We start from the raw sequence: 141,750 nt of genomic DNA, 5'->3' as shown, positions 1-141,750 counted from the left end.
AAGTTCTATAAATTTTCAGCCGGTGAAATTAGCCAGCAGCCGGCCCTAAGTGACATCTCTGTATACTTTAGTATAAATGATAATAGAGTGGAAGGCATGGAGGCCTAATGGTTAAACCATGCTGGATCCCAGATCAAGAAGGAAAGAACAATGAAAAAAAGAGGGGTTAGCAGTAAATGGGTTTTAAATTTAAGACAGTAAGAGGGGGGAGGTGGGGGGGGGAGAGTAAACAAAAAGAGGTGCAGAGAAAGGGTCTTGAATAAAAGACCTACTTTGAACCTGTACAAATCAAGGTATCTTCACAGGGCTGCAAATAACAGTCGGTCATCGGACATTGGCCGACCAAAATTTGCTCATGTCCGATGAAATCCCAAGTGTGGTCAGACATGATGTCCGGTCATTTTTTTGATCGTAAATCATTTTACGGCAACAATGATTAAAAATCTGTCCGACCAAGATGGTGTCTTAGTAGGACATATGTCCTTTCAAGAGAAAAAAAAAATTTGCAGCCCTGATTCAGGTACTTTTGATCAAGAGGGGAGACCAAGCGAGAAGACCATAAAAAGAGCGACAATCGAGAGAAGGGGTCACCATCAACCTACCAATTGAGGTACTGCAGTTCTGGGTCCCTGTTGTTGAGACTGTACGATCATTCCTTGCTGCTGAGTAAGAGCAGGTGCCAACACCTCCTGCTGCTGTTGTGCCATGGGTTGAGCGGTAGTTTGACCATACAATCCTGGGTCTGCAGCAGGCACGAAGCCACCTCCCATCATTGGTTCACCCATAAGGGTGGGTATGGTGTCATTCATGGGCTGCTGAGAGAGGTCAATACCAACTGGACCAGTCTGATAAAAAATAAAAATAAAAAAAGTAAGTAAGAGCTTTCTCTCCCACAAGTGAAAACCTCCAACATCACTGACAAAGTCCAATCTCTGGGTATATACATGTAAGAATCAAGGTCTGGTAGCTAAAATACGTCTTACTAAAAAATAAAACATGGCAGCTAGCCACGAAGGGTTCCTAGCAATACATGTAATTATACCCCAGCCTACAACAAAGGCTTATTTTTACCATTTTTACAGTGTTAGTGCTTTTTGCAACTGCAACAGAACTACATGCAATCTTACAATTAAAGCATCTGGGTCCTGGCCATACCTGCACTTGCTCAGGATAGAAAGCTGTCCCATCAAGCTGCTCTCCAAAGTCCATTAAAGGTCGTGGCTGCATGGCTCCTCCCCTTGGTGCCATGGGCCTCACACCTGGTGGGCCTCCTACACCCATACCAGCAAAGCCCCTGGGTCCTAATCAGAACAAACATAATTATCAGTTTTAAATTGTATATTTTGTAATTAAAACAATTGCCCAGTACTGGAAAATCAGTTTCACTTAGAAACTGATAAGGTACATGTAAGCTAAACAATCATCACAAGGGACTTACCTGCATGTCTCATCATGGCTCTTGCTCCTGGGGGCCTGCCCAGAAGGGGCCTGGGTCCATGACCAAACATAGCACCTCTTGCACCCCCTGGAGAGGGTCCTCGGGGCCTAGCCCCCATGAACCTTGCACCCTAGAAGTATGCAAAAAAGGAGCAGATTATTAAACAGCCAAGAATTCCATGAGTGACAAATTCATTGCAATAAAGTAGCCCTTGCAAATTTCTTTTACCTTTACAGGTGTACACGAATGTATAAATTTTGGAGGCGGCATAAAAGCAAGTGAGGTGCTTGTCAGACTGAGCTCTTATGTAGCGGTAGCAATCAACAGACCCCTTGGTGACAGAAAGCAAGTTAAACAAATAATTAAACTTCAAATTTATATCATTGCACTCACTGGGTGACCAGGTCTCATTAGAGGTCTTGGTGGTCTTCCAGGATGGCCTCGCGACATTGACATTTGCTGCCAAGGTTCAGATCCCATAAGTGGACGTGGTCCCATAAGAGGGCGTGGCCCTCGGGCACCCATCACATCTGCACCTTGAGGAGTAGGACCCCTGGGACGAGCTCCAAATTGTGATTGACCTCCCTAAATAAAAAAGAACACATGCAAAATTAGGATGTTTTAGCTTTTCAATCTTATTAGAAGACTTAAATTTTTGTAATGATAACTAAGCCTGACGGTACAATAATTATTATCCCCAGCAATAACATGCTGTGACCTGCAGTTCAAGTCATTCTCAACCTTATTTTTTATTAACAGTTTACTGCAAACTGAAACTACATGTAAGGGTGCATCAAATAGGCACAAGCTAATAAAATTATTTTTTTAATTTTTGGTACAGTGTAAATGTTGATAAAAAATGCCCCAAATTGCTCAAGACATACCACATTTGTGTTATGATGGCCACCAAGTATGCTTGCACCAGTCCTTCCTGGAGTCCCATAAGCCACACGGACATTGGTCCCTTCCAACAATGCCCCGTTATGTGCCTTTTGACCTCTTTCTGCCTCTTCTGCCGTTACATAATCAACAAAGGCAAATCCCCGTGAGATACCAGCTTGGTTCACAGCCACCTTAAATACAACAATAAATTAATTAGTAAAGGTCGGCACAGAAGACACAACTTGTCCCTTTGACTAACAGTGGATTCAGGTATGAGCGTTGAACAGTCTTAGTTGTTGCGTTCATTGTCAGGGTTGATTGATTGCATTGCAAGTCAAAATGACAGACATTGCTAGGAGGAAATGACAACATTCTGTCTGGGAAAAACCACATTGTCACTCATCCAGCGACTATTACTAGAAGAGGTATTCGTGTTTTGGATCTTCCCCCAATTATGGCCAGGTCACTGATCAAAGAGAACAAATTGAATACATTGTAAGATGTCCAGATGCTAAGACCAATTCTCTTAGAGCTTAGCCTTGCTACCCTCAACAACCTGTTTCTTCAACTTTGGTAGGCCTTAGTACATGTACATGTAAAACCTCTTCTCACCTTCTGACCTTTATCTTATAAAATCATTCATGATACTTTACTACTAACAGTACATACTGTACCTGTGCAAATGTAACTGTCCCACTCTGACTGAATAAATCTCTCAACACGTCCCCATTGGTGAAATCCCGAGGCAGTCTGTCCACAAACAGTGTCTTTGAATGCAAATCTTCATAAGTCAACAGATTAGCCTCAGCAAAGTTCACTCTTAATATTCTTCCTCCAACATATTTTGAGCCTGTGCTCATCAATTGCTGTTTGGCTAGAGAAGCAGACTCACGATTTATATAATCCACAAAACCATAGCCTTTACTTTCCCCAGTGAACAAACTTCGCACTAGAAATATTCTCTCTATTGGTCCAAAAGGGCTCATTAAGCTCCTAAACTGCTCCTCAGTGAATTCAAATGGCAAATTGCCAACAAACAAGAAGCTGTCAGGTGGAGCAAGGGACACTCCAACAACATAACCATGAAAATTCTGACCATTAAGAGAGTTGATAGCATTTATAGCCTGCTCTGGGGTTCCAAGCAGAATGTGCACTGAAAATGAACAGATAAAACAAGTGAGCTTTAACACTCTAAAAGATCAATCTCAATCAAAATAGAGCCATGATTGCAACTTATTCATAATCATTATTACATTTTATTATTTTAGCATGTAATAATTTTCAGCATGTACCTGTATTCTTTTCTACTCTGACATCCACGACATCAAAGCCATGAAGGAAATTGTCTTTCAAATCCTGTTAAAAGAATCTTCAAGTTAACATCCTGCGTACTACAATATTCATGAACAAAATCGAACACCTATTTTGCTGTCAGCTCAATTTTCGAAGCAATCAAACACAATTGAAATCCGTCTCTTGATAAGTATATCATGCAGGATGAATCAGGGGGACGGTGCACTGTACAAAATGTCTGCAATATAAACAAACAGGGGTTCGGTAATCCAACGTTTGATTGAGTATGATTGTCGACTGTTTGGTAATCGAACGTTCGATTTTGTTTGATTGACCAATTTTATTGTAAGTTTGATTATATTCGATTACCGAACCCAATTGAACGATTGATGTTCAACTGGGTTCGATTACGGAACATCCGATTGGATAGGCCAGGTGTTGATTTAGGTACATTTTTGACCCCAGAGGCTGCTAGCACCAAAAATTACAACCTTTGGCCAGTTTTGATTGTCAGTTTTGATTATCAATCAGATTTTTCGCCCCTTACCCGAAGAATTACACTGATCCTCATCTTAATCCGGGGGGGGGGGGGGGGGGGTGGGGGGGAATGTGCAAATATTAAATGTAATAGCCCAATAATACATGTATATGACTCTTACATGATAACTAATTTTTTAATATAAGAATCGGCCAGAGTCAATCTTCAGCCATTAATATTCCCGGTCAATCCAAATTTGAACATCGACAATCAGTCGAAAAAATTCAACAAGAGCAAACGGCGAACTTCACATGTTTTGATGGCTGCTTAAAAGCTCAAGTTCGGCCCGGGCCTTAGTATCTCTGGGATGGATGTCTATTTTATAGCTCCCAACTTAATAATCGATCTAAGTTGCTCGAATATTATTGCAGTAGCTTACCTCTAAATCTACACCATCTGGTATATTTGTAATCAAAATCCATCGACGTTTCTCAAATTCTACCTTTCCCGGCGGATCACTTCCTATCTCGGAGTTGCTTTCTAACTTAACTGCCCCGTTCATCCCTCATTGATTTCCTCAGCCCTGATCTTTAGGGTTTTACAGTCACTTAAAGGAAACAGCTCATAAACGAACTATAAGAAATTCCAGCATGAATCTTTCTATTGTAGCAAATTCATTTTTCATTGATAAACACACGCTAGATTGGAAATACTGGTATCCCACAATCCCTCTGACTGTTCTCCGATGGTTGCCCGATGTTTTGGTCGTAAACTTTCGCCAGCAATCGGTTTAGATCGAAAGGTCCGTTCACGCAAGGGAATACTTCATGTAAGGATACCAGATAGTCTCCCAGGATATCATAAATAGTGCGGGGGAAAACCCGGCCCCCCCCCTCCCACATTTGTCTCCATTCACAAATCCAAACTAATAAGTACTGTATTCTGACTTTCGGAAATAATTCTCCGATATTGATTAACCTCCTTTTGGGTATCTTTGGAAAAGTTCGGTAAATTGTAAAAAAAGTATAGCAGATTTAAAAATCTTGTGTAAGAAAAAATCTTGTGAATGGTGTACAGCCGCCTTATCTCGGCTGTACACAGACTATAGATCTAGCTAGGTTAAGTAATCAAGAGAAAAATCAAGAAAAGAACAGTTAAAAACAAGTTTACTTACTGTAAAATATTACAACAATTGAACAAAAGTACATAAGGTCTTTTGACTTATGCTAGTGAAAGGGAAGGGAAGGCACTGGGCATGGGGCCGACAAGGGATTTTTTTCTCTCCCCACCCCTCCTCCTCTTCTTTTTTCGCCCAGTTTTGCATGATAATGCAGTGGTCGCAAATATGGTGGTAGGAGCTGCAGTTGTGATCGGAGTTTTCGTCGGTGCTGTTGCTCTTTGCGTCGCCGCCTTTGGCGCTCAAGTCTACATCATTGTAAAAGGAAAAATACCGCAGGATAAAATATACATGTACCCGCATCACCATACCTTTGTGCCTTTCATCCTCTGAGACAAGAACAGAAAGTTCTGCTTTGTATTGAGCTAAGCTGTAGTGTTTGTTTTAATACTAAGAGGTGTTAAAAAAGATGCACGTCACTGACGTCATGAAGACCATTTGCAAAAAAGTCTTCCACAGACATTTGTAGTCTACATTCATGTAGCCTGCTCTTCTTATAATCTTGGACGAAATTGGTCAGAAACTTGATGTCACATTTGTTTTGCTATAGACTATCTCTTAGAACGGAACTATGAATTTGCGTCTGGATCATGCAGCTGTTACTTGAAGAAACATTGAAAACTCTTCCGGAACTCTCATCCATCCGTTAGATTTACAATAGGAAAAGCGATCAATATACGAACTTGCACTATGTACAACATGTGACTTTCTAGAATGATATTGTAGCTCTAATATTTTTTCATGCACTGGAATGTAATGTTATGATTAAAGAAGACTGCATATATTTGAAGTCTACGGTCCTTGTAAGATAATCGATCGCAATTCAATAACACTAGTTAACCCGATAACTGATTTTATATAATAACAGTCCATATTAAAGCTAGAAGTTTCTTTACAACATCTTTTAGCATCGGCGTTAAATCTCAACTTCGATGAATTTTCATGTCAATGTCGTTTATTTCTTTGAAGAAGTAAATTTCCTCCTCATCCGAGTCGCTTTCACGAAACTTTCTTGATCTTTGCGGCGGTTGAGGCTCTGGTTCAAAAGTATCATCGCTTTCAAACTTGATTTTTATAAAGTAGTTTAACAGTTTGTAGTAGAAGTAAGCAAGAACTCCAGATCCGAGCACAGTTAAAACAATAACTATCCATCCCAGCATTTGCATTTAAGCACGCTTCTTGATCAGTTGTAGTGTATAAGCGCATCACACCGGAACCCCAAGAAACTTGCCTTGAATTTGATCCATTTTCTTGCAACTGAGTCGACAAACGGTTTCAGTTTTAGCATGTGGTTAGAGCGTCAGTATACAGCAACGGTAAGTTTCATTGAAATTTCAAAAAGAAAATTCTAGAGCATTTCACAGCAGTCAAGAAAAACGTCTTGATTGAGTGTTCATTTAGTTTCTGAATTAATGAATAATAATAAAAGCGTTTGTGCGAAAACCATTGTCTTTTCATTCAAAAGGGTCTGGAGTGTATACAATTTTGCGTCTTTTATTAAGCTTTACTCGACATTCTCGTGTCCATGTTTCTACGAAGCACAAGCAAAGCTCTGTAAACTATGTTTTACGTAACAAATATCTAACATATTCGCACATGGCCTGGGGGCTTTTTTGATATTAAACGCAGGTTATCTTGAATCGTGAATTACTTCATGCCCGACTGACTTACTGCTTTTTACCACCAGAAGTAATAAATCAATTTGACAGTTTGATTAATCCATTTTCTATAGAGTGTTTTTATTTAACCCAACAAAAAAAAAAAAAAAGTTGGGGGAAAAAGAAAAAAAAAAAAAAAAAAAAAAAAAAAAAAAAAAAAAAAAAAAAAAAAAAAAAAAAAAAAAAAAAAAAAGGATAAAAAAAAAAAAAAAAATATTTTATTATAAAATTGCGCCGGGGGGGGGGGGGGAAAAAAAAAAAAAAAAAAAATAATTAAAAAAAAAACCCCACGGGAAATTTTTTTTTTTTTTTCCCCCGCCCCGGAGCCAAGTTAGAATTTTAATATATCGGAAATGGCCTATTTTGATTTATGACAAACTATCCTGAGGGGAGTGGTGAAAGGGAGCTAGTTACATGCACTCAACGAGGGTGGGTGGGTAGCTAAGCAGACTGTGTGACCCAGTACGTCTCGTCTCGGGTCGTACCCAACTTAGAAGATTCGTACCAAAAAAAAAAAAAAAAACCAAAAAGGGTGAAAAGAGTAAATCCTTATGATTCGTATTGTAAAAAGCGTTTGCACATTTGTTTCCAGTAAGTGCCATATTTTGAAAATCACCAGAGAAAAGTGAATAGCCAATCAACTCTTGTGAACAGTTTGACTTAAATTTTGATTTATGACAAACTATCCTGAGGGGAGTGGTCTCAGAAAGTGGTATTTTTTTTCGTCAGGGCTAGTCGACATGTATTCAACGTCAGGGTGAAAAAGGGGAAAAAAAAAAAAAAAAAAAAAAAGGGGGGGGGAAAAAAAAGGAAGAGCAAAAACACCCGAAAAAAATACCCGGGGTAAAAAACGTCCGGCTACCGGTGGGTGGCTAGAAGCAACTGTGTGACAGTGTCGGGTCTCGTACAGTTGTCCAGTTCGGCAAGCCCCGCTGTATAAATTCCATCAAGGATATGCCAGTGGTAGAAATCTGCCTCATTGTCACTGCAGTGGTGATATTTTCCGTTGCAAATGTTATTGTGATACAGCATTATATTCGTGGCAGAAAATTCCGCAAGAAATCAGAGCCAGTAGTTTACCAGCCCGTCGAACAAGATAATATGGGACACTTGTATTACTGAGGTGCGGTTCAAGTTCATGAGACTTCAGATCTGGGGATAAGCGGATTTTGGGTGTTCAGCATTGCTCTATTAGAGGGATATGTGGTTTGTTATTTCTTTTAATTAGCGATAATCGACAACTGACTGAGGAATATTAAAATGTCATGACCAAGACTTGAAATTAATCAAAGGAGACTTCAACAGTCTGTATAGCAAGACGGGGATCTGACATCTAAATAGGACCTGACGGCATCTTCGTATTCAACTACTCGCATCGAAAAATCATCTCTTTCAAGAAAAATAATTGCTTTATTTCTGCAACAACCCGCTGGATAAGGACAAGATGTTGTGTTTGCTCTACTTTTTGCATCATTCCTCACCGTTCATATTGTTGGCCAGGAGACGATTCGGAGCAAGAATGATTGCTTTCAATATTGACAGTTCTGTATGGTTCTCATCTGAGTTCACATCTTGTCAAGAAGTCATGGTATTTTTTTCACACTGACACATAGATGAAAGTGTTATGATTGCAATAAGTTCCATGCCATGGTATATGCACGGTTATTAAAGCTATCTTTGTTCCATAATGGGTTTTCCAAGTCGTATATGTTTTGAATATAGTGTATCAGATATTACACCTAAGATATACATATTTTTTATTTTTTTTAAGCTTGGAGCAAATTACACTGGATGAAATTCCTGGATTAGAGATTGCAAAAATAAATAGAAAGATGAGGAAAAAGCGTTCGGTTCATTCAGAATATTGAAGGGCTTCAAGCTTGGTAAATAAAAAGAACCTTATTATTCTAAATCAACCATTCAGTCTTACAGTAAATGCAAATCAGTTCAGGACGTATTTATTCAGTGTTATAACTTTTAACTTATTTGCTTCGTCAAACAACTGAGAGATAATTTTGACAATTAATGTGGCGGATTTATGAAACAACACCGAAGTTTCGTATATAAAATCGATCCTTTTCAGTCTCATCTCAGTGACCGCATTTCCGTTGGTTATCAACAAGAACTGTGACGTCTCGGGCCAGTTCCAGTTCCCGCTCAAATCTGATTAGCTGACATTCAGCGTATGTTCAAAAATCGGAATAGGCCAGAGTCCGCTTCTTGGTGTTCGCCAAAAACAAAGCGCACTTTGGAAACGAGATCCTAAATTTTTGTAAGAAAAAAAAAATGCTGGATATGACCGCAATTTGGTTGTCGCCGGTGTACGCCGACTCTGAAAGTAAGTCGATTGCAGGCGTTTTGCTGGCCTTGGAGTCTTCCCATCTTTAGTTTATTTGAATAGTCCGATGACTTACTGTAAAAAGACTAAATAGTTTCTTGTCGGAGCCATTTATAAATATTCTGTCCAAAGTTAAGAATCTACTGCAAAGGAAAAACCAAAGAAATGATTAAAGGCGTGATTCCAAAGTTTAAAATGCATACTTTGCGCGTGCACGTAGTCTAAATTTCGCTTACGAAATCTGTGCATAGTCAAGAAATATCCAGTTTTTAATTGGAACATGTTATCAGCACTATTAATAGCAAAATACGAGTTTTTCTCGTTCTTGTCAAACATTCGTTAGAGCAGCTGTTTCGCCTATAACGGGTATTACGTGTTTTTTAGCTGAATATAAAATAGTAGTTACAGAACAAAAAAAAGTGGAGTTCAGTTCTAAAATGCAAGAGATCTGACTTCTAGAAATGGGATGAAACTTCCCTTAAGTACATAAACCCCCATAAAATTAAAGCCCTGATAAGAGTGAGTAATATATTTGTCCGCCAGGCTTCGTAGTGTATCTACAGCTTGATAGCTTATTAACGCATCAAGTCTCATACAAATAGAAAAACAAGCGTTTGTTTACAAAGACTGATGTAAACAAGAGAGCGAGCTTGAGCCACAGGCGACTGTTTACATAAACAAAGTTAATATACAATATATTAACATTGTTTTTCAGTTGTTCAATGATTTCGCGATTATTTACATCCATTCTTTTTTGCACTTGGAGTCAATCAGAACTTGAATTGGTTGTAAAGACAGCGTTCAATTTAAGAAGAAACGTTAAAAGTTCGAAGACATGCACTTTTCTTCAAAAATCGTAGACTGTTCATAGCACAACACACTGTTACCGCGGTTTCACCGAGAAAAATACTAAAAAATAGAGGGCTGTAAACAGTCTACAAAACATGCAGAATTTTGTTATTTTTTGTTATTTTGCATTGCTGTTTTCCAGAGGACGATGAAGAAATGTATCAAAATGTATAACGCACGTGCAAACGCCCACGCCGTCGTAAAACGTTTTGCACGAGCGAAAATAAGGGCCGCGCTTTTAGTCAATTACCCATTTAGTATTATAGTCCCGTCGTCACATATTAGCCGTAAAAAGCTCTTGTGGAGTTCTTTTTATTATTTATGAATTTCTCCCGTGATTTTGTGCTCACAAAGAGTTCAAAACAACTCTGGTAAACATGGCATCTTTAGCTATTCCGATGGGCTTACACCTTCTAGACTAGTCGTGATCATGAAAATTAAGTTAAGTGAGCATATTGCAGAGCCCGTAACAGGCTGTTAAAATATTCCCTCATCTTAATGGAGTGTTATCCAGGTAGAAAGCAAAACTTAAAAAACAAGTTAAACAGTGTAAACATAAAGATAACAGAAAACGTGACTGTATCTGAAACGCCGCACATTTTTATTTTGAAGTTTACGCGAAGCGGTGGTTAAAAGTCATCAAGTTTTTATAACGCGGTTTTTTCAAATCCTTGCGTCATACAAAATAACTTGCTTTGCAAAACAGCCCAGCAGAAAGTAAACAGCGTCGCTGTGATAAAGCACGTTCATGATTTAGAAGGGAAAACACATTTGGCTAAAGGCTGCGTTAAAGACGCACGTAAGAAGATAAAGGTGCTGTTGGATTTTGAAGTAACTCGTCAGTAAGTTACACTACCACAAGAAATATGCTTTTTGCAGTGGATATTGGAGTTTTCGTTGGATCAGTCTTCGTTTTGTCCTTCGTTTACGTGTCTTTTCTCAAGAAAATGGTGAAAACGTCATCTGAAGTTAGCAAGGAAAAAGAGAAGACCGGCAAATCTCAGAAAGAAGCGACGGACTAACTGACACTTCACTCCAAGGACGCGGAATCAAAAAAAGACACAAGTCAAGTTAAATCACTAAACTCATTCACTCACAAGCATATCCATTTCTGCCATCGGTATTTCAACGATTCTCATTGCAACCATCCAAGTTTGTTCTCAGTCCAGCTTTGGTGACTTATTCATTGAAGACCTGGAGCGTTTCCACTCAAAGAAGAAAGAAGCTTACGAGCCTAATTACATTTTATCAGTCATGTACAGTAAACAAGTCAGCAAAAGTTCACTTACACTACCAGAGTGTTCCAGTTCAGGGTGGTTTAGTGGTCCCTCATTGTTACATCAAAATATGCTTAGTTCAGCTCTAATGACTGCACACATAATGCAACTTATTCAGATTTCCTTGGATATCTCAACACCATTTACATTAATAGGTATTGGCGTGAAGTAAAGCTAAAGAAATATGTACAAATTTATTGCAAAATATGTTGAAGTGTAAGTTCAAATTCGATACTAATGTTAATGTTGCAAAACCGTAATTTAACCATGTAAAAAATTTTGAACAGTAGAACGTTTCGAAGAACGAACGTAGATGGTTCCTTACGAACACACCCGCTTTTTAGAGACACTAAGTTCAAAACATAGAGACATTGTATAAAAATCGCCTTGTATATAACACGAGATTCACTTAAGATACATGCAATTGTAACATGCACGTACTTAAAAGTTTTATTCACTTCTTCCATTGCTCACGATTCATTGTCGACATGTAGAGTTCAACTTATAATCTCGTTTTTAATCAACTGCTTTTCCCAAAATTCTTGTTTTATTAAGTAATGACTAAAGTAAGAAGTTCTTAGATTATTTCAGTGCAACAGTAGGTGTGAACTTCTTAATAAATTGTTTTGATAAGCTTATGCAAATACCTCAAGAGTACCTGCTCATATAAATTCCTTCACTGCCGCAAACCTTAAAAAAATTTCTTCACACGCCTTGTATCTAAATCTTTTTTTCCATTTGGAAAATCCTACAACATATGTAAAGAAAAGCGTGTCCTTAGATAAAGGCGTGGTGGGCGTGTCACGCGCTTGCAGCTTTCTAGATTGCAAAAAAAAAGCCTTTTTTTCTCGGGATATCGATGCGCAACAAGGACCACACCCAATACCGGCCCCCCCCCCCCCCCCCCCCAAAAAAAACACAGTAGATATATATTTTGAAATTCATTCTAGATCCTTTTCGAAACGCCGGGGCGTTTCGCATAAAGAACTTATGACCATATACAGAATAGTTTGGTAGTCTAAGCTGGGTTCGATTAACGCTAGCTGGGTAGATTATCAGCAAAAAGTTAATTAAGGTAAGTAAACCGCCGTGACAAAATTGGAAAAGCTGACGTTTCGAGCGTTTACCCTCTTCGGCGCATTTTGCTGTGACGAAGGACGAACGCTCGAAACGTCAGCTTTTCCAAATTTGACACCGCCGTCAAATTACTTTTATCAACACTAAGTTGATAATTTTCAACTAAGAAGTGTTTTAAAAATTATCTTTCTTTATGCAATATTCAGTGTACCGAAATTTTCTCGAATTAACGCCGGGCTTTCAAGGTGGAGTTTTAAATAGCCCCCTCAAACATATATTTGAGGCATAAAAAGCTGCAGTTGTAATGGCAAGATATATCGCAAAAATAATGTATAAAACCCCTTGCTTAATAACTACCGGGCTCGAATAAACACAGGGTCCAGCAAGTCAAGATTAAAATAAAAACCTGGGGCGTTTAATTGAGAAAATACCGTATGTTACAAATTTGCAGTTGTACTAATTTTGAGCTGCTCGTTACATCGCTTTAAATAGAGTTCCACTGAATATGAGTTACTACTCACGCATTCATTATGACGTCTTAAGAGATAAAAAGTCGTATGGATTAACAGGGAGGGGGGGGGGGGGTGGTGGGGTTGTCGACAAAAAGCAGACCAAATAGTTTTAGTAAATACTGTAACACTTACTACTAAAAAGAATAGACACTCACGTCCAGGAAAACGTCCTTGACAATTTTATTGTTAGTTCTTTTTTTCAATAAGCACTCAAAAAATAATTCAATTCATTACGTTATTTAACGGAAGTATTTCTCTTGCTTTATTGGGTGTTAGCTTAGCCCTAAGATAACATTGTAAGTTTAGTTTCCCTGCGACGTTCAGCGTTCTTGGAGGCGAAAGAAGGGCGATAAACACATTGGCCGGGAAACCTCGCTCCAAATGGTACCACATTTAATTTTGCACTGTACATTTGTGAAAGAAAAAAATGAAGAAAAAAACACTATCTACCTAAGATTAGTATATAAATAAAAAAAATAGCATTTAAAACGACACAAGTCTCCTATTAAAATGGAATATGGAATGGGAAATGAGGATGGGCACCATCTCTTGGAACTTTCTTGCCATCAACCTAAAAAATAAACATATCAAAGTATGAATTCTCCTAACAAACTGCCATATGTTTCCTTAAATATCAGTTCTGAGAATTTGTAAATACACCAAGACAACGTAAACATTGTAGATCTACAACACAGACATATTCAGCCACTGTTATTTACCTCTGCCATTGGAATACAAGCTCTCCAAGGTCTGTTAAAGGATTCAATGACCTTCATGTCATCAACAGAGAGTTCAAAATCAAATACCTGCAATAAAATACATAAAATTGTCAGAAATTCAGGCTGGTTGCCTACATGTGTATAAGTGCCTGGTACATCATAATTTGGGTTGTCACTCTCTTCTCTTAATGGTAATAGATGTTGTGCGATAAGTCAAATCATAGGTCCTCTTTGGGCTCATCACACAAATATTGGGTGACAAGGAAACAAAGCGTCTACAAAGGAGCTTAGAAGACTACATGATGAGCCAGGTTATATTATTTTGTTTTAAACATTTACTTCAAGTTCAGCCAAATCTCTTGGACTACAGTAAATGGCCAACACTTAAACCCCTCTTCTCCCCTAAAATGCTGTAGAAAAGGTTTCTTTTTTTGTCACTGGAGAAAAAGGAAATGAGAAAGTGTCCCAGCAGTACAATACACTGTATTGCACAGTAAAATAAAATTTATTGTGATGGAGATCACAGCTTGCATTTAGCAGAAAGATTATTTCCCTTCTTGGTGTAACACTATCCACAGTTCAAATATGAATTCTTTCATACGACTTTACTACACTCTCCAAGACCTTTTAACAATTATAATGGTTCGCGTTCGCGTTTGTGTCCTCGCGCGCCCCCCCGCCCCGCCGCGCCGGCGCTCCTACTGTCCGTGGCCTAATCCCCAACCCAAGGGCAAGGAACTAAGCTTTTAAAACCAACATACACTGTACAAACAGGTCAATTATATTTAATTGACAATTACATGTAACTTACTTCAAAGTTGCTCTGAATGCGAGCAGGTGTTACGCTCTTGGGTATAACAGACACACCCCTCTGTGCTTGAAAGCGGATGCACACCTGGGCTGGGGATTTGTTGTATTTCTTGGCAATCTCCAACATCTTGGGATCATCCATTAGCAAAGGTTCTCCTGGTTTCGCCCAAGGACGATCAGGTGATCCCAGGGGACTGTATGCTGTAACTGTATAAAACAAACAAACAAACAAATTCTTTTTACCAGTAATGTAACAGCAATGGGCTGTGTGCATGCACTAAGGGGCCACATGGCCTTTGATCCCCTAAACACAGAAGTTTTAAGTTTTAGCCCCGTCGAAGCATTGCTCTTCACCTGTTAACTAAAACTAACTAAAACCTATCAAACAAAATAATAATAAATTAAAATACCATATTTATTTGATAAAGCGACCAATCTCAATTTAGTGCCCACCTCGAATAAGCGCCCACCCTGAAGGTAGGAAAAGTTAATAGCACCCAGCCTCGAAAATAAGTGCCCACCCTCCCCCTGTAAGTGCACAAGAGGAGTATTGATTAGTGCACAATGAGATTGAAATCGACTAAGTACTACTAAGAGACCAGGGTTCAAAATAGCAGCCGGGTGTTGGCGGTAGCCGGCATTCTGACGACACTTGCCGGCTACTTTTCACCGAAGAATTAGAAAATATCATGCCTTGATCGGCCAACTGAAATAAAAGTTGCGGTAATGTTGAAGTAAACATTCCATATCAGAAAATAAAGCAGCTACAGGGCTAGAAAGAGCGACTCAATAGTTGCTAATGCGACCAAAATTTCATCTTTGTCGACGAAAACTTCTGGTTCAGTTACGGTTTAGTCGCCAATGTGGTGACTTCATTTCTGTGTTAAGATGAATAACGGGCTGCCCCACCTTCTCAGGTATTGTGTCCCTCCAGAAAATTATATTGAAGATCTTATTTGCTTCTCAAACATTCAAAATAAGAAAAGAAGTCACATTGCTCCAATCCATTCTTTTGCTTTGCCGTAAAATATTGTATCACTTCGGAAAACTTACAAATGGCCGACTGTGTTTGAAATCGCCTCAGAATGCATCTGGGTACGTCATGTATGCAGATGGATTGTGTCCCTTGAAATGCATAGCTCTCTAACAGCCGGGAAAAAATGAGCCTTGACAAAAAAAGCCGACAAATTCAGGCTAAAAACGAAATTTTATTTTGAACCCTGGAGACTTCCCAGAAGACCGAGATTTCTTAGAATTTACAGAAACTTTCAAAGAAGAGTTAACATTCTGCTTTGGTGAATCTTCACGTTTTGTTATTACCGGTATTTATTGTTTTGTTGCAAAATAAACTTACTACTTGCTGGAAATGGTGAACTTTTAATAACCCCCAGCCTTGAATAAGCACCCACTCTCAAGGTTTAAAATAAATATGGTAATTACTAAGGAAATTACTAAATTACATGTTCCTATTATCTATGAATTTGAATACAAGAAATGCACTAACCTACAACACCTCGCTCTTTGCAGTGTTTAATTAGGTCAGCTTGATTCAGGTAAGGATGACACTCTACTTGTAAAACAGCTGGCTTTATTTTGCCGCTGGCTATGATGTCATCAACTTGTTTGCTGTTAAAATTTGACAAACCTAAAAAAAGTAAACAATCAGAAACTTGGGATGACTTGGCTATAGGATATTAAATAAATACAGGAGGCTTGTGCTTTTTATGAGCGAAAAACTACAACCCATGGTCAAGTTGACTAATTAACAATTAGATGGCAATCTTGAAGTTTCTATCAGCTGATAGCTAGTAAAAGTTGATAGAAACAGAGAGAAAGTCGTCTAATTGTTTTAGCACAACCCAGTGACCTATCTACTCAACAAAATGTTCAGTGAAAGTGGTTTCTTAATAGTATTGGTCTGTGATTTTATCAATTTCACTTGCACTGTAAGCACCCAGGGTTGTCTATTTAACAATAAGACGGCTCGCTCGCTCGCTCGCTAAAGTCTGCATTGGAGCCTAGTGGCCCATCAGACTGAAGCTTATCCCAGTTTTCATAGCATTAGTATTTCTACTACTTCTTTGATGGGATGCTAGTCTATTGCAGGGTTCTCCCCAGCATTAAATTCAACAGTACCCATTAATACACCTGGGGGAAGATTGAGAGGCATTTTGAGAGTAAAAGTGTCATGCCCAAGGACACAGTGTTTTGGAGTGACCCTGGCCAGGACTCAGGAGTCCAGCATGCTAACCACTAGACCATTTAACCTGCCGATTACACAGATTTAATGACCTACGATTACACAAAGTTAACAGGAAAAAGAAATCATTACCAATTGCTCTGACAAGCCCATCATCCACAAGTGCTTCCATAGCTTTCCAAGTATCACACAGATCATGATAGGCATAGATCAGATTCCCTTTATCATCCTTAGGAAACGGCACATCACCATCTTGCAAGGCTGTGGGCCAGTGAATGAGGTAAAGGTCAAGATAATCTAGCCCAAGGTCACCAAGAGTGCCCATCAAAGCAGAGCGCACATCATTGGGATTGTGTTTTGTGTTCCACAGTTTAGATGTGATGAACAGATCTTCCCTTTTTACCTGTAAACGGATTAACATGCAAAAGCTTAGCCTGTTTTGACACACTTGAAATATAAATTCATGTTACGTCATAAAATTCTGAAATCAAAATTCACAAGGCCTACTAAATTTTCGTTGTCAATAGACGTAAGATAAACTAAAAATATATCTTTTTGCAAATTTCCAGATCGATAGTGTCATTCGTTTTTTAAACAGAGCATTTTGAATATTTGAGTTCTCCATTGTATGTGACATCAAGCTGAGTGCCCTGACAAAGCTGTTTTGTTTGAAAAAAGGCCTTTCCTTTCCATTTTCAGCAGATTGAACATTTCAGATATAATAAGTTGTGTTTATGTAAAACTGTACTAGCTCATGAGCCAAAGATAGCCGCTGTTGCAAACAGAATTGAGTTCCAGATGGTTTCTCTGACATCACGGCGGCCATTACTGTGTCCCTCGGCAGGACACAGTTATGGCGGCTCCATACTAAGCTTTGTAAATTTGCGTGGAAAGGTTTGGCAAATAACTTGCGAACGGTACACCACACAGACAGGGCTTGAGACTAACTTTTTGGCTAACTAGCCAAGTGGCTAGTGACAGCTTTTGATTTCACTAGCCAAAACGTATTTTCTACTAGCCACAATTTTAAGCATAGTTCTTTTTTTTTAGGGTGGTGGGGGTGAAAACAATGTCCGATAATGTTTAAACCTTGAGCCGTAAAATGTTCCTTAAATCTTCACGTTTTTTTCCCTTAAAAATTGGGCTTTGTTCTTCACTATAAAAAATTGTACATGTACATGTGTTTTTGTCAACTAGAATTTTGTTTAAAGCTTTACATTCTATAATGTCAACAGTTTACTTGTTAGTTATAATTATTCTCTGAGATACGATTTTAATAAATGCAGTTTCTTGCCACTAATGCCTGATTTTTTCACTAGCTATTTTGGCTAGTGAAAGGCCAAAAGCTGCTAGCCAAAACTGCATTTTTACTAGCCTTTGGCTAGTTGGCTACCGTTAGTCTCGAGCCCTGACAGACCTGAAACTTGGAGAAATTGTTTATCTATTTATCATCTATAATATTTGAAATTCATAGCTTCTGTAGTTGAATGGTTTTAAATTTATTTTTTGATTGCGTGACAGTGAAAACCAACAATAGTAATTACAGTAGAATCCCAATTTTTTGAACCTCCAGGGAAAACGAAACTTGGTTTGAGAAATCGAGAGGTTTGAGCAATCACGGGTAAAGTTACAGAAAAGTACTATCCTTGGGAAATGAAAATTGGGCCAGGTTGCATTCTACGTAGGTTACGCTGAAGAACTTTGGGGTGGATTTCAAAATTGCGTGGGGTACTAGTGTATGATCGCAACCGGCACCTTTTAACTGGCATACAGATGACTTATTTTAGGTATGAATAATAAAGGACCTTGAGGTAGACCGAAAAAAAAAATTGGCATATCTTCAGCGTGGCGTGTACACGGAATGCACCCTGAAAATTGGGTCGAGAAAACAGGAGTTTTGAGAAACCAGGGGCTCAAGACATTAGAATTCTCCCATCAGGGTGCAAAGAAATTTTTGAGAGGCTTGACTGCACACTATGGCCGCACACCAACTACTCTCATCTGTACTACATGGACTGTGATTCAGCACCTATAACTAAGCAATTAGTATACTATAAAAAGTCATCAATAAAATTTCACTTTGAGGCTATACATTGGCAACACTGCCACTTTGACTAGCCCTTAAAACACTATTGCATTGGGTACCCTCTCCCCCCTCAAACTTTTTCCCTACCCCCGGTTTTCGGGTCCTTCTTCCTTTTCTCCACACAGACGTACGCTTTTATTTCCTACCGTGGATCCAATGCAAGACTTAAGAGCTTCTCCTACTTCCTTTTCATTGCCATACACTGCTGCGCAATCAATATGCCTGTATCCAGCCTGTATCGCAAATTTCACAGCATTGGCGACCTCGCCCGGTTTACTTTTCCAAGTTCCTAGGCCCACCGTTGGAATCGATCTACCATTGTTTAACGCGATAGTTTCCATTGCGATTTTAACACAAAATGACAGATTTCTTCTTTGTAAACGTCTTAGACGAGCACCGGTTCGATAAATACACATAAACGATTAGAAACAAAATATAAATTCAGCGACGAACGCCGAGTCACATCACCATCGAGAAGTCGCGTGATGCTGAAATACTGGGGGGAGGGTTACTCGGATGATTGAGGAAGCGTAGGACTGGGACCCAGTATTTCCGATCTCCAAAGATGGAAGAAAACCGCCGGGCGCGCTCTCTCGGGGGGGGGTGAAAGTCTCCCCCCCCCCCCCCCCCCCCGCCCCCCCCGCGCGCCCCCCCGGGGGGGGGGCCCCGCCCCGGCGGCGGGGCCCCCGGACCCCTCGGCGCGCGGAGAGAGAAACACGGTGCCCCCGAATAGAGAGCCCGCCCGCAGGCTACAAGGGGGAGCCATCGTGGGGATCAAGAATGGTTGTAAAGGCCTATAAACAGCCGAAGGAAGGCCAAGGGCAAGGAGAAATGAGTAAAAAGGAAAAAAAGGAAAAATGGTGGTCCAAAAAACGATGATGAACCATTCATATGAGGGTGGTAAAGGGTATTTTGGTGATTCGCGATGGCTTTTTCCATTATTTATGGTTTGAAGGACGGTTTGGGGCGGGGCCGGCAATTTTTATGACTTTTAATTTTCCAACCCCCTCGGACAAAGAAACCTAAGTAAAGACCCACGAGAGATACCTTAAAACTTCTATGCCCTCCCCCCCCAAATATATAAAAAACATGAGCCCCATACGGGGGGTCCATGTTCCCTTGTTCCCCCCAAAATTCCCCCCCCCCCCCCCCCCCCCCCCCCCCCCCCCCCCCCACGATCTAAATTCAAAATGTGTTCCCATTGTTCCCTAAAAATATTTTAACAACTTTTGTGATCCCTGTTCCCTTAAAATATCCAGAAACACAGCTTTTGTTCCCGTAAAAAGTTCTCAGCGGTTTATATTACCGGCATTTTTTCCTTTTTTTTTTTTTTTTTTTTATTTTTTTTGTTGTTGGTGTTCGCAAACCCAGAGGAGCTTTGGATTGAAAAAAGCTGTGTGCCGTCTAAGGTGGCCTTGTTACTCCCAATAATTTTATGGCGGGTAAGAACATTTCCTCCTAGATTCTGCCTTCTCGATTCGAACAACAAAATGGCCCTTCCAGAATAGATTATGATCACCCTTATTATCGCTTAATGATAAAAAATATTTGAACTGCTGGAACTAAATTAAACTCTAGCAACATATTTGGTTTGGGACGGTCATATACACTATTGATTAAATGCTTGGCCCATTCCAGTAATGGTAGGAATTAACTGCTTTATTTATTTATTTATGAACCTACTTGTTTATTTATTCACTTGTCCCTTTAATCACACTAAAATATGTTAAAAACTGTCCTTGAAACTCAAAGTAATGGCCCCCCATAACTGGACGCACCAAAAGTAGTGCCCCTCCCCTCAATGATATTAGTGGCCCCCCCCCCCCACCTAAACAATCCGGTTTAATAATTAACACCCCCTAAAAAAAAAAATGGTTTATTCTTTCCCCCGTATTGTGATTTTCTTGCTTGCCGTAAAACCTGACTTTTCAAAAAAAAAAAGGGGGAAAAAAAAATTAAATGCTAATTCGCTGTGAACTGTGATTTTTATTAACGGTAAAAATTCCGAAAATAAACCCTGGGCTCATAATTGCCTGGGCTATTTTTTGGGGAGGACTTAATACGAATTGGGGGGGGGGGGGGGGCCAGAGATTTTCTGTAAAAGAAGCGGCCAGATGATGAAAATGTTATGCAAGGCAGTACTTTGGAAGTAATGTTTCAAAATCTCACAAGTTACAACATGATTGTATGAAATTTCCAGATCCCCCTTTATAATTAACACCCTCTCATAGAACAAATAAGGAACGAAATATTTTCTGTGAAAGGTGATCCAGATCCCCCCCTTTAACACCCCTTTCATATGACAAAAAAAAGAAAAAAAGAAAAATGTTTGAATAATTATATAAAAAGAAGCCAAAATGATTTCAAAGAAATCGTTTCAACTAGTTTTTTTCAGGGCCCGTACTATATTGAAAGGAAAAAAAAACGTCTAGATTTGAATTCAAAATTAACAACCGTTATGGTAAAAAGGGGCGGGGAAGGGAAAAACCTCGCGCTAAACGTCTTCTTCGTGTGAAGAGATTTTCCTGCGCAATGACGTGCTCAACTGACACAGTGAAAATCGAGAGACTTCGCGTCAGTACAGGGAAGTCATTTTTTTGCCTTACAGAACCGTTTCCTTCATCAGGGGATCTACCTATTCGAAAGCTCAACAGAAAAGTCTCTAAGCAAGGACAGATTTTCAGCCTACTCCGTTCATATATGTCTCACGAAAAATAAGTCATGCTGTGATTGGTTTAAAATCATTTACGTCACAGACACCGATAAAACTGTTTCGCATTTTTCGTCGGCTCGACGCGAAAAGCAAAAAAATTGTTACGTTTGGTAAATTTTGCGAGAAAATTTGGTATCTTTGCTCGTGGACGGTAAAAAGGTACAAGATTACCAGTGAGAAAAGGTTTAAACGAAAGGAGGTAATAATCTTAATGGTTTTTGGATCATGAGGTTGTGAAAACTATTTTTCAAAAATAGTTTTCAGGGATGTGTCGAAAATTTTGGCAGACAGTATTGTCCTGGTTGATTTTTTGCAGGGTGCATAATTAAGGGTATTTTTTTTTATTTCGTCCTAAACGAACGCCTCCGTTACATTAACAGCAATCTAAATAGGAATTTTTTTTCGGTACCGATAGTACTTAATTTGGAATTTTGGCCAGGGGAAAAACATTTAAATTAAATTTCATTTAAGTGTGAATAGAACGCACACTGATAAATTGTATAATTTCCAACCGGCGAGGTAAAGGGAATTTCAGAGCAGGCTCGGATTCAACTCCACCTGGTTTGTTAATAGATTTGGCTGTTTATTTGTAGCTGTTTATTTTGTTTTGTTTTCTTGGTTGTTTGCCTACTTTTTTTAAACCAATGTATGTTTATTTGCAAGGTACAGAAAGCGGCGAGTCACGTATTTCTGAACCAATACTGAACCAATACTGAACTCATAAACAGATTGTTTAGCTATTGGGATCGAGAATTCGTGGATGTTCAAAATCGTAGACAGGTTACGAATCCTTTAAAATTTCGAAGCATTTTATTTTTCAGTTAAAAAGGGATATTTATTTTGCAAAAACGAATTGGTTTATGTAGCCTGTTACGTAAGTCATTCCCAGCCTCTTGTAAGTAAGTTTCCTGCCAACCTTTACTTCCGGTACATTACTTCCGTGGGCTCTTAGGTGAAGAAGGCGTGGTTACATCGCAACGTCGCTCATGGCTCTTATGAAGTGAAGGAATTATTCCATGAGCACGCGTTGAATATGAGATGCATGGTAGATAGCCAACGAGGCGCGTAACGCCGAGTTGGCTATAACTTATCTACCACTCTTTATCTTTCAACCGGCGTTTGGCAAAGTTTGGTAGCCGTGGAATTGCGCGAAATGACGTCATCAATATGATCACAAGAGAGGATATGGAAAAATACGCCGCTACGGTCCCGGATGTTATTTCGTATGAATTTTATCAGTTGTCTATTTTCCAGTAAAGCACTCGCGTCTATATCATAAATTTGTATAATTCGCTGCAGTTTATGTAATAATACGATCTTTAGGCTTTATTTATTTAGCAATGTAAAAATGAGTCCATTTCTTTTCTTTCAGATTTGTCCACTATTGGGTATCAGTTTTCGGTACAAGGGTAAGAAGAACATTCATATTACAAGTTAAAAGGAAAATAAGAAAGGAGAAGAAAGGCAATAATTATAATAACCCAGAAATGTAGGAACATATCACTTCACGTCAAAGAACTTGAGAAATAACAATGATATTTGTAACGTGGATCTACATTTGCCTGATTGCGCCTGGATTCATACTCAACACTATCACAATTTTGACTTTCAACAAGAACCGACATCTTCTCACAGTATCAGATCTCCCAATCCTAAGCATCGCCATAGCAGACGGCTTGTTGGCTGTATTTGTGATGCCTTTTAGTGCAGTTGCAAACTTCCGCGGTACGTGGCCATTTGGTATAAGTGGATGCAGTTTGTACGCATGCGTAAATGCCATCGTTGGCTTCGGTACCATGTTACATCACACGGTCCTTGCAGTTGAGAAATGCTGGAAAACCCATCACCCAATGACAGCAGATCTCACTCGCAAACAGATGCTTAAAATCATCGCTTTCCTCTGGGGATTTGCCGCACTGTTGGGCATCCTTCCACTGTTTGGCTGGTCATCTTACGGCGAAGAAGGCGCCATATGCTCAATAAAATGGCGGTCAGTCGAAATCGTTGATTTTTCGTACATCATTTGCATTTTTGTCATTTTCTTTTTAGCTCCTATTGTTTCCATAGTTGTTTCGTACGCCATTATCTTCTACGATTTACACCAAATGGTAAAAAGGGGAAAACGTGAATGGGGTAACGAGGCGCAGCAAACATTAGAGGTTGTGCTTGGTCAAAAGAAAGTGGCTCTGACTGCTTTCATTATGATAGCTAGTTTTATCGTGGTTTGGACGCCCTATGGCGTCGTGTCGTTTTACTTTGTTTTTGGTAAACCTGAGCACATATCTCCACTGGCTTCTACTATACCTGCCATATTTGCCAAAATCTCTGTGTTTCTCAACCCGATTGTCTACGTCATTCGGTACAAGAGATTCAGAGAAGGGGTTAAGAAGCTTTTCAAGGAGTTAAAGTTTTCAAATAACTCAATTTACCCAAATGAAGGCGAGGTGGCCTAATGGTTGTTAATATTCTGCTCAAGGTCACATTATTTCGTTTGGAGATTTTTAATGCTGGAATGGGAACATGATTCCTTTCCAATCCGGGGGCGAGGGGGTGCCCACGTTGACTTTGACGCTTATAACTTATAACAACTAACTTATAACATCTAGACGCTGCCAAACTTTGCGTGTTTCTCTAAGATGTATCTGGAAATAACTAGGTAGGATAGTTTTTTGTGTCGGTAACTTGACGTTACCACGACAACGGCATTTTGAGAGACATTTTTCCCCAAATTTGTGATTTTTGTGTTCCTTTTAATGAAAATTGACTTTAGTGCAATTATTTTCACCATTTCATTTTTTTCACCGTACAGTTTATTGATTTAAATTATTTTTCAGTAATTTTGAGCTGTTTTCTGACGTTTTGGAAAAATTTTGACATCCAAGATGGCGGATCAAAGATGGCGGCTGTTTTAACATCATGATGTAATTGCCACGTAATATAACGTCACCATCTCACGTGACGTAGATCAAAAGATAGATTTTCGGACTTGCTATATATCTTCAAATTTCATTGTGATTGCTTAAATTAATATTCTGGAAGTAACGGAGGGAGGCCCCTCCTGGTCTGAAAAGATCCAAAAAGCCCGGTCTGAATAGGGTTTAAATGACTTCATAGAAAACGAAAGGCATGATCTGGTAACACCAAATAGCCGTCATTGCCTGGACAAACATTCTCCGAAGCGAAATAATGCAGATTTTACCGTGAACAAAGTCGGAGGAAAACGTTTACGCCTTTGCATAGGAAACAGGTTACGAATTTTGAATGGTAGGTTAACGGGTTATCTCTTCATATCAGGAACGGGAACTAGCACTTTTGACTACGGAATAGCGAGCGAAGAACTCCTAAATTCACTACTCGGATTTGAAGTGCAATCGATAACCCAATATTCAGATCATTGTCCTATCAGTCTTAAACCAGCTTCTTCCATATCTAGGGCAATAAATGACAAACCTAATGAGGAGTCCGCAGGGCAGACGAAACAATCTCCAAACAGTCCGAAAGCCGTTTACATGTAAAACATTTTTGTGGAAGTCAGTTTCCAAAGACAAAATCGTTAATACAATATCAAGTTCAGCTTTATTTTCAAATAAATACTACTTATTAACCGAGAGTGAGTACAAGGGGAACGGGGCCCCCGCCCTGATGTATTGACCGAGCGACAGCGAGGTCAAAACATCAAGGTCGAGGTCTGAGATTCCCCTGTAATGTCCGAACGGACGAGGTTAATAAGTTATTTATTATATGGCCTTTAAGCACTATTCAAAAAAAAGAGTATAATCAAGGGAAAAAACACTGGAGGTAAAACTCGCTCTCGCTTTCTATGGCTCTCTTCGTCGCTCATACTAAAGAAGTATCGGTATGGTTATGTTTTTCTTTCAGTTATTGAAAAGATAGTTACATTTTGTCGGCATTTTTTGTTGTTTTTGCCCCCTCGCTAGTAGCTTTTACTCACAACTCAAAAAAACCGTCGAGGCGAGAAAAATTTTCACAATGCCCGGTCATTACAAGAAAATAATGCCCGCTCAGCAGCCAATCAGAGCGCGCGTACTATTGTAGCCATATAATAAATGCATTATAAACGCATGATATACATAGTGTATCTTAAGACATCCCTAGTAGTCGACAGTATTTTATGAGTAACCTTAAATTATTGTAAATTACTGTGTCGTTGAGTTTTTAGTATATGGAAGAATTTCCTGTGATGTAAATAAATTTTTGTTGTTGTTGTTGTTGTTGTTGTTGTTGTTAAATTTACTGTTTACGTTTACGAGGAGGAAACCACCTCAGCCGTAGCTGGTTTTGTTGTTATAGTCGCTGTCTTTGTTGTTGTTGCTTTCCACACTATTCTCACCGGGGCCCGGGCGAACAAACACCCTTATTTCCCATTCCACGGGCCCAGTCACTTTGGCAACGGCAAGTCATCCCACTGACCATGTACATACATATACTATATATAGCTTCCCATGCAGTTGACGTGTATTCTGTCTTTAAGTGAATTTCTTGAGAACTGAAGCATTGGCGACCAGCCTACCTTCACGCAGCGATGACCTCCGTACCTGTCGTATTGGAGTTTGCATTGGAGGACTTATATCAGTGGGGGAGGAGTAGTGGGCTTTGTAGGCAGACGGATGGAATTAGAAGTTTCCAATGGCGAGCTATATGCCTCCTCTGAAATTCAAACCTTTGTAACTTTTCCTCTCTCACTAAGCGCGAAGTGTGAGAAGCAAACTGTAAGGGGAACCCACGTCAGCCTTTAAATGAATTAAAAACGCCGTTTTTCCAGCATGCCAAGTTAAACATGTCAACCTGCAATAGGTTACTTTCAATATTTTAAAATTCAGTTGGGAGCGAGGCCTAGAAGACATAATCAATCATGTTCATTCCTTTCTTTTTTCTTGGCCTCGTTGTCAAGATAAATTTTAATATATTGAAAGTAGCCTATTGTAGCTCTATGATTAGTTCAGTAGCTAGTAAAAGAGGTTGTGATTGGTGTACGTCTTAAAGGGATAAAAAATTCAGTTCGGGCGCGCGCTTTAGATGGGGGGGGGGGGGGGACAAAAAATATGGGGGGGGGGGCCCCCCCCCCCCACCCACACCCCAACAAAAAAAAAAAAAAAAAAAAAAAAAACCCCCAACCCAAAAAAAAAAAAAAAAAAAAAAAACAAACAAAAAAAAAAAAAAAAAAAAAAAAAAAAAAAAAAAAAAAAAAAAAAAAAAAAAAAAAAAAAAAAAAAAAAAAAAAAAAAAAAAAAAAAAAAAAAAAAAAAAAAAAAAAAAAAAAAAAAAAAAAAAATAACACCCCCCCCAAAAAAAAAAAAAACCTAACAACCCCCCCCCCTTACAAATCCACCGCAAAACACCCCCCCGGCGGGGGCCCCCACAAAAAGCAGAAAAAAGAGAGAACCCCCCCCCCCCGGTTTAGATGTACTTAAGTGCGTAACTGCAGGATCTAAGTGCGTAATCCCCGGGCGTAATTGCATGAGCATTTGCACAATTAATCTGTTTAAAGCGGCCAATCAGTGGTTGTGCACGTGCTACAACTGATTTAAACCAATCAGTATCCATGGGGGGGGGGGGGGGGGGGGGGGGGGGGGGGGGGGGGGGGGGGGGGGGGGGGGGGGGGGGGGGGGGGGGGGGGGGGGGGGGGGAAAAAAAAAAAAAAAAAAAAAAAAAACCCCCTCCCCCCCCCCCCCCCCCCCCCCCCCCCCCCCCCCCCCCCCCCCTCCCCCCCCTCGTATCCTACACTAGGAAAGAACATAATAGTGCATAGTGTAAGTGTTGTTAAGTCAATGGTCATCGTTATAGTCAGTCAAGTTTTTTGGCTGTATTAACAAAAGGAGAGAAATTCAAATTTACTTGTTATTTACTTTTGAACGAGAATTACTTTTTAAAAGCTCAGAGGGTAAGCAATTATAATAACTTATTTCCATTTTCAAACAAGACTTACCGTATTTACTCGAATAAGCGCCGCCCCCGAATTACCGCCGCCCTCGAATAAGCGCCACATTTGGGACAAAAACTTAATAAGCGCCGCCCTGAATAAGCGCCGCAGTCCCGATGCGGTGCTTATTTGAAGAATTTCGTTTAACTTAAAACGACACTTCAAAGCAACTCTAAAACAAGCTTGAACATTTCTTTGCATCAAAAGCGATGTTTTGCAGTTATGAGTGATTGTTTTATCGCTCTCCCATTAGTTTTTCTATTCAACACTCTTACAATACGTAGTTCTGTAAATGTTATGAAGACCGCAAACTTTGCCACGACAGCTAGCGCCACTTCTGTCTCAGCAAGAGACAAATACTGACAATCAAAAGACGCTTATTTTCAACAGCAGTAAAAGATAAGATTTTTTGTGGCGTCCAAATTTTAAATAAGCACCGCACTTGAGGCGCAAAAAATTTAATAAGCGCCGCGGCGCTTATTCGAGTAAATACGGTATGTTAAGCTAGAGTCCTCACTCTACCTGAGACAACGACGTCGAAGATGGCTAACTTCTTTTTCATTCCATCTCAGCTGTTTTTGCAAAGACCTCTGCACTCATCAACCCAATAATCTCCTTCTCCAGAAATGCAACCAAAACAATATTTGGAATCTCACAGAATCAAAGTTAGCCCGCAAATAAACAGCCATCCTCCAAAAGGCAAAGGTCGTTTACCGTAACGAAAAAACTGCTGTGATTGGTAAAAAACTGAATTGTTGACGTCACGAAAATTGATCAATCGGTTCCGCGAAGGGTATTAATCTTGAAACAACAGGCGGAACACGACTGCTTAAATATCAGAAACAGTTCCATTCTCAATTGGAATATCCCAGAACATTTGATGTCTAAGTTCGTGGACAGTTAAATATACAAGATGACTTCAAAATTACAAACCAGTGGGCAAAAGTTCTACCAAAGAGAGGTACTTATCTCAATAATATTATTATTGCACAACAGTACGAACGCCTCTGTTACGTAATCAGCAATTTAAATTGTACCATAACTTAGTAGATAAGTTCTACCTTAGCTTTTTTTTTGCCTTACAGAAGCCGTCGTCAGAAAACTCTCCAAGAATGGACAGATTTTCAGCCTTTTTGGATCTCCGAACGCCTCTGTTACGTAATCTGCAATCTGAATAGTACCATAACTTAGTGGATGCGTCCTACCTTAGCTCATTACCTTAGCTCATTTTTTGCTTTACAGAAGCCGTCTTCATCAGAAAGACAATTTATTCGAAAGACGATGTCAGAAAGTTTCCAAGCATGGACAGATTTCCAGCCTAGCAGTGCGGTGCATAATTAAGGGTATGCTTTAGGTACGAACGCTTATGTTACGTTATCAGTGATCTAAGTAGTACCATAACGCAGTATATAAGTCCCACCTTAGCTCATTACTTTTGCTTATTTTTGCGGAAAGACAATTTATTCGAAAGCCCATATCAGGGGGGGGGGGGGGGGGGGGGGGGGGGGGGGGGCCCCCCCCCCCCAAAGGGGGGGGGGGGGTTTTCCCGCCCCCCGGGGCAAATTGGGTTTATTTTTTTTTTTTTTTTTTTTCTCTCCCCCGGGGTTTTTTTTCGGGTTTTCTCCTTTTTTTTCCCCCCCAAAAAAAAAAAAAAAAAAAAATCAAAATAAAATTTAAAAATCCCACCCCTTAAAAATGAGCCCCTGGCCCGGACACGGAGGGAAACCTCGTCCCACGTATGGACTTTAAAATTGTATTTACATTTTACATTTACATTTTAAAGTCTCCAAACATGAACAGATTTTCAGCTTTTTTGGTTCATGTCTCCATAAAAAAATAAGTTTTATTGTGATCGGTTTAAAACCATTGACGTCGCAGACACGAATCAATCGGCTCCGCAGATGATATTTTGCACCGGCCCGAAACGAGAAGCAAAAAATTGCAACATTTGGTAAATTAACAAGAAAATTTAGGTAGATTTGCTATCTTAGTTTGTGGACAGGAAATTAAATGTACAAGATTACTAGTGAGCAAAGGTTTTAACGGAAAGAGGTAACATCGTAAATCTGTGAGAATTATCTTTGATGTGTCAAAATTTTGACTGAAATTTTTGCTCGGTGCATAATTAACGGTATGCTTTGGTACACTTATTTATCAGAACTTAATAGTATTTGATCTTTTTTTGGCCTGGCCGGCCTTTGAAGGACAAAGCATTATTTCAACAAGTAAGAATAGAACGCGCAGTTGATATATAGAGGATAATACATGGTTGCGTGGAGATATGCATTTTATCTTCGAGTGTTCAACTCGATATATAAATTTCATATCTTAAAGCAACCATGTATTACTTTGTTTATTTTATACACCACTTATAACGGGGTTTTTGACGATTCTTCGAAGATTTCCGACCTATTTTCGAAGATCGCCGAAGGTTTTCAAAATGCTGTTCGAAGTTCATACGAATGTTTCCGAACTTTTTACGAAAATTTCCGAAAATTAATTAAGATTTGCGAAGATTGCCGAGGAAGATACGAAGATGTGTCGATTTAATATCGATAAACTTTGGCTCATTCACCATTAAAACATGGCAAACTCGTCAGCAAACGTGACCAAATCGATATCTTCACAAGTGAAAGATATCATATCTTTTACAGCGTAAAAATATGATTTTTTCTCAAAAAAAAAAATCCTGGTAATTCTTCTAGATTATATAATAAATTACTGAAGGTAAATCAGATCTTGCCTAAAATAACTTTGCAACTATTGTTTTAAACGTATATTACAAGGGTTGCTATGTAAATGTACATTCTTCGGCTTTATATAATCGGTGAAAGAAAAATAACGGCTCAAAAAATATAAATTCAAAATATATGATGGTAGTTAATGGCTAACTAGTGAAGATTTCTTGTTGATATAATCAGTTCAAACGTAAATTTGCAAGGACCACTGAGGCGAAATAGATGTACTGGATCCCCTAACTCTACAGAATAGTTCGTTTTCTCTTGGTTCATGATGCTTTCGCACGAGGAGACGCGACACGCGAGGAGGAGAAAAACCTTCGCGCGTCGCGTATCTTCAGGTGAAGTGATTTTCTTGCCCATCTCCTGCTCGACTGGCCTTGATTACAGGAGCCCATTAGACAACCATAACTGCGTGGATAAGTCCTAAGTATCTTGGCTCATTTTTTGTCTTACAGAAGCCGTCTTCATCGGAAATATTCGAAAGCCCATCAGAAAATTCTTCAAGCATGGACAGATTTTCAGCCTTTTCCGTTCATGTCTACAGGAAAATAAGCCGTGCTGTGATTGGTTTAAAATCATTGACGTCACAGAAGCTGAACAAACGGTTCGAGACGAATTGCACAGGCGGTGTTTTTCACCGGCCCGAAACGAGAAGCAAAAACATTGGAAGCTTCTTGAACCTTGGTATCTAAGTACGTGGAACGTTAAAGGTACGAGCAAACCTGGGAGCAAAGGTCTTTAACGAAAAGAGGTAGTTATCTAAATAATATTACGGCCGTGAAGCTGTGAAATTATTTTTGATATGTCAAAAATTTTGAGCAACTTTTGAGCACAAATTTTGTGCTGGTTGATTATCGTAGGGTGCTTAATTAAGGATATGCTGTAGGCTTGACCTAAAAGAACGCCTCTGTTACATAACCAGCAATCTGAATAGCAATAGCACTTTGTTTTGGTACTTAATAGTACTAAATACTTTCAAAGGCCTGTCTTTGACGGATAAATCATTGAATTTCTCTAAACGAGATTTAAACGCGTATTGACATCAGTTCGTTCAATTTTTAAGCGGCTTGTATAAAGACAATTTAAGGCATTTAAATATTATTACGCTAGGGTGAGTAATATTGTTTTTTGTGTACTTCCTTTTTTTCGACGTAATCTTTTTTGCCAACAAAACGATAAAGGAGAAATAAAAGGAATAGAAAACACATTCCTTAACTCTAATTCTAAAATTTTAGCAGTGCGTTAATCTAATTATCATGCAAAGGGGGCGAGCGGTGTTTGTTTGTTTTTGAGACACGTGTTTAGCAACGAGTCACGTTTTTCTGAACCAATTTTCGGATCGAGAAATCATGGATGTTCAAAAACCAAAGACAGGTTATGAATCCTATTGTTTTAAAGCATTTTATTTTTCATTAAAAAATCGGGAAGACCAAATGTGCTTGCTAGACCTAATGTTTAATGCGTTGAACGCCAGATTGACAGATCACGTTTTTAGCCCTGGCCGGAGTCACTCTGTTGTTTTTTCGACAGTGCACTTTCTAACGCTCGCAGTGACTCGCTCTACCCAGTAGTATAAATGGGTACCGGTCGGACTGGGCGTCTTTTCGACGTCCTGAATTGACTGAGTGCCGAGACGATTCTGAGTGTTTCTCGCCCTGCTAGCTCCGACCAACACACGTCTAGATCGTCGTCTGTGACAGAATGGACATAAGTAAGACAGGTTGCATAAATGATGAAAAGAAAAGAAAAATATCTTAATATCAATAAAAGTGATATCACTAAGCTTACCAAGGCTGTCTACCCAGAATACCACTGGGTCATATTTGACAACAACAACAACAACAAGCCTTATTTCGGCATGACTATAAATACATACAGTATTGCAAAAGTGTAAAAGTTAACTAAAGCGAAACTTATAACGATCATAATCAAGTAATAGGAAAAAAAGAAAAATAATTAACGTATGTGTTACATCATTTTCATTCGATAGAAGATTATCTCGTAAAGATAAGCATCTCAAAATGAACTTCATCAGTTGTTTTAAAAGGCATCCACTTTTGCAGTCTTTCATAATGAAATGAAGACAAACTTTAACTTTATTTTTCCTTCAGTACTCTTCTTCAGGGTGAAAAAGACAGGAAAAAGGAAAACCACAGCAACAACTACCCTGAAAGGCAAGAAGAGATATAACATGTACGTAGCTTGGATCTTCAGTGGTCAGATTGCGCTGGGAATCATACTCAACACTATCACAATTTTGACTTTCAACAAGAACCGACATCTGCTAACTGTGTCAGATCTGCCAATCCTAAGCATCGCCATAGCAGACGGCGTGTTGGCTTTATTTGTGATGCCTTTTGGAGCAGTTGCAAACTTCCGCGGCTCGTGGCCATTTGGCGCAAATGGATGCAGTTGGTACGCATGCGCTAATGCCACCGTTGGCTTCGGTACCATGTTACATCACACAGTCCTTGCAGTTGAAAAGTGCTGGAAAACCCATCGCCCAATGACAGCAGAACTCACTCGCAAACAGATGCTAAAAATCATTGCTTTCCTCTGGGTATTTGCAGCACTGTTGGGCATCCTTCCACTGTTTGGCTGGTCGTCTTATGGCGAAGAAGGCACTGGAGCCACATGCTCAGTAAAATGGCGGTCAGATGGGTATGTTCATTCTTCGTTCATCATTTGCGTTTTTGTGATTTTCTTTACAGGTCCTGCTGTTTCCATGGTTCTATCGTATGCGATTATCTACTACGATTTACAACAAATGGCAAAAAGGGGAAAACGCAAATGGGGTAACGAAGCACACCAAACATTAGAGGTTGTACTTGGTCAAAAGAAAGTGGCCTTGACTGCTTTCATAATAGTAGCTGGTTTCTTCGTGGTTTGGACGCCCTATGGTGTCGTGTCGTTTTACTTAGCATTCGGTAAACCTGAGCACATATCTCCACTGGCTTCTACTATTCCTGCCATATTTGCCAAAACATCTGTGTTTCTCAACCCGATTATCTACGTTATTCGGTACAAGAGATTTAGAAAAGGGGTAAAGAAGCTTTTTAAGGAGATAACGTTTTCAAATAACTCAATTTAACTCAATTTCCTCAAATGTAGGCGAGGTGGCCTTATGGTTTAGTGTAGGGGTGAAGAACCTTTTCAAGGAGATAAAGTTTTCAGATGACACAATTTCCTCAAATGAAGGCGCGGTGGCCTAATGGTTAGTGCGCTGTACTCCGGATCGAGTGGTTCGGGTTCTAGCCCTTGCAAGGTCATTGTGTTCATGGGCAAAAAGCTATGCTCTTAGAATGCCTCTCCCTACCCAGATGTATAAATAGTGGACAACGCTTTACTGTACATGTATACAATTTCATGTTCTGAATGATAAGTGCTTCATTTTTACATGCTAAACACTTGTGTGGTATGCAATTTTTTTTACAAATAATAAGCCGAATAGCACTAAAAATTCTATTAGCAACAATGTAAATTTTTTCTCAGAAAATAAGAACCTATTAAGGACCTAAATAGCCTAAATTTGTGTTAACTACCATTTATGTAAGAACCTGTTTAGGCTAACCTGGAAAAACTAGGTTCTTACTCGCGGGTTTTTACTGTATTAATATTAAATATTATTATGACTGTATATCAAATATTATTATAAATTACTTAAAATAACTTGCAACTATTGTTTTAAACATGTATTACAAGGGTTGCTTTGTAAAAGTATTTTCGATGTAAATAAGCTCGGTCTTCCAAAGTTTGCAAATTCCAAAAGCACGTCAATCTTTGTACTGCATTTTGACTTTTTCTGCTATTTTCAAAAAATTTCGCGATTTTTTTTGAAAATCGCGAAATTAAAGACCCGCGAAAAAGGTTCTCGCGAAAAATAACGACGTGAACTTTAATACCCATTCTATAAAATTCGTTTAAATTAATCAACTTTACGGTCAGTTTTCTACATAAATATCTTGGTACAGTCGTCAAACTAACTCTTCTTTGTTACAAAGGAACATGTTAAACTGTTTTAAATTTCGTTTTGTTATATAGTTTAACTATATATTGCTGTGGAAAATTAAAATCAGTTGTGCCAATTTTGAGACTTACTGTTTGTTAATGCAGACCGTTTTTTGACAATTTTCGCGAAATTTAGTTTCTTTAAATGTATCGTTTTGGCCAAATCGCGAAATTTAAGTCCCGCAAAATATGCCCGTTTCATTTTCGCGAAATTAAGTGCCCACGAGAATAAGTAACAATAAGGTATATGGTGTATCTTAAGACATTAGTCGACAGTGTTCTACATGTATATATGAGTAGCCTTAAATTATTGTAAATTACTGTGTCCTTGAGTATTTAGTATATGAAAGAATTTCCTGTGATATAAATAAAGTTTTGTTGTTGTCGTTGTTGATGTTGTTGTTGAATTTACTGTTTACGAGGAGGAAACCACATCAGCCGTAGCTGGAGTTGTTGTTATCGTCGTCGTTGTTGTTTTCCACACGAAAAGTGTGTAAAGTACAACTCTCGGTTATAAGCCCTTAGCTCATAAATACAAGTTATGTAGCGCTTTCGAGTAGTGTACTATGGAATATCCCACGAGTCCCTTGTATTTTTTCGCTTACTAAATTTCGTCGAGAATAAGATTGCAGCGCACGATGGGAAGGTTGGGTTGAACACCGTCGAATATACAACGGCTTTCCTGTATTCTGATTGGCTGTATTTTCTATGGCATGGTATAAAACTCCGTAAGGATGGGACAACAAGAGAGCTATACCGGGGGGGGGGGGGAGGGGAGGGGGGAAACGACTTTAAGAGTCATAAACTGTAAGAAAGCTACCCTTGTTACTGCTCCTTTCAGGAACACGATTTCTCTTAAGTTCAAAACCTAACAAGCGATTGCGTTCTTCGCTGCCGTCAATGGGCCCTTTGCAGCTTACGGTCACATTTTGCCGGAGTTTTGCGGTTAAAGTGCATACTGCATTCCCATTGAACACTGCGTCCCGTTCTTTACACCATTATACAAATACAAATACAAATACAAATTTTATTGTCCTCTCCCCATGGAGGCTTTTCAGGGACAATGAAAAAAAAAAGAGAATAAATGTAATAAATTGGCTATAAAAATTATTTACATTAAAACTATTTACAATGATATAATAAAAATACTTTAAAATGCTAAAAATTATCTAAAAAAAAAATAATTGCTAAAACTATAAAAATCACGTGTAGAGTTTATGACATTAAAAACTGATTTAAAAGATCAGATTTCATTTTACGTTTAAAAATAATAAGGGATTCACTTAATTTAAAATGAGGTTGCAGCACATTCCATAAAGCAACAGTTCTGTAATAAAAAGATCGTTGTCCCGACTTGGTCTTAAAATTCGGTATGTTAAGCTGCGAAGAAGATCTGGTCTCCCGACCACTGATGTTCCCTCTGGAGATAAGATTAGATCGAAGATAGTTTGGTACTTGACCTGTCATAGATTTAAAGGCTAAGATAGCGTCTCTTAGAAACACGTGGGACTCAACTGGAATCCATCTCAGGTTTTTCAGGGCTGGAGTTGCATGATCATACTTCCTTGTCCCGGAAACTATGCGAGCAGCGAAGTTCTGAACCCCTTGTAGTTTGCGTATATTGCTAACAGAAGTATTCGACCAAACGGACGAGCAATAATACAACTTACTAAACACTAGAGAATTAATTATTGTAACAAGTATGTCTTTCTTAAATACATGTTTAACTCGACTTATTTGCCCTAAAGCAGACATACAAGATGATACTGTTTTAATTTTTATTATATATAAAATAAAGGTAAGGGGTTTTTTTTTTTTTTTTAATAAGGTGAAGGTGAGTGAGGATTTGCCCGCCTTTCTAACCTGGGTACCACTAGTTATTATTATTAATTGTGTGGTCATCAAATGAAAGTTTACTATCAAACACTACACCCAGGTCCTTAACAGAGTCCACGGGTAGGAGTTCCTTACCCAGAAGGGTAAGACGAAAATCCTGAAGTTTCGATATCATTTGCCGGCTTCCATATACAATCAGTTTAGTCTTGTCCGGATTCAGGAGTAGCCTATTATCAAAACACCAGTTTCGTAGCTTAATAAGATCGTCGTTCATCGCAGCCATAGTCGATTCACAGTCCTGGACCCGGAATGACATGAGAAGTTTAAGCCTGGTTTCCTATCTGACGTCGCAGTGGTCGCGACGATCGCATCACACTCCGTGTATCGCAGATCGAGGCGCTGTTCCATTCGCTCGCGCGATCGTGAGTGTGTGAGGGATCGATCATTGGGCGTCGCATTCGCGTCGATCGCATGTGTTCCTTTTCGCCGATCGCAGCGATCGCGGGTGCTGGTCTCGCGTCGTCTGCTCGCCGGTCCCGTCGCGGTGTTCCTTCGCGTCGCGCCCTCTCGTCGTCTGCGATCCCGTCGTCTGCGATCAGCCGGCTAAGTGTCATCAACATAACAGTCCGTAGAACAGTGTTGCGAGATTGATGGTAAGTCATTGGTGTAAACTGTAAAAAGCAGCGGCCCAAGTATGCTTCCTTGGGGAACACCGAACCTCATCGACAGGGGCTCGGAAAGAGCAGTATTTATACGCACAGCTTGGTACCTGTTGGACAAGTAACTCCTGAACCACTGGATGGTAGAGGATGACAAGCCAATATCTTGTAGTTCGTTTACCAGTATATCATGGTTGACACTATCGAATGCCTTACTCATATCAAGAAGAACTACGGCTGATGTTTTCTTTTGGTCGATTGCGGTTAAGATACGATCAGAAGTGTAGATAGAGGGGGGAGGGGCGGAGAGTATCTCCCTCCTCCCTCTTTTGCGCTTTCTCCCTCCTCCCTCTTTTTGTGCCTTTCTCCCTCCTCCCTTTTTTTGCCTTCTCCCTCCTCCCTGTTGGCCTTCTCCTCCTCCTCCCTCTAGATAAGTGACGTCTCGGTGGAATGCCATTTTTTATTACCACTTTGATGGACAGAGAGTCGGTACTCCTCCAGATAAGGCATGAGTTGATTTAGAGTGATACGCTTACATACTTTTGAAAGAACAGGCAATAGCGAAATCGGGCGGTAGTTATTTGGCTTTTCATGATCGCCTTCTTTCAACACAGGGACCACTTCAGCTGTTTTCCATTGCGTTGGAAAGGTGTTACTTACGAGGGACTCATTTATTATGGACGTTACAGATGGCAAAATAGCAGGAAGACTTTGCTTGATCACGGGGGGGGGGGGGGGGGGAAAAAAAAAAATAAGAGGGGGGGGCCCCCCCCCCCCCCCCCCCCCCTTCTTTTTTTTTTTTTTTTTTTTTATTTTTTTTCTTTTTTTTTTTTTTTTTTTTAAAAAAAATACCCCTCTCACATATAAAAAAAAAAAAAAAAAAAAAAAACTCTTCTTTTTTTTTTTTATCTTTTAAAAAAAAAAAAAAAAAAAAAAAAAAAAACACCCACGAAAAAAAAAATAAAAAAAACTTTTAAAAAAAAAAAAAAAAAAAATACTTCACCTTTTATACAAATAAAAAAATAAAAAACCCCCCCTTTTTTTTTACCTTAAACCCTAAAAAAAAACCCCCCCCCGGCGGGCCCCCCCCCACCAAAAAAGGAGAACCCCCCCCCCGGGTTGATCACACGTATGCTGATTTTATCAATCCCAGGGGCCTTATCACTTGGCATTGATGTAATTACCTTTTCAACTTCGCCGCAGTTGACAGGTCTAAATGAAAACTGTTGTAAAGAGTGATAGCACCTTGGCACAAATGATGACTGTGTGAGGTCATAACTGCATTCATTTGCCAACGAGGAAATTTTTCCAACTGTGTTTTGACCGACAGAAGTGAAGAATTCATTAAACTCTTTGACCACTGCATCATCATTGTCGCTAAAAGACTTTCTGTTCACAGATGTTTTGGGAATACATGATCGTATACCCCCCCCCCTCGTGGGGGGGCTGCGGGGCTTCCGCTCGGCGTTCGCGCTCGGGGGTGCGTGCGCGCCACGCCCTCAGTCTTCATCTGTGGGGGGCTTCCGGGGGCTTCGGAGTTGTTCGGTGTGGGCCTTGTGGGGGGGCTTGCGGGGGGCTCCGGAATCGGTAGTTTTCCAGACACATCTCGTATTATTGGGGTTGTTTCTTATCTGGTTTTCAACATGTTCCCGTTCAGCTAATCTTAAATCACGCTTAACTTCCCGCTTAAAATTCCTGTAGGCAGCCCAGACCAAGGAATCTTTAGTTTTCCTTGCGATCTTTCTCCAGTAATCTCTAGTACTCATTAAGGAACAAATCTCATCAGTGACACATGGGTTTGGTCGGCTTCGCAACTTAACTTTCTTGATAGGCGCATGGTAGTTTAGAAGAGGGTTGAATAGTAAATTGAAAGCATTTAGTTTATCATCTACGTCCTCAAAACAATCGATAACCGACCATGGAGCGCAACTCAAATCATTTAGAAAGGAGTCAGGGTCGAAGTCTTTATAACTTCTAGAAGTCACGTAAACTGGCTTGGAACGCTTTTTCTTTAGCCCCAGTGAGATGAACATGACAGGTGAATTCTAAATTGTGAATCATAACTCCTGGTAACTGAAACATTGTGAAATAGCATGTTTGTTTAACATGAAGCATTTGTCGCCTCTCCTGGGGGTCGATCCGCGCTTTTGTAAACCTGTAGGAGCGGACTGAGGTTCCGTGTGCAGCGCAGTGATTCGTATTTGTGTTTTTCTAAATAGGCGATCTCATCGCCCTCGAATGCAACTCTTTATTATGCCTAAAATGAACTTATTAAATTTCTCACTCTTTAGAAAATTGTTCTCTTTGTTTGACAGCTCCTCTACCTTATCAAGTTTAGCGCCAATCGCATTTACTATTGTTCAAGCAGCTAGTTCCCGAACCCAGATTACTTGCGACGAAATGCAGACTCGTAAATCTGTTGGCAATCCTTTTAAAAAACTTCAATTCCGTGGAGTGTTGGTTTGGCAGAAGATATTTTTGCCAGGGTTCCATAACTGGTAACTGAATATGGGTGCAAAGACATCGGCGGGGGGGGGGGGGGGGGGGGGGATCGTCGATTAAAGTCTCGGATGATTCGGTAATCCTTGTAGGCTGTTTAGAGCGGTTTTCAAATGAGTGTCGTAAAACCAAAACCAAAGCAATCATTCTGGCCAATCAAAACAGACACAAACAATCCAGTAAACCAATCAAAACGCAAAGTAAATACTTGTAGCCGACGCGAAGCGCGGGAAAACGTATGTGAGCGAGTCACGATTGGTTTTGGTTTTACTTCTGATTGGTTCAGAAAGTGGCGCGAGATTTTTAAACCAATCAGTAAGCGAAGTAATGCAAAACCAAAGCAATTACGAATTACTTTCGACACTCAAGTGAAAACCGCTCTAATTACTTGAGTCGTAGAGTGTTTTGGTTATCGCTGCCCGAAAAGCCAAAGTGGTTCAATAGAATACCAGGTAAAATATTTCTTTCATGGCAGTTCAAATTTCAAACTAAACAGATTGCGTCGATCCATTTTTTTTAAGGAATTAGAAGTTTCCAATGGCGAGCTTTATGCTTCCTCTGAAATTTAAATGTTTGTAACTCTCGCTAAGCGCGTAGTGTGAAAAGCAAACTGGAAGAGGAACCCACGTAATCCCTTAAAACGTCGTTTTTCCAGCCTGCCACGTTTAATATGTCAACTCGGCAATAGGCCACTTTCGATGTATTAAAATTCAACTTGGTAGCGATCGAGGACACAATCAAACATGTTTATTCATTTCTTTTGTTTGGCCTCGTTGTCAAGATAAATTTTAATATATCGAAAGTAACCAATGGTAGCTTAGTTCTATGATTGGCTCAGTAGCTAGTAAAAGCGATTGTGATTGGTGTACGTCTAAAAGTGGATATAAACTTCTGTTCGGACGCGCGCTTTAGATGTACTAAGTACGTACGTAATTACAAGACCTAAGTGCGTAATCGGAGGTCCTAATGCGCATGTTTTCTCCAAGGCCTCGCTGTCAAGATAAATTTTCATATATCGAAAGTAGCCTATTGTAGCTTTATGATTGGTTCAGTAGCTCGTAAAAGCGATTGTGATTGGTGTTCGTCTAAAAGTGGATATAAATTTCACTTCGGAAGCGCGCTATAGATATACTTAAGTGCGTAACTGCACGATCTAAGTACGTGATCGCATGAGCATTTGCGCAATTTTAATTGCGCAAATGCTACAATTGATTTAAACCAATCAGTGTCCATTACACTAGGGAAAAACATTTTATTCAAATAGTAAAGTCTGGCAAAAAGCGTGCATATATATATATATATATATAATAAAAAAAATACTACGTGGTGCTAAAAGTCATCGTTATAGTCAAGTTTTTTGGCTGTATTAACAAAAGGTAAGAAATTCTAATTTACTTATTATTTATTTTTGAACGGGACTTATGTTAAGCTAGAGTCCTTACTCTATCGGGGACAACGACGTCGACGATCGCTCAGTTCTTTTTCACGATTCTCTCCGGGAAATACCGAATTTTGTAGTCAGTTTGTTTTTACTAAATGTTTGTTTGACGGTTAAAAAAAACACTTTACGTATTAGTGCTTAGAAACTGGTGTACTTGTTTTTTGAAATATCAAGATTGAGAACGATCAATTAAGCGTTCGCTACGAAAAATGGCAGTGGAAATTACTACTAATCGAATGATAATAAAATAATAAAATGTTACAGTATTAACAAAATTACGCACACCACAAATAAATAAATAACTGCTTGAACAACATAAAGACATTTCCACAAATATTTGTAGTCTTATTACAAAATTGAACCGGCCAATGCAATAATATGATATCATAATTTGTTTCAGTGACAAACATGGATTGTAGATAAATTATTGTAATTAGTTTAGTTTGCCTGCCTGCTTGTTTGTCTTCGTTTACATTGTGAATAGTTTTTCCCCGTTAAATCCCCCAGCCAGGAGAATATTTTATTTACTTTATTTACCACACAAAAAATACAAAAACAGGATAAAATAAAATAATTTCAAAAAGTTACAAAGAAAAAGTGGCGGGGAGACCGAAAAGAAACTAGAAAGCTTATGCGTGTTCGGCCTCCCCATTTAACTAAGTTGACTATAGATAATTAAGTTAGTTGGGTACATGGCGTTTATTCCCTAAATAAATAAAAATAGTAAACTAGAAAATAAAATATTATTCATAGTTTGTAATAGTTTTATGTTTGGCATACATCTTGAATGTATGCGGAATTTGCGAACAAAAAATGTCCTTTCAAGTAGATAAAAATGCTACATTGTAAATCTAAATCTAAATCTAATCTAAAACCTGTCCTGTTCAGCCTCAAGATGGAGGCATGATGGTCGAACTATTGAAATATTCAACCATAAAATCGTCGGTAAAACACGTTCTTTCTATTGCACATGGCAATGTTCGTAATATAGCGCCATGGTCAGTGTGTAAAACGAGGTTACTCTCTGAAAACACCGTTTTAGTCACGTGTTTCACGCTAGCCCTGTGATTGGACAGTTCGCAAGCGCATTTGTGATTGGTTGTTGTCCTTTTAAGGCGGCCCGATAGATAAAAAAACAAAAAAACAAAAAACATAGAAACCAAAAACATAGAGCAGAGTTGTACAGAGTATCTGATTGTCGACTTCTGCTGTGACGACGTTCTTTTGTGTACATATAAACCAAGAACTTGTGTTATTTTCCTCGTTGCAAATATGAGCCTAATACTTTTACAATCTATTTTTGTTTTTGTCAAATCGTAAAAGCGATTGTGATTGGTGTTCGTCTAAAAGTGGATTTAAATTTCACTTCGGACGCGCGCTTTAGATTTACTGAAGTGCGTAACTGCACGTGCTAAGTGCGTAATCGCACGAGCATTTGCGCAATTAACCAGTTTAAAGCAGCCAATCAGTGGTTGTGCACGTGCTATAACTGATTTAAACTAATCAGTGTCCATTTTTTTTTTTTTTTGTTTTTTTTTGTTTTTTTTTTATTATTTTTTTATTTAAATATTTTTTTTTTTTGGGGGTTTTTTTTATATTTTTTTGTGGGGGCGGGGGTTGGGGGGTTTTTTTTTTTTTTTTTTTTTTTTTACCGCCGGGTTTTTTTTAAAAGTTTTATAGGGGGGGGGGGAAAAAAAAGGAAAAAAAAAAGAAAAAAAAAGAGGGGGGGGGGGGGGAAAAAAAAAATATATATTTGTGTGAGGAACCGGGGCGGGGGGGGGTTTTTTTTTTAAAAAAAAAAAATTAAAGAAAAAAGAGAAAAGGGGGAAAGAAAAAAAGAAGAAAAAAAAGAAAAATCAAAAAGGGAAAAAAAAAAAAAAAAACGATTTAATTAAGAAAAAAAAAAAAAAATGGTTTTCGATCCAGTTCCTTGGGGCTTATTTTTATTGTTTATTAAAAAAGTTTGATACCGTTTGGACACTCGGTATAACGTCATCATGTTTGTTCACCAAAAAATGTTTGATCATGTTTGATCGCCAAACATTTCCCGTTTGGACAGGCCTTACACTAGGGAAAAACATTTTATTCAAGTAGCAAAGTACATAGTGGAAGTGGTGCCAAGTCAGAGGTCATTTATAGTCCGTATCTTTACGTATTAATTTTCGAACGAGACTTCTGTTAAGTTAGAGTCCTCACTCTATCTGAGACCACGACGTCGACGATCGCTCAGTTCTTATTCACGATTCTCTCCGAAAAAATACCGAATTTTGTAGTCAGTTTGATTTTACTAAATGTTTGTTTGACGGTTAGAAAACCGCTTAACTTATTAGTTATTAAAAACGGGTGTGCTTGTTTTGTTGAAATATTAAGATTGAAAACGATCAACAATTAAGCGTTCGCTACGAAAAATGGCAGTGGAAATTACCACTTATCGATCATAATGTAATAATAAAATGTTACAATATTAACAAAATTACGCACAGCCCCAATAAAAAATAAATAAATAACTGCTTGAACAACATTAACGACATTTTCACAAAAGTTTTAGACCTATTACAAAATTTAACCGGGCAATGCAGGGGGAATTTGTTTCAGTGACAAACATGTTTCTCTAAAACAGATTTTAATCGCGTCGGATTGTAGTTAAATTATATTGTAATTAGTTTAGTTTGCCTGCCTTCTTGTTTGTCTTCGTTTATATTGTAAATAGTCCCCCAGCCTCAAGATGGAGGCATGATGGTCGAACTATAAAAAAATAAAACCATTAAATCGTCGGTAAAATACGTTCTTTCCATTGCACATGGCAGGGTTCGTGATATATCGCCAAGGTCACTGTGTCAAAGTAAAACGAGATTACTCTTTGAAAACACCGTTTTAGTCATGTGTTTCACGCTAGCCCTGTGATTGGACAGTTCGCAAGCGCGTTTGTGATTGGTTGTTGTCCTTTTAAGGCGGTCCGACCAAAAAACAAACAAAGAAACCAAAAACATAGAACAGAGTAGGACAGAGTATCTGACTGTCGACTTCTGCTGTGATGACGCTTTGTGCAATTTAAAGCCAAGAACTTGTGGTATTTTCCGCCTTGTTGCAAATATGAGCCTTATACTTTTGCAATGTATTTTTGTTTTTGCCAAATTTACATCGTGCAGAGTGGCCTTTAACTAAGCTTATATATTTTTACAATTATCTGGTTTGGGAAAGTTTCATTTCGAAAGATTATCTATTACCTGTCTAGTTAGTATCAAGTAAAAGGGAACAACAAAGTTCGACGATTTATTTTCATTTAAGACCGTGTATATTAATGTTAATGCTGATTTTTCTCTGTTTCTATTTTCGCTAATGTGTTCCATAATAATCGAATCATAAGGTCTTACGCCATTTTCTGCGAAGAGCATTTTCTCTTTCATTAACAATAATGTTGATCTGTCCCCAGGCTTTTGTTGGTTTCTTCGTCGTCTTCATGTGATGGTGACGTGTGACGCAAATTTGCAGACAGATATGAAATAAAGTGCGACAAGACAAGTTTGATAGAAAAAAGAAAAGAAATGACGAGAACTGAAATTGAACTGAAATTTGACTGAATACAGCCATGGATGGTAAAATCCACGAAGTCTTCGACCACCATATCTACAACACAATTGCTGCTTTCTACATTATCATAATGCTGGCAACGATCGTCCTTAATGGCATAGCAATCCTGACATTCTATAAGGTGCGCTCTCTTCTCACTCCAGGCAGCTTGCCAACCCTTAGTTTGGCCCTGGCTGGCCTCCTGCTTGCTATAGCAGCGATGCCACTCGGAGTTGCAGCTAACACCTCCCAAAGATGGTTCCTAGGTGAAGTAGGCTGTAACTGGTACGCCTTCGCCCACACTGTGGTGGGCCTTTCCTCCGTCCTACACCACACTGTTATTGCTGTAGAGGCGCATAGAAGGATTGTACAAGTAATGAATACCCCCACTGGCAAAAAAGAAATGATCGTGGTCATTCTTGTTGTCTGGGGAATCGTTGCCATATGGGGATGTATGCCGTTCGTCGGCTGGTCGTCTTATGTAGGAGAAGGCAGTGGAGCGGTTTGCTCAATCAACTGGAAATCCACCGATCCAGCGGGCATCTCCTACGTAATTTGCACCTTTATGCTGTTCCTAATTGTTCCAGTAATCGTAACTGTGGCTTGTTATGTAGCAATTTCCAAAGATCTGAAAGTGATGGCCAAAAAGATCGCGAAAAAATGGGGACAAAATGCACAAAGGACGATCGAACGTGTGGCTGCAATGAAGAAGTCAATACGGACAGGCGTGATCATGTTTTTGGCTGCGTTCTTCGTGTGGTTGCCCTATGCGGTAGTGTCAGTTATGTCAGCCTTTGGAAGCACTCCCCCTCCTTTGGCTTTTGCCATCTCAGCTGTTTTCGCGAAGACCTCTGCACTGATAAACCCAATAGTGTGCTTCTTCTGGTACAGGAAATTCCGAATTGCAACCAAAAAGATATTTGGAATTTCACATAATCAAGTTCGCCCACAACCAGCAATCCTACAAAAGGCAAATGTCGTTTACTGTAACGGAGATGTAAAGATCCACTTTAACAAAGAAGTGTAAAATCCGTATTTGAGACCAAAAAACAAAACCAGTTCTCTCTTGCGAATTTAATAAGCATGTAGGGAAGTGGTCATAACAAGTGTACTCGACGTGGACCCACCTTGTGTAGGGGTAGGGGGCTATGCAAGATACCACCTGTCTGGTAAGCCAAATGGACCCAATTTTATTGGTCTGAGTTGAGACTTTCATATTTGGTGTGCATGAAGTTTGCCTTGCTGGAGAAATGGCACAAGGAGGTTTGAATCTCTTTCTTAGTTTCTACTCCTGATAGAGTGGGGGCTATACAAACAAGACACCATCCTTTAAGGTGGGGAAAGGGGGGTACATGAAGAAACTACCTGCCTTTTTGCAGAGTGGTGGGTCCTGTCTGAGTATAATAGTTTTGACCATTTCCCTTATTGTTTTATGGTAAAAAACGGAAAAAAAAAACATGAAAAATAGGAGTTCGTAACACAGCTTTATAATTTTTATAATGCTCTCGTGCTCCATTGGCTAAAAAGTTATGTTTAATAGGTTATAAAATACAGCTCTTTTTTTCTAAATTTGTCTTGTGTTTTACGACAGACAAAAGAAGATCAACTACTTTACACTATCTTGTCGACGTTGGCATATCTTGCATACGAATACTCATAATACATGAAATACAATATAGCAACATTTATACATTGTTCAAAAGAATAACCTTAATGTATAAAATGTTATGCAAGAACGAAACAAAAAAAATGTGAACTACTGCACAATTGCCAAGATCATTTTTATTTGCGTGTCTTATATATCGCTGGGAGTTACGCTGAACTTTCCCCCTTAATAAACCAGTACAGTTTCACAAATGAAAGCAAGCCGACTTTTTGACAGTAGCATGGCCAAGTGATAAGGGCGTTGGCCTTGAAATCCGTAGGTCCCGGATTCAATCCCTCCAGCTTGCCAATGGGCTGGACTCGTTCTCAGGTTGTCATGAGTTCTTTGGCTTCCCGACTGAGATTTTAAAACAGCAATTTTGTTTGTCTCCTGATTCATAACAAGTTATATTTTGGTACTGCTGAATGAGTGGCTCACCTGGAAAGTAGCAGATCATCTACAGTTTTTCCAGATCACTTCACATTAATTTTTCCTTTACAGTCTCTTCACGGCCGTTCATTCCGACGATAAATCAAAATCAAATTTCTCCTTACTATATAAATACATATTTTAAGTACATGACTGATGAGAATATAGAACAATGCCAATGAAGAGAAAGTCAAAATCAGTAAGAAGAATTCACAATCGATCTCAGATGGAACCAAGAGTTTTTAATGATATCCATTGATGATATGATTCTCCCTGTGCTGTGCCAGCTTTGCATACTTTCCATAAACAGCACGGATCTGTTGGACACCAAATTGACCGTACACGAAGACCTTTTCACTAGTGTACCCCAGCACTCTGAGCCCCTGGAGCACTCCCAGGACCAGACGGGGGCCCCCGCACACAAGCACTCGATGGCTAGACTCTTCGGGGGGTGGCAGCGTATTGGATAAAAGATTGGCATCGATATAACCCTCTCCTCCCTCCCAATCATCACAGTCGACCTCGCACACAGTGAAGGAAGTTTTCAAACGCTTGTCGTGCATGGCATACTTCTGTAATTCCTGGCGGTAAGGAATATCAGCAGGCTTGGCAGCACACAGGAGGAGAGATACTGAGGTGCGGTCCTTGGGATTGGTCATTATTTCACGTATAATCTGGACTGCGGGCTGACACGACATACCACCGGCTAACAGAGTCAGGTATCTGATAGAGTTGGATTGATATTCGTATCCCCCACAAGGTCCGGAGAAATCTACAGTATCACCTGCAATAAATAAATGAAAATCCAATATTTCAGTTCAGATATAATGTCCATTTACCTCTTTAAGACACATTTGCAGGGAGTCCAAGATTTGGCGACGTTTTATACAACTACCATGATTTCCTGCAGTCATGTCTCATATAGAGAACTGGGCCCGAAAATTGAATGTGTTCGTAGTGTTCTTGCATGTTGCTAAACATCATATGACGACATCGGCAACTTGGGAAGTAGTCTAAAGCGCTCGTGCTGTTTTTGTTCAAAAGATAAGAACGGGAAAACTTTAGGGTGCTTCTTTGAGCTGGGGATTAATTTAGGGTTTACTAAAACGGTACTTGGTCCACTCTTGTTGAGAAGGAAAAAATATTATAGGCGCTGTTTTGCCTACGACAAAACAAAATCAAATCAAATCAAGGAAAAGTCTTCTTGCACCCTCCTTACCAACTTGAAGAGAGCGGATTGAGTTCGAGAACACTCCATGAGTCTCATACTTCAGCAACAGCGATACTCTGCCAAACTCTTTTACGCGTGACACAGGTGAGAGAAACCTCTGATTCTTTCCAATCCTCACACGGACGTACTGGCCAGGGAAGCACCCTGTACAGTCAGTAGGCTGGGGCAAGGAAAAGGTATACTCGGCAGTCATTTCCCCAAGTGGTTTAACAGACTGTAGTTTCAAAGCTGTAAACCTGTCGGGTTTGAGGCAAGGATTATGTGCAACCCCGTCAGGAGTGTCCAGCGGTTTCAGTATCGCAGGAGGCTTTGTGTTGAACGGGTTTTCAAACTCTGAGTCCTGGTAGGAGTCTTGAAGTGGGTTGTGGTTAAAAACGTTGTCGTCATTGTCAGCTTCAACGAGAAGTTTATGTGCCAGGTCTCTCTTTGCCTCCCCGCTAAGTTTCCTAATTTCGGAATTAAGAACGCGTCTGTCTGGTATTTTCAACCTAAAAGAAAGTAAGGAAATAAAAAATAAAATGTATAAATCCTTTGTATACAGGCTATTTCGACGTAAACGTTGTCAGAAAAAAGCACAAAACTGCACAAGCCAATCCCTAAAGGTAGTACCCTGGGTAGACGTATTGAGCTACTGCACGTGGTTGAATTGGACTAATAAGATATAACAACAAAATAAGCGCAATTTCCTCAGGTTTTCTTTCTTTTCAGACATGTAGAAACAAGGTACGTTTAGACCTTCTGAAGTTCAGAAGAATTTTTCCTCACTCAAAGACATGCGACAGTAAAAGTAAAGCTACAGATATAGGCCTCCTGAGGGGAGAGAGAGAGAGAGAGAGAAGAGGAGGAGGAAGAAAGAACAAATTCTCCACGTGCAAAAATACAAACTTGTACATTTCCTCTAGGCCAATATGCAAAGTTCCAGTGAATACCCAGACCACCTTTCGGTCTTGTCGCGTGCACTTTGATTTTTTTTGTTCCGACAACCTTTCTCGAAATGGCTGTATAGCACACAAATAAAGATGGAAGGAAGACGAGGACGAGGACGAGGAGGAGGAGGAGGAAGAGGTTACAAGATCCGGTTAATGGGGCCTTCCATTAGGGAAAGGACCTATAGAAAGCCGTTTGAGACTAAGTTCAGATCCATGTTCATTTACCAGAAGTCCACTGCGCCAAGACCAAAAAGGCTCGTCTTTCCCACTATCTGCCTCAGCACTTCATTGCTAGCACCCATCATCCATCCTGCTTTGCCATCACGTAAAAGACGCTCCAGACCTGCAATGTTGAGACAAGGAAACCTTCATAAGCTAAATGGCCTAAAAGACTGATGCTTTCCAATACCTGCAGCGGCGGTTTATTTGGCGGGTCGGCGCAAAGTGCGAGTTTTTATTTGGCGGGTCGCCCCGCGCTCGGCCTCCGCTTCGCCCGTGGGGTCGCGCGCCGACCTCGCAATACCCCCAAAACCGCCTGTTCTCGGCTCTTTCCAATGACCTTAACTTTAAGGAAAACGACAAATTTTTTAAGTTTGTAAAACATGTTGACAGACGTCAGTCTATCTTCAGTTGATGATTTAAAGCACAGAAAGGAAAAAAGTGACAAAATGCAAAGAAAATAGTAAAAAGCAGTGAAAGTGTGAAATAATTTAGAAAATAAAAGCTAAAATCTCGGGCTGTTATAAACCTTAACTTTGTTGTTAAGCCGAACTGGTAAACTCTTTCGTGTTTTTTCTGAAGTAAAACTGCTTTCTTGTTTTGCACACAGACCCACCCAATCCTTTCTGCACACAGAGCTATCCAGCTCTTTCTTTTACAAAGACACAGTTGTACCCAGTTCTTTTTTTATACACAGACCTATAAAATTCCATCTATTTCTTGTCCAATTCGATCTTTGAACAGACCTACCCAGTTCTTTCTTGTATAAAACACTCCTAATTCACCCTTGCCTACAGATCTACCCAATTCTTTTCTATACACCGCCCTACAATATTCCAACCTTTATGGCTTGATTCGATCTTTGAACAGACCTACCCAGTTCTTTCTTGTATAAAGACACTCCTAATTCACCCTTGCCTACAGATCTACCCAATTCTTTTCTATACACCGCCCTACAATATTCCAACCTTTATAGCTTGATTCGATATTTGCATAGACCTACCCAGTTCTTTCTTGTACCCGACTCCACCGCATGCATGCATCATCTCGTCTGTGACGTAATTGACGTTGGCGGCAGCTTTGATCTTGACTTGAAAACACCAATGATGGAATTGACCTCGACTACAGTAGATAGAGGAGAACAAAACAAAACAAAAAATAATAAATTCAAAGAAACGTTTTCTATTTCACACGGTATAGAAAGCTATAACACATGGCATGCATTTTCCGCATGGCAGCGGAGGCACGTTATAGCATGGCATGGCATGTATGATGTGGTAAGGTATGGTATCATGTTATGATATGGCATGACATAATAATAATAATAATAATAATAATAATAATAATAATAATAATAATAATAATAATTTAATAATTATATAGCGCTTAATTGCTGTCAAACGCTACAAAATCATAAAAAAATAAAAAGTATACATAAAAAAAAAAAACTAAAGTAAAAAAGTAAAAATAAAAAAACAAAAATGCTGATCTAAAAAAAATGTCTAATTACATCGAAAAACGAGGTCGCCGCAAATTCCATAAACCAGAGAAGTGAAGGACCTGCCGCCAAGTGTTGGCGCATGTCTCCCGTGGAACTTCTAGCTACTAGGGTAGAGTCGGCTAACTCACCAATCACTGATGATGGCGCAGACCATAATTATTAGGTAAGATTATCTTACTTATTTGATGGCACGGGAGCCATGGCTCGTAGGGGCTGGAGTTATAGTGAGTACTTGGTATGTCCTATGTCTGCGCGGCATTTGACACGCTGCAGTTTGGAAATTTGGATTTGGCAGTCCAAACATTGCTATTACAATATCCAGTCGAGGGTAATAAAGCATGAACAAGTGTACGTAGACTATCAACAGATAGATATTTCTTGGCATGGCATGGTGTTATGTGGTGTGGTGTGGTGTGTGTATGTGGTGTGGTGTGGTGTGGTTTGGCATGTGCTGTGGTGTGGTGCGTTGTAGTGTGGTGTGCAAAAGCATGGTATGGCTTTGAGTGATGTGCTATTTCACAGTTAGACTACGAGTCCGAGTTTTCTATGAGCGAATAGTCAAAGAGGCGCAGCTTCGTTAACTATCGCTCGTAGGGGAGAACCAATCAGATTCGCGGATTTCCAAAAGAACGTGACTCAGTTTCTACTAAGGTATAGTATGGAATGGTATGGTGCGGTATGGTAGGGTGTGATGCAGAGTGGTATGGTATAGCATTTCTTACATTGGTGCCATCAAGGGCTCTTCGTATATAGACCAGTCGTTGTTGTTGGTCACGTGATCCATCCCCTGTGCCAAACTGAAAAGCATCATTCTGGTGCAGTTTGTTTCCGTGACAGATTTACCAAAGTAATCCTAAAAACAGCATCGACAATCAATGATTAAGATTTGTAGCAAACAAAATGCTTGAATATTAGGCTAACTGTCATTCACTTAATAAAGAAAGAAAGAAGGAAAGAAGAAAGGCGAAAAACAAAGAACAAAAAAGAAATAGAAGAGCCTAACAAAAATGACTCAGATGGGGGGGGGGGGAGGGGGGGGGGGGGGGGGGGGGTAGGATGGCCCAACCAAACCCAACAGGGGGGGGGGGGGGAGAAAAAAAAAAAAAAAAAAAAAAAAATTTTTTTTTTTTTTTTTTTTTTTTTTTTTTTAAATAAAATTATATTTTTTTTTTTTTTTTTAAAAAAAAGGGGGGGGGGATCCCCCCCTACCCCCCCCCTGTATCCGCCCCTGCGGATGTTCCTTAATTTCTATATCATCCGCTTAGAGAGCTGTTAAGGAAGCAGGGGCAGACCTTTTGTACTGATTACACGAATGAGGTTCTAATAAAAATCGCCCGATGTGCCAGTCCAAGTCTTAATACAAATAACGCGTTTTACCTGAATAATGGGATAGTCCGCTACGCGCAGGCCCAGATCAGCATGCTCCGTTCTAATAACATGCTTCTTAGCAATATCAATGGAACCCAGGGCAATTCCATTCCAACAGGCCGAGCTGAACAAAAGGAAGTATGGATCGATGACTTCATGGGCAGCCAAAGGAAATTCACCTGTTTATAATGGAGAATTTGAGTAAAACTTGAATAAAGCGATCAAGAATAAATCTTCTTGCTATTTTACGATATGAAAAGATACGTTTCAAAATTGCCAATAAAATTTATATTATATAGCTATTCCGTTGATACTACGATTTCTGGATTTTAACTTTAGTTTTAAGGCTCAACTATTTCAAGGTTTGAAATATTAACTTCACATAGACCCACTTTGAGTGGCCAAACGGAACACATTTTGTTTACTTGCAAGTGCATTCAAATTGTCAAAAAAATCAGTACTCAAAGTAAGTTGGGAACAACCAACGAGAACCATCGTTAGGAGAGCTTATAACGCAAGATATTTTTGAAGGGAAAAATTGATTGAATTAAAGAGTACTCGTTCAGGAACCCACGATAATTTCAATACATTAGTGTATTATAATAACTTTGCCTTTTGAACAGAATACTTTGGCACTTAGTCGTGTTTTAGTAACTTTTGACTCACCAAATGAACCAATCAGTCTGTCTGCTGACAACACCCCTTCACACACGACAGGGCTAGATTGGTTACCGCGCATGCCCAACGCTGACCACTCATCACTGCTGGAGCGAACTTCGTCCTGCAACATTTGGTGAGAAATGAAAGGCGTTACACTTTTAACAGATCCGTTAGGCAATATATCGGGTTCAAAGTGTGTGAGGAAAAGTTATAATTTCCATGTCAACTTGTCATCTCTAAAGCGGCTCTGTAAGCATTTACTGGAATCTCACATTGTTGTTAGAGGGACACAAACAACTCTTACCTTAAACATAAGAAACAAACTAAGGTTCATAAAGTCCCCTTCAAACGACGGACTTGTGCTTTCAACAACGTAGAAATCTGCAAACCCCGCACTAGTGACCCAGGCCCCGTATCGCAAAACCTGAATACTGCCATCATCAAACTGCTTTGCTTTTGAGGAGAATGGGAACCAGTTGTGTCCACCTGGCGAGTGAAAAACAATAGGTACTTAAAGTGTACATGCGTCTAGTGCTGTTAAATATATGATTAGGACTCTTTCATAAGCAGCGCAATAGTGAGTGTTTACTGCGTGCTACAGAAATTATATGCATATAAGTCAAACTGCGGAAGTTCAGTTTTAGCTTCCGTTAAAGAAATGAAAGCAAATTTAGACACAAAAGTGAAGTCTAGATTTGTTGTTACGTACTTGTGCTAAACTCTAGCTTTCAAATAAACAATGTCAGTCATGAAAGTACAGTAAAGATTATTGGCTACTACCTAGATTCCAGACCTCCATACCTGTAGAAGGGTCACTAAACACCAGTGTACCAATCAGTTTATCTCTGTCGAGCCGTTCCAGTACATCTTGAACAGTTTTGTTGTTGTGGTGGCGGAAAAGCATCGCTGCGATTGCACCTAAATGCATCACTGCAAACAGGATAACATGAATCAAAATAAATAGTAAAAAATTAGCTCTAAGGCTCATATTTACTTTATTTCCAAGTTGTAAATTTTACGTAGTGCGAAGTATACGTTGTAATTGCAGATTTTCAATAACTGACCGTTTGTTGGATTGAGTTTTACAAACCGCCTAAAAGATTATTTAAGAATCACTTTGTTGGAACGTGCGATCGATTTTCGGTAGCTGAATCTGCTACAAAATTCTTTTAGTGTTCTTGACATATCAACTACACTCAGGTGTTTCGATGAGTCTCGATTGACCTCTTTGCATCAGCTACTGTTAGTCAACTGCCAAATGCAAGAAGGGTGCTCCATTCTCACTTATAGTAAATTATAATTCAGCCAATTCCTTACTTATCACAAGTTTAACATGTTCATCCACTGAAAGTTTGCAATTTTAAAGGAGCTGTGGCATGGATTTTGGCCAAATTTAGGCCTGGCAAATGGCCATAAAATTCGCTGAAACCTAAAAACAATAGCTAAAAAAAGTGAAAAAAAAAAACATTTCAGTAAAACAGCAAACACAAAAGAACTGGGGCGGATTGCCAAAAGTGAAGAAGTTTGAACCGGGTTGCGATATGGGTTTTTGAAATACTGTCGGGCTGAACAGTTTTGAAAGTTACTCTCGTTAGCTTGTAACTTTCAATTAACTGTAACGCCCTGGAGACACACTTTGATGGTACTAATAAAGCTATGGCTCTGTCATTTAGATCCATAGAAGAAATTTCTTTGCAAACATTTAGTCTCATAGCGAGTATTTGGCAAAACTTAGTAAAATAAACTTAACTCAGCCGTGACACAGCCCCTTTAAGTCTGTCTCCAAGGCCTGGTTGGTTTCCAGGGCAACCCTTATCTCTAGTTTTAAAGCAACCTTTTCAACTGACAGTGTCAGTACAAATTTTTGACCTGTTCATACCCTCTCCTATAGCATACATGTACTGTACTCATGTACTGCACTCACCATACACCATGGCAGTACTCGGGCAGCCGTATCGTGCTATTGTCTCCACGACCATTGCAGCACACACGTGATTCTGTCCCAGGCCACCAAGTTCTTTAGGCACGATAAGTCCCAGCAGCCCAAGTGAGGCCAAAGCGTCCATACTTTTCCTTGGAAATGCATATGTGTCATCGCATATAATCTAAATAGATTAACGAACACTTTAAGTTGTGTGTTTATTGTGTGTTTATTCATCGTGTTTAGGTCAGGATAACTCTTGCACTTGAAAACAAAAATCCTGATCTAGAATATGCCTTTTATTGCAAATTTTATTTTGAAATTATGATTGGCGTTATATAACGTGCAATTTGATTGGATGATTAAGTGTTTTTTGCATGAGACTAAGGTATTACAAATTTACAATGGCCATTCACAAGAAAGTAAACAATCCAAATGAACCAATAATAACGAACGAAAGAACGTTTGTAAAGGTATGCCACAGCTTTCTAGACTACTCAAGTAGATTAAGGCCTGGTTCTCGTCATATTTGAGAGGGGGTGGTCTATACTAAAGCAATAAGAGCTATCTGTAAAATTAAAATTTAAAGTTATAGACAAAAACCATCAATTTTTTTGTGTAATGCATATCATTTTCTCACGTGATAAGCTGATGGTGAAATTTCAAACAGAAATTTCCACTATTTAGAGATAGGAAGAGCACGCAACAGGTATGGCTACTAGTACTTACTTTCAAACGCCGGTCGGAATGAGAGAAACTGTTTAATGTCTTGTTAGTAGATTTATTAAAATTTGAGAGGGACTGGCACTAGTCAATGAAAAATGTCGGTTAAATGTTTTGTTTCATTCCGGCAGATTTCCTAAACCCTCTTAGGGTAATTGTTTTCATGCATAAAACCTTATCTTTTAGTGCGACAAGTAGTGGGAATCGTTAAATGGTTTCTCGAACTGTAGGGCGTGGTCAATCACGTGACCAAAATTTACTAAAAATATCCTTGTTTTTTATCTTTAATCATTTGAGCATTTTTTATTTACATACCGCGCTCCGAAATGTGATTTCTAAAAGTTGTCAGAAAATATGAAAAGGTCTGAGAACCAGGCCTTAATGTACTTGAGTAAGCTGCCAATGGGCGAAAAGGGCAGAAAAGGCTGACTGGGAGATAAGCAAGTCATTTGGCTTTTTAATCATACACTTAAAATAATCGATTTATTCACAATTCGTGGATTGTGTTTTTTTAACTATTGTATCGTGCCTGCGCCGCTCTGCCTTCGATTTCAAGATGTTTGGGTTAAAACAGAAGAAAGTTTATTGAAAGTCTGAACAACACAATAATCCTTCTTTTGCTTAAAATGTATATCCGCAGTACAAATATATGAATTTCATATATTCATTTCATATCTTCTCCATCCACGGGTATATTACGAACTCACAATTGACCAGCTCCCAGTTGGCTTGATAGCTCAGTTGGTTAGAGCGCTGCACTAGTATCGCAGAGGTCATGGGTTCGATTCCCGTTCAAGCCTGAATTTTTTTCAGGCTTGCTTTTCTCAACTGCTTAAGTTGAGTACATTACTGCGATGATCCTTCATTTGATTAAAACAATAATTTATTCTTTGCTTTTCGGTAGATTGCGTGAGATCACACATGTCAGTTGATGTAAGTCAGATTGTTTGCAATATCACTTAATCAACTGAAGTATTGTTTGAAGATTAAACGTTCTAGATTAGCCGAAATGAACCGATACGGATTAATTGCGATTTAGAAAGGCCAATACTTCTTTCTTATCTGGAGGATAGAGGATTAATTTAATTACCGTCTTAATCAAAGAGTTACCATGTTGATAAACAACTGCTTCCATGGTAACTGTATTAAACAATTATTTTTGTCATTGAAGTGAGCACGTTCGTGGTATAGCAGTGCAAAATCGTCTTTAGCTATAGCAGCGAATATCTTTTTATAGTAATAATTGTGACAATTGCATACAGATACGTGGTTAGGCAGTTAAGCATCAACAACTATATATTAAAAAAGCTTTTGCAATCATCTATATCACGAAACCTAAATAAAAGACTGTTTCGATATATTTTTTGGCCTCGAGACTCACAGGGAAATAAAACAAAAGAAATCAAAATCGATATCGAGAAAAATCCTGAAGCGAAAAACAAAATGTTTTGATAAGAAATAGAACAGAGAAAACTTTTGGAGCCAGGGAAGGGATTTCAAAAATTTCCCCTCGATCGTGTGCAGTGGCATGCTATTACAATTTAATACGCTTTTTTGTAATTAATATCCTACCAAAACGTGCTTGCAGACGTTTGTGATCTGTAGCATGCAAATAACTGGGAAATTAATAACTGTATTGTTCAAGACAAAGTCTACAGTCATTGAATCCTTCCGGCTTTATTTAAAAGCTGTCATCTTAAAGGGACTGTGTCACGGCGAAGTTAACTTTATGTTATCAAATTTTGCCAAGTCAGTCTCTAAGAAACTAAATGTTCGCAACGAATTTAATTCTATGATCCTAAATGGAAGACCGTAGCTTTATTGCAGCCAAATGTGTCTCCCAGGCGTTATAATTAAAAGTTACAAGCAAACAAGATTAACTTTGAAAACTGTTCCGCCAGACCATATTTCAAAAACCCATAGCGCAATCCGCGCGTTTCAATCTTTGACACTTTTGGCCATCCGTACCTTCTTTTGCATTTGGTGTGTTATTTAAATTTTCCTTTAATGTTTTAAGAGGTTATTTTATATATCTAAACGAATTTGATGGTCATTTCCTATGCCTATGTTTGGCTAAAGTCCGTGACACGGGCCCTTTAAGCCCTTTCCTCTTCTTTTCTATTTTAAATTCAACTTCGCGGTTTAACTTATTCCTTAAAATGGACAATTTGTTTTTGATAGCTATTTAAAGTCTCCATATCATCCTTGAAGGTAATCTTGTGCATTAATTCAGTCCATTATTCCCTAGTATTGAACAACATATACCGCCTTCGGTATTAAATACAGTTGTTCAGGACATGCGGTCACTCGAGTTTGGGGCGGTGGCCAACATTATCTACAGTGAGCCGCGAAGCTGTTCTTTTGAACTTTTCATATCAGTCATTTTAATCTTCGTGCAAAATTTCATATCTTTGATGTCTAGACACCGCTTTGTTTTAAAGCTACAACATTTTGACATTTAAGACGGCTCAGCTAAGTGTGTTCTTAAGTCAAGTGGCACAGAATTGAGCAATATTCCCTGTATTTCTGGAACGTGTGGTGTAGTGTTTGTATGTTTAGTCTTATAACTGAACTTTTAATCTTCTTTTTACAGACACTTGCCATTCTTTAGCTTTAAACATTTTCAAGTTCTTAGTATTTTAACCGAGCCTATAACTCAAGAATGTCCATCATAAAAGTTCCCGAAATATTTTAAGCAGGAATTCATCGAGGGCCTACCAGGGGGGTCCATGTTCCCGTGTTAAGTTCCCAACAAAATTTTCCTTGTGTTCCTTTGTTCCCTAAAAATATTTCTTCGACTTTGGTGTTCCCTGTTCCCTAAAATATGCTGTTGTTCTCAAAAAGTTAATGACCATGTTCCCTTGTTCTCCGATGCATGTACATATTATGCTTGGATGCATGTACATATTTTGGGGTTGTTGTCTCCCTACGTCAACCTATCATTCAAAAAAATAAAAAAAACTCTTCACGTAAAAAAATGTACTGGTCAATAGTCTTCATTTGAATGGTTACACAGATGACAGAATTCAAGTTAGAACCAGTTGTTCAGTCGACTAATAAAGTAGAACACGCACTAGCTTGGTTTTAGTAACACACACACTAGGGTTTCATCCATGAAATTAAAGTGAAAACAAGTTTTGTGCAAAAATTATTCTCAGTCTTCTTTGATAATCATGCATTTTGCTAATGATCAGTTGGCTTATTCTCCTAACAGATCATCACATGTTCCTTTATATCTTTGTTCTAAGAATTTAGTACAACATCAGTGATCAAGATGACTTCCAGTAGCTCATGATTTGTCGATAAAATGACGTTAGCAGAATGCCAGCACGTAACGTTTTGTTTCAACTGAAGATCTTGTGGATAAGATAAGATAAAGCAACATAGAATTGATTTTATAAACCCACTCAATCCTTATCGTCCTTGGGCACATAAGGCCATGGATTTTATTTAATTAAGAAAAAAATCACTCTAGATAGCTGATATCAACCTTGTTTCTTTATAACAGATAAAAAATCTTTTACCAACGCAACGTTCTAAAGGTGCTTATTTTCATAACAAGCACTCGTATAAAGGGTTTAAGAATAAAAAAGCTACTGTCTTGTTATATCGTCTAAATACAATTTTCCTATGTACTGTATGATCAATCTCACTCCCGGACGCAATGATAGTTCCTTTGTACATGTTGGAAACGACATTTCGTTTGATACCTCAAGAGGCAGCGTGAAGTATAACTTCATTGTAACGTTGTCACGAAACATTAGAAGACAACACTTCAAATATTTGGTTCTTGACAAAAGTGAGCCATTTCAAGCATGTCTAGTCTGAGAGAAGCTCTTGATAGTTGATTAATTGAAATCTCTCGTGACTTGGCCACCATGACTAAGCCTATATGTGATTCATACATTTTACCCCGCCGAAAAATATATTTCTTACTTTAAATGCGGTGATTAAAAAGTAAGAGGGAATAGATTAAAATCATCAACAACGAAAATTCTTGGGTGTGAAAAAATTACGGTATGTATTAGTTATGGTGATTTTAGCTCCGGTTTTCCCAGGATGCCCTGCGGCGCTTCCACCCATGGAGGTCCACACATTCCTTATGACCATAACTAATGAAAGCGCCATGTTGTCTTTATTTATCAAAATCGGAAGTTTTTGACGAATATCAGACTTTGCGGTACAGTTTAAGACAACAAAATTCACGATTTTCGGCCAAGGCTATGAGATTTCTAGAATTTACGGAGTGAGACGTGCGAACATGCAAGTAATGATATGTTTACAATTTTTCAAATGTAACAAAGGTTAAATGTAGATATTCTATCACTGAAGATGAGCTGATAATACAGGACAAAACAATATGAGCCATGAAAACAATTTAATCAGCCTGATGAATCGTACGTGATACTGTACATCTATACTACTGATTTAACGGAGCGCCCTCATGCATGGGCCTCGTGGAGGTCACGCATCTTAAATTCTTTGACAAAGAATCTCAATAATCTTTAGACGAAATTTTGCAATTTTTATTGCTCTGCCAATCAGAACTAAATTGAAATTTGTGGCTGTCCTTTCTGCTTGCATGAATTTATTGTGCCAGGATGTCTATTGCTATAGTATTATTTACCAAAAAATTAAGAAAACAACGATTACTGAACTACGTCAACAAAAACAAGATCTAGAACATTTAAGAACCCAAGATAACCGTTTAACGTGGCATTAAAACATTACAGAAAAGATGACTATCTTTTAGAGTCTTTTTAGTTTTTCGCAATCGAAAAACTTTGTGAAGCTTGCTCACAAATCAGTTCCTGATAATATGAACTTTTTTCCGGTCAAACAAACTCTTAAAAAGTAGGAAGAACAAAACAAATAAGGAAAAAGAAAACCCGCGAGTATGTCTTTGTGCCTGGGATGTAATCGAAAAAGGAATTAAAAAAGTAAAGAAAAAGTGTTGAAGCAAGATAAAGCACGGGTCTCAAGACTTACTGCGTTAGGCCGGATGACCGTCCGACAGCACTCCATCAGTTTTCCTTGTATTTCTTTCTGATCTTCGTTCAGGATCCATTGTGGATCGTAATCCCAACTCACCCCCCAAAATTCCTTCCCGCTTCCCCATGTTTTTGCACTATGCGCAGCCATCTCACCACTGAGCAGATTTTTCCGTGACCCACGTTTAGCAAGACCAGCCTTGCATAATAACGTTTGTGATGGCACCCTCGCTTATAAAGAGAGAGGTCATGTCTAATCATCTGATGAGTGATATGTTGGTTTTATATTCATTGATTTGACCCTGTAATTGACCTTTGAATGAGTAGTGTGTAAAATTCTCACGTACACATCAGTTCCAGTTTAATGGAAAATTTTAAAAGCATGAAAAAAGTTTTTTGTTACATAAATAGTTGCGTTGTTTGCATATCTAGAAAACCGGATATGGACTTTAAATTTTCTTATAGTACGTAGGCATGACTTCAAATTCGAAAAGAACGCATCTTTAATTCATGGGGTCATTAGCAGATCTTTATTTCCTTTCCAAAAAACAGCTCCCCAGCGAGTAAACAAGGTCTCGGTCAACAGCCTGCTACATATCAGATTTTGCGGGCATTTGTTTTTTCATTTATCGATGTTAGTCAAGCAATAAGCGACGTTGTTATTTTAGAAGAATACAGGGTACACGGGCAAATGAATTTGTGAAATTTGTCTGCTTAAACATGAGGAGCTACGTCGCGGACAATCCATCTTGACAGAACCGGCAAGTTTTTTCAACTTTGTCGTTCGTAAATCGTCTTTTAAAATCTTCGTCAGTCAAAATCATCCTTGGTTATTTGCGGGTTTTGATTACTCCTTTGTTATTTTTCTACATTACACAACTATTTATTTGAGGTTTCCTTCAATTTGGAATTAATCAGAAATAAGACATTGCTCCTTTAAAGAGTTAGCGTTCGAATACCCTACGCTTGAGAGAACCAGGCTAGAACAGGATAACATGCAACAAAAGAGCATTTTTGTCAAATTGGCATTTTAACGTTTTTCATACACATTTCATGTAACTCTTCTTATGAAATCACATCATTCTTATAATGAATCATTTAATTTGCGTAGTGTTATGATTACATAAAGCGTTTTTACGAGAATGTGATTAAATCGAAATTTAAGCGGAAAAAATCGAGGTAATCAGTGGTAAAATCGTAACACGGAACCATAAAGTTGAGCCGGAATGACGTGTTCATTCCGCTCGTTCCGCTAGTAAAGGAGGTCTAGATCACATTTCACGAAAATGAAATAGCCATGTCACGATTCACGCAAAAAAATAGCCATTTCACGAAACCAAGATTTACATATCGAAGTAGAGTGACCTGGGGCCCAGAGTGACGATCAGTAAGACTAAAACTGCAAGGGACCGCAAACGATAATGCTGCTATACACTGAGAGATCTGATCAGCAATAAAATGAAATAACAGACAACTGAAAGCAAGGCTGATCATACTACGTGAAAAATAGACTTTGCGAGACAACACCACGACTAGAACCGATACAGCAGGATTAAACCGCAGACAGCTGTTTCGTCCTTTTTGCGACTCTTCAGTGCGGTGTAGCGAATCTAAATGACGCCAGCTCGGAGAGCCAACGCAAATCAATTGCCCAATCAGTGCACGTCACGCAATTTAGCACGCGTTTTCAAACGCTAACTGGATAATTTGTTAGACGAAAAATAGAATTACAGTTTCCAGTCACATTTCATTTTTTTTTTTAACCCAGTCATTTCGCAATTCTCAAAAAGGAACGTCGATTTATGCATAGTTCACGGCTATGTAACCAATCACGTTTTACGAGAAAAAATAATAGCCGTTTCATAATCTAAGAGAAAAAAAGAAAGGTCTTCCATGGATTACGAAATCTCTTTACCACCCTCAGAAAACGTTTGTTACTTTGTCATGCAAGGCAGAGTGCTAAATTAGGTGGCTTATATAAAGAAATTCATGCCCAATAACTTTTTTTCTTGTTACAAACATAGACTGATACAGCATGAAAAAACGCCCCATAACAAGAAACCTGCAAAGCCATACATATGGGTCACAAACAGGGAAGCAAACTGAAACTGGCAGATACGATGAAATCCCTTAATAGGCTCTGCCCTGCTTGTACTTATCAGTGGTCACGCAAATAAAGCTCGGTTGTTGTTGTTATTGACCATACACTGAAATGTAAAAAAAACTTGCCTAAGGACGAAAAACTCGCTCAAGTAGGAGCTCACACGCAAAAGAAAGAAGGGTTTTGAAGAAATCCTTTTTTTCTAGCTCTCTGAATTTAGCTTCAAAGAGTACGTGAGAAAGCAAGACCTGGCTTTAGTTTAGAACTGTTTAGAGACTTACTGCATTGGGTCTGATCACGGTCCTACAGCATTCCATCAGTTTTCCTTGTATTTCTCTCTGCTCCTCGTTCAGTATCCACTGCGGGTCATAATCCCAATTCAAGCCCCAGAATTGCTTTCCATTTCCCCATTTCTTCATCAGTGGTGATGCCATTCCCGCTAAGCAGATATGTCGATCAAGCTCAGAATTACCACCCTTGCACGACGAAGAAGTATAAAACAATGCACTGATTGTTGACCATAACATATAACATAACGACTGAGTGACCTTTTCAGCATCACAGGAACAAATGATTTCACGTTCTGCAGCTATTTATATAATAACATTGTTCTGGTACATGCTCAAGGAAGTAACTAACATTGTTAACTACGGGTCCGTACAATACTTCCTACAGGAAGCTGTAAAACATTATATGATATATACAAACACGCAAAAAGTTGTCGGTGGCGCTGAAAATCATGCCCAGGATTTAATAAAGAGAAATTTCGGAAGCCGATACAACCAAAAGTAAAGTTCAGTATATGATAATACAGAATAATTGTGTTAATATAGCTATGAGGCCCTGTTAGGGCCCCCTCGGGGGGGAGGGGTGACTTAAAAAAGTTTTATACGGGGAGGCTCTGCCTTGTATGCTGATGTCGCAGAGGATTTCAGTGTGACTACATCATTTCGTTGTCGACTGAACATTTAAGACTGAACTGAGAGATTCTTTCCTTCGCGGTCGCTATTTCAACAAAAGTCTTGTCATTCCTCGCCATTTTATTTCTTCTACAGGGCCTTAGCTAGCCTGCGTTGCAGACGAACAAAACCCCGGTATAGTCTTTTGTTCGTCTGCAACGCAGGCTAGGCCTTAGCCTGTGTACAGCCGTCCCGCTCCGCTACAGGGCCTCAGCTATCAGGGATGTATTCTCTTGACGTATGACCATATTCTTAGCTGACAAAAAAGTATGTGGCTATTAGAAAGCCTAGTATAGTAATAGAGTGTTTCCGATTATACACTCAGGACTCAAAGTGTAGACTTTTGCAGCCAATTAACTTAACTGACGCTATGTGCTTGTTTACAAGTGGTGGAGTTACGGTAAAGGAAAGAAATTAGCTGTATACTTAAAAACAAAAGCAGTTTTGAAGTATGCATGTTTATCAAAACACTGAGTCAAAACTGATTCGATTCCCGTCGGGGACTCAGATTTTTTTCTTTGTCCCACGCTCGTGTCATGTAGAATAATTTCTTAACTATTTATCACCGAGCTTAAAATCTACCATCTTTATTATTTACTACAAATTTGATGATTTCGACATTGCTGATCCTAGCAGTATGCAGGACGCGTGTCACTTATCAACCTAGTACATGGCTTAGCTCACAGCGAGTCTCACGTAGCTCAGTTGGTTAGAGCGCCCAACCAGCCTGGGAGGCCATGGGTTCGATTCCCGTCGGGGACTCAGATTTTTCTCTTTGTCCCTCGCTCGTGTTATGTAGAATACTTTCTTCACTGAATGCCCTCTCGTTCGCTTGAGACTATAAGCGAAAACGGAAGATGAATGAAATCAGGTCAGCCAGTGGCATTAAGTCTGATAAACAGGAACTATTGAGATTTTTTAACGCGGTTATGTTAGTTTGCAATAACTTTATAACATTTTCTTTCCTATAATCTCGGGCAAACATGGTTAGAGAAACGGAACAGAATACTGGTACAAAGTATTTCGACTATTTTCTCGTCTAGAAGCACCCCCTTAGATACGAATCACATTTGTAATAAAAACCCACATCTCCGTGTCAAAACAAGTGAAAGGAATTTGTGTTTATCTAATCTACATTACGTAAGTCCGGTCGGTCCTAAAGGACATCACATTAAATCTGATGAGGATATAAGAGAGGTAGCTGGCATTACTCCAGTTTATTGCCCCACTGGGTAAAACTGTCGTAAACATGACAGGAAGTATTAACTACCATCATTTATACGTCAACAAGGCTACGGAGCTTGTATGACATCGTAAACATAATAAAAACATAATATGATTAACATGACTTTCAGTCAAAGTAGAATCTCCATATGGCTAATTTTTTTAACTCGTTTTTTTTTTTATGCACATGTCATTTATTTTACTCTTATTTTAAGCATTTAATTATATTTTATTTGATATCATCATAAGCCATTGCAAACGATCGATATGTTCTTTTTAGTTCCGTGCGTGGTATACGTGAGCAGAGTGCTTCCAGAGAATATCGTTTCACTAATTACCGTGTCATTACTTCCTTTACAGACCACCCAATTTGTTAAGCGTGCCTTTTTGGATAAAATGCAAGCCGGACTAGCGGGGGCGAAAATACCAAACGGAAAGCCGTCAACTAAGTTATCTATCTCTTTTCCTGATCCTTTCGGCCGCTACGTACATGTATGACCTTGTTAACTAACCTTGGGTCATCACGTAAAATATTTCGTTTATCTACGGATTGGTCTTTAAAAAAGTGAGAAAAAAAAAAGAAAAGAAAGGCAATATTGGCATATTAATAAATTAGATGATTTCAAACGAGCAAGCTAGTTGTTTCAGCATCTTCTACGTGATTTTGCGCCTACAGTTGCTCATAAATCACACAGTTATTTTTATTTTCAGTTTTCTTTGTGTTCGGCTCAGGTTTATATTAACTTTGGAATAATTATTATTCCTCGCGAAGCGAGGCCGAAGGCCGAGCGTAGCGGGGTGTATAATTTTGTTCCTCAAAGGGCTCATCTCGTGTGGAGTTTACGGTCATATATAATATTTATACCATGCCATAGAAAATACAGCCAATCAGAATACAGGAAAGTCATTGTGTATTCGACGGTATTCAACCCAACCTTCCCATCAAGCGCTGCGATCTTATTCTCGATGATATTTAGTAAGCGTATTTTCTATGGAGGGGGACGTAAGGGTTTGCGGTGATGCGGTTTTGCGGTAATCTTAATTTTAATCTGCGGTATTGCGGTTTTACAAGACTACGCGGTGTGCGGTTATTACAAATTTTAGGTCGCGGTAATCGGTGAGAAAATTGTCTGCGGTAATATGTTTCTCCCATGTTTCCACTAGATCCTTTCACATTTGGTTGTTTTTCTTCAGTTAAACAAGCTATAGCTAGAGCAAGTGTTTTGCTTTAAATCAGGGTTCTTTGGTTTGTAATTGCAGTCTCTTTCAGTTAATACTTGATGTGTTTAACTGTTTTTGTGACCACTTTCATTGTGCATGCCAAGAGTCATGCTTGTATCAAAAAGTGCGCAATTCAACTTAAATTTCGAGCTAAGCCGCCGGACTATTGTTGTTTTGCAGGCGGAAGCAAAGAAATGTACAAATATTTATAACGCGCGTGCGGGTTGGCGACGTTTTCGTTGCTAATTGTAGTGTGCCGTTTGAAAGATCCCTGTATTTGTGGCCACGATGTCATTCACGGAGTTTATTTTCAGTGCTCGGAACCCGGGGGGGGGGGGGGGGTACTCAAAAAAGTTTTATACGGGGAGGCTCCGCCCCAAGTTCTAACCCCTTACCCTTTTATATACCATTTTTGAGAGAAATTGTACCCCTTTCGTATACCTTTAACTGAAAAAAGGTACCCCTTTCATATACCTAAGAGACATGGCGTGGACTTAAAATAGGACGTTTTCTTGTCATTTTTATGTAGCGCTTAATAAATTAGAATAATACAGCCATAAATTGCGTCTGTTCAAAATCTTTTAATTAAAGGCCCTTTTAAATAGCCAAATGACAGATTTCCATACCCTTTCATATACTTAAACTCGTGAAATCCCTGCCCTTTTATATACCTGAAGCCTGAAAAAGGTACCCCTTTCGGGCGGAGCCTCCCCGTATAGGCCATTATAGGGAGTACCCCCCCGGGGCTCGGAATGCTTTTTATTTGCGAAACAGACCACAATGCATTATTTTAATGCACCGTATAAATTTCCATATAGACGCACTACCTGACCATATGCAAATTTTGTTTTGCCTTCCGTGCAGTCAACCGGAAATATTGGAAAATTCGTTTCCATTTGCACTGGAATTTTCAGGAAACTCAAACCAGAAATTTTGGTCGAATGGAAAGCGCCCCTGATAAATCTAAAAACTGCAGAGAGCATACAAAGAGAAAATTTTATAAGTGTTCTACATTTTAAAGATATTTTTCGTACAATATGGCGTACAATTTGGCGTACTATTTGGCGTACTATTTCCCCCCCCCCGGCGTACTATTTTGGCGTACTATTTTGGCGTACCATTTGGCGTACTATTTGGCGTACTATTTGGCGTACTATTTTGGCGTACTATTTGGCGTACTATTTGGCGTACTATTTTGGCGTACTATTTTGGCGTACTATTTGGCGTACTATTTGGCGTATTATTTTGGCGTACTATTTGGCGTACTATTTTGGCGTACTATTTTGGCGTACTATTTGGCGTACTATTTGGCGTACTATTTTGGCGTACTATTTGGCGTACTATTTTGGCGTACTATTTGGCGTACTATTTTGGCGTACTATTTTGGCGTACTATTTGGCGTACTATTTTGGCGTACTGTTTGGCGTAATATATTGGCGTACTATTTTGGCGTACTATTTTGGCGTACCATTTTGCGTACTATTTGGCGTACTATTTGGCATACTATTTTGGCGTACTATTTGGCGTACTATTTTGGCGTACCATTTTGCGTACTATTTGGCGTACTATTTGGCGTACTATTTTGGCGTACTATTTTGGCGTACCATTTTGCGTACTATTTGGCGTACTATTTTGGCGTACCATTTGGCGTACTATTTTGGCGTACTATTTGGCGTACTTTTTGGCGTACTATTTTGGCTTACTATTTGGCGTACTATTTGGCGTACTATTTTGGCGTACAATTTTGCCTACTACCGAAAACCCCGGAAATTTCAGAAGCAAAATCAAATGGAACTAAAAGTTCTCGGAAATTGTTTTCAGAAATTCGGGTCTACCTTTCGAGGTTGACTTCTTTTCCGGAAATTTTGTAAAAAGCATAAAAAATTCAGGTGAACTCGGTTGCTTTTCGTTGTTGTTTTGCAGGCGGCAGCAAAGAAATGTACAAATATTTATAACGCGCGTGCAGGCTACGCTCATTATCGCTCATTAAACTTTTTGGGTTGGCGACGTTTTCGTTGCTTGTAGTGTGCCGTTTGAAAGGTCCCTGTATTTGTGGCCACAATGTCATTCACGGAGTTTATTTTCAGTGCTCGGAATGCTTTTTATTTGCGAAACAGGCTACAGTGCTTTATTTTAATGCACCGTAGAAATTTCCATATTAGACGCACTACCTGACCATATGCAAATTATATATGTTTATTTGTGAGCTTGGTGTGTGGCGGAAATGACGTCTCACGGCCGCGCGCTGGTGGCCTAATGGTAAGGCGTCGAACTTGAAATCAGATCTTCGGGACTGAGCGCGGGGGTTCGAATCCGGCTAGGTTTTTTTTTCCTTTTTTTGTGGGTTCGAAACCTGAGCCTTTCATTTTTATCGTTTTTCTTTTCGGATTAAAATAACACTGATTTCCACCATAATACTCCCTCAACGCCTATTCAAGGTATAAACTGCTGGTGTTGAAAACTGTTCATGGTTGTATGGAAATTTGCCATTTCGTTCTGAACCCATTGTTGCTGATGTAAAGGCTGATCGGGATTTCTCCATCCATTTGAAAGATAATCATCTCTGTTTAGTTCCTGTTGCTGTAATTGTTGTTGTTGTCTACGCGTGTCACTATTTTCTCGAGCAGACTGTAATCGAATATTTCTCTCCTCCTCCGATTCTAATTGTATGCGCGCTGCATCACTTTCCCTTCTTAATTGTAATCTATTCTGTAGCTGTTCAGTTGATTCTACTAAAAGTCTGTCTGTATAATTTTGTCTCAGTAATTGTAATCTGTTTCGCTCTTCGTTGCGGGACGCGAATGAGAGGCGGCTGTATTCGCAGGCTACTGTAATCGTGCAGTTCGTTGTTGTTCAGTTTCTGTTTGTATTCTGTCCGCGGTATTTTGTCGAAGTCTCTGTTATCGTGCAGTTCGTTGTTGTTCAGTTTCTGTTTGTATTCTGTCTGCTGTATTTTGTCGAAGTCTCTGTAATCGTGCAGTTCCGCTACTGGGCAACAATAACCCAGAGCTTCGCAAGGCCGTGCGAGTCAGGTATTACTAGTACCTAACTGTTTTCATTTCGTGCTTGCATTAGGCTATGCACTAGTCCATTCCTGGACTCGTCATATAGAGGGCCTTCCGGAACCCGCCGGCAAAAGGTCGATTCCGGCCCGGGGGACTCCGCTCCGGTTTCGCGCTCTTGTGTTGAGCTTCGCGCTTTGTACGCTAGAACGATGGGCTTCAAGCTAGGAACTCCTGACTGGACTAGCTGTATTTGAAGACGTGCGCCATCTTCTAATGCTTAAATATAATGTCGCATAAATTTATCACGAAGGAAACCACGAGAAACACCGTTCCTCCGCGTTCTCCGCATTTTTGCACACTAGTACCCAGAGCCTTTATTTTTCTATGGGCGACAAAAGACTAGCATTTACTCTCCCCAGTTTCCCACTCAATCTCGTGCACGTGCAATGGCGGCCAGATTTGAGATTTGCTGAGCAAATTTTAATTCTTTCCACAATATTTTAGTACGATGCCTACTAGAACCAGTGCGAGAACTGCCACTGGCATTTTGGAATGGATTGGAAATGGAACTATAGACGATGGAAAAGTTTTTTATAGGTAATATTATAAAGTAATCTTGCACGATACTGTCACGCTAAGCGGTCTTCATGACTCAGAGAGTTTCAAGGTTGTGTTTTTAAAACACAAACCATTGAGAAATTCCTACTAGGGTGTAATTGGTGATTTTGTTTTTGTGTGCAGAAGATAGCATGGCGGCCCGGCCATGTAAGGAAGTGCTGCTAAGAAATCTCTCGTTTTGTTCAAAGTTTAAGCTTTATACATGTAATATCTTTCATTTCAGCGAGTGAAAATAAATTAAGCTTGCATTTGACCTCGTATTATTTTGGTTGCAAATCTAGGCCATATTTGCAGTGTCAAGTTGGCTGTGTGCCTGGACGTGCACACTGCAAATTACAAACCAATGGCCCAGCTCTGAAACTGTTGCACGAACTGTTGAAAAAAAATATAATGAATCCATTGCTTTTCAGTTTTGCAATGTATACAATTGTGTGCAAGCTTCTATGCATGTGGTTTGCAGCCTTCCTTATCTATTTTCTTAGAAAAGAGCCTGCTCGCAGACTGCAAAACAAATAGCTAGCCAATCACAGAGCACATAGAAATTGTGATTTATGGATACAAATAAGTGCTTATCACCCAATCTGCGGAGTATGGCAATTGCACATGTGAGCCTGTTTATTAATGTTAATTGCACACACCAGAATTGCAGCACTGCACTCATGCACGCATGAGTTCCTGACTTCTGGTTGTATTACACATGCTGAAAATGGCTCTGCACATGCAAGATCTTGTCTAGTTCTGCCATACTGTGCAGACTGGCTTATCACTGGCTTATCCCCAAGTTTTGCTTCTTGTTAGTGCTCAGTATGTGCACACATCCTTTCTATCAGGTCTCAAACCTCTTGTTTGCCTGCTCTCAACTGACAAAGAACAATGGCATCTGGGGACAATTCTGCATATATGTATCTATCAAGATTAAATAATAAATAAATGTATTCTCTCCTTTTTCTTTTAAAAGTGAATGCAAGATTAGTGGAAACTTGATCAGTTGTGGAGATGATGTCATTATCAACGGCAACGAGGATGAGTGCTTTGTTGGACATGTAGAGAAGTTGTATGAACTCGAAGGAACGGTTGATCCTAATAGAGCCGTAATACAGTGGTATTTCACTTACGATGAACTGCAAAATTTGTCAAAAGGGAGGATATCTGTTGATATTGCTGAACCTTGGAGAGAATTATTTTTACCTTCCATTGAAGATGTCAAAAATCGCAGTGTTGAAGATCTTGATGCCGAAACTATTTCAAGGAAGTGCACTGTTTTAAGACTTAACCAACATGATTTAATACCAGACAGCTTACATACTGCTGACCAGGAAGACTTGTATTACGTGCGTTACAGGTTTGACCGGTATTATAACCTTCATCCTGTTAACAAAAGGGTTTCCAAGGAGTCCATATCAAAAAGGCAAAGTAACATGGTTACTAGTTCAGATCATGTTCAAACTCCAAAGACTCCAAAGACTCCAAGGAGGGCTTCTGTAAGCAAACAAGACCTTGTTAAAGAAAATGTTGTGAGTAAAAATGCAAAAACACCACAGCCAAGGAAAACTCCAGCAAAAGGAAAGGGTAAGAAGGCTATAAGTTGACTTTTTATGATTTATTCTTCCAGACCGTTAGTGAGGTTGTTACTTTCTTTTAGACATGTTAAAGTGTATTCAATCTCCCTTCAAATGTTACGTGAGCATGTGATAAAGAAAAAATCTGAGTCCCTGATAGGAATCAAACCATGGCGTCCCAGGTGCCCTAACCAACTTAGCTACCAGAGACTATTTTCGTTTCCCCTGGATAGTACTTCTCTGTAATTTTACTGACCTCCGTTTTTTTGAACCTCCCAAGTTCTCAAAGCAATTTTTGTTTCCCCAAGAGGTTTAAGAAAACAGGATTCTACTGCACATCAGTTTATTTATATACATTTTTTTACTTGTTCAGATGTTGATAACTCGTCAGTAAAGAGAAAAACCAAGACTCCTGCTCATAACAAAACCAAAGTAGCTAACAAATGTGTGATACCTTTGGAGCCATTAGTTTTCAATGGTAACCTCAGAACATCAGTAAAACGAAGAGCAAGTCGCAGCATTCCTGATGAATCAAGTGTAACTCCTAAGAAAAGTAAATGCAACCAAAGTGCAAAAAAGGCCAAAGAACCAATAACTTCTCCAAGGCAAAGATATGGTATGTATTTAGATTTACGGTAGTTTCCTTCACAGCTGCTATTAGGGTCACTAAGTTGATTATCATCTGAAACTTGATAATTTGAAAGCTGACATTTTATGCATTAAACCCACTTTACTCAGTGCTAATGACTTTGTGCCATGCAATCCCAAGTAGTGCCAGCCCTTTGATCTGCTGGACTTAACATAGGTTTATAATGACCCTGATTTAATATCCACTCTCATTACAAGGAACGGCAGAAGTTCTGGAGCAAGTACTTGACAGTGAATCAAGATGCAGTGATGATGACAATGATGATGATGATGATAGTGTGTTTGATCCAAGTGACATCAGTGACGATGATGATGACAATGATGTTCTTTGGGAGGCTAAAGCTAAAAAAGATGCAGCAAGTAAGACTATTATTTTATTACGATAACAACATGTGTTTTATTAAACAAACCCTTAGTATAGACCTTACCGGTAGTAGCTACAAGGCATTACAGACAGTCCTAGATGGAGCTGGAGGGGGGGGGGGGGGATGGGGATGAGGTTATAATCCCATTTCCAAGCCTATGGTTTGCCTAAATCCCAGTCCCATTCCCATTTTTTGTTTGTAATTCCCAGTCCCAGTGATCCAAATCCCATTTTCCCAGTAAATAAAATAGGCAAATCCCAGTTCCCATTTTACCCCCTCAGCCCCCTTATTATAGACAACTATAACTTACAAAGGCAGCAACCCCTCTAATTATTATATTCCAAGCAGTTGGTAAACAGGCTAAGACAAATTAAAAAGACGAAAAAAAATTTGTGCTATAAAGAAACTTTTATTAACAAGTTTTTCATTATTTTTACTTCCGTTAATATTAATGTACTGTTAGTGGTGATTGTTTTCAAAACAGTTCAAAGAAGGCAGACACCAGGAAGGAATGACCTGAGATCTTCAAAGAAACAAACAGCATTCACTTCAATACAGGACACACCTAGAGGTAACAACATGCTAAAGAAATTACTGACTGTGAAATCAAAGTACAAACCCTGATGTATGCTGGGGGTAACCCTGTGATGGACAAGCATCCAATTCAGAGAGGAGTAGAAATACTGGTATTTCTAGGGACTAAAGCTATGAAAACCTGGGATAAGCCATTGGCAGATTCAGACCTTGAACTAATAAGGGGGGGGGGGCCCTTTTGTCATCTAAATTTTTTTTAGTGGGGCGAGTTATTAAGAAAAATGTCTTTTACCAAAAATAGGGACGGACGGGGCGCAGGGACCTGGGCCCCTCCCCTAGAACCGTCACTGTAAGCTCAGGGATGTCGTTAAGGGCTGGCTGCCGGCTAATTTTACCGGTTAAAAGACGACTTTAATAAGGCTAAAGTTTCACATAAAAACAAAGACTTGGGTAAAATTTTAGAGCTGCCAAGGCGAGAAAAGCCAGCCTGGGCTTGTTGATGAGCCAGCTAAGTGTTTTCTTAGCTACATCCCTGTAAGCTCCAGCCTGATGGGCCACTAGGCCCAAATGCAGACTCTCTCTTACAAGCTCTGACTTCCCTTACAAACCAGTGCAGATTTGTCATCAGGCATGATTGTGCAATCCCTTGGACAAAAATGACTCAAACCTCAATCTCGTTCCCAGAGCCTACATTCCCCTTGACCAGCAATCAGGAAACTCAACGGCTCTGGACGAATCCAAACCAGAACCAGGAATTCCTGGTTCCGGTTTCATTGTGCGCGTGCACCGGAGATTGTGGTGAAACGAACAAGTTTTTCAACAGCCAATCAGATTCAGACGCCTTTGTGGCGGTTTTTTAGAATAGCCCAGAGGTCCCAATCCCTGGTGCAGACCAGAAGGATGGGGACGAGATTGGTCAAACTTCCATCAATACAGGACACCTGGAAGTCCTTCTGGCTAACAGCTTGTGTTTGAATTGTGTTTGCATTAGGGAAGCCTGCTGCTAAGACTCCATCCAGAACAAACACGTCACAGAAAACACCTCAAAAGACCCCAGCACAGCAAAGAGCAAAAACTCCAAGGACTGCTCGTAAGACTCCAAAGACTCCAGCGGCAAGCAGTGCTAAACGTCCATCCAGGAAAAGCTTAATGACACCAAGCATTCCTGCGAGACAACAGCCGTGCAAGACACCTGGGACACCACTGGAAATGGCAAGAGAAAAGTAGGTTACTATTACAAAGACTAGGGAAGGCGCAGTGGCTTAATGGTTAGTGTGCTGAACTCTGGATCAAGTAGTCCATGTTCCACTGTTTTCTTGGGCAGGAAACATTACCCTCATAGTCTCTCTCTTCACCCAGGTGTATACATGTAAATGGGTACCGACGAATTTAATGCAGGGAGATAACCCTGCGTTGGACTAACATCCCATCCAGGGGGGAGCAGTACGGTATGGTAGGGGTATGGAAACAAGGATAAGCTCCGGCTTTATGGGTAATTAGGCTCCTATGCAGACTTTACCCCCTTTTACCCCATTAGAAAATCTAACTTGAGAATCAGATACACAGCTTTGACCAGAACATACTGTGTTGTTCCAGACATTATCCATACTCTCCCATGGAAAGTTTGCTGGTCTGAATCCCCCACCCTACCCAATTTTTGCCTCAGACTTTTCAAAAAAAACCTTTGGCCTTTGTCCCTACTCCTCACAAATTTTATTATTCTTATTTTGTTTTCTACTTTGTTTGTTAGACTACATGTGTCAGCAGTTCCATCATCTCTTCCATGCCGTGACAAGGAGTTTACAGACATTTATAACTTTGTTGAGGGAAAGCTTCTTGATGGCACTGGAGGGTAGGTATAACACTGCCAGCTAATCAGTCAGTTTACGGTTTTCTGTCCGCATAAACTTGAAAATTCTTCTTAATATCTACATGTACAACATTTTTTAATGATTTACTTTGCAAGAATTTTGTAGATAAAGTCAAATTGTTGTCCATGAGGGCAGGCACGGTGGCCAAATGGTTAGTGCATTGGACTCTGGATCAAATGGTCTGGGTTCGAGCCCTGGCCGAGGTCACTGTGTTGTGTTCTTGGGAAAGACACTTCATTCTCATATTGCCTCTTTCCACCCAGGTGTATAAATGGGTATATGAGAAATAATGCTGGAGAGTAACCTGGTGATGGACTAGCATCCCATCCAGGGGGGAGTAGGAATACTTTTAGTCACTTTAAGCTAGGGAAACCAGGATAAGCTTTAGCAGTATGAGCGACTTGGCTCGACGTTGACTTTACCTGTTTTCCAGGAGAGGGTCAGGTTTGGCCCTGTTTTATTATGAATTCCTTTCCTGAGAATTGACTTACCTAGTTTGTGTTTGTCTAATCCTTAAAGGAGTAGTGTCACAATATTTTAAGTCATTTTTCTGATACCTTTCAAATTCTTGAAGGAAACCTTAAAATAATAGTTTTCTAACAAAGAAGTAATAAAAACTCAAAGATAAACAAGGATGGTTTCAACTGATGAAAACTAAAACAGGTTATGATAGACAAACTTGAAAAAGCTTGCCAATTTTTTTAAGAGTGTGTTGTCCATGATATAGCTTCTTTAAACCCTAACCCTTGCTTTTTATGTGTGTTTATAGCTGCATGTACATCTCTGGAGTGCCAGGCACTGGAAAAACAGCCACAGTACATGAAGTTATACGCAGCATACGAGAAGCACAAGAATCTCAAGATGATGTGCCAGAGTTTACTTTTGTAGAAATTAATGGAATGAAGTTAACAGAACCAGCTCAAGCTTACTCAACCTTCCTTAAGGTCAGTACAATAAATACATAACATTTTGTTTTATTTAGACAGAAATTTTCAGTTCAGCAGAACAGGTAGCCTGCGAACATGCATGAGGCAAGATCTTGATAGTGGGGATCTGGGGGCATGCCCTCCAGAAAATAAAATGGGTATGGATCTGTTTCAGTGACATTTTTCATGGGATATTTCTTGACAAAAATCAATGTTGGGATTATTTTCCCAACCAAACGTATTATGTTTTTAATTTTGGGTAAAAATTAATATGAGCCTTGGTTGCAGATTCTTGTTACCAGTCGCTCTTCTTTCATCAGATCTCACGCTCAATTTTCCCAAAAAGCAGCTTAAAATCGAGCCTATTCTTGCGCCATAGAAAAAAAAAGAGGAAAAAAAGAGATGGCGTGTACTTCATGAACTTTGTATTTCACTTTAAGATTCCTTTAGTTTAAGGAGTGTATGCATTTATTTCCCGCAGCTGCTAACAGGTCAGAAGGCCACACCCGAACATGCCTCCAATTTGTTGGACAAGCTCTTTGACACCCCATCACGTGACAGGGATCCTGTCATTCTATTGGTGGACGAGGTACGTGGCACGAGTTTCACGTGCGCGACTGTGAGTTCAACGTGCACTCCTTCGAGTTTTACGTGTGCGATTGCGAGGCTCACGTGCGCGATTGTGAGTTTCACGTGCGTGATTGCAATATTCACGTGCGCAACTGCGAGATTCACGTGCGCGATTGCGAGTTTTTACTTACCTTCGTGAGGGCGCGTTTTGCGTGTACAACTGCGAGATTCTCGTGCGCGTCAGTGTGGTTCACACCAGTATTTGCAATTAGTACCTGATACCCCCTTAATTGTGATAATGTGTGATGACGTACCTTACCCTCTCTTCTCAGCTGGATCTGTTGTGGACTCGTAAACAGCACTTATTGTACAACTTGTTCGAGTGGCCCACGCGGCGACACGCTCGGCTCATTGTGCTGGCCATTGCTAATACCATGGATTTACCAGAGAGGATTATGATGAAGCGCGTCTCTAGCCGCCTGGTAAGAATCACTCTAAGCTCCCTTGCATTCCCTGATACATTGAAAAGGAACTTGAAAAAGAAAATAAAAGTAGGCGCTTTTTGATTCACTTTGCTGGAATTGAAAGGAAAACACAACGCTATTTAGTAGATAGCTATTTACTACGATTTCCAGTTGAGTACGACGCGAACAAAGTTTGGTGACGAAGTTTCAACATAACAACGGCATTGTTGTCAAGGGCAAACTTCTCTGTTTCCATTGGTAACTTGTCGTTACAGGTACTGACCGCCAAAGTTCTTTTATACAAGGAGGACCTCTCGGGAAACAGGGCAGTTTTTTGATTGGCTAATTTCGATCCAAGATGGCGTCAGTTTTAATTGAGCAATTTTTTGATTGGCCAATATTTTGAAATTTCGATCCGAAATAGTGTTAGCTTTTGTCAGCTTTACGAAACGCTAAATGTTCTTCATTTCAGTTCGCGAATTATTCATTTTGCACTTGAGAAAGATATATTATTTAAAGCTGAAGGAATTCTTAAAGCTGCTAGAAAATCCCTGGAGTTGGAAAACGATAAAATTTCAGTTGAACAGTAACTCTAACGAGGAAGGTAAAGTGACGCACGTTAAACATAACGTCAACTCTCAACACAGATCTGTTACCGTCGATATAAAACAGCTAAGGCATAATATATTTCGTTATTTGTTTCTTTTATCGTTGTCTCTGTGAATATATTTTTTATTTGAAAGCGTAATAAAGTGTTGCTGACGATATTTGTAGTGTTTGTATTTATTTAAGCATCGAGATTGTCGAGCAAGGCAGTTACAAAAACAAATTTGTTACCAATGGTAACAAAGAAGTTTGCCCTTGACAACAATGCCGTTGTTATGTTGAAACTTCGTCACCAAACTTTGTTCGCGTCGTACTCAACTGGAAATCGTAGTATCGATTCATTTGCTAAATCCATTCTGGCTTGGGAAATTTCGTCTCTAAAATTTGGCTGTGCCCACGATTTTCTCTGAACATTTTTAAGACGTTGCTAAGGAACGTGACGTAAGCTAATGACGTCATGAGGACGTGAAAACATTCGGAGTATTCACGAACGCTCGCGCTGGGAAGTTATTAGATAATACGATTCGGAAACACTTCGAGAGTGTTTCCGAAGGTTTGGCAATCACGACATTTGTTTATTTGACCGGAAATAATGTGTTTTTTTTTTTATCTCCTTTTAGGGACTGACTCGGTTGACTTTTCAGCCGTACACCTTTTCACAGCTACAGCAGATTGTCATGTCCCGTATCACAGGGTTAAACGCCTTTGAACCTGATGCCATACAGCTGGTCTCCAGAAAGGTAGGAAAAAAAATAGAAAACATTTTTCAAACAATTTTTGTTAGACTTTTCAGAGCCCCTGGCAACGGGTAAGGCAGCAGCCCTTGCAAGGTTTCACATCACAGGCAGACCACCCTATGTGTTCGCATTTAAATCTCTGTTGACATCTGAATAATATGAGTTCTACGAACTATACAAATTTAAAGAAATCTATAGCGGCTATGAAAAAAGCACGGAACAATACATACAGAATTTAGGCTTATCTCGATCAAAATATCACAGTTAAGTTAAATGAAATGTTGGTCGACTCGTGTGTGGCGTTTATCCGCCTTTTTGCGCCGTTAAAAGCGTTTTTTCACTGATTTGCTTTCGACCGTTGGCAATTCTCACTTGATACAAGCCGGCTTAGGTCCCATCAAAATCTGTTAGTCAACCTGTATTTATAAATGAATAGCAGGGCGATTTGGAGTGTCGTCAAACAAAAACCAAAGTAACCACTCTGGCCAATCACAATAAACACAGACAATCCTGTGAACCAATCAAAACTCGAAGCAAGTACCTATAGCCGGCGGGAAAACGCGCGCGAGTAAGTCATGATTGAGTTTGGTTTTTATTCTGATTGTTTGAGAAAGTGGTGGGGGTTTTTTTAAACCAATCATTAAGCGTAGTTATACAAAACCAAAGGGAAGCCTCGAGCGATGCGGCCCATACTGCCAGAGCGTATCCCGGTTTCGGTAGCATTAAGCGGCTAGGAATATTTATATTCTCCCCTGAATGGGATGCTAGTCCATCGCAGGGTACCCCCCCCCCCCCCCCCCCCCCCAGCATTATGTCGCCGGTATCCATTTATACACCTGGGTGAAGAGAGGCACTGTAAGAGTAAAGTATCTTGCCCAAGAACACAACGCAGTGGCCCCGGCCAGGGCTCGAACCCGGACCACTCCATCCGGAGTCCGGCGCACTAACCATTAGGCCACCACGCCTCCCAAATCCAAAGCAAACGCGAATTATTTTTGACACTCATCTCTAACAGTACATTGTCATCTGTGTTTGCATCCTTTATCTGTCAGGTGGCCGCTGTTACTGGTGATGCCCGCCGTTGTCTTGACATATGCCGCAGAGCAGTAGAGATTGCAGATTCACGCTCCAAAAAGAAAGGAACCGCATTGGTTGGAATGAGCCACGTGGACTTAGCTTTACAAGACATGTTCTCGTCACCTAAGATACGAGCCATGAAGTGCTTAACACAAGTAGAAGGTCTTTTTCTCAAGTCAGTTATCGCAGAATTTCGTAGCTCCGGACTTGAGGAAGCAACGTTTGGTGATGTAAGTTTAATATTAGTTTTATTAACTTTAGTTTAGTCTTATCTGCGCAATGCCAACTCCATTAGATATGCTTTAACTTATTTATTCTCGAATTCGTTATTTAAGAAGACTTGCCAGTAATTTTGGAGAATTGATCGACAGAAAGGGAATTTCAAATTCGAATTTATTTTACCTAAAAGACCCCTTTGGTGAACTATTTTGAAAAATGATATTTAAAAGTTCTATCGCTTTTTCGTTTTTGTTAAAAATCGAAAAGTTCAAAATAAGACTGGACGGCCGCTTGACCCCCGGAAAAACAATGAAAAATCGAGCAACTTGTGGAAGTTCGTACGCAACAAGGAAAAGCGTCCAGGATTTGGTGTATTGCTGGGTAAAACAATATCCTTTACTCTACACAGGGGTATAGAAATCACGTTATATTGTCAACTTTGAGTCTATTTATTGACGTGTTGAAAATAGCCACCTTAAACTTTGACGTAAGATGAAATTTGGGTCAACTTCAGAGGTCTAATAATCCTAGTATATGTACCTGGAAAGAGATTTATACGTACAATCCGAGCTTTATCATTCAAGTTCGCTATACTAAAGTTTCATTTTTGGCCCGCGAAAAGGACGTGCCGAGCAAAAAAATTGAGGCTATTTTTGACTATTTTGTTTACATCTCAAACCGGCTGTCACGCTACAAACATTCGACATAAAAAGTTTGATTTTATACATTACAAATTTATTCATAATTTACGTAATTTGCTTCTATAACATTTGGATACACTGCATTTAAAAAACATAAATACCACACACAACTAAAAAAAAAGCGATAGCGATGACTTATCTAATTTATTCACTCGTGTAGCCGCCGATCCAAGCGCCGATCACGTACTATTAAAAGACTCAAGTCTCACCTGAAATATTATTCTTTTGTTCTTCGCGCAGTTTTTTTTCTTCAGTTTTTGAGTACCGGTGTCGTCGTTCTTCTTAACAAATATGTTTTCAACTCGTTAATAAAAAAAAATTAAAAAAAGAGAAAAAAAATCTTCCCCGCTTTCTGGTGGTTCGATTTTGGAGCGAATCACTTTCGTCTTGTTTTTATTTGCTGTATGGAGTAGCTATCCTCTCTACTGAGATCACTCTCGATAAACTTACCCTGAGGATTTTATGTGTCGCCTGCAGGTTTTCTTCTTAAATCATTAGCGTAGAACACGATAAAGTGATTCAATTATTCTCGCAGGGCAGGTATGGTTCTTTTTTTATAATCATGCCTTATTTATCAATCATTTTGAAATGCGACTAGCATTTTTTTTCTTTAACTTTTTTTCCCTTGCCTAGGGGTGTTTATTGTCGGTTTTTACGTGCCCTCAACTTTGGGGTTGGCTGGAGGAGCGGAAAGGTCGAGTCCTAACAACGGATTGCAGGACACAAGGCCGCGTCAACCAAAGGAGATCGGAATACCAGCAAGGAGTCAGCTTCTGTATAAGGAAAAGTGTTTTTGACGTAAACATTTCCATCAGTTGGGGGTGGGGGGGAAGGTGGGAAGGAGAGTTGAGCTGGTGCGAGGGAAAAGTATGAATCCTGGCACCTCCTCTCTCCCGATCCTCGGCTCCGTCTTTTGTATAACCATACCATTTTTAAGATTGTATAATTTTTAAAATAAGAAAACTAAGCGCGCGCTCCAGACCGTCCCATCATTATTACCCACACCGTCTTTGTGAATTTGCTAACAGTGCCTCTTAAATTTGTTGTGGTGATAGCCAAGAGGCGCTACCCCTCTGGCTATAACTATCTCATATCCAAAACTGAGTGGAAATTTTTATTAAAAACGTCATATATTGCTCCCCGCTGTCTTACGCGACTTGGGGTTGCAAATGAACTTTTAATATCGCTCTCGGAGCGCGCGCACTTTTCGCGTGGTACGCACAAAAGCTTGCTCTCGTTCCTCACTTTGTATGGCGGGGGCCGTCCTGGCTCGTGCCTGGTCGCTTTTCGGACCGTGTAGCCATCTGCGACTCGTCAGTGTGGTAGTACGTTAGGTTTTCCTCTCTTACCTTCTCTTTTGGTTGGTGTTCCTCTGTTGTTTTCGTTTGGAGTCTGTGGCGTTTCTGCTTTTTATCGAACTAAACTGGTGTTGACTATACGGGCCCTTTTTACAGTTCTTTAGTGGTGCGTGTTTAACTTGCATTGTTTTGCTTTTTCTTTATCATTGTGTGAGTTCTTTTTTTTCTCTCTCTCATTTTTAATTTTTTCACATTGTTTCTTTTTCCTTTTTTCCCGTTTCGTGACATAGCTGAGCTCATGACTGATTTTTCGGTGGTCGGTCTTAAAACAATCCGCTCCTCGGGGCTCCGTCTGCTTCGTTTCCCGAGTATTCCCTGCGGCCGGTTCTGGAAGTGATGTGGGAAAGGTAGGCCTCGATATTTTGGTTTTTTTTTTTTTTTTTCTTTTTTTCTTCGCGGACTTTTCCGGTACTTCGTAAGGCATTTTTTCTGCTTACTAGCAGGCAACTGAAAAGTGTTCCTTTTCTTTTTCTTTACTTATTTACTACCCGTGTAGCCTATCAGCCCTCTCCTCGATTAGGCATTAGTATAATCATTATCAGTATCAAAATTCGCGCTCGACCGGTTAGGCGGTCGTGGTCGTTGACTTTCTACGTAGTCTTCTCCTCTGGCCTCGTGCTCTCGGTAGGCGTCCGTAGATCTATCCGGAGGTCGTGGGTTCATCCCGCCGGGGTCGGATTTTTCTTTGCCCCGCGGGCCCTCCCTTTCCTTTAACAGGGTGTATATCCAAGGGGATTTGGTGTATCGGGTTTCTACTACCGGCCTCAAACTTTTATTTAATATCCTATTTAAACGGGTGCCACGCGGTCCTATTACTAGTCTTTTAATTCTCCTGAACACCCACACCTATTAACTTTTAATATTGAGGAAAGTGAAGAAAGTACCAGCTCAGTGGAGCTAGAAGCAGATATGAAGAAACTTGAAATAACAGACGAAAGTTATCAATATCGTCAGAGACTGCGCACAGCATCATCCAGTGGAGGGGATGGAAAGTATCAGCTCCAAAGAGCCAGACTGAATGCTTTCTTGGAGGGTGCAACATTGAGCCGCTTGGAAGACGCTGGATGGAATGGGACCAAGCAAGTGAACGCACTCAAGAACGATATGTTAAGCGCTCGTCTGAAATAGTCAAGTCGGTTTTGTCAGTGGTTTATCCCGATAACTCTGCCTATTTGTGGAAGAGTTAAAATTCCTCTGCAGTGGTAGATTATGGGCTTAGTTCCGTTTTGTTCTTGTCCGACAACAGCTATCTACAAGCATTGGCCGAAGCATATAAATGCAGCAAGCTGGGACACCCGCCGTAGTTTATTTTGCTGGGTGCAAGTAAAATCTCTTGGCTTACCTGGACTCACTCTACAGGTACACTATTTAATCTTCTCGTCTGCGTATGGCCGAGCGGCCCCTGTCCCGGAACGTGCTCCCCAGTTCCACGATAAATTGACAGGAAGCAGCTAGATCACTTTCTTCATCTAACAAGTCCACTCTAGTACAGGACTTACCTTGAGATATTAGTTTCCTCCGGTAAAGTTTGTGTCCCAAATTTTCGCGTGTACCGCACATTGCAAGCGTACATTGAGTATTGCTTAAAATGATTCACCTTTAGTGAGCGAACAATGTTGCGCATCTTATCCGTCGCGCTCAGTGCGCAAGTCCCTGCAAGGTTTGGATTATATTGCCGCTGAAGGTGCAAAAGCCTTTGATGATCTTTCTGAGCTAATAAACAAGGTAGCTACAACGGGGGACTTAGGTGCAAGTTTACAAGAGAACCTGAAAGCCGCGAAGCTGTACCTCAAAGGTGACTACAAGGTAATAGAAATAATGCAGGTGATGTAGTGAGTTAAAAACCTTAATTATAAACCCTTTACGTGAATTGTGACTTCAACCTTTTAGTACAAATAATAGGGTTTTATTTTTGCTCCCTCCTCTGGTCCTTCTCCTCTAAAACAATTTATTCTCTACTTAGGCGTCGAGTCATTGTCCGTGACGACTTTCAATTTCCGTTATTTTGTTTTGTACTTGTAGCCTGTGAGGGTTAAAAATAAGAAAATCTTTATAAAAAACAGCGACAGAGCGCATCGCTATTGGACATAATTCCTACACTTTGGAAAACGACGAAAGACCGTTATAACTACTACTTTTATATAAAATTAATTTTCAAAATATTAAATAAATTGGTTTTCTATTTTTCTCTTTATTTTGAACAAATTCCCATGTGAAGGAACACTGTAGTGTGTTCGCGTGTGACCGGCAAGTGATTAGCAGCGTTGACCTGACATGACGAGAGGTGTGCAGAATGTGAGGCGTAGTCCATTGAAAGATAAGAGGAACTATTGTCAAGGGCATCTTACTCTAGTGATGACGACCATGACGAGGCGCTCTATCTATTTCGCACAGCACAGCATGCCTACTAAATGAGTGCCACCATTAAGAGTGTTCAGCAGGACAAGGCAAGGCTAGATGCTATCGATAACCTGGATGACAACATGTGTTTATCGTCATCGACTGGGCCTGAAATTCCTTCCCCAAATACCGTGAATCGCAATCAATTGGTTCGGAAGAGAGGAATTTTTGGCACATTTCTGTTGTTTACCGCCGAGTCCTTGGTGAGCTACATCCCAGGGATTTATCCACATCGTTCAGTCGTGCAGCCAAGACAGCGCTGCAGTTGTCACATCATCAGCTGTCCTTTGTACCTTGGCGACTGAGCACCCCAACATCACAAACCTTCTTCCGCCAAGATAACGCCGGCTGTTATCATCCGCACCAACACTTCTTCCTGTCCTTCAATTCAAGCGTCTACTGGTAAAACGTGACGGCGTGGATTTCAGTATCCACAAGGAGGTAAAGGAGCCGCTGACAGAATGGCCGCAGCAGCGAAGTCCCATATCCAAGTATCAACGAGGGGCATGATGTCACTAACGCTGAACAAATGAAAGATGCTTTTCTGTCGTATGGTGGGCTCGAAGGTGTTAGGGTTGCTGTAGTGATGCCTCGAAGAACACAGCATCAGTGGTACCCAACAAAAATTCCGGATCGAAAAAATTTCTTAAAGGAAACCTTTTAGCAGAAGAGCGTATGACATTGGTAGTGGAAGGAAATTCCTGTAAATCAGCACATGACAGGTATGGGATGCACAGTATCCTTCTTTGTGTGTGTCTCGTGTTTCTTTTCGTCGTTCCTCGTTCTTTACTCGTTTCTCTCCTTTCTACATGGGCCAGGCTAATGGTTTCGTACTATAATTATTTACTACCGTACTGGAAAATATCGACAGGCATTTTTCATAAGGGAACTAAAACACTGGTAGGGCGCCTTATCTCGCTTCCACTAAAATACGCCTGAGATTTTTGTCAATTTGCTATTGATTTTGTTATCTTATAGGAATTAAATTTTGAAAAAAAAAAAATTCGGGTAACCGTGCTAATTAAGAACAACAACAACGTACCTTGCTATCACCAAAAAATCCTTTTTCACCTGTTTATCCGTTTTGTATTTTCCGACTTTTTCTTTTTCGGTATTTTTTTACAAAAAAATTATTACTCGATTCAAAACAAAAAAAATATCGTAGATCCCCTACTCGTTTTGGAGAAATGACGATAACTGAACTAACTGCGCATGCATTTCTGGATGCTTGGCCGATATGGAACAGCATCTCAAAAAAGTTTTCATTTATCTTTTTTGCACTTCTTACACGTGGCTCAATTCCCTCTCCACTGGTTCGTTCAAGCCTTTGACTGTCAAGCCGCTTGGTCGCGAAAACCCGTTTCACAAACCTGTGACATACCGTACGTCTTCTCTCCCCAAGAAGGTTGTGTTCGCGTCTTTCACGATTTTCGTCTCTTGACGTCATCTTTCTTTGAAGGTGTACTATGTCGAACGGCATCCTGTAGACCTTGCTAACACATATCGTCACTTTTAGAGGGGGTGTGGGGAAAATGCCGACCCTAAAATCCCGAGAGCCACTGGAAGCCGAAGAAATTGTTTCTATGTTGAGGAGGGATGGGCTCTTAAGGAAACAAGAGCCCTACCGTTTTATGAAGCCCAAAAAATTATCTTGGGCTAATTTAACATTGGGCAAACAACAGGCCGAAAACTGGATGGCGGACAGTAGCACGGGAAATGAGAAGAGCCATTGGACCAGATGGAAATCGTCTCTTTGGTCTCGGAATTCTGACGGCACACAATTTCTTTTCTTTTCGCGCCTCTCACAAAATCTCGTAACAATGTCGTGCTTGAGGAGGACATCCGTGCTTCTGGGGAGATGAATTTCATCCCTCGCCATATCCTCTCCCCTTCAACTGGAGCATCCTATTGTGTACGATCAGTACAACATCTGTGACTGGTAGGGGCACGCTGAAGAACATGAAACTTGGCTTACTTCATTATTTTGTGAAGGATTCGATTAGAATCTCCAGCTAAGAAAGTTAGAAACAAGGCGCCCTACCTCAGTCTACTAGAGCAAATGGTCTCAAATTGCTCTTGCAGCGGTTAATCTGAGCAAATTGCCGTTATCAGATCTGGTGACGTTCTCCTGAAATTTTCATCCTTTCCGCTGGATTGTTTTGAATTGGACAAACGACAAACAACAATCAAACGGAGCTAAAAGGTCATTCTGCGGTAGCCTGCGTAGAAAGCTTCGGAACCACAGGGAACTCAAACTCGAAATATGTGCAATTGTGTTATTACTAAACACTTGAAAAAAGATTACTTGTTGCATGGGGAAAAGTTGTATTCAACGAGCTTGAAATATTAAATAAAACCACTCTAGTTCGTTTGCCTGAATCTTCGCCGGAGAATAGAAAAGCAACTGAAGCAATGTAGATTTTTCTATTCCGACTTGTTGATATTTTGTTTTGATACACGTATCCTTCTCCCCTACTCCTTTAATTTCGGTACTGCATAATAGCTTTCCACAGTGATACATTATAAGAGCATGGACTTCCTGAGTCTGAACAGCCAGCGAGGGGGAGGCTTGAAGTACGCCCAAGATGCGCAGATTGCGACATGAGAAATTTCAACATGAAAAACTTGGGGATGAAAAATTTTCCTCTGTAATTTCTTTAATTTCTGCACTTTTGCAAACATTTTTTACGAAATGCAAACTATTTCTTTATATATACATATCGTGTTTGCATTCTACGGTGGCCCTAAGGGACATCGAGATTTGGTTGTTTTGTTGTATTTTATTTTGAAATCAACGTTTTAGTTCAGGTTCCGGCTTTATTTTATAAGGCTGCCCAATTTTTTTAAGAAACCTCCAGAGGTTTTTGGATAATTAGGATTTTTTATGGAAAACCCAAGTTTTTGTTTAAAGAAATACAATTTTTTTCCCGAAAAATCAATTTTTTTTTTCGAAAACTCAATTTTTAAAAATAGGTTTATTTTAGAAATTCACTTTTTAAAATCATTTTTTTAGAAAACTCAATTTTTTAAAAACTCAGGTTTATTTTAGAAAACTCAACTTTTTTAAAAACTCAGGTTTATTTTAGAAAACTCAACTTTTTTAAAAACTCAGGTTTATTTTAGAAAACGCAAAAAGAGGATTATGGTAATAAAACTAACACCGCAAACCCGTTGAATGCACGCTCACATCGAGACAAGATGGCGTTAAGGGAGGGTTCATAATCTATGTAGAGGTGGGGGAGGGGGGCTATGGTGATTTCAGAGTTTTTTGAATTGCATTATTTTGGAAGCCCCCCCCCAACCCTTGATGTGTTTTTCCCTGCCCCCCCCCTTATTTCATAACCTACAACCGTGAGCAAAATACCGTACCCCCATCCTCAACCACTACCACCCAAAAACCCGTGATGACTAAAACAAGACATTTGTAATGAGAGTGTTAGTAGTGACACTGAACTTTCATCATCACCAGCTGAAGAAGGTGCAGTACCAGAACTGGACGGAGTGCCACTGCTTTCTGCTTTCCGTTGAGGCCGTCTAGCCTTACCACAATTGGTATATTAACTTAACTGAGAATTTGGACTCCCTCCTCTGTAGACGCTCCCGCTGGTATCCCATTAATAAAATTTTAAATAACAATTAAACAATTAAAAGCGTGCGGGGAAAGGCGAGAAGAGTGAAAGGCACGGTCTCCCTCTTCTATTTCCCCATCCCCGCCTCTAAGTGACGCAAGAGATCTAAACGGAGAAGGGAGAAACACGGAATTTTTTATAAATAAATGTTGTGAGAAAGCATCAGTGTGAGTTTATTATCATTGACATCGACTGCAATTTATAAGCTCCAGCTAACTAGATCCTTCTACTAAATATGATTAAAGTAACCGTAGCGATTTTTCATGGAAATGTTTTTGATGCCATCTACACCTTCTTTCACTTGGGTGAAACTTCCGATTCCCCTCCCCTCCCCCCTCCCCCGAAAAAAATGAGCCTAAACCTTCTATTGAACCTTCGCTATTTGAAGAAAGTAAGATCACTTTATTTTTCTTTTTCTCTTTGCCTGTCGAGGAGTACAGCACAACGTCAGCGTACTTCGTTGACACAATTTCTGATCTAATTCTTTGATCGGATGCTGTTGCATTCTTGAATTGGACTTCTTGAAATTACAACGTTTTCTTTTACGTGGAATGCCCCTAAACCTGAGTTTTTTTTAAAAAGTTGAGTTTTAAAAAAAACCTGAGTTTCTAAAAAATTGAGTTTAATGAGCTTTTTTAAAAACCTGAGTTTTGAAAGTTGAGTTTGAAAACTTGGTGGCAAAAAAAGCTTGTTCTAAAAATTATTTCCTTTCAAAAAACTTGAGTTTCTAAAAAAAAGTCTAATTCAAAATCTAGAGGTTTCTAAAAAAACGTGGACAGCCTTATAAAAAAAACCGGAACTAAAAAAACTTGATAAAAAAAAAAAAAAAAAAATGTCCCTTATGGACCGTAGCTCTCTTAGTGAAACAGTTTTTTCCCCGTTTTTTCACCCCGCCCACACCCTCCTCCAGAAATGTACGTCCCTAACGATATCTGTACAGAATATTTCTTTATTTTTTTAGCTTTTTTTTTGGTTTTGGATTTATTCTTATACATTATATTCTGTCGCGCAACTTTACATTTCACTTCCGTCACGCTATCTTTTATATTGGGCTGCTCATATTTCTGTGACGGTGTTTTGTTTATGTAACATTTTTACAGTCGTGTTTTACCGTAACTTTGGCTGGACTTCGTAACAAGCAAGTTGCTAAATAATTCTCTGATGCTGTGGTGCTCATTTTTGAGCCGAGGTAAGATAGGAGTGATACTTGATACTTTTTGTGGTTTTATACACGACGAACAGCATTGTTTTGATCTTTATGGATAAAGTTTTATATAATAATCATGCATATTGGCAGTGTTAAAAGGTCAAATGGCTACCTAAATTAAGGGAACAAACGCTGGAGAGAATGCTTCTTTATAAGTGCGTTATATCTGTAGACTATTACATGTAAATTATGTTCAAGCTTGAACTGCGAAGGTTCGCTATACAATGTACATCGTCGCTTTAAATCAAGGTTAATTGCTCACTGTTTTTAAATACAAATGGACAACGGTGATGAGCATCTGTTAAGAAATATTCGTTTTTGTTGTTAACATAACAATGAAAAGCACGAAAAGCGACAGCAGGACTTGGTATTGTAGTTACATTTCGTAAGTTTGTTTGCGTGTTTGCTTGTTTGGATTGAATAATTTTATTGCCGTCCCGCCGGCTATTAAAATTGTCGATTTATAATTTAAACTTTCGTAAGGTCAGATTTGTCAAATAGTCGTATCGAGCTGGGTTTTATAGTGAGAAAATATTATTCAAAAGCGACTGCTGTATTTAAGTCTTTTGGTGCAGAAACGACGCAATAAGAAAAAAAGTCTTGCATTCTTTTCTTGCGTGACAGCGTTCAGGAGCTGCAATGAATTGCTGAAAATAGCCCGTACTTTTTTTTTTCTAGACGCGTCGCTTTTGTCGGGCCAAAAACGAGATTTGAGGCAATGAAGTTGAAGGATAAAGCTCAAATTCACATACAGAATTATATATAAATACATATACTAAGATTTTTGTGGGCCTTTTAAGTTTACCGTTATTTTGAACTGACTTGTTACACGATAAGTTCGTTATTTTCGACAGGTTAATTTATAGAGTCAATCTTTGTAACATGACATGAATTTTGTATTTCGGGAAAGATATAAAGACTTTTATCAATTCCCAAAATAGAAACCCGGAATTCTTCCGATTTTTGTGTACGAACTTCCAAAAGTTGCTCGATTTTTCATTGTTTTTTTCCGGGGGGTCATGAGGCCGGTCATCGTATTTTGAACATTCAATTTTTCACAAAAACGAAAAAGTGATAGAACTTTTAAATATCATTTTTCAAAATAGTTCACAAAGGGGTCTTTTAGGTAAAATAAATTGGAATTTGAATTCCCTTTCTGTCGGTCAATTCTCCAAAATTACTGGCAAGTCTTCTTAAGTGTTCAATCTTGTTCCAAAGAAAACACGCGGCTAATCTTTCACAACTTGATGCATAACTCCAATGAGTTTGGAAAACTCAAGCCTTTGTGTAAACTGAGCGTTCCGTTGCTGTTTGCTAATGGGTCATATCTCTTTTTCGTTTCAGGTGTTTCAGCAACTCATTGATTTTTGTCGTATTGAAGGTAAGTTTTTCTTCTTACAAATTCTTTCTTGTTATGTCTTTTTAACTTACACTTCGCTTGACGTTTAACCAAAAAAGAGGGCTATGCCAATTTCAGTGCTTACCTCGGATTTTTTCATTACTTCTTTCTTTCTTTCCTTTTTAACCACTTCTTCGAGTCGGCCTTACTTTCTTCTACCAATCAGAACAAGCAAGCTTTCTTTTTTAACCAATCAGAAACAAAAATGCCACTTGTCTTAGGCGAGTTTCCCGCGCTTGGCGCCGGGTGCACTTTTTTCCCGTGATCTGATTGGTCCACTGCATTTGTTGCGCTGATCAAAGCAATTACTTTGTTTTGGCTCTACGGCATATATTATAGAAACGGGCTCTAAACGTTTCTTGTCCAAACACTTCTAAAAAAAGTTTAACGGTCACATTTGTATCGTTTTGAACTAGGTCTCCCTTCTCCAACACCTTCACAAGCCGCAGCTGTTTGTTGTCGACTAGGAGCCTGGAGGCTACTTTTGGTCGAGTCTGGCCGTCGTGACTTGGAGCAAAGAATTCGTTTGAATGTCAATCAAGATGACGTACTGTATGCTCTTCAAAAGAATCGCACGTGACCAAGGCCTAATAGGTCACGTGTTGAGGTTTCATCCAATTATAATCTCGAATCTTTCTATACTATGTTATTTTGGATAATGTTGAAATATATTTGGGAAATTATTAAGTGCTATAGTAAAGTTTATATAGAAAATATATTTATAATTCTATTAAATGCTATAGATTTGTTTTTATTTTCGTTATCTCGAATTTTCACATGTATTTTTTGTTGTCTTTGAACAAATATTTTTGTAACTTTTCTCTTAATTTTTTTTGTTAAAACAAAAGATGTTGGAATTTACATTTCATTTTTTTTTATTGTTGTAAAATTGTACATATAAGATTGCTTTTTAGTGTTTCACATTTGATCCAATAAAAGTATCTTTTCCATTTCCTTAAGTTTACCTTATTTAACTCTGAAAAGCCTCATCAGGGATGGGTTAATAAAATTTGTCTGTATGTATGTAAGTTTGTTGTAACTTTTAAATGCTAAAGCTCATTAAGTTGGATAAAGCAATGTTGTATCTGCACCATGATTACTCAAAAACGCCTGAGCGAAAACGGACTATCCTGGCCTAATTTTGGTGCTTTTCGCTCGAAAATTTATGAAACACAAGTATTCTGCTATCCAGTTAGTGTTGATATGGTTTAGGTTAAAAATGAAGTACTAAAAAGGTGACCGGAAACGTTTTCGAAAGACGTTATTAAACACCGTACCTTCTGAAAGACAAAATACTCATTTTGTATGCAAACTCATTTATACTTATCCCCATTGTTTTTTCACACCTGGAGTTGCATTCTTATGTTCCTATAGTTCCATAACTTTTGCTTGCGTAAATAATTCCGCGTTCATCTCCACGGTGATTCAACAGCAGTCATCACAAGAATCAAGAACATTTCAAGTTTTTTCTCAATTTAAAGGAAATCCACACTCAGATAACTTTGTATCAATACACATTGTGAGCGTCCGTAGTTTTCAAAATCCTCAATAATGATTACAGACAGAGGGAATCAGGAATTGAAGCGTAAAGCATCAAAACAAAACATGTCGAAAATCCAATGTCCGAGAGAATCGCTGCGGATGAAATGTTTAGCACGAGGCGCTAACGGGATTCTTGGATTGGGAAGGTAAGGTCATCCTAAAAGGGTTGTGGTCTCTTAACTTCGTCATTTGCTTTTTAATATAAAGGCCGAGACCAAGACCATAAAATATTCAATTGGCATATATGATTGATATAACTGTTAACTGCGCCGGTTACCGAGCTATACAGTATTAAAAACAAATAGATATTTTAGGCTAGTTAATTGGACCCAACATCTAGTAAAATTTGCGAATAAAAATCGTTAAAAGCATTCACTTCCTTTTTCGTCACAATAACGTAACATTTTTATTTTTAAATTATACTGTATGTAATGGTTAGTGCCAGTAGCGCGCTGGACTCCGGCTCGAGCTGTGCGGGTTCGAGCCCCAGGGGGGTACTCCGGATCCAAGTGACGGGGATGTGCGAGATTTTTGGGGTCGTCGTCCGGGTTTTTGGGTGGGAGATGGCGGTTTTTTTGGGTGACTTGATTTAAATAGGGGATTTTTTGGGTATTAATCAAACTAAAGGCCTTGGCGCGGCCTTGGCAATTTAGGGGTATTTGACTGGGATTTTTTGGGCGTTTTTGGTCCGGGATTTTTTGGGTAATGTCGGGAGACTTTTAGGGATTTTTTGGGTCCTGAGTTTTGCCTCCATTCGATCATCCCCGTCACTTTTCCCGGTCCCCCCCTGGGGTTCGAGCCCTGGCCGGGGTCACTGTGTTGTGTTCTTACTCTCATAATGCCTCTCTCCACCAAGGTGTATAAATGGGCACCGGCGACATAATTCTTGGGGGTACCCTGCGATGGACTGGCATCCCATTCAGGGGGGGGGGGGGGGTAGAAATATTCCTAGCCACTTACATTGTAATGGTACAGAAATCGGGATAAATTTCGGCAGTATGGGCCGCATGGCTAGAGGCTTGTTTCTTCTAGTAGCTTAGAATGCACAGACAAGCTATCTGCAGATGTCACTGGATAAGCATGATCGCTGAGATTTCAAAAGGCCAAGATTTAAAACCTCACTGAATGCCGGATATGACATCACCGCCTTCTGCATAAATCTTCCTGTCTGCAAATGACATCACAATTCAATGTTAACGCGAGTTATTTAATTCTATGCTGTCAGCTTTAAAAATACTATGTCAACACAACTGTACATAATTTTTGCTGAAAACAGTAACAAAAAATATTTTATTCGAGTTTTATTTTTGTTTTTTTTAAGCCCCGTCGTTTGTAGGCGCAATTAAACTATTTTTCTTTTAATTTCTTCATTCCTATTTTTGTCATTGAAATTATAAAGAAAAACCCTGAAGTATTTAATATTCTTTTTATCAATTTTTTTTTATTTGTGTTGCCATTAAAACCCGGGAAAGAGAAGCGGAAAAAAAACTCCGGAAAAATTGTTTATTATTTCTGAGCCCGCGGTTCCATTTTAATGAACGGACTGGGTACTACACGGTCGTTGTTATGGTAACAGAAAAATAGAATCTTCGTGACTTAGCAGAGGGCGCCATATTTATTCCACACAATAGACAACAACATGGCTGCGACATCTAGATCCGATACAGAAATGAGACAAAAGTGTAAAAAGATGCTGAATACCAAGCAAGCCAAAGATCCAGTCGAACGTTTAAGACTACAGTGTCTTAGTCGAGGTTCGGCTGGGATAAAAGGTATAGGAAGGTAAGGAGAAAAGGTCTGATGCATTTTTACATTTTTTGTAACGTTTTAGTTTCAATTCGTTTCAAACTACATTTTCAACTTTCTATTATTCTATTTTGGATAGTTACTTGGTTTCTATGAAACTTTATGGCGCTAAGAAACGTTTTAATGTTTACTTTATTGAAGGAATAGGTGTATTTTCGTTGATCGTAAACGCTATTTTAATAGGCTTTTGCGGAATTATGAGATTAAAGCACAGCAAAAACATACATATAACAACTTGGCGTTCAGTTAGCTGGACTGTGTATAATATTTTTAGTTCAGTTCTCCTGATAAGGTACGAGATCTCAACAGTTTTGTTTTTGTACAGTGAGTCGAACACATACTCAGTCGGTCATTAAAAGATTTCTTTTTGAAAGCCCTCAAATGTTGAGTGTGCTTTATACGTACACAGGCGTACTTATAAATACAGTTGTACATGTCACTTTCAATAAGTCATTTTTTACAAGAGTAACTACAACAGTCTATCAACTCTTGTATTGTTACACTGTAATGATGATCGACAGACTGAGTGGAGTGTATTTCAAAACACAAGTGATTTCATTTTGTTTAGTGAGGACAGTGAACAACACGTGATGATAAAAGCACTGTTACAACAGTTTGTATTAAATGGTCACACATGCAAGCTAGTTTCAGCTAGTTTCAGATGTCCCGATTAAAGCCACATTATCAAAATATTTATAATGCGATAGAGAAAATTACTCTATTGTTATTGGCCGAGAGAAGGCAAACCTATCAATGATTAATTTTTAATTTGCACTGCCATGCTAATTAATTTGTCTGTCTGTACATGTAATTTTCTTAGGCTTGTAAATAAATGGGTATGTGTAGTAGTCATTTGAATGCTCAGGCAATTAAGGATTCACACTAAACTTGGTACATAATTGAAAATTCTTAAAATTTGCACTCACCTGAAGCATTGTGCAGATTTAAGAGAGTTTTAAAGAAATACTATTCTTAGTTTTAGCTCCAAAATTGCACTTACACTAATACAATTACAAAATGGTCAATTGTTGGCTCAAGGTATTGACTCGGAAATAACGGAGGTGTAAGGGATCATCCAGCTAAACTAAACTGCAATGTCATGATTTGTGATCTTCTTGCACTTTCGTTCACCACAGAAAGTGGATCATCAATATATTCCAGTTGATTGGAATCTAAAAATAAATTTACTAGATTAAACCAAGTGATTAACCCTTTCACCGCACTAAACCGGAAAACCAGGATTCCATTTTCCCACTGGAACGTAGTAAACCGCTTTTCCGGGAATTTGACCGCTAAAGATTTGAGATCAGAGACCTAGTAACTAGTCTCCAACAGGGGGGGGGGGGGGGTCCAATGTATTGTAAATTGAAACCACATGGTCAGACTTCAAAAAGGCGTCCTTGAATCGAGAAGGGAAGAAAAAGAACTCATTAAAAACATGAAGTGAACTAGATGCGCAAATCAATATTTTCCGCCATATTTTGATTGACTAAGAACTGACGCTCTTTCTAAGAGTTTGAATTTTGAGGCCAGTTTTAAAACTTGGAAGGAATTATTTTCACAATTTGTCAATGGTGAATTGCTCGAGTTATTGAATACCTTTTGGAACCTCTGATGCCAAGATCAAAGCCGTACGGACTCAAACTATTGTACCATTTTCTACAGTCACGTTTTCCGTGCGGTTGAACAATGCAGTAAGAGTTATACAAACTTTCCATTAATTTTCTGCTCTTTTTTGAATGAAATAAAATTAATGTTCTAATTTATAACGATGTTTTTGACTTGGATTTTCTTGCTTGTGTTGTAATTTTTGGAATGCAAAAGCCTATTTGAAGTGCATAAACTCTGTTTAAAAAATCTTTTCATGCTTTTCTACATGTAGATGGAAAGTTTGACATTGCTAGAAATTCGCTGTTTGGGGGGTTTTGTGTACTGGAAATAGAATGGTGAAAGGGTTAAGTGAGTTTTAGATAAGTTGGTTTTGTAGTTTATGCTGTTAAGTAATGATGTGAAAAGGCATAATTTAAAGTCAATTAAAAGAAGTGCAGAATCTCGGGGTGGGAGGGGGGGTGACATCAAACTGTATGACCAGGAGGGGTGGTATCTGCGTGTATCAATAAGACATCAAAGGAGGGACCCCCTCAGCAGTTGCCTTTTTCTGCCCTATTGTGGCTGTTATTTCCATAAAGAAACTGGTCTTTCAGCACTTCAACATGAGCACTAGGAACTGTAATAAGATATCTGCATTCAACATAATTTATACCTGCCAACTTTTGCTGAGTCAAAGGCGTGAGGTTTTTTTTCCTGAGAGTGCCATGATTTCCAAAGACAATACAATGATATTCCGAAGACGTTCCAAACATATCCCGATTCCAGTGCGTGGATGTGTTTTGCTAAACACGACCTCATTTCCAATGCTTTTCTTGTCAAAAAAACTGAGATTTCGGGGAAAGTTTCTTAATTCACTTACCTACTCATGTTACATGGATTTTTCGTTTCTTGCATTAGTTTGAGTTTACATTTTGGAATGTGTGTCAGTTATGGTTGTGAAGTAGCTCACATTTTTCAACTAGACATGAGAAATTGGTTTGTTAGCGTGAGTTGCCTTGAGATTGAAGGTTTCAACATGCAGGCGTGTGACTCACACCCAAGGCGCGGGAGTTGGCAGGTATACATGTACATCATTGACAATCTATAAAATGTTATATTAATACTTTCTTCTCTTTTTCAGAGTTTTCAAAATTATGGATGATGACCACAATAGATCATTAGACTTTGCAGAGTTCAAAAAGGGTATCCGTGATTATGGCCTTTACCTGGAACCTAAGGTAATTTTCTGTCATCGACTTCAGATTATAAAAGACTACCAAAGTCATTTTCGTTGTCAATAGCAGATACATTGTCTAATGACTCTCCTTTTTTAGGAATTACAAGAGATGTTTGGTGCCTTTGACAAAGATGGAAGTGGGGTTATAGACTTTGATGAGTTTCTCCTGGCACTCAGAGTAAGTTTAAATTTGAAATCAATATGTTCAGTTCAGTTCAGTACATTAGTATTAAATTACAGTTATCCACTAAGTTAACTTACATTTTTGTACAGTTACATTATGAGTCAGTATCATTTTTTTAATTTATCAGACCAGAAACCCGTAAGGGTTGAAACGTGTAACTTTTAAACGTGATTCACATTGTACAAAGCGTTTGCACATTCGTTTACACTAAGTACCATATTTGGAAAATTACGAGAACCATTTAACCAATCAAAATTACTATATTTGGATTAAATTCACAGCGCGTGCTAGCTCGCGCTCGATGGCGTAATCTTGTTTTTGAACAAGCTTGGTTGAATAAAGTTAAATTTGGTTAATATTCTGACTCCTGTTTCCTCTTCTTGAAGTAGTCTGGAGAACTTCGCTTCGATACACTTAATCTATTTTTTTAGTTTCTTTAAGAAATTTATGGCGTTTAGTTTGAGTTTCAAGCAACTTACCACAAAACCAAAAATTATGTTGCGTGTGTCATTTCGTGTATAAAGCATTCGCGTACAAATTCTTCGTGTTTCCAAATATGGTACTTAGCAAAATGAATATTCAAACGCTGTGTGCGCGCGTTACACGTTTCAACCCTTATGGGTAAACTGATCAGACCTATTAACATAGTCTTTTAAGTATGTTCAGTTAAACTGCACACACTGGCTTTTTACACATGAGAAACATTCAATAAACCCTGCATGGTGGCTACATTCTAACCTTTATTATTAAATAACTAGACGTGTTTCTCAGAGATAGTGATTGCTGGTAAAGTCGAGTGGGTAATGTAGAAGAGTTTATAAGGACTTGTTTATGAACACAATAATTAAACAGTATTTTTATTACAGTTGATTTCTTCAGTTAACTTTGGCTGCCCACTTTGTGAAGTTCGTTGGGAAATTTGAAACTTTGTTTTGAAGTTGCCAATTATGTTGCGAGTTAACGAATCAAATTGAAAACTTCGATACAAAAGTTCCAACTTTGGCCTGAATGAACTTCGCAAGTTTGTTAGTTGAGGAGAAACACGACATGTTGCTCGGAAATAATGGCAATTATCTGAACTCAAAAACGGCAACAAGGTTGCAGCAGGAATATTCCAGTGATTCTTGCAGTTCAAGTTGTAAAATACTTGTACTTGTTTGAACAAATATACCAACATCTTTGATACTACGGTTACTGTACATTCAATCTTGGCTTCTTATTTTTCAGCCACCAATGAGTAAAGCTCGAAGAGGTATAATAGATGAAGCATTTAATAAGTTGGACAAAACGGGAGACCAAGTCATTACTATTGAGGATCTCAAGGGGTAAGTACATTATTTTGTAATTTAATAGCTCTTTATTCAGGTGGAGGAAGATGTAAAGTTATCAAGTCAATTTTCACTATACAGTGTATTTTCACTGAGGCCTTCCAAGGGGTAATAAAGCAACAAGCGACATGACCCGAAAGTGTAGTGACACTGGGATTACTTAACAGTGACATCATTACAGCACTGAAATGAAACAGTGACATGATGGGCACTAATAAATAATGTTCAGCAATATCAGCAAGTTGTATATTTACTGGTCAATAGGTAAAAAGTGGCTAGTAATTCTGTATGTATCGCATGAAAGTGACTGAAAATGGCATTTTCGAGAGCTTGGATTTTCCCCCCGGCCTACAGTGTATGCTCCCCGACTCCCCCTGACAGGGGATTATTATTACCGGTATTCTTAATTCTTAATAATCGTGAAAATTAAGTTCCGCAAAAATAGCTGAGACAATTTGGTACACTGGAAAAAAACGACAGCAACATTTACAGTCATTGGCTAGGCAACCCAGTTCTCAGAAACATGGGACATTGCAACATGGCTACCCCCCCCCCCCCCCAAAAAAAAAAAAAAAAAAAAAAAAAAAAAAAAAAAAAAAAACCACCCCCCTTGGAAGGCCTCGTCACTGGGATGCTGTACAAGTCACTTTGCCCAGCTATATTGACTCCATTAACATACTGTATGCCCAGATGACATGTCCTTTTAATAGATCATTTCCATTGTGCACAACACTATGATTTCCCAAAAATCTTATGAGGTGTTCTAGCATGCTTTCTAATTGAATGGTATTTTTCTCACAGAGTTTACAATGTTAAGATGCATCCAAAATTCCAGAATGGAGAGATGACAGAAGAACAGATTTTTATTAAATTTTTAAACACCTTTGAAGTGGGCAGTGCTGAAATGGATGGAACGGTAAGATTTCAGCTGATGCTAAGCTAACATGTATTCTTACTTGACTGTAAAGATTTTACTCACGGCTTCTATGAAATAATAAAATAATGTAAATTAGTAAAAAAAAAATATAAAAAAAAAAAAAAAAAATTTCAAAAATTTGAAAAAAACAAAAAAAACCCCCACGTCACCCTAATGTTAATATATCTTGAGAGGTGTGGTGGTTTTTAGAGGTGAAAGGTCAGGGGCAGGGGGAGGTTAAAGGTAAAGTGGTGCTTCCAACAATGGTCGATCATTTATAATAACAGTGGCAGATCTAAGGGAGGGGGCTAGGGCCAGGTCCCTTCCTTGTTTTCGGTAAAATACTAGTTGAATATTGTTCTTTTGTTTGTATGGAGAGAAATTTACACAATGTATCAGTTGAACTTGAAGGACCCTAGCCAGCCTCTGCCATTTTCGATGGCATCAAAATTATGAAAATTGTATGGCAAAGGGAAATCTTATTGCATTGCCATAAGTTGTGTTACAGGAAGACTGTCTTAAAATTACCTGTAGCAGTTTCACAGTGATCTTTTTCGTTTAGACACACTCTGTGAAAAAGAAAAAATACCAAAATTCTTGTATGTAAACAAAAACAAAGGCGTGGCTGACTAGGGCCCTTTAATATACACAACTAAACCAAAAGAAGTGCTTTTAAAGTATGCAAACATTTTTTTTTATTACCTTTTTTCAGATTACTCGAGATGAATTCATGAACTACTACGCTGGTGTCAGTGCCTCAATAGACAACGATGCTTACTTCCTTCTTATGATGAAGAATGCCTACAAACTCTGAATACGCACTAAGATTATTGTATCTTCATATTAGAGATATAATTTAGGACTGCAGAGCTTTGTGGTATAATGGTCGTGCTCATGGCCAAGAAATGTGGTCTGGGAAAGGTGACTGTCGGGAGCTCATGGAGTAGCTACACAGCAAAAGCCTGCAGGATGCGACAGAACTTGTACATACAATCAATGACAGCATTTAATGCCTTCAGGAACATTTTATTTACTAAAATGACACTTTCATGTAAATCTGTGACCAATTTGTACTTTCTCATTGCACGTACTTCATTGTAACACATTAATTTTGTAAGCAGGTGGGTTTATGAGAATGTAGGACTTGGTCACCACAGGGTATAGCCTTTATCAAGCACCAAATCAGTTCTCCAAAGGAGTATTACATGTATGCACAATGTATTATAAGTACCGTATTCAGGAGAATTTTCATGTAGATCACAAGACTAAAAGGAGGAGGTTTTTTGCACTTTGAACAACAAACAGATTTTAAAATACTTCCTCCTACATGTATCAGCTCTCACCCCTAGAAACCAATTTTATAAAGGGATACCCAACTCATCCCAGAATTATAATATAGTTCAAATTTTTCAATACTTTTTATTTTCATTTATGTTTTTACTTTATGCTTATAAAACAAAATTTGCGGTTCTTACTTAATCACTCCTGAAAAATACAACAATCCACTCAATAATAAAATGTAACTTCTTTTTGAGTAACTAATAGAGAAAATGCATTTTAAGTTGACTATTTTAGACTTGACGCAGGTCATTTTTAATTACTGCCATTTATTGCTGTTATTATTATGATGTTTTTACATATGCTACAGTACTGTAAAAGTTGTTTTTTTTTTTACATAATGCAAACTCAGGAGTAAGACAAGCCAATTTTAATTATTAAACTGTAAGAACCTTCACTATCCCATTTGTTGTTGTGGTTTATTGAGCGTCTTTTAACGTTTTTCACTTTAAAAAACCGTATACATGAATAAACAAACCAGTCATGTCAGTAGATTAAGGGATTGCTCGTTGTTCGGCATGGAGCAAATAACAACATTCGAGGTACACAACTGCCAAATAATTGGGATACAAGTTGTATAAGTACATAGAAATAATGTACGCCTCCCATAGTTTTAGGATCGGTACCGTTACCTCAGCAGCCAAAGCGGGTCTGCCCCCTGGCTTATCCAAGCACTCGGAAGGTGGTCAAGCAACTGCTTCACACTATACATTAGAACTCCATCTTCTCTCCTTCAGAAGGTTCCCAGTTTGCTGGCTGCCTAAAGCACCAAAGGACAAGGGATATGGAACCCACTTCAAGGACGCTGCACCCCAAGTTTTCCGTAATTGTTAAGTTACGCAGGCAGTATTTGGGATTTAATTTTGGTGCACGCCTGCTACGTTTACCAGCACGTAGCAGGCTGGGTGGGGCCCTTACCCCACCTTAGCTTCTACTCACTCCCGGGTGGGGCACGCGTCACACTCGTTGGCTCATCCATTACCTTGCAGGGTGTGTCTCTGCCACCCTTATTGCATGCACTTATTGGGGGTGTGTTGCTGCCACCCTCATTTCACCCCAGGGTGCACCCAACAACCTGCCAAACATTGTGTATGATCTCTTTATTTACTGCCATATAATTGGTATACAAGTTGCATAAGTACATAGAAATAATGTATTCACAGTAGACGGCATTATAAACCCCACTAAATCGCTAAAATTCGCTGTTTACAGTCACAAGGACGACAAAGCACAACGATTGTGGTAATTAAACGTGAAATTGAATGTAAAAAAAATATTACTCGCAATAGTTTATGTTTAAACGAACCTTTCGATATTCCTAGACATTTTATATTTTAATTTAAAACTGACCAACAGTCACTCAGTTTGTGTGGGTGCCCTGTGGTTACTGTATATCTAACGGTTTTTATACGATCTTGGTTCATCTTTCTTTGCTGTAGCCATCGAGTGTTTATTTTTATTTTTACTTCAGATTTACCCCAAAAATAAATGATGGGGTTTTAATTCTTTCTGGCAGATTGCCGTAAAATGTTAAGTTGTATGCAAAATTGCCAAATCTAATCCAGCTTAACACGGATTTTTTTGCTCACTTTCGTTTTGGTTTTATTTTGTTTTGTTTTTAGAAGACGATAAAGCAAATTTGAGCAGCAAAAGAACCGTTAAACTTCTTTGGTTGGCTTGGGCTATCTATTGAAAGTTTTTGCTGCGAAAAGTCCCAAATAAAGATATGGCTGCTATGAAAACTATTTCCACGACCTGGACATTGCTAAATTATAAATGCACATCACGTCCCCTGCTGTTGGTAGCGCATCAATTATTTACTTAACGTTTACTAGGAAAGCGACGAAACTGCTTGTTTCGACATCGGTCGATAAATACACGCACGCCCTTCCCAACATGGAGTTGATTGCTTCCTGAAACTGGCGGCGCTTTAAAAAGCTACCATTTGTCTTCATATTTTTAGATTGTCACAAGACACAAAAATGAACAGTACGAGTTGCTAATTACACAAAAATGCCGATAGTACAAAGATGCATATTTGTGTCCTGTTAATTATGTATAATTTTTTGTTAGCCAATAGCGTGGCTCCTCTCAACCGCTTCCCTATATTAACAGTTTTGCATGCTTTCATATTAACTGGTCATTCTCATTGTTGTCGTGTTTGGACGTTGTTTCTTCCAAGAGGTAAGTCGTTTAGTTTAATCTTGTTTAAAAACAAACTTAGCTTTACGTTAAGGTCTGACTGGCTGAAGTTTTATCAGACATTTAAATACTGCGGTGAGTGTGTCCTAAGTTGTTTTCTCTCTTCGACTCCAAAAATGTTTTACTTTTCTGCGTTCGTGTTATTTGAACGTGTGTTGCAATTAAAATAGCCTTGCCTATGTGCGTCGGAGGAAATTTTTTTTATTTAGTACAGTACTCAATTTGAACGCTTTTGACAAAATTTTTTATCGCTGCGGTATTTTTTTTTACGATTTTTATCTGGTCTTCTTAGTTTATATTGACATTCTATTGAGTTAAAACCGTTAAGTTAAAACCGTTGAGAGTGTCTGTCGAACCAAACTTATCCGAGTCCTTATTTTAACAAAAAAAAATGTTCATATTTCAATGAACTAGCCCCTTACGAATGCTGCAACTAAGTTTTTCCGTGAGTTTTACTCGGAACGAAGACAAATTTCTTCTTGTCGTCGCTGTTTTTTTTTAAACCGCCGTGATTCCAGTTGTGAACGCTTGAGGTTCACAGGATGAAATTTTATTTAGCCGCTTTAATTTGCATTGCGACTTTGCCAATTCCTGCAAGATGTGAGGTATATTTTAAACTAGCCACACCTAGTAAGTCCATTGAAAATACCACGCTTCTACAATGGGATAGTGTGACTTATTTGATATGACGAGAAAATCTCTTGTTGACAAACGTAGTTGTTGCTTCTATCCGGTTTAAGAAAGGAGCTTACAGATATAAAAGGGGCCTACCCACAAATGTGGCGGCCATAGCTAGAATTGTACAGTTCCTGAGTAAAGAAGATTCTATCGTTATTGCAAATTTCAAATTTGCATTTAATATTTTAATAATTAATAAAATTATATTTAAAAAAAAAAAAAGAAAATTTTTTTTTGTATTTAAATTAAAAAAAAAAAAAAATTAAAAAAAAAAAAAATTTAAAAAAAAGGGTTTTTTAATATAAAAAAAGAAAAAAAAAATAAGGAAAAAAAAAAAATAAAAAAAACCATTTTTCCAAAAAATTCTGTTAAATAAAAGTTATATCCACTTCACTATCCATGGTATACTTTGTTTTCATGAGATTTTGAGGCATGTTAAGTTTGCAGGACGCTTACTCCACAACGTGCCAGACCAAATTTCAAAGGTGTGTAATGTGGCGAGTACCATCCCATTTATGGTAGAATTTGGTCGCCTCCCAAAACGAGAACGTCGTGTTTGCCAAAAGTAATTGTTAGAAGGGAAATAGGCATGCCTAAAAACACTCTGAAAGGAACTATTCGGCTTCTCTGTTCGTGGAAAGGGCTTGCTAACAAAATGTCATTAAAAACCCAAACGAGTGCAACAATTCCGCGAACCGATGCAAATCTATTGACGAATGTGAATTTATTAAACTAGTATAGCTGAGTTAAGGTTGAAATTGACTTTCTTGTGTTTACAGGTATATACAGGCTTTGAGGGGGATAATTCAACCACGAAAATGGAAGCAGTCATTAAAAAGGTCAAGGAAGCTTGCGAAAAGAGAGGAACCACTGGACCAGCAAAACTGGCAAAGTAAGTTGAACGGTATTAGAGCGGTTTTCACTTGAGTGTCGAATTAAAGTAATTTGCGTTTTCTTTGGTTTTGCATTACTACGCTTAGTGTTTGGTTTTAAATTCACGCGCCACTTTCTCAGCCAATCAGAACTAAAACCAAAACCACTTGTGTTTGTTTGCGCACGTTTTCCCGCGCTTTGTGCCGGCGTCGTGTATTTGCTTCGAGTTTTAATTGGTTCACTGGATTGTCTGTGTCCTTTGTGATTGGCCAGAGTAATTACAGCTGATTACTTTCCTTTTAGTTCTACGACACTCAATTGAAAACTGCTCTAAGATAATATGCCTTTGGTAAATATTTTAATTTTAGACTTTTAATACGAAAAAGGTATCAAGGATATCGAAAACGAGAAAGGTCTTGGAAACGACATAAACGGAGAAATTGCATGGTCCTTTATAAGCTTAACATTTTTAGACATCTCAGATCATCTCATCCAAACGAGAAAAACAGTCCTAATTCGGAAATAACGGAGCCCACGGTTTTTGCCAGAAGTTGCTAGGTAACCATGACGTTTCATTGTGGGGACGTATGACTAGTCAAGTATACAAGCACTTATTCCTGTTCTCATTAATAAATTTCCTATTAAGATTTTTAAAAAACGTTCTCTGGTTAAAAATTAAAATTTGCAAGCTTTTGATAGCAAGTCTGCAATCATTTGTCAAAGATTGAAGGCTAGCATCAATATAATGCTTATAAATTTTCAATTTTTTTTAACCTGACAACGTGTTTTAAAAGTCTTATTTTGTCTTTCCCTGGTTACTCGTCCAATTTTTAAATAAATTTCCTGTTTTATCATTTTTTTTGGTTCTGAAATGTTTTAATTTAACAAGTACCACCAATTAGCTACACGTGTTTCGAATGCCAGATTTATTAAACATATTTAATCATTTGCTTATAGGACTTTCAAAGTGTTTGATGATGATGGTAGCAAATCACTGAATAAAGAAGAATTCGTGAAAGGCATGGATACTTACAAGACTGGTTTGACTCAGGAGGTCAGTATTACACTAATTGTCGATTGATGTGTTAATGACCGTCACAAAAAAAGAAAATATAAAACCAACTGGTTTCCTAAATGAATTACCTAGAATTAGAAGCTGCATTATAAGATGATCAGAATACTTCCAAACTAGACATAGCCAATCTATGGGATTTTAACAGATTTTTGAGCAGCCAAAATAAATTTATATTTGTGTCGTAGGAAACATATTAAAATGGTCCATTGTTGTTAACAATTGCTATATTAGAGCACTGAAACTGTTAACTGAGCGTCTTTGGCTACGGACGGCCAGGATGGAAATGAATTACAACTTAAAACATTGAGGCTAAACTTATCAAGCTGTTTTTTTTCACGCGTCTTCAAAAAATCGATATTTATAGCCGAATTATGGTACGTTCTACATGTACTTAAAGCTATAGGAAATGACAATAACAAAGGTATCATAGTAAAAGCTATAAAGCGCTGAATTATTTTACGAGAATCGTAAACTGTTTTGATAAGCCTGGACGAAATACGTATACAGAAAGTTTACCTCTTATTAACTACTCGGTCAGAGGTATATATGACATATTTTATCTCATTAACATATTTCATGTGTCCTGTGTCCTTCACTTACATACCTAACGGTTGATGATACACTTATTTTCTCTGTTTTTCTTAACATTTTAGGAAGCAATGCAGCTTTTTGATCATCTTGATAAAGACAAGACTGGAACCATCAATATAGATGAATTCCTTATTTTATTGAGGGTAAGAAATATATTTGTTCCAGTTTTTATTGAGACAACAAGGCGAGTTCAGCCAGGATTGAAACAGAAACCTTCCCGTGACCATTTCGTTTCCTTAGAACTCGTGAGGTTCTATAAGTCATTATTACTTTTTATTTAACTCACTTATGGCTATTTTATTATTGAAAACAAATTTGTTTTAATTGTCAGGCGCCTTTGTCAGCTGAATGCTTAGCACTTGTCGAGAAAGCTTTCAACAAGCTTGACAAAACAGGAGATGGTGTTCTTAAATCTGAAGATTTAAGGAAGTAAGTTTTAATTGTACAGGAAGACCAGGAATAACATGTAAATACAGTCAACTCTCTCTATAACGGACACCGTCAGGACTGGCTCCAACTGTCCGTCTTAAACTGAGGTGTCCGTCTTATAGGGAGTTTAGTTACAGTGAAATGATTGAAAAACGGCAGGGACGAGACCAACACCAGGTGTCCGTCTTATGGAGTTGTCCATCTTATAGAGGTGTCTGTCAAAAGGGAGTTGACTGTACTACTAAATCGGAAAAGAATCACAAGTGGTCAAGAACAGAAAATATGGTGATAAATAATGGAAAGGTGTGGGATCTGAAAAAAGTGAAAAGCCAAATTGAATGAGTTTTCCAGTTAGTTCTTCTTGATTAAAAAACAGTTATCTCCAGCGAATGAGAGATGCTGCATAACTCCGACAAAACGGGCGTTAGTTTGGTGAGAAACAGCAACTCTAGTATCACTGTATGAATCTACTCTGCAAGGACTAACTTCAAGTACATTTTGTAGGGTATATAAAGCAGATGAGGGTACAAGTTTTGATGCCTACCTGGCCACCTTCGATAAGAGTGACCCAAATGCTGGGGTAAGTGAAGCCATTTCGGAGCGTACTCAGGGCTCAAAAGTGGACCTTTAAGATAGCTCGAGGTAGCTTTTATTTTCGACATTAGGAGTGCGGCTTTTGAAAACAAAAAGTAATTCAGAAGACACCCTTCAGTATTTATATCAACTAAACTAATACTACCACAAGTCATATGAATATGAACAGTATATGACCAGAGTTTTATTCTCAAATGGTTTCTTAGCAACAGTGCTACACCATACCGACTAAAGCGGCGACCATCGAGGCCAGGGTTGAGCTTCAAAAAATGTTATCAAAAAAAGTTGAATTCGATTTTCGATATTTCGATGTATATAGTGGTTTGAGTGTAGAGGAAGTTTTACCAAAATCTGTGAGACGCTTTTTGAGCAAAACATTGGCGAGTTTCTGCCGCGGAGGATTTAATGCATTTCACTAGCATTATTGGCTGCGGATGGCTCGGATGGAAACGGATTGCAATTTGAAAACGTTAGGCAAACGTTTTCAAATTGTTTACGCGCGTCTTCAAAAAATCGATATTTATAGCCGTAGCTTGATTTCTATCCGCAAATTAAGATTACATATTCCTTTAGATGTTTAAAGATATTGTTTTTATAGGTTTAGTTGCCTTCCACTAATTTCAGAACAGTTAAGACCAAAAATCTGCGAAATCTCCGTGACATAGTCTCTTTAACTTGTTTATTGTTGTTGTTTTTTCTGTTTTTTTTTAGCCGGTCGAGGTGACTAAAGATGAGTTTATTGAGCATTACACCAGCCAGAGAGCTACCATGTACCCAAGTGATGAGTACTTCATTACAATGGTTAAAAAAGCTTGGTGTCTTTAAACAGAGTGAGATGTTGACCGGCGCTGTCTGAAAGTCATCACTGACACATGCCAGTGTACGAAGCAGCTTAAGGCGTCAATAAAGTATTAGTGAATTTAAAACATGCATTTGGCTTTATTTTTTTTTTGAGTAGAGCTGCCTTACCATCGAGGAAGGCCAAATCTGTGCATTATTAAAATAGTTTGAAATTAATAACTGGTTCATTTTTATGCATGAAAATGAATCATTGTTCTTTTCAAAGAATATAAGAGCACAAAAACATGAGCTAAAGAGGAAGATGTACTTCTACAAATGGAAAATTGCTTGGAGAAAACTCCTTTAAGACCTTCAAATTGATAGCGGAGCTCTCACGCGCACAGAAGGCACGCATGACCGGAGCCTCGCACCTTAAAAACGTTGGTTAACCCATCGAGCTGAAAACGTTTGGTTCTGACGTCAGCGCCCGTTCGCACCACTTCTGGAGTAGGGGGAGGGGGGTCCCAAGACAAAATTTGATGCGCGGTGAACACTGTGAGTTGATTTTAACGCGAGGAAAAGCCAGACAGACAGAATTTTCATTCGACATATTCTTCATATAACTTCCTCTAAAGTGGTCTGGATTGCGTAAAATTGGGACAAACGCCAATGAGCCGATACATTCTTTGTAAAATATCAAGTTTTCAAACTTGCGTCACAGAAAAAGTACTTAATACATCGGGCTCAAATTTATAGCGTAAGTTAATCGTACCATGTACTTTCAATATTCAAAATTGTTTTTTTTTTGTAGCTCGACCAGAAAGTGAAGCGCTTATGATAATGAGACACCAAATCAATTAAATTGGTTGTACGACATGACATTACCCCTTCAGTTATCTTTATTGTTTACTTATATGCAGCTTAAGTACATATTCCATGGCAATGACCCTGAAAAATCCCTTTAATGATCCATTCTTTGAAGCTAAGGGTTTGAACATGAAATATCTTCAATCTGAAAAAGGAAGACAAATGACGTTTAGTGGATTAAAAATTACTGGCATTCAAAATTACTAGTAATTTTTTTAGTGCCTATTGGGTGTGGGTTATTTTGTGGAATTATTATTTTTAAGACTGATTGTATAAGAAGAAAGAAAACGCGAAAGGGTAAATTCTCGTCCGATTCATGTCGCGGGGCTTGGGTTATCATTTTTGATCAGTTTTGGCAAGCATGAAAAGTCTAGGAGCATTTCTACCCCCCATGGGTGGAGGGACTCGGCCTTTATCTCACGTAGATTGCTTATTAGCTGAGGTGTTCATTTGCAACTGCAATTTTATTTTAAACGACAATTTTCTTTATGAACCAAAGGGAGGCCAATTATTATTGAAGTAAATTCTTAACAACAGGAACCGTTTTGTGCTCTGTTAAAATTACCCTGGCCATGAAATATTAGCAGTTTTAGTCTTGCAACAAAGGAACACTCTTGAGGTTATTGTAGGCCATATTTACAAAGACTGTTTTATGCAACCAACAGTGGGGTGGGGGGCATTATTGAAAGTATACAATTACAACATTTATTAATCCGTATATTGTACGTATTCAGTCAATGCAGCCAAAATATTTGAGCTGAGGGGTCTAACTAACAACATATCAAACACGCAAATACATTTTAAGGACAACGAAAAAGAATTTCTTTAACCGACGACATGGAAGGTTACTAAACCCTCTTTGACACTCTACGTACCGGAACAGGCAGATGATTTGATTGTGTCCATCATTTGTCCCAGTTGGCTGAAGTCTTCCACCTGAACAACAGGTCCGTCGCCTGCGATCAAATGGAGGGTGTCCTGGTCTACGCCCGCACCAATCCCCACTGCTACTGTATTTACATTCTTTGCCTGTTAAAAAAACAACAACAACAACAAAAAATAGTGTCGGTAAAAATATGCATTCTTATGTACAATTAAAAATAACCTAGGTAACTACCGTTAGCTGTGTTAGAAGCTGTAAAATTGCTTGGAAATCATGCATAGAGATGTATTGACCATTCGGTGTGTCACGAATTTATTTTTCTCTTAAAACCAGATCGATTGCAAGGCTGGTACAACGGCAGCAGGGCAAGATTTATTGGCCAATATTTCAACTAGCAGAGCTAGTCTTCTTCAGGGCCAGTAGTACCGTTGTACTATGGATAGTAAACTATCCATAGTTGTAACAACCTTGCAATCAATCTGGTTTTATAAGCACTTAGAGTGACGTCTGGTACGAGCATTTCTTGAACAAGAGATCCGGCAGCAGACAAGCCAAGCAGTTTTGTTCTTCGTTGCGTGGTCCCTTGCATCCAAACTGTTTATATTTTTCTCGAATGTAAGACAAAAAATCGAAATTTGTTTTGCAGAAAATACTCTACTATAGCGTTCACTCTAATTGTAGTCCTGATTTACCACGGAGGACTCAGATGTCTTAGGAAAGTGCTGAGCTTGAGATCCAATTCGGTATTGACATTTCGATTCCCTAACATTAACACACTCGAGTTGAATATTCAAAATCTAAATCTATACACAAAAGGAGTGAGCGAACAACGAATTAAGGAACTAACAAAAAATGGAATATATTAAAAAATGTAATGAGGTGTAAATTGGGAGAAGGCAAAAGAAAAGTGTCTGCCTTGTCAAGCCGTTTCTTGTGAAAAAAAAAAAACTGTAAGGCGCGAGGGATGATAGTAGGCTTTGGTAGATTGTGCTAGCATAATTTTAAGCATAATTTAGCAAAACGAACATTATTTTAAGCCTTTATTTCAGTTTAGCACTGCTAGCATAATCCGAGCTTTTATGCGTTGAAAACAAAAAAGAAACCATTATAGTTCTAGAATAATTCAGTTTGTATTTTATTTCTGTATTGTTTTTGGAAAATATTGAGGTCTGTGCTAAGGCCCATGGTCAAATATGGTCCGGCAGACTCAAGGTCACCATGTGCATATCTGAGAGGTTTTTTTAGTTTAATTTTTATTTTTTTTTTAATTTTTAATTTTTTAATTTTTTTTAATTTTTTATTTTTTTAAAGCGTCTTAGTTTTTTAAAATTTTTTAATGCATAGTTGTCTTTATACTGAGCTGAGGGCTTTTTCTCGAAACAATAAGGATTATTTTTACTTGCGAACAGATCAGACCTTTTCTAAAAAGTCCGATCCGTTCAATAGTACAATTAATCCATAATTGTTTCTCAAACAAACCATTTTCCTATACAAATGTATGTATGACATGTATTAAAATTTCAGTATATTTACCTTAAAATCCTTTGCTATTCCTTCTGCAAAAGCTTTAAAATCAAACTTTTTACTGGGATGAGATGGTTTTCCATCAGTGAGCACAATCATGACATTTGGTTTGTCTGGTCTGTCTCCTCCTGCCACAGTAAACAGCTCGTCCCTCGCCATTGTCAGCGCCAGATCGGTGCGGGTTTTTAGTTGCAAGTCTATCGGTTCGCTGGCTATTTTCTCCAACAACGCATCTTTGTCGTGATACTGTGAATCAGCGAAGTTGAACACCAAGTTGGCCTTTTTGTTAAATGTGATGAGGCCAAAGTGATCTGCATCTGGTGCAGGGTTGAATTGTTTAACCAGGCCATGCAAGAAGGTGATAACCTTTTTCAGGTTGGGAATCTTAACGCTCTGTGATTTGTCCAGAACGATTCCAATGTCAAGACCTGCTGTGCAAGGAGGCGCTGAAGAGAATCAAAAGATACAAATTCATTTTTTTTTGTTTCGAATAAATGGGGAACACATTGGGGCTTATATAAAATAATAAACAGTGGTAACTGGCCACAGAGAGATATTGAATTTATTGTATTGTGGCAGGAACAAACATGTCAAAAGCGAACAATTAGATATTGCTGTTGCCAATAGCAAAGTGAGTTGACAGTTATGCGCGCGGGTAAACCACTGTATAAAAGTCCATTTATTTAGTTCATTCAAAGCGTCCCTTTCTCCATGCAATAAATCATTCTAATTATTTTTATCCAAGTTTGTAAAAGCTTGCCTGTATCTCGTAACTTTAGGAAGGCAACAATAAGATATTACGAGTAGTAAATAATTAAGGCTTACGGCATTCCTGTGTGTTGCATTCCTGCGTCTTCTCAGCTGGACCCAGTTCACTGCAGTCCTTTCCACCGTTTGATGGCGGGGGATTGGTGCAGGTTCTTGTAAGTGTCTGTGTTCCTCCTCCACACGTCACACTGCACTCAGACTCTGACCACTCAGTGTAGCCACCGTCAATTGCTGGAAGAGGGAATAATAACATGTTACTGTGTTCCTCACTACACTTCCTTAAGACGCGCATCTAATTGGCTGACAGTAGAACAATTTATCCCAGATCAATACTATTCTGACTACAGTCAAATTTCTCTAACACGGACACCTTCGGGAGCGGCCCCAACTCTCCGTCATAGAGAGGTGACCGCCTTAGAGAGAGTTGAGGTAATGTGACACCCGTCATTCTGAATACATACACGTCGGTTTTAAGTCTGTTTAAAGTCGCCTACTTTAGCGAAAACTACAAACTGGGACAAAAACTGTGTTCGCTTGTTGAAGCAAAAGGCAAGAGCTACAAACTGTAATACTGTAAGTGGAAAACGTCCTCTTCCGTTTGCCCAAACACTTAAGCAGAAAAGTAATCTGTTATAACAGAATGTTTCTGGTGAGTACATGTACGTTTGGTATCCTTTAGGCGCTGACTAATTAATATGCTTTATGTCGATAAGAAGTTTTGAAGATTTAGTATTATTCACTACAAATCACTTCTCAAGTGTCCGTTGACGGTTTCAAAGTGTCCGTTGTCCGTCATAGAAAGGCGTCCGTTTTATAGGGAGTTTAGTTACAGTAAAATGACTGAAAAACGGCAGGGACCATCACCAGGCGTCCGTCTTATGGAGGTGTCCGTCTTATAGAGGTGTCCGTTAAGAGAGAGTTGACTGTACACTAACACGAGACCCCGAGGAAAGGGCACAACTAAATAAGCTAGAACACTTAACGATAGATTATTTACAAAAGCTGTACAAACAACACTTTAAAGAAAAAGAAAGAAAAGCAAGCGAAGACGAGGACTGACGACCTACAATGACCTAAATCTCCCGCCAAAAATCTATATATACCTACACATCCCATAACAACCCGCGATCCTGTCAATTCAAACGTCAGAAATAACATGTATCGTTAGCTGAACAATTTACCATTTCTGCTACATCTTCCATAATACTTTGTTTGGTCCCCAAAATTTTGCGTAAGTATTGTTTTAAATTTCTCTTGGGACGACTTTATGTCCCTAGAGAAATTGTAAACAATACTTGGGCAAAATTTGAGGGACAAACAAAGTGTATTATGGAAAATGTGAAAGTGGCGAATTAAAAATTAGTTTATCGCTTTGAGTTTCGCGCTAAAAAACGCAGCTACAATCACAAGCTTGTTTCCAGTCTGCTTTACTCGCATCTTTGTTTTTAAAAAATCGTCAAACATCGATCTAAAAACGATGAACGTTATATTAACGGCCTTAAGCGACAAATTTAATCCGGAACAGAGATGAAGGAACACGAAGGCATTACGAATAAAGAGCAACTCACCACAAGTTTCCTGCAATATGTCCTCAAAAATCGTAGAGAGCTTATCAGAATTAGGATACAAAAGGACTTTTCCTTTGCTACCGGCTATTTTTCTCATAGCTTCTTTTTCTTTCCAAACGTTTTTGCCAACTCCAACAGCAATGATTGTGACATCCTTGTCCTGTCGAGAGAAGATTTAAGCTTATGGCACATATTGATATTTTGTGCTGTCTCGAACTTAACGATAGTCTGCACCCAATGTCACTGGTAGATGAAAACGCTTCCGTTTTTTACATGTCTTTTGTTGCCGAGCTTGTAAGTGTAAATAAGTCTTAGAACGGTTAGAAACCGTTTGACATTTTTAGGGCTGTCGTTTGCAATGTTCGGGTAACTTTATGGTTGATAATCGCACAATCACTGCTTATGTATATGTTCAAATGTGTCCCAAGACCTTTGCCTACTTTGCAAATTGCACAAGTCGTCGAATACATATCGGAAATTTTTAGAAGAGCTCAAAAATATACCGGTAAATCTGTATTAAACCTTGATGACATGAAAAAGTAACAAGTATTATGATGCAGAATGCAGCATTACTTTGTGCAGAGCAATAAGCTCCTAATTAAAAATCAAAATTCAAATACCTCCAATGCTTTCGTGGATTTCTCAAATGGAATAGACGGTTTTTTATCCTTCGGTGCAATGACAGGTTTCCCATCACTTATGATGAGCAAGACGTTTTTAGCATTGGGTCTATCCCCTCCTTTTTGGGTAAACAGCTCGGTTCCTGCCCTATTCATGGCAATGTCTATGCGCGTTCCCCAATCATCTGGCACATAGTTAAACTTCTGCACGACCTTCTTTAATTTGTCTGCTTTGTGGTACAACGGATCTTTAAAATTATTGAGTATGACGGAATTCGGCCCGAACGTCCCAATAGCAAAGTGATTTCCAGCAGAAGAGACGCCAAGTTTATCAATCAGGTTGTTAACCAGGTCTATGAGCTTGTTTCTCTGCCAGTTAACCATACTTTTCGATCTGTCACCAAATATCGCGATGTCCATAATCTGATCATTGCAGTCACCTTTATTGTCAAGAAATAAAAAAAAATCACTGATATTTAGAAGTAACTGTAAGAAGAACTTGAACCTCAGCAATCATCTTGTCCATTCCATAAAGGGCGCCCATATAATTGATTTGCCGTAATTATCTGAGCCAGGGCCGTAACCAGACCTTTGCCATAGACGAGGTAAGATCTTGCAAATTGGCTCAGGGGCATGCCCTCCAAAACATTTTGAAATCTAGAAGGTATGAATCTCTTTTAGAGACATTTTTCATTAGGTATTTCTTGAACAAATTCAGCCTTGTTCGACTGCGGATTATTTTCCTTAAAAAAACATGTTTTGTTTTTAATTTTGGGCAAAAATTTAGACGAGGTAAGTGCCTCGTCTTGCCTCTTGCTAGTTACGGCCCTGTCGTGGGAACGTAAACATAAAGGGAAGAGCTGATAAAAGAAAAAAACAAACCTTTGACTTGGGATGCGTCTGAAAAAAGAAGAATTCGAACATGTCAAGTAATGATTAATCTGACAGAAGAAAAACGTGCAAACTTTATTTCTTTCAATTCTTACTATTTAACTTGAATGCAAAGAAAGGTCGTCGAAATCATCGTTGTGGTTGTTGTTCTTGAAGTTGTTATTATACCAGCTCACTCAGGTGTAGGACGCGGTCCGAATAAAAACACCCTCGAAAGTTATAACTACATTATTTAGAAACATAATAGATTTTGTTCATAATTTAAGACATGTAAACCTGTTCCTTAAGGTATGATAAAAAATTTGGACTATAAGTTGTCTGGCACTCGGCTTGCTTTCAAACTCAAATTGTTTGCCTTATTAGCGTCGATAATACTTAAAGGGAATTAAACCAAGTCTGTCTTTTTTTATTTCCTCTGAATTTACTTCAATCATGTCTCCCCAGTAACAATTTGATCTATTGGCATGGTTTTACATAATTATTGACTTTTCTTGTCTTTCTTGGCCAGGCCAATTAAAGACATTCAACCAAAAGCTCCTTGTTTCTCCTAGCAACATTTGTTTAGTCTTTAATAGTGTGCCTTTAAATCCAATATCGACCTTGTAAATTCAGTCCCACAGTTGTGAGACAGTCAGCAAAAGTTCGCCGATAAATGATGACTGATTTAAAATGTTAGTTAAATTGTTACCGGAATTGGGTTACAGAATAGCTTTAGGCAATGAAATTTATCCAGTGAATAAACGTAACTGGTGGATTATAATTTAGATTTGAATAGAATTAATGCTGTATCCGTATTCCTTACAAGCAGGGTAGTAAACAGACCTTTGCATGGACGCGGCGAAATCTTGAGTAGAGGGTTTTGGAGCATGACCCCCAGAAAATTTTGAAATCTAGAAGCTCTGAAACGCTTTCAGTGACATTTTTCATGAGGTAGTTCTTGAGAAAAATCAATCTTGCTCAACTGCGGATTATTTTCCCAACAAAAAAAAAGTTTCTCATTTTGGGTAAAAGTCTAGACGAGGCAAGTGCTTCGTCTCTGGCCAGAAGCTCATCACCTTACCTAAAGAAAGGCCCAACAGGATGACGATGAAACTGACCCACAAAGATTCCATCACAAGTAACTTGCTTGAAATCTGAAAGACATTAAAAAAGTGAGAGGATGCCGATTAATGCAATCGACTAAAATGTTGCCAGAAAAAAGAGAAAGCTCGAGGGGCAAAAGGTCACAGCAAGTATACTGCACGACGATCTGAGAATCGAACTGCATAAAAAAAAAATATATACTAGTTATGCAACGCTTTCGAGTGGTATACTATGGAATATCCCACGAGTCACTTGTATTTTCCCGGTGTACACACGAGCCTTCAGGCGAGTGTGTATACCAAGAAAATACAAGTGACAAGTGGGATATTCCATAGTATACCACGAGAAAGTGTTGTATAACTATTTTATACCATGCCATAGAACATACGCTTACTAAATTTCGCCGAGAATACAATCGCAGCGCACGATGGGAAGGTTGGGTTGAATACCGTCGAATATACAACGGCTTTCCTGTATTCTGATTGGCTGTATTTTCTATGGCATGGTATAAATATATATATATATAATATTCTACATATTCGTTAATTTTGACAAAAAAATTCAGGAAATACTGGAATCTTTATGTCCAGCGATTGTTCACTTGGACCACAAACTTGGCCAGGTATCTTCAGCTTACGGGTTGCAAATGCTTCATAGTCAATTTTAAGGAAAAAGTTGTGGCCTCCGATTCTACATGTTGTAAATACTGTTGTCCACGCTGCATCTTTCGGAATTAAATAGAGTAAAGATATGAGATAGCATGAAAAAATACTTATTCCTCTGGGGCAGGCATGCATAAAATCAATGCAAATTGATTAAATTTCACTTCAATGGTTCGCAGCTGTCCCAAGGTAATGTATTATTCTAAAGCATTGATATTCTATTTGGGTGTTGTACTTAGCTCTGCCAGAACTGCACGTAATTACGTTATTTTAGCTAAAAGTTAAATGAATCGTTTTTAAATAATCTATTAATTTTTTTTTAAAAAAAGTTATATCTAAAACCCCGTAAGTATTTCAAACGCGTTGGACAAAAACCTAATAAACATATGTTGGAAAGAAAATTCATTCCTGGAGAAAAATGATCTCAGTATGAGAAAAATGCTAAAACGCTTAGTCGGTAAGATATATACTAGAAGCGATTTATAAAAATAAATTTTCATTGCACAAAATTGAAGAAAAACTGGCAAGAGTTACTTAACCACAATTTCTCGATTTAACTCCATGGCGTTTATTTGAAACACAAACCGTATTAACCCGGCGTTTATGGCAAAGTCGACATTTATTTGGGGTTCAGCGTAACTAAAGCCTGACACAAAAGTATTACTGAAAACTTAAAATATTCCCTAAAGTAATAGCAAACATTAACCGAAACTCCAGCAAAACAAGGATAGAATGTCACCAATTTCGATAATCAATGAACTAGAACAAGTACTGAAAATTGGGTTCTTAGTTGACAGTAGACTGCTGTGCACCAATCTTTTTGCTGCCCCTCTTAAAGTCTGGTTTTCACTAGCGACGCAAGCACAAGCGCAAGGATAACAGCTCTTTTTTCACGTGAAAACGGCTTCGACTCGAGCAAAAGCACAAGCGCATTGCATTTGGATGCTTGTGCTTGTGCTTGCGGCAAGCACAATGCCAAGGATCAAAATTTGTCTTTTTTGCGTGATCGCGCTTATAAGTGCTTGCGTCGCTAGTGAAAACCAGGCTTAAGGGGTGAAATAAATTTCACAGGGCTTCTGTTTTTTGTGAATATAAACGCCTTATGATTGATGAGAATCAATTTCATACAGTTGGATTAAAAAAAAAAAACGCGAATCAGTCAAATAAACGCCGATACCTGGAATAAACACCTAGGGTGTTTATTTAAAACTAATGACCTTATTCGGGGTCCAACATTTTATCGAAAGAATATAGTTTGGAGAAGCTTTTTCCTTAAAAATTCAAGTTCCTTTAACTTTCTAGCGAAATATAAGTAAGAAAACAAACAGAAAAAACGTTGTTCACAACATTGAATTTTTTTTTAAAAAAAGAATCCAGTTAACTTTCTCGTAATCCTTAACATACCTTTTGACTTCAGAACTCGATGACCAGTCTTCAGACAAAATATGGTTAGTGAAAAAAACTCGCATTTGCGGGTGCTTTATGAAGGGTAATTTTTAATATTCATATTGATTTAATGTCGGTTATTCAATAAACGAAAACAATTGACAACAAAGACAAGTTTGTGCATTGACATCACTTTTGTTCGGAGCTCAATTGGGCTAACGAGGTTTTTGTTTTGCTGAGTCAAAATTAAGGTAGGTATCTCATATCTTCATTTGTGGGCTTTTGTAAACGGTTGTTATTTCTTGAACCGAAAAAAGTGAAAACACCGAAATTTTGTGTAGTGTTTTTTTATATATCGTATATCTCTGTTGTTCGTTTGTCTGTTGGGCTCAGTGGGGGCTAGGGCTTTCCACAAGTTGCTCGGCAACTTTTTGGCAACTTTTCAGGATTCGGCAACTTTTTCCCCTTCGGCAACTTTTTTCCTCTCGAGCAACTTGTTGCATTTTGGGCATTTACAGACCGAGATCTCCGAAGGTTATCCGAGCGTTGTTCAAAGGCAATACGAACGTTTCCAGATTTACGAAGTTTGCCGAAGACTTCGAGGAACATCTAAGTGTTTCAACTTTCTCTCTTTCTGTCCTCTTCTGCATTAAAACATACAAACTCGTGAATCCGTTCCACCCTATTTTGTCCTTTCTGTAAGGGGTATCTGGGGAGTCGACTTTATATAGAGAACTTTTGATTTTTGGAGCAACTTTTGAGCAACTTTTTGAGAAATTACGGGCAACTTTTTTAGAAATCTCGAGCAACTTGTGGAAAGCCCTAGTGGGGGCTGGCAGCTACCTTTGATGTTGCCGCTTTTCAGCTTTCTATGATCGCCCTGGTTGAGCTAATTAGGTATTTTGCTAATCAAAATAATCATGAATTGAATTGAATTGATTTATTTGTCCCATAGCTTCTTACAATTCTCATTATTTACATAGCAGTGATATAATTGCCAGGAGATCCCAGCAAGTTCTCTCAAACTTTTCTAGGGGATCCCCTTTACGGTAAAACAGTGTGAAATGTAGCCTGCGCACGCACACGTATTGGGCCGGAAAATAAATAAACGGCAGGTATCCCATTCGTGGGTTCTTAATAATGGGTTTTCATTTCAATTGAATCACCCAAAACAAGTGAAAACAACGACATTCTTGTGTATTGATTATTTTTTTGTTTGTTTGTCAGTTGGGCTAACAAGATATTTTGGTGATCAAACAACTAACTAATTTAGGTGGAATACCTGTAAACTAGCTGGTGTGACATTTGTGCAATGTCACACCTTATTGCTTAGTGTACGACACATTAAACGACTACTGTATTTTATACCATGCCATAAAAAATGCAGCCAATTAGAATACAGGAGCCGTTGTATATCGACGGTATTTTACCCACCTTCCCATAGTGCGCTGCGACTGTATTCTCGCGAATTTAGTAAGCGTATTTTCTTGGCATGGTATAAAATAGTTACACAACACTTTCTCGTGGTATACTTGGAATATCCCACTTGTCACTTGTATTTTCTTGGCATCCACTCGCCTGGCTCGTGTGTAGTATACCACTCGAAAGCGTTGCATAACTAGTATGTATTGTATTGTAAACAAGGCCGGACTTTTCAATTAACGAGATGTTACCATGGAAATAATGGAGGCGATGGAGTTGTAACCAGCTGCCATTAAATGTCGATATTTTATGGATTAGCGAACATTCATACAATTATTTATTTATTTATTAATTATTTATTTATTCCATTTCAAAATTACAATGAGTAAAATACAAAGCAAAAAACAAACAGAAAAATAGAAATGGCAAAAGGCAAAATATAGAAAGCTAATTCGATGCCCTTGATTTAATTACAAATATAAAGGTTTAGGAAAAAATAAAGTTTTTGCTTACTTACTTACTCAAAGCGTGAGAGAAAATAACTGATCCCGCCAGGCGTTTTTAGCATGTTCTTGACATCAGTGTTACTACACTGTTACTAGTTACTGGAAAAAGGTTTGTCTCACTAGTCTACTTCTTTTGAGAGATCGAGCCTTTTGAAATGTGAGACAGCCTGCAACGCGACTTTAAATATATTCAGATACAGTCAACTCTCTCTAAGACGGACACCGTCGGGACCGGCCCGAACTGTCCGTCGAGGTAACGTAACATCAAAAATTTTGAGAAGATAAAGCTAAACGGCTATGCATAACGAATACACGTCTGTTTTGAGTCGCTTACTTTAGCAAAACTCATAAAGTGGAACAAGAATAATATTAGAAATTCGACTTGTTTGTTCATTACAAACGATCATACTGTAAGTAGGAAACTACCTCTTTGGTGACATTTACTTAAGCAGAGAAGTAATACGTTATAGCGGATTGTTTTGGTAAGTTTGGTATTTTAAAGGTGCTGGCTTTATGTTGATACCAAGTTTCGAAGTATTATTTACTAAAAAAAATAACTTTTTGTTCGTGTCCGTTAGCGGTTTCAAAGTGTCCGTTGTCCGTCTTAGAGAGGTGTCCGTCTTACAGAGAGTTTTGTTACAGTAAAATGACTGAAAAACGGCAGGGACCATCACCAAGTGTCCGTCTTATGGTGGTGTCCGTCTTATAGAGGTGTCCGTTAAGAGAGAGTTGACTGTATACTATTCAGAGTCTAAAATGATAACTAAGGAATTCTTTAGTTAAACTTGCGTCAGTGATAGGGAAATCTGTTTTTTAGTCTCCTTACAGATCTTTCTGGCTGCCACGTTGGTGTACTACTTTGTTACAGAAATATGGCGGGGGCCAAGGGGGCCGCCCCCCCCCCCCCCCCCGCCCGACGCCTATGAATATGGGGACCTCAATTTACTACTGATTGACCGGCTAAGTTCTGTAATTTTCGAATATTGGTTTCACCATAAATTGGTTGCAATAAACACTGAAAAGTTAAAATTTGGGCCGTTTATTTCTAAACTCTAAAACATCCGAGTTTTTTTTTATGTTATTATGCAAGAGAAATGATGTTGTTTATAAATTTTGATCTGTTGTATCGCTCAGTTTCCCGCCAAAAAGAAAAAACGCCGCTGCATGCGCACCACTGTCAAAAACTCGTTTCCAGTCTACTTCACTCGCGGCTTCGTTTCCGTGAGAAATCCAAAAACCGGTCTGAAACGATGAAGCCGAGTTTGACTGAACCACCTCGTCAAATGGAACATTAAAGAAACGTTAAAGGAAAACATTAATTAAGGTAAGGTTTTATGTAGTCTTTTTAATAAGAAGCTGACCTTTATGGCCAAGGTGAACCAAACATCGCCGACATCGACCGAAAGAACGCCTGGCACATTTTGACTCGTGTAAACATAAAAACGTGTTCGCTTCGGATGCTAGTAATTACGGCAGCACTATTAATTTATTATTAAAAAGTAGTCTTTCTTTTATTCTCGAAACTTTAAGGAAATATTTGTTTACTTGTAAACAGATCGGACTTTTTTCTAAATTACGCAAATGAATGACAGAGCTACGCGACTCCTGGCGTGCGTCCATTGTATATTGTTACAAGACTTTGTTTACAACGTTTGTGACATTTCTGCATTTGCCGTATTATGAAATTCGGTCTTTCGACCTTTTTGCTTCTCACTTGTTTCTGAAGAGCACTACTTTCTAAATTTTATACATAAAAGTCCTACGGAGTTCACTCCACGTACAATTTCATAAATCTCTAGTTTCCTACAAAAATTTTCACAGACTTTTGACCCGGGCTAAACGTCAGCTGAAACGTCGAACTTCACATGAGACGAACTTAATTGCAATCTTGGTCGACCCAAACAGGTAAAGCTCGACAGTTTGGTCAAACGTCGAACAAAATTCGTGGAGCCGACCGTCGAACCAAATTAAGAGCAGCAACTAAAGAATATCGAGGCAAAAAAATTGTTGGTCGATCCTAATTCAGTCGGACGAACTCAACTGAGTCAAAAACGTCGAACTTAACTTATCATGAACTTTTAAATTCGCTCAGTTTAGTTGGTCTCATGTGAAGTTCGACATTTGGCCCGGGCCTTATGAAAGAATGGCAGAAAGGGACAATAAAGCCAAGAAAGTCGGTGTTACATTTCCTTCACCATAAAACAACCGCAAAGTTAATTGTTATTCAAAAGTAACAGAATTCAAAGAAAATAAGCACGTGTAGTTAATTGGTAATTTATGCTTACTTTAGTGAAAGAATAACAAAGGTTGACTGAAAAAGCATGACGGTTCAGTTGGGATCACTTTTAAACTTGAAAATTCGTTTATACAGAGCCTCTTAAATGCCTTTACCCGGTATTTTTGGTTTACTATATTATTTCTTATATTTTAATCCGATAATGTGGTTATCGTCTTCAAGAGTAACTGTGTGATCATGAAATCAGAAGTAGACCTTCTGCAAGAAATTATGAATATAATTGATAGAAAATACCACAAATTAAGCTGAGAACAACAACAATCCATTGACCCAAATGCTGGGGTAAGTAAAGCCTTTTTGGAGCGTTATCAGCTGGGCACAAAAGGTAGACGGGGGTTCAAGGAACTTTTCTATTATCGCTGTAGGGTGTGGCTTTCGTTAACAAAAATTTCTTCAGAAGACAGCCTTTAATTTTGTACCAAACAACACTAATATGATAACAAATGACCACAGTTTTATTTGCAAGTGATTTCAAAATAACAGAGGCTACCATACATACTATAGCTGTAACCAACTTTTTTTTTATAACAGGGCCACCTCAGTTTCTCAAATTCTAGTCTAAAACAGTGTATCCGTTTTTCAATTATTTCGAGATTTAGTGGTTTGTCTACCTGAAGACGAATTTTCAACAAAAATTTGTAACACTTTTTTTTAAGTAAGACAACAAAGAATTTTTGCTTGGAGGAGTTTATGTACTTCATACGATCAATGTCAACATCTTTCTATAAAGTAAAACTATAACTTAACACGTCCTTTTAACAATTTTTTTTCATTAACAGTCAATAAACACTGGTAACCACTGTTTATAGCAAGGAACAGATTTGAAGTGTGAACAGGATACACGTCAAGGTAAGCTTGCTTAACTTGTTTTTTAATTTCTGCTTTTCCTTAAGCAGAGTTAAATGAGCATCACGCCAGCCAGAGGGCTACAATGAACCCTAGTGATTAACACTTTGTACCGCGGTTAAAATTGCTTGGGGTCTCTAAACAGAATAAAGTGTCGGCCGGCGCTATATACAAGACATCAATGACAATTGTAGGAGGCACCTTAAAGCGTCAATAAATATCAGTAAATTGAGATCAGGGGTAGATTATCAATGCAAGAGTCATTTAAAGGGAAAATACAATTTCGTGACCAAATCTTTGCATGACCATGCGCTTGGAATGTAGCATGTTACTAGAGCAGTCGCAGAAACCCGATTATATTGGTGCGAGGGAAATATCCAAAATGTCAAACTTTGATATTATTAATGGTGAGGCCTACTCTGGGACCCGTCGCCTAGTTTGGGCGCTGGCGCTGGCGTTTGCTTTTCCCGGCATTTGGGCTGGCACTGGGGGATTGGCGACTTGGCTTTGGTGCGCCGTCAGTGTGGTTCATGTGCATGGGATGCAGTTGATACTTACTTCTTCAACTTGGTGACTTAGGGTGACTTTGGCGACTTGGGCGACTTTTGGGCGATTTGGGCGACTTTGGGCGATTTTGGGCGATTTGGGGTCCCAGAGAGGCCTATGGTGAGATTATGCGGTAATTAGAATATTAGTAAACGTGAAGCTTCAGTTGTATGTATAGAGAAGGATTGATCCTTTTAAAGGATATATGGGTGCAATCAACTGAAATAGCGCAAGAACATGACTTAAAATAAAAGAATGATGTATTTGCAACTTTTTGAATGGAAAAGTGTTTATTAGTGGAAACTCTCTCTCGGACCTTCCAATTGATACATTCAAATTTGCCCTGGATTTTTAAAAGGTCTTTCTTCACGTACTCATTGTCTCATTCAGAGCTAAGCTGATATGTTCTTTACAATTCTCGCATAAAGCAAAACTGCCGAATTAAACCGTCGGCCCCGTCTCTTGCATCTTCAGTGTTATGGTCGCGGGGCGTAAGACCCACACGCTTATCGTAGAGTGGGCATGGAGTTCCCGGTGTTGTGGTCTGCTCTTTGCCCGTTGTTTCTCTTCGTGATGCTCGGAGATATTAGCTGTATAGCTACTCTTCAAATCCGAGGGTAAACAAAGTGATGATGATGATGAAGAAGCGAAAAAGGGGGCATATGGATTTTTGTCACCTTAAGCTGTGAACATTTAATTCTTTTGCTTTTCCACTCTAGCTTAAAAATCTGCGCTAAATCAACTGCTGTAGACGTATCATTGTCCCTTTTAATAACCTTTATTGTGTATTTATCCAGTTCGAATTCAAGTACATATTCCATGCTAACGCAAGAAGCACAATTTATACCATACGTATAACTCTATAATTAACCCTTAAAACCTCGATATATATGGTAAATATATATTCTTCCCATAAATCACGATTAAGGATGTTGTTGATGAATTATATATCTTCCCATGATGTAGAACTTCAGTAGCCGTTTTCAGCGCCTAGCCTCAGGTAACATATCTCACGGCAATAACCCTATTGATCCCGTCCATTTCTTGGGGCTGCTCTGATAATCAAACGTCTTTATTCTGAAATAAGGACAAATGAGGTTTTGTCGATAAAAATTATTTTGCACTCAAAATTAATTAGTTAGTTAGTTAATCTTCTCAGTACTTATTGGTTGTAGGTTAATTTTGCGGAGTTAGTTTTTACGAAGAAAGGCGGGCTTCCTTTTAAAGCAAAAGAAACGATCGTAGGTGTCGGGGAGATCGGTCTTTTCTGATCGTAAAAGACGCCTACGATCTTATCCGATCGTAGGTGTCGGGAAGATCTATATTTTCGGATCGTAAAAAACGCCTACGATCTTTTCCGATCGTAAGTGTCGGAGAGATCGGTCTTAACCGATCGTAAAAGACGCCTACGATCTTTTTCGATCGTAGGTGTCGCGAAACTTGGTAACGTTTATTATTTCCGATGTTTAAACTTCAGTTGCATTCTTCAGTTTCTAGCATTCAAGTGACAAGGAGTATTTTACTTTTATGAGTTGGATGCTAGTCCATCACAGATATACTCCCAGTATTTAACAAGGTTGCCCTTAGAGCGGTTTTCACTTGAGTGTCGAAAGTACTTTGCGTTTGCTTTGGTTTTGCATTACTACGCTTAGTGATTGGCTTAAAAATCTCGCGCCACTTTCTCAGCCAATCAGGAGCGAGTAAAACCAAAACCAATCGTGGCTAGCTTGCGCACGTTTTCCCGTGCTTCGTGCCAGCTACATGTATTTGCTTCGAGTTTTGATTGGTTCACTGGATTGTTTGTGTCGTTTGTGATTGGTCAGAGTAATTACTTTGGTTTTGGTTTTGGTTTTACGGCACTTAATTGAAAACTGCTCTAAACTAAATAGTTTGCAGGTACCCATAAACTATGTGGAAAGAGGCACTGTAAGGGTTGAGTGTCTAGTCTTGAGTGTCTTGAGTGTGTTTTATGATTAAAGCGAAAAGCGGAAAATTATTTAAGTAAGTTCAAAGTCCTAGAACCGGTCTGTTTAAATAACTCTACTAAAATTAACGCGAATTTTTTAATTTCGCGTTAATATCATCCACTGTTACGGTTTTTTCTGCTTTTCAGTAAAAAATGCTAAAAAGTTGTCCTGCTCGTTCACGAAATGCATCTAGAACATCAAGGTGAAGATATAAAACAAGTTGCGTTGAAGGAAGATGCGAGCCGTTGTAAGTTTTTAGCTGTTTTCCAAACCACAAAGGCAGAACTTGAAAAAATCAGCCTGACTTTTTCAAGTTGAGATCAAACCGTCCCTGATGTCATCACATAAATATCACTTACAATACAATTCAATTACAAAACTGGAGCACTTTTAATAGTCCATACGTGGGAATCTCTTGAGGTCTCCCTCAATTTCCGAGCCAGAGAAGCTCATGTATAAACGTGGGACTTAAAATTAAATGTTTATTTATTTCCCTAAATTTTTTAGTATATGCTATTAAAAGTATATAAAATTTATCCCACCCATTAAAAATAGATTGATAAAAATGGACAAAACTAACACCACCCCTCCCCTTACCCCATACTGTATACTGAACTAGTTTAAATCAAAGGATCAAGTGATAAAGAATATAAGAAAAATAAAAAGTTAACTTCCGAACTGATCGGAAAAAACGCACAAGGATAAAAAGATTAAATAATACATCAAAGGGTTAAAATATAAGTGGTTCTACTTAGAACACTAGCATAGTAACTTTCTGAACAAAACTGGATCACTATTTGTAGAATTTTCTACTTTAATGTAAAATGCCTTCTTTTAGGCTCGTAAATGTTTGAAGTGAAGCTCGTGACAGTGACTTTATATTTCGGCCCCCAATAATACCCTAGGTAACCCTCTATGAAACTCGACATACCAGAGCAGACATTTGATTTGATGGTCGTCAACATTTTATCCAGTTTGCTAAAGTCGTCCACCTGTACCACACGGCCATCGCCTGCGATCTGATGCAGGACGTCCATGGTTACACCGGCACCAATCCCCACTGCTACAATAAAAACTTCCTTTTCCTGTAAAATGATAAAAAAATTGTTGTACAGGATGCATTTATAAATAATAATAATAATAAATAATCATCATCATCATAAAGCGCTTTGCTTCTCTCGCTACTCTTCAACTACAATGTTAATTTAAATAAAAAATCATATAGACTAGTGAAAAACGTGTATAAGGAATAAAAATTAATGTCATAGGCTTCTTAAGATAAGTTTGGTTCTTCTTAAAAATGTTTTAAGTAAAAATTTATACGTACAAAAGAAATTAATAAAGCTAGTAAGATGTATTTAGTAGCTATGAATTTGTTTTTTCTATGAACCTATTTTGTCCGATCGTGGGAATGCAAGGCAATAAAAAAAAAAATAAAAAAAAATAAAAAAAATAAAGTAGGGTCAACTACTCATTCTCACGAGATACTCGCATGCCACTGAAAGAGAAACAAAATTTTAATGAAAAAACAAGGTAAATCACTGCAGGGGCAGCGGGGTGTACGCGTGATCGAGGATTGAGCTCGGGACAACGAGAAACAAATCCAGCTAGTGGCAGGGCAGGTCTTGAACTGGGGACCTCCAGATACACACAGCGCCCTAAACCACTCGGCCAGCTTGCAATTTCTTGCCAGAAGGCAAGAAATTGATTTTTTGGCCCAAGCCAATTGAAATAACCACTTGCAAAAAAATGCAGCGTTTTAGAACAAGGGCTACGGTATTTCTCATTTCGACAAGTAATGATCACTTTCGTTAATAGATAACTACTGAGGCTCACAGCATTATTGGGTATATTGCAGGCCAAAGCCCCCAGCAATATACCCAATAATGCTGTGAGCCGAAGTAATTATCTATTATAATTATTTACCCTCCTTAAACCCTATTTCTCACTCTTTCTCTCCATTACATCGAAAATTTCAGTCGCTTCCACACTGATGTTTTGGTTCATGGCTGCAATTGTCGATATATTGCGGAAGGAGAATAATTGGATTTAAGCATGGTCAGTAATTATACATGGATATTCCAAAATCGACAGGTTTGACCGTAATTCAGTAAGGAAACAAACAAAACCCAGACTTTAATACACAACAACTTGGGAAGGTGTATTAATTGGCAGGTAGCACATGAATAGCTGTCAAAAGACAGTCTTTCCGCCAATCATCTCCTATGAGAAATTTGCAAGGCACGCGGGATGATGGGAAAAACTGCATGTATCCCTCCCATCGTTCGATGCGTCGTGGGTATTTTTTTCATAAGATCCCACTGGGACCGTTTCAATCAATCAATCAATCAATCAATCAATCAATCAATCAATCAATCAATCAATCAATCAATCAATCAATCAACTCTATCTATCAAGGGTGACTCGTTATAGTTTATCAACTAATAAATTTGTGGCCCTCTTAAGTGTACTAACGGTTAAAAATCTACTATTAACAATAATCTAATTTAAAATCTAGTTAAAACCTAATTAAAAATCGAAATGTAAGTTAAAAATTTAAAAGCTAAGCTACAATGTTATTCCAAACAATTATCACTAACTAAAGGTAGAAGTAAAGAAACATGTAATAAACTAAATATAGTAACAAATAAAGTAAACGCACCTTGAAATCTTCAGATATGTCATCAGCAAAAGCTTTGAAATCAAAATCCTTTTTGGGATGAGTTGGTTTTCCATCAGTGAGCATAATCATTACATTTGGGTTCTCTTTTCTGTCTCCTGCTGCCGGAGTAAACATCTTGTCTCTCGTCAATGACAGCGCCAAATCGGTGCGAGTTTGAAGTTGCAATTCTATCGGTTCGTTGGCTATTTTCTCCAACAACGCATCTTTGTTGTGGTACTGTGAATCAGCGAAGTTGAACACCAAGTTGGCCTTTTTGTTAAATGTGACGAAGCCAAAGTGGTCTGCCTCTGGTGCAGGGTTGAATTTCTTAACCAGGTTCCCCAAGAAGTTCATAACTATTTTTAGGTTTGGAATCTTAACGCTCTTTGATTTGTCCAGAACGATCCCAATGTCAAGTCCTGCTGCGCATGGAGGTACTGTAGAGAATAAAAAAAAAATAAAAAAATTAAGTAATGTTATTAAATAGATTTGGCCAGGTCTAACAGCGGAGCTCCCCAGTTATTTACTTTGCCCTTTTTGTAAATCCGAATTTACTGACCGTTGAAAGAAAAAATATAGATCTTGAGTCCGCGATCCAATATAAACCATTACTTGGTCAGCGGTAAACTTCAAAAAACATTCGACCTCAATGAGTTCTATATGTAAGCCCGCGATATGGTCATGTGATACTGGTCAGCGGATACCTTGTTTTGACAGCTGTCAATTGACCATGACATAGATGTCCAATATCAAAGATGTAAGCTGACATTAACCATGACCTTAAACCTATTTCTGGAGTATGGCCGCCATGTTGGGGCAACGTCGTCACTAGGCGCACGCGCCCGCGAACCATGCCGCTAGCATGATGACCATGAAAAACCAAAAGCATGGGTTTGTTAATTTTCTATGGATATGGGGCTCTGCTCTGCGTCTTTTGAAGAATGGTCACTGCAGCGAGGAGCTCCGCTATAATTTCAGGAAGCTGGGAAATTCCTTACATAATAATGAATATTAATATTTCGTGGCCACAAAAAGATGTGGAATTGATTCCGTAGTAGCTAGCAAGACCGAGCATGACAACAGCAAATTATTATATTTCTTTACCAACCAAGAAAATGAGTGACGTATTTTTTTGTCTTGAGAGTAACTCACGCGTATTCCGATCTCTTAATGGGACAGTGTCACCATGATTTTGTGCTATTGAAAGTACAATGAAGGAATTGGTATTAATGAGAAGCCATTAACAATGGCCTCAGATATAGCTAAAATGTACTGTGCTTATCATGAAAATTGTTCAAAGGTGGTTTGGCTACGGACGGATATGGCAGTAGTGGTCTAAAACTTTGAAAACGTCTGCCCGACGTTTTCAAATTCGACAGTGCCTTTGTTGATCACTAACTGCACCCTCATAATTCTATCATAGTTTTGGTCCCTTCCCCCCCCCCCCCCCCCCAAAAAAAACAAAAAAAAAAAAAAATGTGGGGGGGGGGGGGGGAGTTAAGAACCAAAATTGATCCATCGTATTAACACCAAAAGATATAAGAATTCCCGTGATACTGCCCCTTTAAAAGTCCCTTTTTTACGTTGGTTGAACTTAAATTTGTAACAGCGCGCTTCCTCGTATCATTAGAAAGGCAACCATGATATCTTACAAGTTGTAGAAACAGATTAAGCTTACGGCATTCCTGTAAATTGCATTCTTCTGTCTTCACATCCGGTCCCAGTTCACTGCAGTCCTTTCCACCGTTAGATGGCGGGGGATTGGTGCAGGTTCTTGTAAACGTCTTTGTTCCCTCTCCACACGTCACACTGCACTCAGAAGCTGACCAATCAGTGTAGCCACCGTCAATTGCTGGAGTGAGTTTGATACAAACAGGTTTAGATTAAATACTTAGACTCTCACTTTAGTTGCTAATCCGCAACTTTCGTAATATATCTTGCTTTTTCCGTCTGGCCTTGTTTTGTGCCCTCTTTACAATAGTATTAGTATTAAAGTTAATTCAAATAACAATTTAACCCTTTTCGTTTCTCTGCAGTGATCAGTCTTTAAAATGAGAGAACATTAAAGATATCTTTTTGTGAAGAAAGGGACACCGTTTAAAACGGCTGACATAAGAAAAAAACTCACGGCATGGTTGTGTATTGCATTCCTGAGTCTTTTCAGCTGGTCCCAGTTCACTGCAGTCCTTTCCACCGTTAGATGGCGGGGGATTGGTGCAGGTTCTTGTAAGTGTCTGTGTCCCTCCTCCACACGTCACGCTGCACTCAGACTCTGACCAATCAGTGTAGCCACCGTCAATCGCTGGAAAAGTAAATCATTAGATATGATTGCTTCACAGCTTGACTAATATCGTTAGCTCAGCTTATATCGGCCTATTTACTGGTACATCGTGTATTTATCTTCTTGTAATATTCGTGTCCTCTTTACAAAAGTGATAAAGTCAATTCCCAAATTAAATTGCACCGTTACGTTTCGCTGCAGTGACCATTCTTCAAAAGACGAAACATTTTGGATATCTGTCGGTTCAAAATCACAAGAACACAGTTCAGGGCATGCGCAGTTCCAAAATACATAAGAAAACACTTACGACATGCTTCTGTATTGCATTCCTCTGTCATCTCAGCTGGTCCCAGTTCACTGCAGTCCTTTCCACCGTTAGATGGCGGGGGATTGGTGCAGGTTCTTGTAAGTGTCTTTGTTCCTCCTCCACAGGTCACACTGCACTCAGAAGCTGACCAATCAGTGTAGCCACCGTCAATCTTATTTGCCGCTAGAAGACAGAAAATAACTCTTTTGACAAATCCCTAACCATCTGTCTCGTTACACCAGGGCAAAGGTGGAATGATTTTTTGAAGAATGGCCTCCATAGCATAACAGGGATCTAAATTTACTGATCTTTTAGGCAGCTCAGAGAGCAGATGCATTTGTTGGAAGATTGTGATAATGAAACATGATAAATGGCAAACAGAAGAAATTTGAAAAGCTTCATAGTGTACAAAATGAAAGATCTCCTTGTTTAAAATTTATTGAAATAATGAATCTATGAAATCACATATATGAACTGCGGATGAAGAATCTGCGAGGATCTTCCCTTTATTTATTAAAATTTATTAATACGCCATCCGGGTTTTCTTAGTTTCTTTTCCGATCAAGTCGTTTTAACACCAAATCTCATTTATCGTCCTAGGACCTACTTAGTGAATGGCACATCTTGAAAAATTTACCCCTAAATCTTTGAACACCTCGATACCTCTGTGGTATTTTGCCACCTTGGTAAACTATTGTTTTGAGATTTTCATCGCTTTGAAGCAGGGCCGTAACCAGACCTTTGGCAAAGACGAGGCCGAGATCTTGCTGCGAGGTTTTGGGGGCACGGCCTTCAGAAAATTTGGAAATCTAGATGCTCTGAAACACTTTTTTATTTTTTTTTCTCCAATAAAAACCATCAATCTTCTTCAACTGGGGATAATGTTCTTCAGTAAACATATTTTGGTTTTAGTTTTGGGTTACAATCTAGACGGGATAAGTGCCTCTTCTTGCCTCTTGCTAGTTACGGCCCTGTTTAAAGGCAATTCTATGCCAGATAAAAGTAATACTTAATACCTCGTGATATTTTTACTTAAAGGACTCATTGTTATACCTAACCAGAAACCCGTAAGGGTTGAAACGTGTAACGCGCGCGCAGACTGCGTTTGAATATTCATTTTGCTAAGTACCATATTTGGAAACACGAAGAATTTGTACGCGAATGCTTTATACACGTAATGACACACGCAACATAATTTTTGGTTTTGCGGTAAATTACTTGAATTTGGACCTAAACGCCATACATTTCTTACAGAAACTTAAGAAATACATTAAGTGTATCGAAGCGAAGTTCTCCAGACTACATCAAGAAGATGAAACAGGAGAATTTGACCAAATTTAACTTTATTCAACCAAGCTTGTCTCAAAAACAAGATTACGCCATCGAGCGCGAGCCAGCGCGCGCTGTGAATTTAATCCAAATATAGTAAATTTGATTGGTTAAATGTTTCTCGTGGTTTTACCAAATATGGTACTTAGGGTAAACGAATGTGCAAACGCTTTGTACAATGCGAATCATAGGGAGTTACACGTTTCAACCCTTATGGGTTTCTGACCTAACTTCGTTTGAAATCAGAGAGAGGAAGAAAAACAAAACACCACCAACTCACCACAAGTGTGTTGTAATATGTCCTCAAAAATCTTAGAGAGCTTATCAAAACTAGGATATAAAAGGACTTTTCCTTTGCTACCGGCTATTTCTCTCATAGCTTCTTTTTCTTTCCAAATTTGATCGCCAACTCCAACAGCAATGATGCTGACATCCTTCTCCTGTTCAAAGAAGATTAAAGTTTATCAGTCAGTTTGTTTTAATATATAAATGAAAAAAAAAAAATACTACGTTGTAGTCAAAAAACTATTCCCGACGTTTCGTCTCAATGCCTGCCTTTCTTACAGGGGGACAAAACTATTTCTACGCCCAGTATAAAGCTTTTTGTTCCATTGTTACATGAAAATGCTTCCATTTTCCATGCCTCTTTTGTAACTAAGCTTTAAGTGAAAATAAGTCTTAGCTTGGAGCACGCAGTGTACAAGAAACTGTATGATACTTGCTGGGTGTACTTTTGTTGTGTTCGAATAACTATGGTTAATAATCGAACAATCACAGTTTATCTATCAGCACAAATGTGACCCTTTGACAAGTAGTTGAATGGTTAAACTTGGCATCGGCATAGCTTGATGGGCTTTGGAAATTTCGGAAGTCTTGGATGCATTTCTTTGGGAAATCTTGAAATCAACTTTGAAAACACATCGGTTAATGTACATAAAACCTTTATGAAATGAAAACGTCACATGTGCCATGAAGCAAAAACATTAACGATAAAAAAAATTAAAGTTCAAGTACCTCCAATGCTTTCGTGGATTTTGAAAATGGAACGAACGGTTTTTTATCTTTTTTTGCGATGTAAGGTTTTCCATCAGTTATGATGAGTAAGACGTTTTTGGCCCCTTCTCTATCTCCTTCCTCTGGGGTAAACAGCTCGGTTCTTGCCCTATTCAGGACAAGATCTGTACGCGTTCCCCAATCTTCTGGCTCATAGATAAATCTCTCTTTTACGGTGTCCTTCAAATTCTTTGCGTTGTGGGACAACGAATCTCCAAAATTGTTGGCAATGCCAGTACTCGGGCCAAAATTGCCAATAGCAAAGCGATTTCCTTCAGAGGAGACGCCCAAGTTGTCAATCAGGTTATTAACCAATGATATGAGCTTGTTTCGCTGCCCCTTGTTCATGCTTCTTGATCTGTCACCAAAAATCGCGATGTCCATAGTCTGATCCTTGCATTCACCTTAATTGATAGAAATATTAAAACACTGATATTTAGTAATTAAAGGGACTATGTATGCTACAGTGGAACCCCGATATAACGATCCTCGATATAACGATGAATATTCTATGTCCCGACAAAAGTTACAGTAAAATGTATGGGACTAAACCCCGATATAACGATCTTCGATATAACGATGATAATGTAGCGGACCGAACGATAAAATCCTCCCGATATAACGATTTTATCAGTACACCGTCACACTTTATTTGCAAAATATCGAATTTAATGCAATAACATTACGGTAATCATCTCTAACGTTTCTAAAAAACAGCTTTGTACGATGATATACGAAAATAATACTGTGTTTTTAGCCTTCTTATCAAAATTATTCTCTTCATCCTTCTCTAATATGCATTAAAAAGTACTTTATAATATTAGGTTTACCCCGATATAACGATATTTTCGGTTATTTTACGGCTATATCGTTATATCGGGAGTTTCGATATAACGATTCCTCAATATAACGATATTATTTTACTGCTCCTTTGGCATATCGTTATATCGGGGTTCCACTGTATTTACAAGGCTAAAAAGTTAAAAATTGTAAAATTAAAATGTTGAAACCAAACGTTTTCGGCTGTTTGCCATCATCAGGGTTAAAAATGAACGTCCGCACGCATGCATACATATCTTATGTAATTCCCGTTGGGAAAAGTTTGAAACATAAGAAATGACTTGTTTGTTCAAGCTGGGCGGAATTGTTGGATCATTAGCCCCTCAACGATGTCTCCAAACTTTACCTTACGAACTTTATGGACTAAAGGGATTATCTTACAGATCGATTTTACCAGATTTTTGAAAAGCCAAAATTTATATTTGCGCCGCAGGGAACCTTAAAATAACAGTCCATTTTTATTTAAAAATGCTATATTGCAACTTGAAAACGTTAGGCTAACTTTTTCAATTTGTTTCCGGGCATCCGAGTCATAAAAAAAAAAATGATATTTGTAGCCCTAGGTGGATTTATATCCGCAAATTAAGGTTATATCTTCCTTTAACAGTTTAGATGGGCTAAAATGCTGCGAAATCCTCGTGACATAGCCACTTTTAATTTAATAGCACACATGCATGTTTACGTCAACCCGGCTTGTTTCATCACCAAGCCTCGCTTTCAAAGTGGCAACTTGTAAATTGCGCCATGAACAAATTCCAAAACCAGCAAATATAAAAATAATACAAACGTAAAAACTGCACGAAGGTGGCAAAGGGTTGAGAATAATTCGCATTAAAGGGATACTGTCACCAGTTTCTAACTTCAAAACTTCGAGAGCCTAGAGACATATGGAAACTACGAATAGTGCTCCAATTTTGTTAAAAATCGCCATGCGAGTGTACTAAAGCGACAAACAAGTGATATTAAAAAATTCTGAGTGCCGGGGACCATGCCCCCCAACGTAGGGCTCTAAAAAGACAGAGACAGTGGCGGGCCATTTACAGGTTGAAAGAACGCGTCCTGCAACTGCTAATCAGGAACTTAAGATCATCAACTGTGTAGTAAAAAATCAGGCTGATTTTTTTCAAGTTTTGTCCTTAATGGACTGGAAAAACACCTAAACATTATTATTGCTCTCTTCTTCCCTTAACAACAATTTACTTTATATCTCCATCTTGATATACTAGGTGCATTGCCTGTACGAGAAGAACTATTTGCCAATTGTAGTTCTTTTTACCGAAAAGCATTAAAATCTCCGTGGCAGTGTTCCTGGCTAGTTTATTTTGAGCATATAACGCTGTCATGCATTGGCCCATATGGCCAGTTCCGGAAAAAGCTAGCTGCTAACAACCCTAAAAAAACTCATGCCACTGTTTCTGTAGGGCCTTAAACAAGCTTAAGGTAAGCTTGCCCAATCTCAGTGACACAGCCCTCCTTAACCCTTAGGTCAGTTTCAAACCCAGGGTTGGCAATACTCTCTCCTTTTATTTGTCTAAATAGGAACAACGTCTTCTGATTTTCATGAAAGCGTATGCCCATGATGATTTCCGGCCCTATACCCACCTAGGGTTATGGCCATAAGTCAAGTATGCTCATGATTTGACGTGAATAAGCTGAATAGAACGTGAACATATAGCGAATAAAAGAAATAACTTACCTTTGACTTGGGAAGTGTCTGAAAAAAAAAAAAAGAATGAGAACATGTCACCTAATGATTGTCTGACAGGAAGAGCGCGTAAACTTCTTTTTTCTTTTAAATCTTTCTTTTCTTGCACGAGAAAGACCCTCAAAACCCAATGACGTCAGCAGGAGATGCTTTGTAAAGTGGCATCAGGCAAGACCCATATAACCAAGAACTCTTCGTTTCTCCTGGCAACATGAACTAAATCTTTTTTTCCCCCTTTTTTTTTTTCTTCTTTTTTTTCTTTTTCTTTTTTTTTGTGTTTGTTTTTTTTTTTTTCTCCTTTTTTTTTTAAATTCCCCCCTTTGCCCCGGGTTTTTGGTTTTTAAAAAATTTTTTTTTTAATTTTCCAAAAAACCCCAAAAAAAAAAAAATATTCCCCGGGCCCCGGTTTTTGGGGGCCCGGGTAAAAAATTTTTTTTAAAAAAAAAAATATATTTTTTTAAAAATCTCACCCCCGGGTTTATTCTTCAAAAATTCTTAAAAAATCCCAAAATTCACCCCCATATTCTTATAAAATAGATTCTTATAAAAAAAGATGTTAGGGCACGTAGATCTTAGACTAACATCGGCCGTGTTAGTTGAGTCCCACAGTTCTGAGACAGTTAGCGAAGGTTCGCAAATAATGGTGACTGACTAAAAATGTTTGTTAAATTGTTTGGTAGTAATAGTTAACGTTGGTTAAAGAAAAGCTTTTGGCAATGAAATTTATCTTGTGGGTAAACGTAACTGGTGTATTATTTTGAGATTTGGATAAAATTTAAGAATATATCGTGTATTTCTTACCTAACGATAGGCCCAACAGGATGACGATGAAAACCCACAAAGTTTCCATTTCGCATTAAATCGAAATCTGCAAAATAAAATTGAAGAAGGCGTGAGGATGTTAATAAATGCAAGCAGTCAGTAGTGGATGATTCATGTTTACAGCAATTTCTCGTTACTAGCCTTTTTATTATTTTTTTGGTGCTTTCAATAGGCTATTTCCGATATATTAAAATTCTAACTTGGCTCCGTGGTTTGGGGGGATAAAACAACAGATATCACGTCGAGGTTCGGGGATGAATAAATCATTTATTCTATTTTATTCCACCAAGCCTCGGATCCAAGTTAGAATATTAATATATCGGAATTGGCCTATTGGATCTGTGTAATTTATTACCACGGCGTAAATAAATTTCCGTGCATAAAAAAAACATGAAAAACATAATAATGGCCTCCTGCCAATGGAAGAGTTTTTGTTTTATTTAAAATTGCGCGAATGATTCGTTTTGGTAACGAAGTTTCAAGGCTAAAATCAAAAAGAGATTTAAGGCCGGCCAATTTGTTTTTATGAAGATTTCATTCTTTTAAGACCCGGAGACTGTGCTTTCCGACAATTCTAAGTTTGCTGTATTTAAAAATGATTAAACTACCATAGCAAGACTGCAATTTCTGTCGCTGAAACGCAGCTTAATTTTGAAGTGAAAATGAGGGAAATTACGAGTGAAAAGTAACCTCCAACTGAAAATGAAATAGCATAACCTGCGTGCGCGTGGAGGCGTTTAAAGGGGAGAGAGAAGGGAAAAAGAGAAGCGCGATCAACGCCTGCCACGCAGGATAAAAATAGCATCGCCCAAAGCGCTGACAACGTTTGGTTTTATTTGTATCCCTTAAAAGTGCGCTCACAACAAAACCTTATACAGCGAATTTAAATGCTTTATACAACACCCTATTTCAATTTTAATGTGCACTTTTTAATTGAAGCTTACTTTCGTGAGATCAATTTTAACAGTTTTCGTTTTCAGAAAGTCCAACGAGCAGTATAGTTGAATAAATAAGCGAGATTGATGAGATGAAAATTTGCTCTCAAAACACAATGATCGTAAGATGAATTATTCTGAGAAAGGAGAAAAGACCCTGCATGCAAAGGGCCATTTAAAAGTCCTGCGCGCGGTTGTTATATGTGTTGTGGTTTAATTTCATTTTTGGTTTAAAATTTTTTCAAAACCAGTTTAATTTTTATTTCCCTTTGTTTCAGATTATTATAATAACTGTAAGACAATGATAAAAAAAATCAAACTGGTTTGTAAAATTTTAAACCAAAGATAAATTTAAACCAAAACAGATGCAAAGGTCTGATTGGCGAGATAAGTCTGAAATCTCTCCCCAAACGAAATCGCGAGACAAATTGCTACCAATTGAAGAAACAGCACATTAAATTTCTTTGGTAACAGCTATGCCTTCCAAAGCACGTAAAACAGCGACCAAGACTAAAAATAAACCATACATATTAATTCTACGTGGTAAAATAAACGAATTTGTCTTTCTCGTTAGATACAAAAACGCTACAATTTCATCTGGGGATCTTCAGGCGTAACAAAAATGCACATATAAAGAAAAAATGTGTCATTCATACTTGTTACTTTTACACTTTTACTGCATTTGTACATTTGAGAACCGTTAAATGGATTTTTAATTTTGTATAATTTTGGCTAATTATTTAGTGTGCTTATCCTTTAAGAGCTTGAGTGTTTGTTCGTTTCAATATTCTTTATATGATCATTTCCATTGGCAATAGTTTATGTATAGATAAAACTGAGATTGTTGTCTTGTTGAGTAGCCGTGCATACTTATTCTTACTGCATTTAAACTATTTAGAACCGTTAAATCAATTTTTAATTTTGTATAATTTCAACTAATTATTCAATGTGCTTTCCTTTGTCACCAAAATTCAAACCTGTTGACTAAGGAAGAGTGTTCTCCGTTTCAATATTTTTCTCATGATTATTTCTGAAAGCAAAAGTTTAATGTATAGATTAAACAGAGATTGATGGCTAGTAACGGCATTGCATAGCCATGCATCTGAAAAAATATTGATATTTAAAATGCATGAAATAAAGAACCAACAGCGCCTGTTGATGCTCATTAAACATTATAAGTTATACCTTTAATGTAAACTGAAAAATTACGTTGGCTGCGCGGCGCTTACACCAAAAAAAAACAAAAAAGGTAAAGTTCTCGTTTTCGAGTATAACGTACCAATTTAACAATATATCGTCTCAGACGTTTCAGGATTAGCCCGTTATCAGTGAAGTCAGGTTGCTGTTCGAAACAGCAACCTGACTTCACTGAAGAAGGGCTAAGCCCGAAACGTCTGGAACGATAAATTGTTAAATTGGCCTCTGAAACTGGAACACAAGAACTTTATTTTACCTTTTTAAATCAAACCTAGTTACATACATGACTTACTGAACTGGACGTTTACCGTTGAACGTTTGGTTTGAAGTCAACACCGACGATAGACTAAACGTTTGCTATGTGGGTTCTCTTTTTTAAAGGCCTGGATGTGGTCAATGATATTCCGCCCGTTCCATCCTCTCCACCCACTCGGTCCAGTCCCAATCACTCTCCACCCGCTCACATTTGCTGGCCGAGTATTAAAGCTTCCAATCAACGTCTTCCTAGTTGCAATAATCTGTAGAAGCGAGCTTTGAAATATTTAAAAGGAAAACAGTTCGACTCGCAAATAGAAAGTAGAAAATTATTTCTGACGAGAACTATCTTAACAGTAGAGAGGTTAAGCATGACGTTAACGGCAGACGGGAAACGGCAAAGATAACTTCTGATTTTGAGTTCTTTTCTTCTATCCGTAAAAAAGCACACAAAAATGGAATAATGTCTCCTACTATTCATTGCAAATACAAATAATTTCACTGTACTGTATACACAACTGAAGAGAGACAGTAAGTTATTTTGACGTCCGTTGCCGTAAACGTACAACTCTTTTTCACTTGAATTGTAACGAGTGGCTGTTTAATCCATAGGCGACAAAGACGAGAAAAGTAAAAAAATTTTCGCCCCCAACGCATTTACAAGAAGAATTTTAAGAGAGTAGAATAGGTTTGCGTGTAAAGTGGTTGGTAAAATTTTGCATCCTTGACCTGACTGTAACGAGTTTCGTGCCAATGATATATTCGACGGCGTCTTTTTTGATCGATGCCGAACCCCAAGGCGAACAAAAAACAATTTTCTTATCTAAATTTAAAATGTGCTGCACAAACAAAGTTAGTAGGCGTTTATTTTGGCTGGTGATCATTTAGCTGAAGTCAAGGTTAAAATAAAATAAAAACATTGAATCGCAAAAAAAAAAACCAGTCAAGAAAAGTTTTAATTTAACTGCAATTTTAACACTTTCAATACAAAACCAGGCTGGCAAAGTTTGAAAGAAAAATATATAACGGATAACTAGCGCCAAGCGACCGAAAATGGCTCGAAATGAAAGTCACCAGGAGTGTAGACTGTTTGGAAACCTTGTTTTGGCGAAGTCCAACGACTGGTTATAAAACATTTGTGAAATTGTTGCTGCGACCAGAAGTTTCTCCTGAAACGCATTTGCAATATGAATTATTTGGAGAGGGGAAAGATACTGGTTGGAGTTATTTTAATATTCGAAGGATGTGTTTATACTCGCGAGACGAGAATTTGCACCCCAAACGCCCCCTATTTCAAGACAAAAATATTTAGAGAGTAAATACACCTTATTCGAGGTTAACATATACGCGCGGATATTTCGGTGCGGTTCCTCCCCCTCGGGGCTCGGAAAATCGGGGCAAGTCCGTCGGCATCGGGGATCATATTTCCACTTTGTTTGGGCCGTATCCGTAATTTGTCTGCCCGTATTTTTGCCCTGTTCTACTGTGTAATAACGTGGCATATTTTGCGCGTTCTTTTCCCTTATGGTAAATGGCGCAATAGTGGAATAATAAAGAAAGGTATTGCTCGCAAAACGGTCCACCAAAGTCCAAAGAGCGATATTAATATAAAAAGGCGACATTTTTATTCCTGAGACAAGAATTCTGCTCCCTAAACGCACTCGCAAGATGAATTATTCAGAGATGGGAGAGATAATATGTGGAACACGTGTCATCAAAGCCCAACGAGCAATTCACTTTACCATAAATACTTATTATATAAGGCTTATATAAATAAATTGTATTTTCTTGTAATTGCCAAAATTGTGAAAAGAATTCTTAAATTGTAGCCAGCAACATTCATGACAAAACTAAACGTATAGAAAAGATACCATTACTGCTATTTCATACTGTAATGAGTCTATTTATTGTGAATCTGTTAATTTGACTGAAATTTATATTTTGTCGGTGTTTACTTTCCCCATTAGCCAGCCTTCTCGCCAGCTAAATCATAAAATGCCTTTCCGTTTCCTATACTATATTTTGCGGATTTTCTTTCTTTTAGCGAACGTTTTATAGGTAGATCAAAATAAGTTTGGTGGCCAGCAAAAGCTGTATTCGAATACCCGGTCATGCAACTATAAATAAAGAAGCAATGTTGATGTAAAAGGACAACATAATGCTTGCGCAAGTAATAATAACAGCGCCTAATAACCATTATAGTGTTATGAATCGTCAAGCGCGACTTAGTGTACTGGAGGTTTCTCGTTGAGTGTCTTTGTTCGGTCACTCTGCAGCAAACGGGTGACACGTAAGCTCTTTGGATGATTGAGTGGTGAAATTCCGCCCTCGCCTCACATCATCTCCCCCACTTACCCAGAAGGACAAAACTGTTCCTTTAACGTGTAGGCCCAAGTAAAGCTTCCAAATCATTGGTAATCAATACCTTGTATTTGACAGCTCCTTTTAAAATATTTACTAAGGAAAATTCTTCCCTAGCAAAGAAATTTAATTTCTTACTTATATACAATTTTAACCGTCTATTCTTTCTCTTTTTGAGTCCGGCAAGCTTCTTTTATATCCATAGGCGTCTACGGAAATGAAATTAGTTATTTGCAAAGCGTTCACAGAAATGTTTTAGGTAGGTTTTAATGTTTTCTACTGGTGTAACACACTTTTTCTAAACGGAAAATACGAATTTTTGGAACTGAATTTTACACAATGAGTTTCCAATTAACGTGATGTTACCACCTGAGATTAAATGCCGATAATTTATTGATTCGTGAACATTTATACAAAAAAAATAATATTGGTCCAGAAAAAAAAGATAAGTACCCTACCCACTTGCCAGAGTAAGGGAAAAAAATACTGCCTAAAAACGTACGTACCACCAACTTTCAACCTGCAATTTTAATATTCTAAGGTGACAGTTATATTCGTGACTGGGACAAATTTCCTCCCAAAACCTCTCAAGATGAATTATTCAGAGAGGGGAGAAAGAAAATATGTGAGAAACATCTCAACAAAGTCCAACGAACGATTTACGATATTCGTAAGATGAGAAGTTTCTCTCAAAAGGCACTCGCAAGGTGAATTATTTAGAGAGGAGATATATTTTCTATGTGGAAAGCGTGTCATCAAAGTTCAGCGAGCAATTTACTTTACCATACATACTTATTATATGAGCTTTATATATCTGAATTTTATTTTGTAAATGCTAAAATTATAAACATAATTCTAGAATTGTAGCCAGCAACATTCATGACAAAAATCTGACAACAGTCGATAAATAAAAAGGTGCTATTCATACTTTTTACATACTGTAACGAGCCTATTGAGGATCTGTTTATTTGACTAATATAAAATTTGTCTGTCCTTTTCTTTCCCCATAAGACAACTTTCTTCGTATTGAAGAGCGTTTTCTGGTTTCAATATACTTAATTTTGTGGTATTCTTAGAGAACGTTTTATACCTTTCGAAGTCGGAACTGGCTAAGAAGTGTGTAACAAATCACCTGCCAAAGCAACTAGCCCTGAAAATGAATGGCGTTCAAGCGTCGCACCTATTCTCCGCCGTCCGAACCCTGTGATGGGTTCCCATCTGGGGGGGGGGGGGGGGGGGGGGGGGGATACTCCTAGTTGCTTCATGCTACTGATACCGTGTTAAGACAGCCCTATGGGCCACAGACTGAACACAAACTTAACCTTCACCATAATAACCAATATAGAGTTCTGACATCAAGTTCTATGGAAATCTCGCTCTAACTGCAGTACTGCATATGGTAAATGCACGCGTGCAAATAATGTTAATAAGAGTTTTATATTCCTAATTGTTATGAAACGGCGTTAAAATTGGACTGCACATATACTGTGTGGTGCAGATCCAGTACTGCATGGTGGCGTTGGGGGGGGGGGGGGGGGGAAAAAAAAAAAAAAAAAAAAAAAAAAAAAAGAAAGGGGGCTATTTTGGTCTAACTTTTTAAAAAAGTGGTAGCAAATTTGCCCATGAAAAACATTGTCTTTGAACATTTAACGGAAAATATAACTTTGATTTGGGGATAGAAATCAAACTTCGGCTATACATATCGATTTTTTGAAGGCGCGCGGAAACAACTTGAAACGTTGGCTAACGCTCTCAAATTGCAATATAATCCATTTCCATCCGAGCCAT

The 141,750-nt window shown here is 38.6% G+C and overlaps 11 protein-coding genes, 1 long non-coding RNA gene and 1 other non-coding gene across 25 annotated transcripts in view; 8 read left to right on the top strand and 5 right to left on the bottom strand.

Annotated features, from left to right (window-relative positions):
- The window catches only part of LOC144639301 (uncharacterized), an 11,521-nt gene extending 6,736 nt beyond the window's left edge, over window positions 1-4,785 (bottom strand). For all 4 annotated transcript variants that reach the window (XM_078498597.1, XM_078498598.1, XM_078498599.1 and 1 more), the window contains exons 1-8: window positions 4,531-4,785; window positions 3,613-3,676; window positions 2,995-3,473; window positions 2,323-2,511; window positions 1,832-2,023; window positions 1,439-1,568; window positions 1,156-1,301; window positions 603-845 (exon numbers count right to left, since the gene is read on the bottom strand). In XM_078498597.1, coding sequence (XP_078354723.1) covers window positions 603-845; window positions 1,156-1,301; window positions 1,439-1,568; window positions 1,832-2,023; window positions 2,323-2,511; window positions 2,995-3,473; window positions 3,613-3,676; window positions 4,531-4,653 — 1,566 coding nt within the window. In that variant the 5' untranslated portion in view covers window positions 4,654-4,785. The remainder of the gene's footprint in view (window positions 1-602; window positions 846-1,155; window positions 1,302-1,438; window positions 1,569-1,831; window positions 2,024-2,322; window positions 2,512-2,994; window positions 3,474-3,612; window positions 3,677-4,530) is intronic.
- A 2,509-nt stretch (window positions 4,786-7,294) lies between these two features.
- Window positions 7,295-12,036, top strand: LOC144639414 (uncharacterized). Its single transcript, XR_013568154.1, has 2 exons — window positions 7,295-7,380; window positions 7,837-12,036. It is a non-coding gene; the product is annotated as an uncharacterized LOC144639414 (long non-coding RNA).
- A 1,099-nt stretch (window positions 12,037-13,135) lies between these two features.
- Window positions 13,136-19,298, bottom strand: LOC144639413 (aldo-keto reductase family 1 member A1-like). Its single transcript, XM_078498733.1, has 6 exons — window positions 18,941-19,298; window positions 16,841-17,111; window positions 16,013-16,153; window positions 14,510-14,715; window positions 13,699-13,785; window positions 13,136-13,550 (listed from the first exon to the last, which is right to left on the bottom strand). The coding sequence occupies exons 1-6, from the start codon at window positions 19,208-19,210 to the stop codon at window positions 13,485-13,487; spliced, it is 1,041 nt and encodes a 346-aa protein (XP_078354859.1). The 5' UTR covers window positions 19,211-19,298; the 3' UTR covers window positions 13,136-13,484.
- A 3,174-nt stretch (window positions 19,299-22,472) lies between these two features.
- LOC144639131 (visual pigment-like receptor peropsin) lies at window positions 22,473-24,998 on the top strand. Its single transcript, XM_078498380.1, has one exon. It carries the CDS (start codon window positions 23,040-23,042, stop codon window positions 23,958-23,960), a length of 921 nt encoding a protein of 306 aa, XP_078354506.1. The 5' UTR covers window positions 22,473-23,039; the 3' UTR covers window positions 23,961-24,998.
- A 2,931-nt stretch (window positions 24,999-27,929) lies between these two features.
- LOC144639133 (visual pigment-like receptor peropsin) lies at window positions 27,930-33,613 on the top strand. The gene is made up of 4 exons (XM_078498382.1): window positions 27,930-28,409; window positions 28,534-28,802; window positions 30,645-30,940; window positions 32,301-33,613. Exon 4 carries the CDS (start codon window positions 32,381-32,383, stop codon window positions 33,278-33,280), a length of 900 nt encoding a protein of 299 aa, XP_078354508.1. The 5' UTR covers window positions 27,930-28,409; window positions 28,534-28,802; window positions 30,645-30,940; window positions 32,301-32,380; the 3' UTR covers window positions 33,281-33,613.
- Window positions 33,614-44,221: 10,608 nt separating this feature from the next.
- LOC144637636 (visual pigment-like receptor peropsin) lies at window positions 44,222-45,229 on the top strand. Its single transcript, XM_078496696.1, has one exon. It carries the CDS (start codon window positions 44,222-44,224, stop codon window positions 45,227-45,229), a length of 1,008 nt encoding a protein of 335 aa, XP_078352822.1.
- Window positions 45,230-45,967: 738 nt separating this feature from the next.
- On the bottom strand, window positions 45,968-62,383 carry LOC144638592 (uncharacterized). 2 transcript variants are annotated; one of them, XM_078497782.1, is made up of 11 exons: window positions 62,202-62,383; window positions 54,109-54,289; window positions 52,986-53,114; window positions 52,489-52,670; window positions 52,191-52,305; window positions 51,534-51,703; window positions 50,879-51,009; window positions 49,659-49,777; window positions 48,662-48,779; window positions 47,496-47,995; window positions 45,968-47,060 (listed from the first exon to the last, which is right to left on the bottom strand). In XM_078497782.1, the coding sequence occupies exons 1-11, from the start codon at window positions 62,352-62,354 to the stop codon at window positions 46,519-46,521; spliced, it is 2,340 nt and encodes a 779-aa protein (XP_078353908.1). In that variant the 5' UTR covers window positions 62,355-62,383; the 3' UTR covers window positions 45,968-46,518. The 2 variants fall into 2 exon arrangements, with proteins under 2 accessions (XP_078353908.1, XP_078353907.1); XM_078497781.1 differs by lacking the exon at window positions 62,202-62,383 and adding an exon at window positions 59,818-60,012.
- Trnat-agu (transfer RNA threonine (anticodon AGU)) lies at window positions 55,555-55,628 on the top strand. The gene has a single exon. It is a non-coding gene; the product is annotated as a tRNA-Thr (tRNA).
- A 6,392-nt stretch (window positions 62,384-68,775) lies between the features above and the next one.
- Window positions 68,776-90,166, top strand: LOC144637932 (uncharacterized). Of its 2 annotated transcripts, none has more exons than XM_078497020.1 (14): window positions 68,776-68,926; window positions 69,906-70,516; window positions 70,880-71,122; window positions 71,353-71,514; window positions 72,004-72,090; window positions 73,045-73,276; window positions 73,804-73,905; window positions 74,694-74,868; window positions 75,332-75,439; window positions 75,753-75,902; window positions 77,111-77,230; window positions 78,280-78,534; window positions 89,163-89,199; window positions 89,634-90,166. In XM_078497020.1, the coding sequence occupies exons 1-14, from the start codon at window positions 68,838-68,840 to the stop codon at window positions 89,795-89,797; spliced, it is 2,535 nt and encodes an 844-aa protein (XP_078353146.1). In that variant the 5' UTR covers window positions 68,776-68,837; the 3' UTR covers window positions 89,798-90,166. The 2 variants fall into 2 exon arrangements, with proteins under 2 accessions (XP_078353146.1, XP_078353145.1); XM_078497019.1 differs by having other exon boundaries at window positions 71,983-72,090.
- A 2,190-nt stretch (window positions 90,167-92,356) lies between these two features.
- On the top strand, window positions 92,357-99,563 carry LOC144637712 (calcyphosin-like protein). Its single transcript, XM_078496781.1, has 6 exons — window positions 92,357-92,541; window positions 95,297-95,393; window positions 95,490-95,570; window positions 96,804-96,901; window positions 97,706-97,820; window positions 98,533-99,563. Exons 1-6 carry the CDS (start codon window positions 92,399-92,401, stop codon window positions 98,632-98,634), a joined length of 636 nt encoding a protein of 211 aa, XP_078352907.1. The 5' UTR covers window positions 92,357-92,398; the 3' UTR covers window positions 98,635-99,563.
- Window positions 99,564-102,832: 3,269 nt separating this feature from the next.
- LOC144639343 (calcyphosin-like protein) overlaps window positions 102,833-141,750 on the top strand; it is a 42,979-nt gene continuing 4,061 nt past the window's right edge. Inside the window, exons 1-7 of one of the 3 annotated variants that reach the window (XM_078498671.1) lie at window positions 102,833-102,930; window positions 103,869-103,965; window positions 104,640-104,720; window positions 104,909-105,006; window positions 105,511-105,586; window positions 121,636-121,705; window positions 124,362-124,551. In XM_078498671.1, the coding sequence (XP_078354797.1) occupies window positions 102,857-102,930; window positions 103,869-103,965; window positions 104,640-104,720; window positions 104,909-105,006; window positions 105,511-105,586; window positions 121,636-121,665 (456 nt within the window). In that variant the 5' untranslated portion in view covers window positions 102,833-102,856 and the 3' untranslated portion in view covers window positions 121,666-121,705; window positions 124,362-124,551. Of the gene's footprint in view, window positions 102,931-103,868; window positions 103,966-104,639; window positions 104,721-104,908; window positions 105,007-105,510; window positions 105,587-106,311; window positions 106,521-121,635; window positions 121,706-124,361; window positions 124,552-141,750 lie in introns of those variants that run through there. The other 2 variants (XM_078498669.1, XM_078498668.1) reach the window with 2 other exon arrangements.
- The window catches only part of LOC144639305 (uncharacterized), a 35,007-nt gene continuing 528 nt past the window's right edge, over window positions 107,272-141,750 (bottom strand). Inside the window, exons 1-11 of one of the 6 annotated variants that reach the window (XM_078498609.1) lie at window positions 137,639-137,738; window positions 135,194-135,260; window positions 134,384-134,401; window positions 131,809-132,251; window positions 131,075-131,234; window positions 129,466-129,648; window positions 129,006-129,179; window positions 110,480-110,653; window positions 109,664-110,100; window positions 108,123-108,276; window positions 107,272-107,392 (exon numbers count right to left, since the gene is read on the bottom strand). In XM_078498609.1, the coding sequence (XP_078354735.1) occupies window positions 107,388-107,392; window positions 108,123-108,276; window positions 109,664-110,100; window positions 110,480-110,653; window positions 129,006-129,179; window positions 129,466-129,648; window positions 131,075-131,234; window positions 131,809-132,251; window positions 134,384-134,401; window positions 135,194-135,242 (1,797 nt within the window). In that variant the 5' untranslated portion in view covers window positions 135,243-135,260; window positions 137,639-137,738 and the 3' untranslated portion in view covers window positions 107,272-107,387. Of the gene's footprint in view, window positions 107,393-108,122; window positions 108,277-109,663; window positions 110,101-110,479; window positions 110,654-123,014; window positions 123,326-125,146; window positions 125,301-126,877; window positions 127,315-128,555; window positions 128,730-129,005; window positions 129,180-129,465; window positions 129,649-131,074; window positions 131,235-131,808; window positions 132,252-134,383; window positions 134,402-135,193; window positions 135,261-137,629; window positions 137,739-141,750 lie in introns of those variants that run through there. The other 5 variants (XM_078498605.1, XM_078498608.1, XM_078498607.1 and 2 more) reach the window with 5 other exon arrangements.
- On the bottom strand, window positions 111,782-114,613 carry LOC144639045 (collagen alpha-5(VI) chain-like). The gene is made up of 4 exons (XM_078498307.1): window positions 114,562-114,613; window positions 113,493-113,510; window positions 112,611-113,050; window positions 111,782-112,150 (listed from the first exon to the last, which is right to left on the bottom strand). The coding sequence occupies exons 1-4, from the start codon at window positions 114,611-114,613 to the stop codon at window positions 111,782-111,784; spliced, it is 879 nt and encodes a 292-aa protein (XP_078354433.1).

The sequence above is a fragment of the Oculina patagonica genome, chromosome 14 (genome assembly GCF_052425735.1).
Source record: "Oculina patagonica isolate OP01 chromosome 14, crgOcupat, whole genome shotgun sequence".
Lineage (NCBI taxonomy): Eukaryota > Metazoa > Cnidaria > Anthozoa > Scleractinia > Oculinidae > Oculina > Oculina patagonica.
This window is presented reverse-complemented; position numbering and strand designations above follow the sequence as displayed.

Excerpts from the sequence above, each read along its gene's own strand:
- LOC144639413 (XM_078498733.1), bottom strand. The coding sequence starts at position 19,210 with ATGTGTATTTATCGAACCGGTGCTCGTCTAAGACGTTTACAAAGAAGA. Across the intron at positions 14,716-16,012 it reads CAAAGAGCGAGGTGTTGTAG|TTACAGCATACAGTCCCCTG; the intron begins GTTAGTGCATTT and ends TGTTTTATACAG. Across the intron at positions 13,786-14,509 it reads GCATTCAGAGCAACTTTGAA|GTATTTGATTTTGAACTCTC; the intron begins GTAAGTTACATG and ends ATTTTATTGCAG.
- LOC144639131 (XM_078498380.1), top strand. The coding sequence starts at position 23,040 with ATGATATTTGTAACGTGGATCTACATTTGCCTGATTGCGCCTGGATTC.
- LOC144639133 (XM_078498382.1), top strand. The coding sequence starts at position 32,381 with ATGTACGTAGCTTGGATCTTCAGTGGTCAGATTGCGCTGGGAATCATA.
- LOC144637636 (XM_078496696.1), top strand. The coding sequence starts at position 44,222 with ATGGATGGTAAAATCCACGAAGTCTTCGACCACCATATCTACAACACA.
- LOC144638592 (XM_078497782.1), bottom strand. The coding sequence starts at position 62,354 with ATGGCATCACCACTGATGAAGAAATGGGGAAATGGAAAGCAATTCTGG. Across the intron at positions 52,671-52,985 it reads GTTTAGTGACCCTTCTACAG|GTGGACACAACTGGTTCCCA; the intron begins GTATGGAGGTCT and ends TTCACTCGCCAG. Across the intron at positions 48,780-49,658 it reads CGGGTACAAGAAAGAACTGG|GTCTGGAGCGTCTTTTACGT; the intron begins GTAGGTCTATGC and ends TCAACATTGCAG.
- LOC144637932 (XM_078497019.1), top strand. The coding sequence starts at position 68,838 with ATGCCTACTAGAACCAGTGCGAGAACTGCCACTGGCATTTTGGAATGG. Across the intron at positions 70,517-70,879 it reads AACTCCAGCAAAAGGAAAGG|ATGTTGATAACTCGTCAGTA; the intron begins GTAAGAAGGCTA and ends TTACTTGTTCAG. Across the intron at positions 78,535-89,162 it reads AGGAAGCAACGTTTGGTGAT|GTGTTTCAGCAACTCATTGA; the intron begins GTAAGTTTAATA and ends TTTTCGTTTCAG.
- LOC144637712 (XM_078496781.1), top strand. The coding sequence starts at position 92,399 with ATGGCTGCGACATCTAGATCCGATACAGAAATGAGACAAAAGTGTAAA. Across the intron at positions 95,394-95,489 it reads GCCTTTACCTGGAACCTAAG|GAATTACAAGAGATGTTTGG; the intron begins GTAATTTTCTGT and ends CTCCTTTTTTAG. Across the intron at positions 95,571-96,803 it reads AGTTTCTCCTGGCACTCAGA|CCACCAATGAGTAAAGCTCG; the intron begins GTAAGTTTAAAT and ends CTTATTTTTCAG.
- LOC144639045 (XM_078498307.1), bottom strand. The coding sequence starts at position 114,613 with ATGGAATCTTTGTGGGTCAGTTTCATCGTCATCCTGTTGGGCCTTTCT. Across the intron at positions 112,151-112,610 it reads AATCCACGAAAGCATTGGAG|GACAAGGATGTCACAATCAT; the intron begins GTATTTGAATTT and ends TTCTCTCGACAG.